Here is a 144,179-nt window from a genome sequence, read left to right on the forward strand (position 1 = left end):
GAGGTAAACAACCAGAAACGTGTTGATACCTGTACAGTACACAGCAAGGACCATCATATATTAACACGCAAACAATCATCAGGTCCCACCGAGATTCGAACTCAGTTCTGGATTCAAAGCCCAGGGTGCTAGCCATTACACCATGGGACCAGCTGATTTAATCTGACATTATCTATGATAGGTCACTCGAGAGGATGGCCGCCCTAACCAGTGGTGCCAGATGATTCTCAACCTTACGTAACCAGTGGTGCCAGATGATTCTCAACCTTACGTAACCAGTGGTGCCAGATGATTCTCAACCTTACGTAACCAGTGGTGCCAGATGATTCTCAACCACGTAACCCAGTGGTGCCAGATGATTCTCAACCTTACGTAACCAGTGGTGCAGATGATTCTCAACCTTACGTAACCAGTGGTGCCAGATGATTCTCAACCCGTATGGTGCGATGATTCTCAACCTTACGTAACCAATGGTGCCAGATGATTCTCAACCATACGTCAATGGTGCCAGATGATTCTCAACCTTACGTAACCAGTGGTGCCAGATGATTCTCAACCCCGTAACCAGTGGTGCCGGATGATTCTCAACCTTACGTAACCAGTGGTGCCAGATGATTCTCAACCTACGTAACCAATGGTGAGATGATTCTCAACCTTACGTACAATGGTGCCAGATGATTCTCAACCTTACGTAACCAGTGGTGCCAGATGATTCTCAACCTTACGTAACCAGTGGTGCCGAGATGATTCTCAACCTTACGTAACCAGTGGTGCCAGATGATTCTCAACCTTACGTAACCAGTGGTGCCAGATGATTCTCAACCTTCACGTAACCAGTGGTGCCAGATGATTCTCAACCGCCGTAACCAGTGGTGCCAGATGATTCTCAACCTAACGCAACCAGTGGTGCCAGATGATTCTCAGCATACCTAACCGAGTGGTGCCAGATGATTCTCAACCTTACGTAACCAGTGGTGCCAGATGATTCTCAACCGTAACCAATGGTGCCAGATGATTCTCAACCTGTAACCAGTGGTGCCAGATGATTCTCAACCTTAGTAACCAGTGGTGCCAGATGATTCTCAACCTTACGTAACCAGTGGTGCCAGATGATTCTCAACCTTCACGTAACCAGTGGTGCCAGATGATTCTCAACCTAACGCAACAGTGGTGCCAGATGATTCTCAACCTTACCCTAACCAGTGGTGCCAGATGATTCTCAACCTTACGTAACCGGTGAGTGCGATGATTCAAACCTTACGTAACCAGTGGTGCAATGATTCTCAGCCTTGTCCAGTGGTGCCAGATGATTCTCAACCTTACGTAACCAGTGGTGCCAGATGATTCTCAACCTCACGTAACCAATGGTGCGATGATTCTCAACCTTACGTAACCAGTGGTGCCAATGATTCTCAACCTTCGTAACCAGTGGTGCCAGATGATTCTCAACCTTACGTGACCAGTGGTGCCAGATGATTCTCAACCTTACGTAACCAGTGGTGCCAGATGATTCTCAACCTAACGTAACCAGTGGTGCCAGATGATTCTCAACCTTACGTAACCAGTGGTGCCAGATGATTCTCAACCTTACGTAACCAGTGGTGCCAGATGATTCTCAACCTTACGTAACCAGTGGTGCCAGATGATTCTCAACCTAACGTAACCAGTGGTGCCAGATGATTCTCAACCTTACGTAACCAGTGGTGCCAGATGATTCTCAACCTAACGTAACCAGTGGTGCCAGATGATTCTCAACCTTACGTAACCAGTGGTGCCAGATGATTCTCAACCTAACGTAACCAGTGGTGCCAGATGAGCCATAACCTAAAGGGTGTATGTTGAATGGTTATATACTGTATATATTTCCAGGTGGCATCGAGAGGCACCGCAGACACTGGCCTGACTGCTGCACCAACAACAAGAACATAGTCAGCAGCAGCGCAGGCCCCTCACCATGCCGCAGACTCACCCTCACCAGCAGCAGACTCACCCTCACCAGCAGCAGACTCACCCTCACCACCAGCAGACTCACCCTCACCACCAGCAGACTCACCCTCACCAGCAGACTCACCCTCACCAGCAGACTCGCTACTCCATGTAAACAACAGGCTCTAGGGCGTGTTGGTCGAGCCACTTGTGATGAATTTATAATTTATCTTTTGTTTACACTTGTCTCTCAGCGTTCCCTCCTCTCAACCAATCACAGTTAACGTAGAGAACAATGTTACCACCTAGCATCACTATTGGCTCGTGATAACCTTTGTATACCCCCGGAGTGATGACAGAGTGAAAGAGAGAGTGAGAAAGAGTGAGAGAATTTGTGTGAAAGTGTGAAAATTAGTACCACATAGTTTTGGCTCTTTATCTTATTATCTTATTTATCTTTACTTATCATGGTTTCCTCCTCTCTCCCTCTCCTTCCTCCTCCTCCCTCCCTCCTCCCTCCTCCTCCTCCCTCCCTCCTCCCTCCCTCCCCCTCCTTCCTCTGTGTGTCTTTAAACAGATCCGACTGAGCAGTTACCGACTACTGGAGCCCCTCACATCTTCCCTGATGCTGATGTACACGGTGAGTTATCTCTCTCTCTCTCTCTCTCTCTCTCTCTCTCTCTCTCTTCTCTCATCTATTTTCATATACTAGCTATATCTATGTTCTATCTGACTCTTTATACATCTAAATTTTCCTTTCATTTCTAACTGTATCTATCTATATCAAATTAACTATATCAAATTATCTATATCGAATTATTTATATCTAATTATCTATATCTAATTATCTATATCTAATTATCTATATCTAATTATTTATATTAATTATCTATCTAATTTAATCTGTTTGTGTATAAGTATCTATCTTGGCTAGTTATTGACACTACTAGTTGCAGGAAGAAGGATAAAGTAACTCGCCACCTTTCTCAACTCAACACACTGTACTGAGGCAGATTATTTGTAGTAGTAATTATTAGCGTTGACCTTAAGTGATAAGAAATTAACATAACACCATCTAACCTAACCTAACCTTACCTTACTACCTAACCTAACCTAACCTAACCTAACCTAACCCAAGCCTAACCTAACTAACCTAACCTGACCTAACCTAACCTAACTAGCCAACCTAACCTAGCCTAACCTAACACCTAACCTAACCTACTACCACCTAACCTAACCCAAACCTACCTAACCTAACTCCTGACCTAACCTAACCTAACTAACCTAACCTAACCTGACCTGACCTAACCTAACCTAACCTAACCTAACCTAACCTACCTAACCTAACCTTCCCCCATCGTGGTCCGTTATTCAGGCCAGGAGTACTCAATGACCACGGACCTACACATACCGTACATACACCTGATGATGAAAGACGTTAATGATGTCGGTAACAACTATGAGCTGATCGATGGTCCTTTTGGCTTTGGTTACGGGATTGATATTAACGCCGAGAAACAACAGGTGAGTGGCGGTGTTTGTACAGTAATTATGATGATGTATACTGTAAAATTTAACCTTGATTCACTCTCACTTACTCTCCATACCCTCTCCTACTCTTCTCTTCCCTCTCCCTCACCCACTCAACAGTGTCAAAGCATGACGACCACTACTGATGATGGAGACTGTGCCTACGACCCGATCAAATGTAACAATGGTGTCAGCTTCAGTATCTGGGAGAGGATCATCGCTACCCTAGACGAGTTCTTTGGCTCCCACAAGATGGAGGACTTCCCGAAGAAGTACATCATCTCTACTGGTAAGTTTTAGTGGATCAGTTATATAAGGCTGTTTTAGCCACTCTACTACACTGGTTAGCTTCACTGGGCGGTTTATTGCTCTTAATGAAGCTCAGAATAACCCTCCCACCTACAGTATAACCCTCCCACCTACAGTATAACCCTCCCACCTACAGTATAACCCTCCCACCTACACAGAGAGTATAACCCAGTATACCCAACAGGTGGAGACATGATGGGTCACCCTGGTATAGCGTTATATCACCATGCGTTTGTTTGGTTTATGTGTTTGAGTACTGTTTTAATATACCACAGGTGAGATTCATGACTCACGCTTTGTAATCTTCCTTTACAGTTGCTGATTAATGACAGGATTGTGGCTTACAGTACAGAAGGTATTAGTGTAACCGCTCTGCCGCCCCTCGACCCACCTGAGCTGATGATAGGCTGCCACAAGACCTCAACCGATACCACCTACCGCCACTACCACACGACCCAGCTAGATGAGTTCGCTTGGTGGAATAGACGTCTGGTTGATGAGGATGTTATCTACTTCCTCGGTGGCTATGGTGGGTTGTGGGTGTGGGTAGGAGAGAGAAAGTGGAAGAGAGGAGACAGGGTAGAATAGAGAAAGAGAGAGAGAAAGAGTTAAGAAAGAAAAAAGATAGAGAGAAAGGGTGTAAGAGAGAGTGGCAGAGAGAGAAAGATACTTTCGTAATTTATCTCCCTATCTCAGGACATTAATCACCCTATCTTCTTCTCCTGCCGCGGCCACAGAGGGAGAGAGCGAGAACATAGACCCAGATGAGTTCGCCACCATGCTGAACAGGACCCACCTAAACGACCCTGTACAGTTGGCAGTGGCGGCCTCGGTGCTGGAAGAAATGACGAGGGCGACTAGTGACGACTCCTTCAACGCCTCCACCGCTACTGACGAAGGTGGGATAGATAAGCAGGAGGGGTGTAAGGAAGGGAGGAAGGAAGGGAGGGAAAATAGGAAAGGAGAATATTATTATTATTATTATTATTATTATTATTATTATTATTATTATTATTATTATTATTATTATTATTATTATTATTTACACACAGAACGAAAGGCGAAGATCGAATCGTTTAATATAACGTTAGAGAGCGTCAAGAAGATGACTGACCCCAAGTTCGTCCCTCGCTGTATACTGGAGAAAGACCTCGAGAGATCCATGGTGAGTCTCTCTCTCTCTCTCTACCTGTATGTGAGTGTGTGTCTAGCCCCTCTCTCCCTCTGCATGTGTGTTTCTCTGTGGTAAATAACAATACTATAATAACCTACTACAGGATTATTTCCACCGTGTTCCTGACAGACGATCATCAAGGTGATAAACAACTTGATGGACGAGAGTAAGAAAGAGGACTGGTTGTTGTATGAGGAGGAGCACGGGAAAGACGTCTTCCTCTTGTGTCAGTACATGAGAGGCTACCTTCACGCCGTCTACCAGGGTCTACTGTGTAACAACACCCAAAGTGGTCACACCGTGGAGCTGTCTCAAATGTGTAAGTGTAGTGGTGTACTGTGGTGGTAGTGTGGTGGTGGTGTGGTAGGGTGGTGGTGTAGTAGTTGTGGTGTAGTGTGGTGTGTGGGTAGTGGTGGTGGTGGTGTGTAGTGTGGGTGGTGTGGTGGTGTGGTAGTGGTGGTGGTGGTGTGGTAGGTAGTGTGGTGGTGGTAGTGGTGTGGTAGGGTGGTAGTGTGGTAGTGTGGTGGTCCTTTAGAAGCACCTGTATTACTGTCTGATGTTCTTGTTCTCCTGTTCTTAATTTATATTTTTGTTCTCCTGATCTTAATTGATGTTCTTGTTCTGTTCTTACCTGATGTTCTCCTGTTCTTAATTGGTGTTCTGATTCTGTGTTGTTCTACAGGTATTAAGGTTGTGAAGCGGACGATAGATATTGGCTACAGTACCAAGGATAGATTTACCATTCCGGGATGTTCTGGTTTAGGGAAAGTACTAGGTATGTGTTCTGTTCTTGTTCTTTAACCCTCTGATAACTTGTTCTTTAATCCTCTGATAACTTGTTCTTTAACCTCTGATAACATGTTCTTTAACCTCTTATAACTTGTTCTTTTGTTCTCTATCTCTGGTAAATATGTCAGTCTGTTCACCATTAACCAAGAGTGTTCGTCTGTCCACAGTTCCGGTAAATCTGTTCTCTGATCCACGATGTAATCACCGAACCGCTAACTTCAGGTGTACGGCGTATAAGGGCATCCACACCATGCAGGCCTCACCTATCAGACTTAACACTGGGTGAGTGTGTCTCTCTCTCTCTCTCTCTCTCACTCATAAACCTCTCCCATACCGCTCCCTGTCTCTCACACACACCTCTCCCTCACAGTGCCTTCAATACCAAAGTGGACAATATCCTGGACTCACTCATCACAGAACTGGACGTTAACACCGATCAAATATTATTACCCAACGGAGATCTCGACCCAAAGTCCCCGAGGTGCGACCCTGACCCCGCCAAGCTGACCACTCACCCAATAATAGTCACCCATCGTCACTTCGACCCTCAGGTCCAGTTCAGGAAGCCACTGTTTCACGCCGGGGAAGTCAGAACCACGGTCAGTCGCCCTTTGATGTTTCTATATAACTTACGTGTTGTGATTATTATTTTAGGGGTTATATATGTTTGTGTGGTTGTTTGATTGTTGTTGTAATGTTTTTTTTTTGTTGTGTAGTTTTTCCATCAGCCACACACCACCACTACCAACCACCACCCACCCATCACCACTATCAACAACTACCAACTACAATCACCACCAACCCCCCCAACTAACCACCACTACCAACCCCCTACCAACCACCCATCACCACCACTAACCTAGCTAACGTCCACAGATCGGAACCCGTATCTGTGTTTGGTGGAACCCGGCGCTGGGGCAACACGGGGCGTGGGACCGGTATGGGTGTCGTGTGTGGGAGGCCAAGCCGGAGTATACCAAGTGTGCCTGTCAACACCTCGGCAAGTATGTCATCATTGCCGAGAAGCTAGAACCCATGGTAAGTACGTCGTCGGTTTCAAGGTTACGTTGTCGGTGTCGGTGTTAAGGGTACGTTGTCGGTGTCGGTTTCAAGGGTACGTTGTCGGTGTCGGTTTCAAGGGTACGTTGTCGGTGTCGGTTTCAAGGGTACGTTGTCGGTTTCAGGGGTACGTTGTCGGTTTCAGGGGTACGTTGTTGGCTTCAGGTGCTTTTACGGTACAGTTGAGGGTACACTTCACTACGGAGACGTCAGTTTTAATGATTTATTCAAGAGATTTTATTCAGCCCAGAGGCCATCCCGTACACAAGGACTTGATATATTGATTTTTCCCACAGGATGTTCTCTGACAAGTCGTTCCCTCTTTCCCTTCATTATATTTTTTTTCCCAGGATGTTTGTTTTCTCAAGTAACAAATCCTCATTTTTTCCCAGGATGTTGTTGGACTTATTTATTTATCAAATGTGTTTTTATCCCAGGAGGTGCCAGAAGAGCCCATGTGGTTAACGATAGTGAGGTACATCTTATACGGCGTCTCAGCTCTGTGTCTCATTCTCTACATCATCGTGGTTGGCATCTCCGGGTGAGTAACATGTGACATTTTTTAACTTGTCGAGTAGTGTAGTGTGTGTGGATGACCCCTTACGTTGGGTCACCTGAAGATTAGACATCCTAACGCTACCTGGAAATTAGGATGTGTAGTCTTCTGGTGAAATAAGCTGGGGTGTGTAGTCTTCTGGTGAAATAAGCTGGGGTGTGTAGTCTTTAGGTGAAATAAGCTGGGGTGTGTAGTCTTCAGGTGAAATAAGCTGAGTGTTTAATCTTCAGGTGATCTCTTATGTCATTCTCATGTGCTGTCAACCTGTCCCTAGTTACCGACTAGTTATAAACTGAAGGACCTCCCCCAACCCTGACCTCCTCCTACCCTGACCTCCTCCTACAGGGACCTGAAGGAGAAATTCCACTTGATGGGGATGACCTTGGCTGCAATGTTGTTGGCGGCGAGTGTCTTCATGGTGCTGAGTGACCTTCATGGGGTGAGAGAAGGACGTCACACCTGCGCCTTCTTCGGGATAGCCATTCACTTCCTGTACCTGTGTGCCAGCATCTGGGTCGGTGCTATTGGTCACGCGACCTTCAAGTGTATCACCTCAGGTATGACTCCAGTGTGTGTGGGGTGGGGGGTGAGAGTATGGGGAGATGTAGGGTGTGAGAGGGTGTGTGGGGTGTGGGAGAGTGTGTAGGGTGTGAGAGGGTGTGTGGGGTGTGGGAGAGTGTGTAGGGTGTGAGAGGGTGTGTGGGGTGTGGGAGAGTGTGTAGGGTGTGTAGGGTGTGTGTGTGTGGGAGAGAAAGCTGGAGAATTAACCTGGGTATCCTGTGTAGTTCGGATGCCATGAACGGTCACTTGTGTATCAGCGATCATTATCACTGTCTGAACATCTCACTTTGTTATGTCGGGAGCCTCAGCCTACCAGTGTAAGTCTATTTATCTGTACCATGAATTCACAAAGATCTGTACATTGAAATTCCACTCGTAACTGTTACTGTGAAAATTAACTAGACAACGCGTACTGGGGTGTTACAGTCCTTTTAGAAGCCACGCTCTTACTGTTGTGTTCTTCACTGTGCGACCCTGTAAAGTACTGTGAGTTTAGGTGTTCCTTTCATCACATGACTGACGGCTTTAAGAACTCTAACGTGATGGTTAACGATAGCAAGTATTATCTTCGGTTGTAGATCATATGAGTTTGGGTTCTAATAGACTCTAACCTAACCTAACCATACCATTGAGACTGGGCCCCATTTGGAGTAAAAAACCTACGATCTGGGCGCCAATCCTAATGTTTGCTTTAGGTTAGAGTCATGACACAATCCTCTCCTTCAGGTATTGTCGGGGGTAGTCTGCGCCCCTACCTGTACCTGTGTGTGGGCCTGACACTCATATCGGTGGGGTGCGTCTTGACCTTCCTCCTGAAACACATGGGCAACGATCCCCGCTGCTTCATCTCGTGGGACAACGAACCCGAGTATCTCTTCTTCTGCCCCCTCGGTGCCGCCTGCTGCGTCGGTCTCTTCTGCGCCATCGTTATCTTCTTCAACCTGCGCACTGCCGCTCTTAGGTGGGTCTTTCTGCACTGGTGACTGTCGGGTATGTCTGATAGGTACCAACCTAAACTAACTTTACCACTAGGATATGGGCTCAGGTCTAGTGGGCCTTAGTGGCTACACAGATGTAGGGGAATTTATAATAAAACCTTCCAGTTGCTGTTAACAAATAACCTCACTTTTATTGACCTAACAATGCCGGTAATACTAAGCGTTATAACCAGCTGCCACTGTTACAGGAACAACCCGACCATGACAGACTACCGCACCTTCAGCCTGGGAGCCTCATTCTTCACCATCTACTTCTCCACGACGTGGGTTCTCGGCTTCTTGACCTACTTCCGCCTCGATCTTGACTTTAGCTTTTATACATTTTTCCAAATCTTGAACGGCTTGATGGTAAGAATTGTGGAGACGAATGATTATCTTCTCAACCTTGTGTCCAGCCACCATCATTAAGACTGGTTTAGTGTAGTCATGGTCATACCAAACACCATCACGCTAAATTATATATACAGTACAGCTGCACTTAGACAATATAAGAAGAATAATTGTTCTATTATCCATATTGTGTATAAGTGTTTAGCTTTAATTCGGTTGGGTTACATCAGATCACAGGCAAGATTTTGAACTGGATTGATAACTGGTTCGAAGACTAACAACAAAGAGTCTGAGTGGAATAAATTGTCACAGGAGTACCAGAAGGCTGAGGCTGTGTCCTTATGTACTAAAATATCAACTCTTTCTTGCCTTAACATATTGTAGTTTTCTGTGGTTGTTTTCAGTTTACTTAGGAAGATTTTTGTTTTGTTACCAACTTAGCCACAATGATCCATGTATGGCAGCCGGTTAATGTGTGTTGATAATGACTGTGCAATTTGCAAGCGTACACGTCACTAGAAATATATCGTTGAAATGAGTTATGAGTATTTTTGTTGTTAATTCACACCACCGTATAGAAGAAATAATGTTTATTTATGTTGCAAGCTAACACCACCATAAAAGTAATACAGTGTTGTGTTGTTAGCTCACACCACCACAGAAGTAATGCAGTGTTATTGTGTTGTGTTGCAGGGAGTGGTGTTGATGTGTTGCATAGGCGTGGGGTCGTCGAAGTTCAGGATGGTGTTCGCGGGTCAGGCCAAGAAGAGGGTAACGTATATCTGACTTCATTTACAGACATTGGACTGGACAAAACCCCCACCAGGTTATTTCTTACTGGACAAAATCCCTTCAAACTTCCCACTGGACACAATTCTACTGGACAAAGACCTATAATATGACAGAAAGTCCCAGACAGTTTCCCAATGTACTGTACACAACTTCATTATCTAAATAATTATTTCGTCACTGACGTAATGATTGATATAAAAGTACAGTAATGGAATTAATATAGAGTAATAAACTTTATTTAACCTTCAAATTCTGAAAGTAATATCGTTGTGAAAAGTAGACGAGAGAAGTCAAAATATTACATTTTCAAATACAAACTAAATAATGTTTCCTTATTATACTCTGACAGTTGGTAGACAATAAGGTAATAAACGAATATAAAGACAATTGATAAACGGATGGATAACATATATATATATATATATATATATATATATATATATATATATATATATATATATATATATATATATATATATATATATATATATATATATATATATATATATATATATATATATATATATTTCATTCGCCCAATAAAGCACGCGGACATCTACATACAATCAACACCTCAACCCGCCAGGATTCGAACCCATGGCCCACGAGCCCATGACTGTGATCGGAGAACGCTACCTAGTATCCTGGTGGTCCAGAGGTAGCCTTCCCCGGTCACAGCCGTGGGCCGTGGATTCGAATCCTGGCGGGTTGAGGTGTTGATTGTACATATATATATATGTATATATATATATATATATTTATATATATAAGTTATTTATATTATTTAAATACGGTTGTTATTATTACGACAGAGGGAGATGTTCCTGAACTACACTAATAAGAAAGGAGGCGATGATGAGAACGACGACACCAAGAAGCTGGGTTCACCAGCCGACCAGACCCCACCCACCCGCCCAGTCACGCCATCCTTTGTCAGTATCCCTGTACTGTGTTATCTTTGTTATATAGATCATGTACTGTTATATGCAGTCACAAGCTAAGGTACCCGACATCGCCCAGCTTATTAATGAAACAATATCCTTACCGTGGACCCACAACCAAAAATGTAGTGGTGGGGGAAGTTGGCCTTTCGTAGAGGGACTGGAGATAGTGCCTGGCCATTAGAACGTAAGAACATAAGAATGGAGGAAACTGCAGTGGGCCTATTGGCCCATACTGGGCAGTCCCGTTTACACCCAACCCCTGTTGCTCATATAAGCATCCAACCTATGTTTGAAGCTATCCAGCGTATTCGAGTTAATGATGATATTTGGTAACTTGTTCCATTCATCCACTACTCTGTTTCCAAACCAGTGTTTACCTATTTCACGCCTAAATCTAAATTTGTCTAATTTAAAACCATTGTTACGAGTTCGCTCCTGGTTGGATAGTTTGAGTACCTTTGTAATATCTCCTTTGTTTAGCCCTGCCTTCCACTTATACACCTCTATCAGGTCGCCCCTCACTCTACGTCTCTCGAGGGAGTGCAAATTAAGATGCTTTAACCTGTCTCTATACTCAAGGTTCCTAATGCCCGGGATTAGTCTTGTCATTCTCCTCTGAATTCTTTCCAAGGATTCTATATCCATTCTATAATACGGTGACCAGAACTGAACTGTGTAATCCAGGTGTGGTCTCACAAGAGCAAGATACAGTTTTAGGATGACCTAGCTAGTCTTGTAACTAACACTCCTTTGTATGAACCCAAGTACTTTATTAGCCTTGTTACGAGCAAAAACACATTGTTTACTTGGCTTAAGGTTACTACTTATCATTACTCCTAAATCTCTCTCGCAGTCGGATTTCTCTATGGCATCGTTGTTCATCTGATATCTGGTTTCCCTGTTTACATCTCCTATACTGAGTACTTTACATTTGTCCACGTTTAATTTCATCTGCCATTTTTCAGACCATTCGAAAAATTTGTTTAGATCTTCCTGTAGTTTTGTGGCGTCCTCGTCAGATTTAATAACATCCTATTTTAGTGTCATCAGCAAATTTGCTTATGTTGCTGTCTATGCCGATATCTATGTCGTTTATGTATATAATAAATAATAATGGTCCAAGTACTGAGCCTTGGGGAACTCCACTTGTGACGTTGCTCCATTCCCTAGGCCACGTGCACCTCCCTTCCAAATTTCAGCTTTCTATCTTCAAAACTGTGGAAATGCATAAGGAACATACACAGAATGTCTTTCATATACAAGTACAGGTTTATATTGTAGATGTGTGGTGTATGTTCAGTTCACACCCACACACACACGTCAATGCACTACTGTTCGTTGAATTAGTGTTGTATTGAAGATTAAGGTAAAATATCTATTCCTTGTGTGTTTTTAGATTATAGGGTCTCGCTAGTTACTGTAGTTTATGGGAAATTAACAACACACGTTAGTAGTACTTTGGGAAATTAGTGAAACTATTGAGATAAATATATATAGAATTTCTTAATTGAACTCTGGGTTTTAAAGATTAGTCTAAGAGAAATTTGTGGATAGAATTCACTGAAAAGCTTCTTAAGTTTATTTCTAAGGGTGAAACTGAGTAGGCCAACTCTAGGTCAGGACACTCGACTAAGTAGTGCCCTTTGAGTTGCTTATACACCCCAATTAGGTCCTTCCCCGCCTGTCTGTAATATAAGCTAGGCATGTGTCCTTGAGTCCGGCAGGTTGTGAGCACTGTAACATGAACAAATGTAAATTTGTATTATTTAAATTTTGTAGGTAGATATACCGGTACCACAGTATGATTCCAAATTATTTCTGTAATTTGTATTTTCTAATGTTAGTTTTTTACAGTTATGGATTAATAATAATAATAATACAAAATTAATCATGTGTTATTTCCAGGTGGCGGGAAGACCAGTTTCAGGCGGCTCGATGTTCAGCGACTGAAGGACTCCTGAAACTGGAAGACAATGATGGACGCTGAAGAGCTTTAAGGACGTTAAAGGACTATAAGCAAGTTGAAGGAGTCTTCTAAACGCCAAATTTGAACTCGTCCTACGTTCACCATCACGAGCTTTTATTTACTCACCAGTCAATACAGGTTAAAGTAAGATTATATTGGCAAAGCCAAAGTTTGTGGCCACCAAGTACAGTACAGTAAACTCGGTTAACAAATTTTGGCCAACATTTCATCAAGACAACACTGAAACTAATTATTCACCATTTCAGCAAAATTATGATATTTTGTTTAACATTAAATAAACTTTCGGGTCAATTTCTCAGTAATAGGAGGCACTGAGGGTCACTATCCCTTCACAAAGTTTGGGTTTCTGTCCACCAAGGCAAATTTTTAACAAGTTGCTCATTAATAACATAATCACCAAGACAAAGATTGAATAATATTTTCATCAAATAAGAGAGCGTTTGAGTCACTCTCTACTAACATGGGCACTCTTAGCCATCAAGACAAATTTAAAATCCCCCTTTCATCAACAAATTAAATTTGGTTGAAGTTAAAAATTGTCATTTCATCTATTAATTATGTATGTCATTGTTGTCCCCTGGAGTTTGATACATTTATCTCAAAATTTTGACTATAATGAACAGTGATCATAAAATTAGTGTGACGAAGGTATATGCCTGACCTTAGCATAATTATAATATTGATTACTTGTATGTTGATTTATTTATCTTTAATTTACTTAATTAACATTGCTTTCATTCTCCTTAAATCGTCGATATCCTTTTAATTGGACATAAATCGCAATGGGGCTCGACACAAACCATTGTTATTTAGGCCTATCTCCCTAAATACAGTATACACAAGAAAAATCCTTTGTTATTATTCTTGTATGCAACCGTCACATTCATCTGTAATGTTTTTTTATTTTTTTTTTTTTATTACTCGAGAGCCCATAACAACTACAACTGATTAATACAACAGTTAGAACAGTGGACGATAACTCTGAAATTCTTAAGGTATACCCTCAAAAGGTCATAACTGCACTTTCTTTAAAAACAACATTTACTGTAGGCGGTCCACTGATTGACATTTGAAACAGCTACAACTCCTCTCATAAGAAACAGACTCAGGTGATCGAAATTCTACTTTATATTTTTGAAGATCGTGGTACAGGGGGGGGGGGGTTGTTCCATTGTCTGCACATGTTTGTTAACAGGTGAACTGCGCCGCGCGGTCTAAGTGTATTCAGTCTCGTCAACAAAAAACAAAAAATTACACCATGAAGCTTCAACAAAGTTACTTTCATTGGTACCAATTATCAAAATAAGTACTTTCTGCTTAATACAGTGGAGGTTCCGCCCCGGCTAGAAAGTTAAGTAAGGTTAAATAGTATTCTTTGGTTGGTTAGGTCAGGTTCTGTTTACTGTACGTAGTATAATTTGTTTTACTTACTGTCGTCCAAAGAACATCTATGGGTAAATTTTTACTTAAGTGCTGCGAGCAATTTCGCCAGCAAAAGCATTTTTTTCCTGCATGAATTTTGCTGCTTTTTTTATTGGAGATAGTTTTTTTCTGGGTGAAAAAAACAACCCCCACCCCAAGTGGTTATATAATGTTGCCTGTATTCAACTTATCCTTATTTAACCTAACGTAACATATTCCCCTATTGGGGAACCTATTTTTTCAGAGTTGGGTCATGTATTATATATCATGGTAATGTGATTCAGACACCCGAGCACTACACACTCCCCATGGCTCGCCGACGGTATTATGGTATACATTATAAAAAAGAAACACTTCCCCAAAAGAGAACACAGCCACTAGCAATTAACAACAAAAATTATGGTGGAAAAGCTGTGTTCTTGCTAGAATCGTTGGCAGCGTTAATCCACATGTTAACCCATCTATGGAGAAAAAAATAATGAAATCAAACGGTGTGTTCTGGCGTTAGCCATCTGCTCCTGATTACTAAGAAGTGTAATGGACGTTTCTGTAACCTAAGAAAGAATTAGAATTCTTATACATATATAATTTAGTAGCAATGTACTGTAATTTAAATCATGAATTCAATACTTTCTGAAACCCAGCTTTGGAGCATAAAGTAATAATTTTACTAAATATACTGTCTGGTACTCTAGGACCAGTGCCGGATTTACAAAGGGGCCATTGGGCCATGCCCCTGGGCCCCAAAGATACAAGGGCCCGGGAAAAATTTTCATGTACAGGTATTACAAAATTTTAATATTTCAGCATAATCTTGTGTACAAAAATATAGTGACCCTGTGACCCCTGTAAGCTCACCCTTATACTTTGATATCTGTATCATTATGAAAAATTCAAGTTATACAAATATTGAAATGTAAACGAACGCTGAATGTCTTACTTAATCTAAGTGTCATAGATTACAAGTTGCTCCAACAGTTCAATGAAGAGTGTCAGTATTGGTAAAACGTGTATTCACCACTTTAAAATTCTTGGCTGTGATCTGCTCAGTCTTGAAGAACATTTGAAAACACTCTTAACAAAGGTTATGGGAGACCTTTATATTTATCAAAAACCATCAATGAAGACCTGATAGATATTATTGGTGACATTATGCCCTTGTAGATAATGCATGAGATTAAAGATGCCAAATATTTTTTATTTTCAATGGACTCTGCACCTGATATCACCCATGTAGATCAGCTGACCCTCGTTGTTAGGTATGTGAACAGTAAGGGACCTGTTGAGAGATTCATAAAGTATATCGCTCTTCACTCAATACAGGAGAAAGCTTGGCTAAACGTATACAGGTACTTGAATTTTTTTGCCTCTCAAGGCATTAACATCGAAAATTGTCGTGGTCAGTCATACGCTAATGCAGCCAATATGAGTGGGAGGTACGTGGGTTTACAGGCATTGATCAGCAGAGAATGCAAGTACTGTATGCTGAATGTGTCCCCTGTGCTGCACATTCACTCATACTGGTTGGAGAGGCAGCAGCTGCCTGTTGTATTGAAGTTGTTAATCTCTTCTCCTTTGTAAATGAGCTCTTCACTTTCTTTTCTGCATCCACAAGCAGATGGAAAATGTTGACAGATAAAGTGGTTCCACTGGGCCTGAGTGTAGTAAAGCAACACTCCGATACATGCTGGTCAGCCAGACATGATGCAGTCATTGCAGTCCTGAGAGGCTACAATGCTGTCAAGTAATGTCTTTCAACAGTAGAAGCCAGATCTCAGAAACCTGACACAACGGCCATAGCTGGCAGCCTTGTCAAAAAGATGAAAAAGTTAGAATTTACCCAACTTTTTTTTGTTTCTGGGGAACTGTTTTAGAATGGTTTCAAGCAACTAACATTAGTTTGCAGAAAGCGGGTATAACTCTACCACTGTGAAGCTCTACAAATTCTTCAAGCATTTTGTTTAAGAGGAGAGATTCAAGTTTGAAGAGGATGAAGCAAGAGGAAAGACAATGAGGAGAGAAGGAGTGAAGCTGAGGCGATAGAGTTTTGCAAATGGAACATCAGAAAGTAATCCCAGATCATTGAGGGAGAAATTCAGGCAACAGTTCTTCTTCATTGTGGACATCCTTGTCAGTGCTCTTCAAAGGTCACAGGTTTATGAAGAGCTGTACAACAATTTTGGTTTTGTATCAGATTTAGCTAACCTGTCAAGTGCTGATATACGGTAAGCAAAGCAGCAACCAATTTGGTGGAAGCTTATCCTAAAGACATTGAAGAGTCACTCAGTTATACTGGATTCCTTCCAGATCCAGATATTTGCCTTGATGAATCTGACAAGGATCATAACCAAGAGCTGTTCATGTTATCTTTCATTCAGCCTATGTTAGATATTCTCGTTAATGTGAACATTCTACTCAAAATATATCTTTGCGCTGTGCAAAAATTGTGCAGGTGAAAGGTCATTCTCAAAACTTTAACGAATAAAAAATTACCTGAGAAACTCTATCTGCCAAGACAGACTGAACAAGTTGAGCATATTGTCAACTGAACATGAGCTGTTGGACTCCTTGGACACAAAGTATTTTTAGAAATTTTTGCATAGCCAAAGTTAGGAAGATGAACATTTAATTGTGCGTAAAATATATAAACAATAATTTGTAAATTGTTGCCTTAATACTTTAGTGGAAATAAAATCAAATAATTAAAAAGTGTAAGTGGTGTTAAAATTAAAAAAAATAAATTATAAAACTCAACCCTGACCTGAGTCATGGACTAAGTTGAGTACCAACCTGCCAGGTAGACTTTTTGTTTGGGTGGGGGCTTCCACAGTCGATGGCCCCCAAGCCCTGCCAAATCTAAATCTGGCACTGTCTAGGACAGTGATTTCATCAGCTTTAACAAATCTAACCCGGACTGTATTTTTTAGTGCGCTACAACCCATTGCTGTAAAATTCTGAAATTTCCAAATACAGTACTTGGGACATTGTCTTGATAATGTAGTGAAAATCTTGTAGTAGTAATGATCTAGTTCCTGTCAGTAATCATGTATCTGCTCCATAACTTATTGATATGACCAAATAATTATAATGTTGCTTACTTTCCTGACCTTTTGTAAAAGGTCATGATTGTACTGTTCACCAGTATTTGTACAGTATATGGTAAATATTTGTTTGATGGCTGTGGCTCCTTTTTGTTATGAGAATTCAACTGCCAAATTACTGTTGAAACCTAACCTAACCTAACCTCTATTAACCAAGTATTACTAATTAAGTTATCCTAACCAACCAAACCTAACCTAAAATCTTGCTGCAGGCATTAAACGAATATTAACCTTGTGTACCTTGTGAGGCCCTCTTGACCATGTCACTTGTTATATAGAAACAAACAAATTGCTTGTACAACACACTCAAGTGTTCCTCATAGCAGTTCACCTTACCTCCTTCTCAGCTTAGGATTGATTAAAAATATTATATAAAATATTGCAGCCAGATAATATCACACTTGACTTGTGTACTGTGCCTCCAGTGTAGTGTGTTTCACTCTAGAGTGCTGACATTTGTAATCATATATTTTAGGAGTTATGCAGATTTCTTTATTAATTTTCAAAGTATATCGAGTGTTGAGGCTTGAACTGTATACATTACTGTACAGTATAATAGATTACAGTATATAAAACGAACATATGAAAACCATTTATTTTGCTAAAGAGTTAAGTGTTGCAAAATATAATAAACCGGTAGTATATACATGGCTGTTATATAATAAATATAAGTGTGAGTTGGTTGTATGTTTATTACTTCCTGGTTGTTAAAAAAAATAATGTGATATACTACTGTCCTCGCTGCCTCTGCCATACAACCTCTCCCCTCCTTCACACACACACACACACACCACCTTCTTAAACCTAATTAAGATGGAGGGAAAGGACAAGCTACGAGAAAGGTAACAAAAGAAAAGCACCCTCACACGGTACTGTAGTTTGCCCTATCTGTCTGTTAATGTGCTAAATATCTCAGTGAAACTTAGTAGGTAAAGTGTGTGTTGGTTAAGACAGGTGTAGCTAGATGTTGGAGATTGAAGGTCAACAGTTGTGAACTTTGGTTCACATAGGTGGCCAGGCAGAGGGAATGCAGTCAGTGGCATGTGTAGGATCCCACCAAGTGCTATGTTGAAGCCCAGTACAGTTCTTGATTCCACAGTGCCGGTAGACTGTTCCATAGGTCTACTACCCTCTGTGTGAAAAAGTATTGCCTTATATTTATTCTGCAGGATAATTTAGCTTGTAGTTGTTACGTCCTCTTTGTGTTGGGTGACATCACAAAGAAATGTTCCGGGTTCATTTCCATCTCTTTCAGGATCTTGAATGTTTCAATGAGATCTGTCCTATTGTGCTTTGTTAAAAGATGGAGGGGAGAATTGGGAAATTAATAGGATACAATAATAGGAGTAATAGAAAGTTTTTAGAGAAACTAAAAAAAACTATTTAGAAAAATTTTAAGTTAATAAGGAATATAGAAGGTTACAGAAAATAAGAGGGATTTAGGGAAAATAGGAAAAGAATTTGAGAAATGAAAGACTAAGAAAGAGGAGGATAAAGTTATGACAAATATAGAAAGAAGATAAGTCATAAAAATATAACACAAAGGAGGTGTTGATGGTAATGTGGACATGTCTCACCACTGTTACCGGTATGTGACCTTTACTACCACACATGACAGGTTACCTCTGGCTTCCTCTTGTACTAACACTGGACAATTAAAGTCCATAACAAAGGACAGATTAACCGCCCCAATGGCTAGTAAGCTGATAAGTCGTGATGTGATAAAATAAAATAACAAGCTGAAGAAAAAAAAGTGATTCGTCATTAGAAGGATAACAACCATGTACACAAGAACATCGTGAAGAAAACCAAATAACAGTACAAATAAAATGAATTATCATGCCACAGTCCAAGGTGTGTCAGTCCAAGGTGTGTCAGTCCAAGGTGTGTCACAGTCCAAGGTGTCACAGTCCAAGGTGTCACAGTCCTATCTACCCATCTTCTGTGGCACCCTAGAAGTACTGCACCTGTCACTGTCTTACCCCAAAAGTGCCCCTGTCAGTCTGCCTGCCTCTTGTGGTACCTCACAAGTGTCCCTCATTATCCTCTCCTTCCCCAGTGGTTATCATAGCTGTCCTTTTCACATAATTATTACTGACTGGATGAAAATATTTAGGTACACTGCAATTGTATACTGTAGTTGTCTTTATTTTCTAATATATTTTCATCTACTGTGTAATGAGACACCAAAATTTATTACTTCTCTTTATTAACCCTTATAATATATTCAAATTTATATGCCTATAACCTTTATGCGGTTGGTATATACTTTTAAAGCGTATTATATCACATTTGTAAATGCCAATGATATATATCATATTTAGACAAATATTGAATGACTGAATTCATTCACATTCATATGGGCCCAAAAATTTAGTGTCATACCAAATGTGACCTTTGTGACCTTCATTGTATAAAAAAATATACTTGGTTTTAGTGATCTATCTTCCCAACTCAGGTAAAGTTTTGTAATAGGGAACACTTTAAAAGATAACAATTGGAATGGCACTACTGTAGTATTTTTGGCAGCCACACATATTACAGTAATGTCTCACCTTACACCAAAACAACAGAGTACTGTATCATACTACTGTACAGTACCATTGAACCCCTCTACTAAACCCTTATAGCAGGCAGGGGCAACCCACGGCCAGTATGCAGTTCATCACCTAAGAGTAACTAACTGCGAGAATGTAACAGTGAAGTAAGTATAAATAGTCACCAATATAAACATTTTAACTTGTGAGTTTAAGGGCCAAGCTCGGCACAGTCTATTTGATTCCCCTTGTTGAGATTCCTGGATCCACTCCCACTTTGGGTTAGGTAGGATATAAATTTCGGTGGGTTGACCCACAGAAAAATACCTAAATCGTAATGCTGCCCATGAACGAGGAAAGGTTGCCCATGCCTGCCTTATAGCATTACAGTATCTGTTTAAAACTAAAGTTCTCTTACTTTTATTCATATGATCACAATCTTCCCTCAAAGCTATTGTAAAACCTACACCTACAGTAATATAGTGAAAAGCTTCAGTAATTACTCATTAGCACTTTAGAGTTTACCTATCACAGGGTAATTACTGACTGTCATTGGACAAGACACCAATGACATAGATTGCCAAGCATTCCTTCAAGCTTTAATATTAATATAAACCTGGTCAAGGAAAACAACATTTAATATTCTAAGAGACTTAATAAAATGGGACATTAATTTCAATTTGAGAAAAAAGGCTGCTGAAATGCCATGTATGGTCAGGACTGTTGTATGGGTCAGAAGAGTGAACACTTTCAGTTAACACCAGAAAGAGGTTAGAGGTCTTTGAAATGTGGTATTTTAGGCAAATGATAAAATAAGTTACACTGACAGGAAAACATATGAAGTACTAAGATTGGAAGAAATTTCAAGAGAATACTTGAAATTTATAGAAAAAGTTGAACGGGCTGCAGTACTTTGGTCATATAATCAGGGATGAGGGGATAAAAGTAGAAATATTAATGGGCATAGTTAAAGGTTGGAGGACCAGGGGAAGGCAGAGACTGGTATAGATGAATGATATTCAAAACTGGGTCCCCAGAGAGATACAAAATCTCAAAGGATTGGTAAAAACATTTAGAGTGGAGGACTGTGGTCGCCAACTCTCAGATATGAGACAGGTACTTTGGGTGATTGATTGCTTGGTAATCTTATCCCTACAACTCATAGTAACTTTATCACTGGTACAACAACACCCCTGAACATTATGGTTCAGGTATGGTCACTGCTGCATGTATACATACCACGTCTTACTTCAAGTTCAATTTATAAAATTTGTAGTAACCAAAGGTAAGTTTTAGAAAGTGAACTTCAAAGAACCCATAAATCAAAGTTCTGGTAAAAATATAGCCAGGGAATTAGAGCCATTGCAAGAGAAATGGCACTATAGTCATGAATACTGTATACAGTACAGTACAGTATACAGTATCCACAATTATTTCTTCTTCTTTTACGTCATATAATTTTTCCATTCTGGATTCTTTAAGCATCTTACATTTATCTAATTCAGCCTACATGAAAGCTAAACCATAACAATATTGAATGAAATACAAAGCTGGGACAGGATATATATACCAAGCATCATTTCTTTGTAGTGGTAAATAAAAGCATAATTTTGTCTTATTATTCTCCGGTGGTTCCTGTATGATTTACAAGCGATGAAGATCCTAAAGTACATGGTGGTTTAAGCAAAGCCACATTGTTTCCCTATGGGCTACAGTACTCTCGTCCAGACAAGTCAGCTGGTGCCATCGGCAGTTCCAGCCTCTTAATTTCTGTCTGTGCCTCCTGGCTGATGGGCAAGCCCCAACGATGGTAGTGAAGAATTAAATCTGAACCTACACTACGACTCAAAATTTTGTAAACGTAATCATACTGATGACTAGTTCTGGATGCCAAAGTGTTAGCTTCATTCAATGGCAGAGAACGAGTAGTGCGATTTAACCGTCTGAACATTTCCCATCCTGACTGGGGGAATGCATGTTTGATTTCCATGAGAAATACGAGCTTCTGCCAGCAATCGGCCTCTATAAAAGTTAACCCTTTGTCCACTGCTGCTGCTGTCTTCATGTACTGATTTTCCTTCTTCAGGCGATCTTCACCCTTCAGCTTTTCTTGAATATACAAAGAGAACAAATTAACGGTTGTCTCACTTCCATAAGCATATGACCACCATTTTCCCTGCTGATAGTTGTGACCTAATTCATGCCAAGTGACCCAGTCATGTGGTGTAGATGGACAGCACAGGTCATAACAATACCTATCGAACATAGCTGGGAAGCCAGCATGTGCACTCCCAGCTTTTATTTGGACATCATCAACCAGCCACTGCTTGCCTCGTGGGGGAGGGTCAGTTTCGTCAAAGCCAGAGAGGAACTCTAATTTGCTCATCACATCATCATATCGCAGCAGTAACCCCTGAGGATCAGTGATGTTCCTTGCAGTAATTGTAGGAACCACTACTACTACTTTATGTGTTTCCAAAATTGAGAATGGTGCATCTAACTGCTTCATATTCTGCCACTGTAAAGCATTATTCTGTCCCAAAATATATCGTGGAGCTCTGACAACATTCCTCACTTCAACTGTTATATTGAAATGATCACCTTCATCAAACATGAAGATCAAGTTGCCCCCAAACTGGCAACGCATGCTATTCACACCAGGCTCCACATCAAACTCTTCTGTCACAAGTGGAAAGCGATTGAAATTCCTTCCCGATACATTGGCTGACGATGGCTCTAGACAGTCACACTGGGCACCAACACGCACTGTGATCTGTGATGCTCTTTCAAGTGAAAGTGTTTCAGGCAGGATCACATGGAAAACATCACCAGCAGCAACATAAAAATCAGTGGCCTTCCAGTTTTCAGGTAGAGTCATACGGAGATTCTCACGGTGTCCTAAACTGGTGATGTCCAAGGGAATGTTGGCATTGATCCTGGGTGTGGTGGGAGCTACACGGCCGGGGAAGTCTTCCACATCACGGGTATGGGGTATTGGTTCTGACAAAGGACTCAGCTTGTTGATAAATCCTCGGGCAACTTCCTGTTTGTACTTGTTATGGTCCTGAGCAGAAAATGGATATATTTTGCGATTTGATGCAGATTTAAGACCAGATAATGTCCACCATCTCTGATTTTCACCACCATGTTTTGGGTACATAATAATATTTGTTCGGGGCTGTTCCCAAGGCACATCCAAGACAAATGACTCAAATGAAAACACTCCGTTTGAATCGAGGGACCAGAAATGAGAGTTGGAGCTACAGGAAGCGAGTTTGATGGTGTGCGAGTTCCAATCAGGTGCGAGACAGAAGGAAAGGTTGCCTCCCCACTGCCACTGGCCATCTTTCACAAACCACTGCTGCCTCTTGCTGCCCTCATATGGTGCCAAGCCCACCACAGCATCATCAGGACCTGTACCACTCAGCACTGTCACAAATGTGTGGGTGCTCTGGCTGATCAAATAGTCTGCAGCCTCTGTTTTAGTGGGGAAATTGTTATTAGCCATTTTTTCATAAATTTTTTAGAAACATGTTGTTAGCAGTTAAACCTTCTGACTTATCATTGATATATATATATATATATATATATATATATATATATATATATATATATATATATATATATATATATATATATATATATATATATATATATATATATATATATATATATATATATATACAGTATATTTTATTTTTATTTATTTATTTATTTTTTTTATGAAATAGTATACAGAACAGCACAGTATAAGTCTCGATAACAGACTAAATGATGAAGTTATTTATCACTAATGAGAGGTTTTCCTTCAGATGAACTTCAAATTTTTCCAGGAGCCAGGAGGGCAATTAAAATTTAATAATATGCAAGAAATTCATCACTAAACCTCAGCTTTTATGTGATCTGTAGAGTTAACTGTAGGTCAGGTCAGGGTCAACAGGTGGAGTGTGCAGATAACATGGCTGGGGAGAAGGACCACTTATCCTGGCACTTACTTTAACCCTGGGCACCTCATCCCTTACATCCTTAACCCTCTTATCTTCTCACTGATAAAGTAATGTACTATACATATATCCATTTGATTATGCATGTCTAAGGTTCTCCAGTCTACCTGTATTTTGAGATCTTAATAGTTTTTATATGACATTCTAGCTCTAATATTATAGTCTAGTAACAAAATAAATTAAAATATTCGGATTGAGAAAAAAGAAAACAGAATTAGTGGGACAAAAAAGTAATTTCAGAGCTAATTTCAGTGGACCAAACAATTTATGCACTGTACTTATGTGGGTTTGATTACAGGCTTCCCATGAGCACTCCACGTGTGTGAGAAACCCAGTAAAACTAGGAAGCTTAAGATAAGATTTCTCCTGTAATTGCAGCCCTGATGAGCAAACTCCTCAGAGGTGAGAGCTGTAAGTCCAAGCAGTCATGCCACTGTGCATCATGCCTCCCACAACCCAAGCAAACTATAAATGTGCCTCAGTCACCTTGCACTAGTCTCATAAGGATCCATGTTTTGGCAGCTTAGTGCTTTATTCATTTATTTAGAGTAAGAATGTTTACAAATGCTTAATGACATGGTTGGTAGTTAACTGGTGGGCAAGCAAATAGTGTGTTTGAAATACACTGCACTGTACAGTACGAGTGTTCCACATGTATAGCCCATCTTCATTTTTCTCTGGTGTGGGATCAGGCTTAAGCTGTGAGGATTCTTAGGTTCCTTTGAAAGCTTTATAATTGGGATGTCAGGAAGTTTTCATTTGGTAGTATTAAACCTCTAATACAGTAAACCCTTGTTATATGTGGGGGTTAGGTTCCAAGGAATGGCGCGAATAGGCAAAACCGCGAATAGCAATGTATACTACCTTAGTGCACTACTGTATACCTATACCAAACAACCGACCAGCTGTGGTAGCACTCATCCCCTCCTTTAACTTGTCTAATAATTCAACTTTCTTTGTCAAGGTCATCACTGACTTCTGCCTTTAATGTTTCACTCCACTAGCATCATTAGCACTGACACTGGGCAGCCTTTTAGGGTCTATTTTCACACAGAAACACTAAAGTTTTGAGAGTACAACATGAGATGCTGTGTGGGGTGACTCGTTGCGCTGTGGGAAAAGGCGCCCAAGCTAGCAACCATCTGCTTACCGCGAATCATCGCAATGGCGAATCACAAACCCACGAATGGCAAGGGTCTACTGTACTGCCTTAAGGTAAATCAGATCTGCCATGATGAACAATTCTCTCAACCTTCCTTTAAACCTGCTGCCATAATGAACACCTTTTCTCACTTCCTTAGGACCTGCTGCCATCATGTTAAAGGACCTATTGCCATGCTTTTTTCACTTGCTGCCTGATTGGATATTTCTAATCTGCCTGCTTGACCATTCCATTCCTGTTTGCCTCCATGTTTTACCTCCTGTCAACCTGTCTACACTCCCTGCTTGCTTGACACTCCTACTTGTCCTACTCTACAGACCAATTAATCACAAACTAGAATAATGTATTATGATTTAATTGTGTATAAAAATTAATACATGTAAGTGCAAGAGAACAGTTGTACAATATTCTATGTTATTATATACAACTTACAAATGGGTTTACTGTATGTACTTTGACTTTGCATAAAATGTTAATCGTCTATTTCCTTGGTAATAGGTTCCTAATAATTGCACTACTTAAACAGATGTTTTTATATGAATTAATTGTTTTATAAGAAGGTCTCAAACATCCTGAGTATTTATAATTCCAATTCCACCAAAATCTGAGTCAAGACTTGATGAATATGAACAAAAAGATTGTTTCACTCACCTTGGGGGTGGCGGTCATTGGAGCATTGAGTCTCATGTTGACATACATGGGCTATGGCTTCTGGCAAGCAGTGGCTTGTGTTGTGTTCAGTGGTCCCCAGGCATGACTTGAGGCTGGACAGCGTCCACCACTGCTGGTTGCTGTAATTGTGCTTAGGATACATGATAACACGGGTTCTTGGCTTCTCCCACGGCACGTCAAGAGCATGTGATCCCACAACCATCCTATCAGCAGCATCCAGTGTCCAAACAACCCGGGAGGTAGCAGAAGGGGCCAATCCTACGCTACCCTTATCGTCTGGCACCAGGCAGTAGGAGCGATTGCTTCCCCACTGCCACTGTCCCTCATGGACAAACCACTGCTGCCTGGCTCTGCCTGTACACTTGGCCATGGCCAGGACAGCATCAGCAGGTCCAGTGCCTCTAACCACTGTCAAGCAAGTATGGCTACTTTGGTTCACAAGATATTCGGGCTCATCCTTTCCAGCCATTTCTGCCAAGCCACCTGCAATACAGCATATCCTCCATTAACATCATAACTAAATTCATCACAGTTACTATTTAATGCCTGAAATAAGTTTCTAAATGTTCACACCACAATATTACTTGAATATTGTACTGTTTAAACTAATACAGTGAAACAGCACTTTCATAAAAGATATTAACACAGGGGTACATCAAACGGTAATACTAGAGGAGAGTGGTCCGTACGACACAGGTTTATACAAGTTTTTATACAGTCCGACTAATTACCCAAATGTAGCCGGAATGAAGTCAAATAATGGTCCTAGATGAATAAATCGGACTGCCAATCACTTCTCGACTAGTATTTGGTGTCAGAAAGTCACAAAAAATTGGTAAACTTAATTTAATCCGAGTTACTAGATCGCGTGCATGTACCGACGGAGCGAGGAATTACCCAAATGTAGCCGCAATGAAGTCAAATGATGGTCGTACAAGTGTAATTCGGGCTGTGAATCACTTCTCGATTATTATTTGGTGTCATAAAGTAAAAAAAAATTGGTAAACTTAATTTAATCTGAGTTGTGTTGTGTTAGGTTAGGTTAGGTTTGGTTAGATTAGATTAGGTACATGCACTTGATCTATTAACTCAATTAAATTAAGTTTACCAATTTTTTGTGACTTCGTGACACCAAATACTAGTCGAGGTTAGGTTAGATTAGGTACATGCACTTGATCTATTAACTCAGATTAAATTAAGTTTACCAATTTTTTGTGACTTTCTGACACCAAATACTAGTCGAGAAGTGATTGGCAGTCCGATTTATTCATCTAGGACCATTATTTGACTTCATTGCGGCTACATTTGGGTAATTAGTCGGACCCGTGTTCATATTTTCCCACTTGAGGAGCCTTCTCTGTTCACTTTATACACCATACAAGGTTCGCTTCATAGATTCTTTAATTTCTTAATAAATTGATAAAAATTGACCTACCGACCTTAACCTAAAATACAGCAGTAGTTATTTTCTATTCTTCTAAAATAATATAACTTCTGGTACATTATATACAGAAGTACAAAGACCTTTAACCATTCTACAAATGAAAGGTAAATATTTCAGAGTTGCCGTGCACGGATATTACAATGGAAAATGGGTTTTTATAGTGAATTTCATCCCGTTTAATACTAATTTTACTCTAATTTCCGTCAGAAATAAGTTGTTGAGATAAGACACCCTCAATTAGCAACAATACTGGTTGCACAAAGTGTGAAATACTTTTTACTATACAAAAATGCCTGAGAATAAAACTGCATTAAAGAAAAAATATTGTAATTATCTCTGTCATGCACTGTTGGGAAGTACTGGTCATGCACCGGCTCCTGAATGTACCTAAACCTGCTCTAGTGTTGGTCAAATCTGGTCTTGAAAGAGCTCACACTCGGTGCCGTCACAACACTCTCTGGTAGATTGTTCCAAGAATTCACAGCTCTTACTGTTTGACTCATTCCTCAACATGTGGTAGAGCACCAAAGCTCATGAGATGGCCTTGGACCTGCTTTCAACCTTCCCCTGTAGTTCCTTCTTCAAACTTTACTTTCCTCTCTCATCTCCTTTTATCTTCAGAGCCTATAATGCTCCCTTCTCTCCATCTACAGCAGCAGGAAGGAGGGTAGTGTACCTCAAGAAGCTTTAGTCTTCATTTCCTCACAGTATGGCATCTCATCACCTGGGGAGGGAATGAAGTATAAAAATAATATTTGATGTTAGAAGATAATTTATTTTTATTATTTTAATTCTCTTAATTATAGATAATCTCATAGTTCATATTCGGAATTTAAACAATTTAGTTTTATGTTTGTAATCAGCTTAATTTAAGGCACATAATAGAAACAGCAGTCAGTGAGCTACTCCCATAATAGGTGGGTGGCATAACTTAATGTTAAATATATACCACGAACAAAACCGCACGAGAGACTCAAAAAATTTCAGACAAGAGAAATAAGTGTAAACTACGTAATAAAAATTACTTTGGGATAATTATATTAGAGTAAGCAGATTTAGGTTAGGTATACTTTATCCGTTTATAAAACTATTGGATAGGTTTAGTGATTTTGTTTTTGGTACATAATATAACATTAGCTAACTCAGCTGATTGTGAGTTGTGACGTCATGAGTGCAGCGCCACATGTAGGTACACCACACACCCAGGACGATTGACGTTAGTGTGTGCATCTCATAATCATCATAGGGTATTGGCAAGACGACCAAGATGCTGCGGAACATTATAACGAAGACAATTTTGTGTGACAGTTCACAAACAAGGTGGTGGAGCCTCACCTCGGTAGCTCATCTACACAAGACTGTGCTTCATGACTTCCATGTAGGCAAGGAAGGTAAGATGGTTGAATTTGCTGGTTACTCCATGCCCGTACAGTATGGCAAGGTTGGCATAGCAACGTCTCACAAGGAGGTGCGCACTCACTGTGGTCTGTTCGACGTGTCTCACATGCTGCAGTCTAAGATCCACGGCCAAGACCGCATCAAATTTATTGAGAAGCTGATAGTTGGGGACATAGAAGGTCTGGCAGACAACACTGGCACGTTGTCTCTCTTCACCAACCCTCAGGGCGGCATCATCGACGACCTCATCTGCAGCAAGACTGACCTGGGCTACCTGTATGTGGTGAGCAACGCCGGGTGTAAGGAGAAGGACTTGGCTCACCTCAAGGAACACTTGTCCTCCTTCAGAGCAGCTGGAGGTGACGCTCAGCTGGAGGTCATCGAGGATCATGGTCTGGTGGCCGTCCAGGGTCCACAAGCTGCACATATATTACAGGTAACTATGAAAGGCAAAGCTTTGCTACCTTTATGGCGGCTTAATCTCTCGGAATACTATTTAGCGGTTCTTGTGCACCTAAACCCCGATAACCACTTGTGTACTGGGTCCCCTCTGAGCTGTATAAAATCATCTGGCATTAGCCCAATATATGGTATTTTAGTTTCGGTCATCTGGGGAATCTTAAGAATATAGCTTAGGTTAGATATAGTTCCTGGTTTCTGTGGCTAGGTTGGTTAGGTTAGGTTAGATCAAAATCATTCATAACACGGCAAAAACCATTGTAAAAAACATAGGGACGACCGAAACTATAATTTTACCAAATAAAATAGGCAGTGTATATTTTGCTGTGAAGAATTATTTCCCTATACATGTTGTGCATGATATCTAGGCAAGACTGAAGTTTTTGCCCTCGTGTTGGTGGTACATGACATGACGAGAAATGGCTTGGGTTTGTGTTTTCCATCCCTTTCAAATATTGAATGTCTTTGAGATCTGTACTATTATGGCTTGTTTGAAGGGATGTTTGTCCTAATTGCTGTGTTCCTCCATTTTTTTAGGGATGTTAAGTCTTTCTGGAAGTAGGCTTTCCAAGCCTGTACAGTACAGTACCTGTATACTGAATTCCAGATTGGGACGTATGTGAGGCATACAGTTGAAGGAGCATTTTCCTGTCTTGGTATTTGAAGGTATGCTTTATAATTCATAGATCTTAGTTAGCTTCTTTTTTCTTTTATTTTTTTACTGCTGTTTTTACTGCTGCTCCCACTTGTTGTGCTGCCTTCGGTGACTGATCTATCACAATGCCGAGATGTTTTTCCTTATCAACAGTATCTAGGAAAGTGTTTTTAGAATAGTTGTGCAAAATCTTACTTTTTGTAATGTTATAAAGCACTTGCCAGACTTGACCATTTGTAGATCACAAACAAAGTGGGTCCAAGGATAGATCCATGGGGTCCGACTAATTACCCAAATGAAGCCAAATATAGCCAGAATGAAATCAAATAATGGTCCTAGATGAATAAATCGGACTGCCAATCACTTCTCGACTAAGAACATAAGAATGCAGGAAACTGCAGCGGGCCTATTGGCCCATACTGGGCAGTCCCGTTTACACCCAACCCCTATTGCTCATATAAGCATCCAACCTATGTTTGAAGCTATTCAGCGTATTCGAGTTAATGATGATATTTGGTAACTTGTTCCATTCATCCACTACTCTGTTTCCAAACCAGTGTTTACCTATTTCACGCCTATATTACCATATCTTTCTCATTATGTTATTCACTGTCCAAAAATTCGATAACTGAATGGCTTTCAAGTAACCCTAAACAATTTGGATAAAAATGGATAACTGTACAATTAAAGACAAAAGTCGTGTTGCGGTTTTGTCCGAAGATTAAATATAACTTGTGAAACAAGGCAGAGCGCACCAAAAGTGTAGCCCTTCGGCATATGTTTTCACCAAATTTCACGACACGACTTTTGTCTTTCATTGTACACATCCAGTGTAAAAAGCATGGGGTTCAAACCAGTTACGGTAGTTAAAGTGGCTTAGATAAACCTAGAAATTTTTAATTCTTAAACCTATGAAAATAGTTATTTTTCTTCAAAGAAACAGTTGGGTGGTAAAGTATATAGCAGGGTTAAACCCCTTGTAAAAGCACATGAAACGAACCAACAAACATGATCTAATTGATCGGTTGTTTGTTTCATGAACTCGGATAATATTAAATCCCTGAGCCTCTGTCCTGACTGTAAACGGATAGATCCACTATTCCTGAGGTAAACAACTTACTGTACAAGACACATCAAGGGTAATTTGCATGTCCTTTAGTATTGGGTGTAGGAAAATGTTGATGGATCTCAGCCACGACTATGAGTTCATGTGGTATGGTGTAAGGTGTTCTAAACCATTATATTACAGTTGTATTATGAACAACTGTAGTTCAATTGGAGGAAGAATAGTTGGAACTTTGTTAACGGTTATCCAATATTAACGCTTTATTTTGTAGCCCATAACAGAGGGAAACCTGGGAGACCTATACTTCATGAACACACGGGAGATGCGTGTGGCTGGCATCCCATGTCGAGTAACAAGATGTGGCTACACTGGAGAAGATGGTGTCGAGATCTCCGTTCCAAATAATAAGGTTTGTTGATAATGTGATTGTGTTCTCCCCAGTGACAAAGTTTCTTGATAGGCAGTGGTTACACCTAAGTCAGTGGGGCCAAACAGCAGGTTATTCTTGGATTTAGGGTTCTGTCAACACTTCTCTGGTTGACACTATAGTTTCTTCATAACTTGTATTACAGTAATATGATAATGCAGGGTTGGAATTTTTTTTTTTTTTTAACCCAAACATTTTTAATGCTATTGTGTTGGTTTTAAAAAGTTTTAAGTATTTTTAGCCCCTTTCATAACTTTTTGATATGGTATTAATCATAAACATTACATTCAGGATGATTTAGCCATCATTTATTATCTTTTCCATCTCGAAAAATCACCGTAAAAAGGACAAATTTGAGACACAAGCTTTTATCAGTCATCCAGTCCCCTACTACCTGCTTAAAGGCAAAAACTAAGTTTAAATTCATCTTAATGCATGGGAAAACTATTCTACTTTTATAGTTGAAACTTATAAAGAATTTGTCTAAGTACAGTTGGAGAGAGAGAGAGAGAGAGCTGGACCCTCATAAGATGTGATTTGAATACTAAAATCAAGGGCTCAGACCACAACCATAAACAGAAGCAGTAATACTAGACAGTGGCAACTTGGCTCCCTTATAATCAGGATATGGGGTGTGAGCAACCCTGTAAGAGAGCTTTTAATCACCACGTTCACAAGTGTATACCAATAATAGTTCACATACAGTCAGGGCTGTGGAGTCGAAGACAAAACCTTCGACTCCGACTCCTCAAATTTTTATGCTTCCGACTCCGACTCCGACTCCTTGGCCTATTTGTAACAACTATTTCTACCATCCTAATTGTAATTTATGGGTTTTCGAGGTCATTTCTTGGTGCTTGTGTATTATTCTGGATGTACTTAAATAGTTAGGCACATTAAATTTTAGTTCAGAGAGAAAAAGTATTTTTGGCCAAAAATCCTTTAAGGCTTTAGACTTACAATTTTTGTCATTTCGGCCAAAAAATGGATTTTGTTCAAAATTTCAGTATAGGTACTCCTGAATGTGCTGCTTAAGGATCTGTTAACCAAAATTTGATATCTTGATTATAACTTGTTCAAATGGCTTTTAGAAAATGTTCAAATGATTTTTAGAATATTTTAATTACTTTTGCAATGCTAATTACTCGCCACTTATGGGTTTTCGAGGTCATTTCTTGGTGCTTGTGTATTATTCTGGATGTACTTAAATAGTTAGGCACATTAAATTTTAGTTCAGAGAGAAAACGTATTTTTGGCCAAAAATCCTTTAAGGCTTTAGACTTACAATTTTGTCATTTCGGCCAAAAAATGGATTTTGTTCAAAATTTCAGTATAGGTACTCCTGAATGTGCTGCTTAAGGATCTGTTAACCAAAATTTGATATCTTGATTATAACTTGTTCAAATGGCTTTTAGAAAATGTTCAAATGATTTTTAGAATATTTTAATTACTTTTGCAATGCTAATTACTCGCCACTTATGGGTTTTCGAGGTCATTTCTTGGTGCTTGTGTATTATTCTGGATGTACTTAAATAGTTAGACACTATTAAATGCAGTAAACGCATTCTATGAGAACAGCAGGACAACAGTAAGAGTAAATGAGAAAGAAAAAGTGAAACATTTGAAATAAATGTGGGTGTTAGACAGGGATGTGTTATGTCCCCATGGTGGTTCAGTACATGTACTGTATGCAGGGCTGTGGAGTCGGAGTCGAGGAGTCGGAGGAAATTTCGGCTTGTGGAGTCGGAGTCGGTAAAATTGTCCAGACTCCGACTCCGACTGAAGCTATTCTGTTCCTAAGAACAAATATATGAACTCAGGCATATTCATTGCAGTGATTCCACTGATCCCACTAATTTTCTTAAATTATTAAAAGAATTTATTTCCATTTTATAAGCATTATTATGAATTTATTGTAGCAGGCACAGTATAGCACTATAATTTTGGACGATAGTCTCTTCTTTACCATTTGAAATTTTGAATTATATCAAATTTTGTTTCGTTGAAAACTGCACAGAGGCTCTCAGCTACAAAACAATTAGCTACAACCTGTTTTTGGTGAGATTAAGGCAAATTTAATTTAATAACTTAATCATGTAAGGTTTATCCATTTTCCTTAATAAGGTATTCATTTCTTTAATGTACATAAATATATAACTTTACTTTAAAAGGAATTGTAGGATCATCATTTAGATCCACATCAGATTATGAGCTTAAACAAAATTCATATGCTGAGATCGAACTTTTAGATATACATGTAAATGGTGTTTTCTAGTTAATATCTTGAATTCTTAATAAATTTATTTTTCTTTTGATTGAAACTTTGAAAGTCAAGCCTATCATCTTTTTGTAGTTCTTAAATATCGTCCAGATCATTAATAAAGCTGTAGCAGTATAGCCACGGTGTTTTACTTTTTACCTATGCAGGTTACAACATACAAATTACAATTAGGATGGTAGAAATAGTTGTTACAAATAGGCCAAGGAGTCGGAGTCGGAAGCATAAAAATTTGAGGAGTCGGAGTTGGAGTCGGAGTCGAAGGTTTTGTCTTCGACTCCACAGCCCTGGCACAAAGTATGCAAAGTATCAGGGTGAGGCTTCGTCAGCTGACTTAGTGGCTGCAGATTCCTTCCCTGAAATTGCCAATCAAATCATTCAAGAGGGAGGTTATACCCTGGATCAGATCTTTAACTGTGACGAGACCGGGTTGTTTTGGAAAAAATCCCCTAAAGCAACATTTATCTCTAAGAAAGAAACACAGGCAAAAGGTGTGAAAATGGCAAAGGATCGCTTTAGTGTCCTCCTAATCTGTAATGCTTCAGGTGACTGTCCCATGAAGCCTCTGGTGATCTACAAATATAAAAGACCAAGAGCTTACAAGGGATGTGATATGTCCAAACTGAATGTCTACTGGGAAAAGACAAATAAAGGCTACATGTCTACGGAGTTATCAAAGAAGTGGTTTGATGATTGTTTTGTTAAGGATGCCAAAGAATACTGCCGGAAGAAGAATGTAACCTTCAAAGTGGTGCTCTTTCTTGACAATGCCCCCAGTCATGCACGACTTCTAGTAGGACATCACCCTAGCGTTGAGGTTGTGTTTCTTCCACCAAATACAACCTCCAAAATACAGCCACTAGACCAAGAAATCATAGCAAATGTAAAGTTGCTGTACTACAAATATGTCCATGACAAGATGAGGAAGGAAACTGATAAGCAAGAAGAAGTGAAGGAAATTGCTGAAACTGTGAGCAGTAGCGAGGAGGAGGTGGAGGGTCCACCCCTCGCCGCCTCTGCTACTCCGCCTGGCTCACACACCACCTCCATTACTCCGCCTGCCTCACTCACAGCCTCCGCCTCCACTCCTCCTCCTGGCGTACCTTCAACCTCCACAGTGACTGTTACTGCCTTCTGGAAAAATTATAACATTCGCCAGGCAGTCAATTTCTTTGTAAAAGCCTGGGGAAATACTACGAAAGCAACCGTTAGGCATGCCTGGTTGGCAATCCTGCCACAACTCAAGTCTGCCGAGATGAAGAGACAGCAGCCAGCAGAGCTAATGAACCAAGTGTTGGAAACCGTCCGCAGTATCCCAGCCCCAGGATTTCAAGAAGTGACTCGGGAAGATTTAGAAGAAATTATGCAAGAAGGTAACACAAATGACGTCGAGGATCTCCTGGAGGATGAAGAAGGTGGTGAGAGTGGTTATACAGCGAGTGATGCAGGGGAGACCGAGCAGAGGAAAGTGACGACACAGAAGCTGTCACTCTTATTGGGTGTCTTTACCAGCCTTCAAGAGATGATCCAAGACATTGAGAGTGAATCAGGTGAAAGGGAGCAAGTGATTGGAGTTATAGAATCTATTTCGAGGAAATACCAGACGCAGTACAACGAGCGAGTGAATGCCCGGCAGCAGTCACTCATCACTCGCTTTCTTTCACAACGCCAGCCAGCCGAGGAAGACCAACAGAGAGAGGTTGAAGTTGATGATGACATTGGGGAAATGCCTGAAGATTTTGACTTTGCGGGGTTTGATGAAGTGTTAGCGGAAGTGGGTGAACCGGGTGCCAGAGGCCAGCACGGAGATGGAGGTTCAACGCAGTAGCTTCCATGCCCAGCCACTGAACAATAAACACACCAAGCACCTCAAAAACTCCCCCAAGCTACAGGTAAGTGTTATATTACTCAAATTCTTTATTCTGATGATTGAATAACAAATTTTTTTATTTCAGCTAACAAAAAGTGTTAGGCAGGGCTTCAAAGGGGAACAAATGGGTGAAATTCTTGGGGCGGCGGCACCAATAAACCCTTTTTACATGTATTTCAATGTCACACAAATAACGTTTTCGCTAATAACAGCATTTTTCAGGCACCTATTAGACGTCATTGGCAAGAGCCTACTGTAATCTCCTGAATGTACTGATTAAGGAACTGTTGTCCGCATTTTGTTATCTGTATTATTACTTGTCCAAATGTGTATATTTAGATTGGTTGGTATTGAAGTTTATGTTACTATATACTTCTGTTTTCTACTCCCATTCAGGCAGTTGAGCTGTGTGAGACACTTGTAGGATTAGGTGTCCACCTGGCAGGTTTGGGTGCTCGAGACTCACTCAGACTGGAAGCAGGACTCTGTCTCTATGGTAATGATATTGATGACACCACAACTCCCATTGAAGGGGGTCTCACATGGACTATTGGAAAGAGGCGCAGACAAACTGCAGATTTTCTTGGAGCAGAGGTGATTCCACTTGTTTTAAGGAAGATTTGCCACCCGATTATCATCTTCCTCCCTTTGTTTATTTTTCAATGTCCTTTCATTATTATCAGACATTTTTGATACAGTATGTTAATGTGAAACATTGTAGACCGGTATAGATGTTAAAGATTCACTCTTTGTACTGCTTATACTAGTTGTGTAAGTTGTTCTACTTTATTCAGTCCTTTCCTTTCATTTTCTACACCTGTCTTGTATCATTCTCTCTGTTATTATTTCCCTTCTCTCTTGAGGTGTGTCTCTTTATACACTACACCTGACATGAAACTGAGAGAGAAGAGTATATATATATATGTATATGTGCAAGTAAATCACTGTAGGTGCGCATGATCTAGGTATAAGCTGATAACCACAAGGAAAGAAGAAAACACGAAGTTCCCAAGTGCTTTCGTGTAATTCACATCTTCAGGGGTGAGTACAGCATATATATATATATATATATATATATATATATATATATATATATATATATATATATATATATATATATATATATATATATATTATATATATATATTATATATATATATATTATATATATATATATATTATATATATATATATTATATATATATATTATATATATATATTATATATATATTATATATATATATTATATATATATTATATATTATATATTATATATATATATATACAGTGGGGTATGCTATAACGAACGTAATTGGTTCCAGAACCTCGTTCGTTATAGCATTCGTTCGTTATAGGATTAATCCGTTCCAGGCCCCCAAATACAACCACCTAACACTGAAAAAATTCTGTGGAAAATCTAAAAAATACGGTACTTTATCTTACCTTAGTGTTATTCAGCATGCAGGTACCCCTAAACACTGGCACATCACTATCACTTCCACTGGGAGTCTTGGCTTTAAGGTCCTCAAACAATTGTCTGGCCTTCTCACAAATTATAGCTTCACTAATGTTACCACCTGCCATTTCTTTCTCCTTTATCCACACTAAGAGTAAATTTTCCATCACTTCAATCACATTACACTTTGCTTTGCTAAGTCTAAAGATTCCCTTAGCCACTTGCACAGTTTTTAACTCCTCTTTATTCTTCAAAATCGTACATATAGTAAATTTAGCCATCCCATATTCATCACTAAGTTTCGCAATGCTTCTCCCATTCTCGCGTTTCTTTATAATTTCTTTCTTAGTTTCAAGGGTTATTAGCTTTCTCACTCGCTTTGGACGACTCATTGTTACAATTGTATACTTGTATAACAAAATAGTTATACAAATAACGCGAATTTCCACATCAAAAGACGAAATTTCAACAATAACAGTGGTGCACTGGCTACACAATGAGACAAAGATGGCGCCTGACGCTCTTGTTGTGGGTCGTGGTTCAACAATATTCATGCGCCAGGCGAAATAGTCCCGTATTCATCCGCGTTCGTTGTAGGAGTTGCGTTCGTTATAGCATTCTCAATTTTAAAGGTAAAACCGTTCGTTATAGGAATATTCGTAGTAGGATCCGTTCGTTACAGCATACCCCACTATATATATATATATATATATATATATATATATATATATATATATATATATATATATATATATATATATATATATATATATATATATATATATATATATATATATATATATATATATATATATATATATATATATATATATATATATATATATATATATATATATATATATATATATATATATATATATATATATATATATATATATATATATATATATATACATACATACATACATACATACATACATACACACACACACACACACAGTGGGGTATGCTATGACGAACGGATCCTACTACGAATATTCCTATAACGAACGGTTTTACCTATAAAATTGAGAATGCTATAACGAACGCAACTCCGACAACGAATGCGGATGAATACGAGACTATTTCGTCTGGTGCATGAATATTGTTGTACCGCGACCCACAACAAGAGCGTCAGGCGCCATCTTTGTCTCATTGTGTAGCCAGTGCACCACTGTTATTGTTGAAATTTCGTCTTTTGATATGGAAATTCGTGTTATTTGTATAACTATTTTGTTATACAAGTATACAATTGTAACAATGAATCGTCCAAAGTGAGTGAGAAAGCTAATAACTCATGAAACTAAGAAAGAAATCTTAAAGAAATGTGAGAATGGAACAAGCATTGCGAAACTTAGTGATGAATATGGGATGGCTAAATCAACTATATGTACGATTTTGAAGAATAAAGAGGAGTTAAAAACTGTGCAAGTGGCTAAGGGAATCTTTAGACTTAGCAAAGCAAGGTGTAATTTGATTGAAGAGATGGAAAATTTACTCTTAGTGTGGATAAAGAAGAAAGAAATGGCAGGTGATAGCATTAGTGAAGCTATAATTTGTGAGAAGGCCAAACAATTGTTTGAGGACCTTAAAGCCAAGACTCCCCGGGGAAGTGTTAGTGCTGTGCCAGTGTTTAGGGGTACCTGCATGCTGAACAACACTAAGGAAAGATAAAGTACCGTATTTTTTACATTTTCCACAGAAAATTTTCAGTGTTAAGCGGAAAATCTCCCATTTCCTGTAGGTGCCTCATAACTGGGGTTCTACTGTATAGTATTTGTAGATTGAAAAATAAGTGTTTCAGGCATTAATAGATTGTAATGCTTGCAAGAGTTCAGAAATGGTTCCTGCTTAGCTATCTCTGAAGAGTTGGGTGTGAACTGTTTCTAAGTAAGCAATAATATAATTTTTAATTCTGGATTTGGGCTAAGTAGAATTTAGCCTACTGGAGATAACAACTGAGGGATTCATTAGCCTATGGAAAACAGCAACTTCACACATAGGATGCAGACTGATTTTTTCAGACCAAAAAGTGTCTTAAATGCCATAAAATACAGAAATTTTTTGTTGTGCCATCATGTATTCATTATAAGTACAGTATTCCATTTATGTAACATTTATTATTAAAGTATGTGATCCTTAGTAAATGCCAGTTTTATCTGTTTAGATAATCTTACGGCAACTGAAGGAGAAGCCAGAACGTCGTCGAGTTGGCCTCACTTGTAGTGGACCTCCCCCTCGCTCTCACTCTCCTGTCCTTGATGCTGACGGTAATCAAATTGGAGAAGTAAGTTTACCTACAAGTTCATTCCGTACTTATAAAGTATAGGTAACTGAGTCATAACCTATGGTGTGTACAGTACACTGATGGCTTACCTTTCTCCTCCTCTTCCAGTAGGAAGCCTACCCATATAGATACGTCTTCTTCCCCAGATAAAAGTCTCTTCCAGTAATATTTTGTATGGCTTTGTTGTAATGATTTAATTTTTCAAGTGCAAACAGTTTTATTCGTTTATAATTTCAATGTATATTTTTTTTTTCAGTTAGGAGGAGGTTTTATGTATAACATATAAGTTGCAAGCAGATTTATTATTTTGATACATTATATACCTGTATTTACATATTCATTGTGAATGAACAATGAACATCCTTGGTTTTGATGAAAAGGCTCACTGGTAACTCGTAAATTAATCAATTCTCAAACACTAATATTGAGGTATTTACCGGGGGTTTTAAACCACCCTGGACTTGGTGCCACGTTACAAGTTAAAGTATGGGCCCTGCCATAAAACATTATTCCAGAATCAGTATTTCATTAAACATGGATTTCACTGTACTCCCCAGTTGGAGGCCATTATAGGTTGCCAGTACACCACACACCTTCCTCTACAGGTCTTAAGAACAATTTGGTCAGTTAGTTACATAGTGCTGTGAACTTATACACAACTGTACAGAAATGAGACAGACTGCTGACAGATAATGACTAATATGATGGGAGGAGAAGTGAAAAGATATGATCATGATGATGATGTGAATATGAAGGAGAATGTATACAAGTAAAACATGTGAGTACTATAGTATGTGTGGGTGTATCACTTGTATTGTTGCTTGGTGTTGCTGGCTCAAGGAAACACAGGCTTGTAGGTGCATTGATCTGTACAGTAGTGCAGTGAGACACCAACTGCTATTACAAGGTAACACATGGACTGGAAACCTAGTGCCACATAATTCATACCCAACCAGCTGTCACTCACACCACCAGAGAGTAGCACTCTTACACACACACATTCATGCCACAAGAGGAGGGCTCACTTATTTGAGATCACTTATATACAGCCTACATAAATACCATACAGTCACCTTGTTAACTTAGCCCTTTCCTCTCATTTTCTTTGCAGGTCTTGTACCATTTTTTCCTATTACAGTACTGTATTAATCATATTGATAATAGATACAGATTTAGCTGTTCTCTCATCCTGCAGGTGACCAGTGGATGCCCAGCACCATCACTGGGAATAAATGTAGCTATGGCTTATGTTCCTGCAGCTTTCGCCAAGGTTGGTACAAAGCTCAGTGTTCAGGTGCGTAAAAAGAATATCCCAGCTACAGTGGCAAAAATGCCTTTCGTCAAGTGCAATTATCATAATAAAAAATAGGCTTATGATTATTTATGCTTCACCCTTAAAAAGTGGTCAACCTTACTGATAACTTGTAGGACTGTAATGTTTTCTTTATGTGGATTTATTTTTTTACAAAGGTGAGAAAAATTACTCATTATTCAATCTGTTTTTTGGGGACCTTTGTCTCATTTCATGTAAATAAAACATGATGCAATTATAGACATAGTAATCACTGAGGTATGAAGCACAGGTTTACTTCTGTTATAAAAAAATAGTGTTTCACATGATGGTGCTTCCATTAAAGTATTCCATTGGTCTTTCAGTTGTTAAACGGTACCATTTTGTTTACCTTGACTCTTTCTATGAAATAGTTTGCTCAAGGTTGGTGTTTATCATTACCCTGTGTTGTCAGGTTAAACAGTGGAATTCAGACAGTTCTTCTTTGTTATTGTTTTAATTGTATGTGTGTAAAGACTATATTGTTAATTAATTTTATGTAAAGATTAATTTATGTCACGTAACCCCCCCACCCCAATCTAGCGTTTTGTTTTGAAACCCATGGTGAAGAATTTTGGTAAAATTCCATGTCGGTGACCGTGAAGCTTGGAGTCAGAACCACCAAAATTAGGCTAATCTCCATGCTTATGTGTACACAACACCATAGATAAAGTTTGGCCAACCTTAACACAGGTTGTTACTCAAAGTCAGAGGTCTTTTTGGGCTGTCTCCCACATAATAATTGGATTTGTAATTAATATCACATTATATTGAGAAATCTTTATTAATGAAACATCAAAGAGGGTCCTCATTATTACCGAATTGACCCATTACAGTAGTCCCTCGGTTTACGAGCACAATCCGTTCCAGCAGGTTGCTCGTTAACTGAAAAACTCGTTAACCAAAACCATTGTTTCAATGGGTTTTTGGGTAATTGGTTCCAGCTCACCGAAAATTGCCTAAATTCAACAACAAAGATAGAAAGTACACTTACTTTGAGGTGTGTATGTAGAAGGCTCCTGAATGATGATGATGATGGGAATTAGAATGGGGGTGGAGGAGAAGGGAGAAGAGAAGGCATTGGGGTGGAAGAGAAGTCACCCCATGGCGCCATTTCACCCATAAAATTTTAGTTCTCTTGGTGTAATTCAAGATTATTTTCCTTAAATCAACACTGCACTGCATTATATATTGTCAATATGTAAAATAAATTTCAAAATGACCAATAATTTGCTTGGAAACAGAAAAAAAAGCGTTTAGTTGAAGAGAGTCTCAAGCAAGATGTTACCTCCACTGAAAAGAGAGAGAGACTAACGCCTGTTTGGTGTGTTGACAGGCTGGATGGAGCGCATAAGAATAGTTTCCTTACCTTCAATTATGTTCAATAATTGTTAAAATGACTAAAAAGGTTAATATTAAACTTTTAAAATTATTGAATAGTATAAACTTCTTAATATTTACTAAAATAGTAAGGAATTTAAGCCCTAAAACCGATTACTGTATTGGCGGACTAATACTACAGCTGGTGGACCGTCAAATGCAAGCGAAAACATGTTGAGGTCGTCTCGTGAAAAACTCGTTAATCGAGGGATTGCTCGTTAGCCGAAGTTAAGAATCTTATGGAAGGTAAATCGTTAACCGAAATCTCGTTAACCGAGGGATCACTGTATATATACTGTATAGTACAGTACAGTATATACTATTAAAAGAGTATAAAGAAGTAAATCCATATTAATCAATATCCGTACACTATTTTTTTAAATTTCTCTACAGCAAACCAAACTCTTACTCCCCAGTTCACCCCTTGGGTTCACTTGTTGCACATCATGTTTATGAATGTTTTGCTGCTTCCGTGCATAAATATGTAATCTCACTGTGAAAACATGCGAGGCAACAGTTTCATGATTTCATGACAGCATTAGGCTTGAGTTTCCTTATTTTGTTCACTCTGCCAAATTCATATTGAGTTATCAAAGTGAAATAAAAAGGTAAACTTTATGGAAATAAGCAGTTGACAGCTTTGTCAACTATCCTCGGTCAAGTTACCTTACTCTTCACCGTTGTTGTTTACCTGCACTATCTCGGCACACAGGAAACTGTATAATTCCACCGCTTACGTGCACCACATACCTACGTTGTCAATATTTGTGCCGAACTGTAAAATTGCATAGTTTATTTATATGCTTATCCAATTGTAAACCTGTATGACAGTTTTACTGAATAATCATCATCATCATCTACAGTACAAACACAAATTTCTTCATCAGCTGAGTAACAACACGGTGCCCACATGTAACGAGACCAGCTCGCCCAATCGGGTTCAATCACTGAGTTGGCCAAACTCTCTCTTATCTATGGCACTGTGTGTACGTTGTCATTTGTAAATGTTGGGAAGCACTTTCACTCAGTAATGTGATCAAGTGTGATTACAGAATAATATGTAAGAGAAGGGTTATATATTCCTCTCTGTGTGGTGTAAATAATCTGTAAATTATTTTCATTGGTCTTTTACTAGAGTTCACCATCAGTAGAGGTTATCAATAGTCACTGATGGATCCAGAGTAGAAGAGCTGATGGTGGGACCTTCCTTACCAGCTCAAAATACTACAAATACTAAAATATATTTTCGTACTATATTTTAATAATAGTTGGTATATTCAAGTGGCATAAAGACTTGATTGAGGTGCTAGTGCAGGGGGACAATCATTATTAGGAATCATCAAACATATTGTATATGACTTTACCCAAATTAGTCATGGGTTTCAGAACATAAGGCAAAGTAAATAACACTTTTTTCTCTGATGTACTGTACATGATATTTAAACCATAAGTAGTGTCATAATTTTTCATAGGCCTATATGAAGATAGATTTTTCTTTATTGTATGTACTGTAGAAATTAGATTTTAATATTTGAAGAGATATTTCAAATGTGCCAAAAAAAATTTGATAAAAGTATACAATAGGGTGGAATAATAGGGCAGTGAGCATTAACAAATTCAGGAATATTCTGAATTATAATTTTGCTGTCCAATTTATAATGTGAATACAGTATTCCACATTAGATACTGTACTCCATTATGGAAAAATAGAAAATAGAAATGTTAGTGCAGTATATAAATCCTATTTATCAGCCTAAACAAAGAACTTTTTAGCAATGAAACCTCAAGAGTACTGTATTGTATAATGCTGATTGGGGTTCTTACTGCTGTATGTAAGAGTGAGTCTCGCACTCACAAGTATTTGTCCACAACCGGAGGCATCTAGTCCTATAGTACAGTATACAGTAGCATTGACTTAAATGCCTTACAAATTTGATAAAATTACCATTAGTGATTGCTGTTCTTGTATCGTATGGTAAGTACTGTACACTAATAAAATTGCAGAACAAATAAATGATGAATTGGGCAGAATTAGCTGATTGTTTCTCAAAATGTTTCTTTAAATTTAGATTATTAAGAATTACTATACAAGATTTTGGAATAGCTAAAACGTTCTTCATTTGGACAAATTTCAAATTAGCAAACACTAAAAAAATTTGTACAGATTATCAGAAATAAATAAATATGAAATAATGAGTTTGATTCTTAAAACACCTTTTAAATTACTTGTAAAATGACACTAAGGTGTCTGAAACACCCAAATTTGCCTGTAAGATGACACCTTGGAGGCGGCTGCGCCCCCAAAGATCCGCCCAAGGGCATTGTCGAGCCCAGGAGCCGTGCAAGGGGCGCCGGTGCTCCCTGGGGCTCCCCAAAAAGTGGTGGCACCCCCAAGGGCTCTCCCAGGGATGGTGGCACCCTCAGGGGCGTCGGTGCTCCTAGGAGTGCTCCCATGGGCAGCGGGGCACCTCCAAGAGGCGGTGGCAGCCCAGGGCCCCTTCCAGAGGTGCCAGTGCCCCCAAAGGCCCTCCTAGGGGCGATGGTGGCTTCAAAGGCCCTCCCAGTGACAGCGGCGCATCCAGGGGCTCTCCCAAGTGCCCTTCCTAGGAGTGGCAGCGCCCGTTACGGGCACCTGCGACCCCAGAGACCCTCCCAACAGCCCTAGTGACCCCAGGGGCCATACAAGAGGTGGCAGAGCCTCCAGGGACAGCAGCACCCACAAGATCTCCCAAGGGCTATCATAGGGGTGGCAGAACCAGTAGGGGCGGCAGATCCCCCAGGGGCCCGTGCAAGGTCGGCTCATTCCCTAGGGGCCCTCCCCATAGAACCCAATAAAACCACATAAGACACAGTAGAACCCCATAGATCTTCTTAGAACCTCATACAACTCCAAGCATCTTGGGTGTGTGAAATGCCCAAATTTGCCTATAAAATGACACCAAGGCTATAGCCTTGGGTGTGTGAAATGCCCAAATTTGCCTGTAAAATGACACCAAGGCTATAGTCTTGGGTGTCTGAAATGCCCAAATTTGCCTATAAAATGACACCAAGGTTATAGTCTTGGGTGTGTCAAACACCCAAATTTGCCTGTAAAATGACACCAAGGTTATAGTCTTGGGTGTGTCAAACACCCAAATTTGCCTGTAAAATGACACCAAGGCTATAGCCTTGGGTGTCTGAAACGCCCAAATTTGCCTGTAAAATGACACCAAGGCTATAGTCTTGGGTGTCTGAAACGCCCAAATTTGCCTATAAAATGACACCAAGGCTAAGTCTTGGGTGTGTGAAATGCCCAAATTTGCCTGTAAAATGACACCAAGGTTATAGTCTTGGGTGTGTCAAACACCCAAATTTGCCTGTAAAATGACACCAAGGCTATAGTCTTGGGTGTCTGAAACGCCCAAATTTGCCTGTAAAATGACACCAAGGTTATAGTCTTGGGTGTGTCAAACACCCAAATTTGCCTATAAAATGACACCAAGGCTATAGTCTTGGGTGTCTGAAACGCCCAAATTTGCCTATAAAATGACACCAAGGTTATAGTCTTGGGTGTGTCAAACACCCAAATTTGCCTGTAAAATGACACCAAGGCTATAGTCTTGGGTGTGTCAAACACCCAAATTTGCCTGTAAAATGACACCAAGGTTATAGTCTTGGGTGTGTGAAATGCCCAAATTTGCCTATAAAATGACACCAAGGCTATAGCCTTGGGTGTGTGAAATGCCCAAATTTGCCTGTAAAATGACACCAAGGCTATAGTCTTGGGTGTCTAAATGGGACTTGTGTCAAACACCCAAATTTGCTGTAAAATAACACTTTGGTTATAGTCTTGGGTGTCTGAAACGCCCAATTTGCTGAATGACACCAAGGCTACAGCCTGGGTGTGTGAAATGCCCAAATTTGGCTATAGCCTTGGGTGTGAAATGCCCAAATTTGCCTGTAAAATGACACCAAGGCTACAGCCTTGGGTGTGTGAAATGCCCAAATTTGCCTGTAAAATGACACCAAGGTTATAGTCTTGGGTGTCTGAAACGCCCAAATTTGCCTATAAAATGACACCAAGGCTATAGTCTTGGGTGTCTGAAACACCCAAATTTGCCTATAAAATGACACCAAGGCTATAGTCTTGGGTGCCTGAAACACCCAAATTTGCCTGTAAAATGACACCAAGGCTATAGTCTTGGGTGTCTGAAACAACCAAATTTGCCTGTAAAATGACACCAAGGCTACAGCCTTGGGTGTGTGAAATGCCCAAATTTGCCTGTAAAATGACACCAAGGTTATAGTCTTGGGTGTCTGAAACGCCCAAATTTGCCTATAAAATGACACCAAGGCTATAGTCTTGGGTGTCTGAAACACCCAAATTTGCCTATAAAATGACACCAAGGCTATAGTCTTGGGTGTGTGAAACACCCAAATTTGCCTATAAAATGGCACCAAGGCTATAGTCTTGGGTGCCTGAAACACCCAAATCTGCCTGAATTACACCATGAACATAGTGCCGCCCCCCACCCCCGGCCAAATATGATGAACTCCATTGACCTGTCTACATCTTTTTATGACGAAACAAACAAAGCAATGCTGCTCGAATGAGCATGCTGGATATGAGATTTAAATATTATTAGTGACATACAGGGACAGCATAAAATAAACCTGCCTCATGAGAAAAGTATGAAAAGTCATGGATAAGTGAAAAATAAAACCTATGCTGTGTTTGCAGTAAATGCATTGTATTACAATGTCAAAAATAAAATCAACTCAATTTGACAACAAAAGTAATCAAAACTAGGGGCTGAAAAAATTCTGAGGGTTGGCTGAAATTGAATTTTTGTTACTAATTGGGGAATCTGTGTTTGAGGCAGTCAGGGCACAGTGGAGGTCATCTTCCACGTGGAGGCGATACACTATGTCTATAAGATGCTCAACAGCGTGGAAAAACCCTCTTCGCAGAGATAGGTAGAAGAGAATGGCAGAAGCACCCAGTTAGCTATTTTGCTGATAATAGGGCAAGGCACATTACCACCGAAAACTGTCAAGCTCTTCTGTTTGAATGTGTCTTTGGCAAATTAATCATTTCAGAGTACCAGTAATTCATCTTGCATTACCTCTGGTATGCTCTCCAGGCAAAGATTGACAGAAAAAGGATTCCACACAATTTTGCCTCATTGTTGTCTAAATCAGGATCATATTTATGAAATTCTATATCCATTGACTTCAGATGCTCAAGAATGTCACTTTTCAGTACAGGAACAAAGCCACACTAATGCTGTGCTAGTATACTACCATACCATTCTAGTTATATTTAAATTGTATTAATAATTAGCATTGTTAGCACATATGGTTTAAGCTCTGGCACTGCTAGGACTTGTGTGGTCACGATCTGACTCTTTCAGCCCAATATGAAGAAATGGTTTATTAATATCTGTAACAAATGGCAGTTGGTATCCCTTTTGCACTACTGCACAAACGTCCCAAATAAATGCACCTGCAAGCCTGTGTTTCCTTGAGCCAGTAACTCCAAGCAATATTAGAACACCATTCTTAGTGAACACACAGAGGTGTTAACTTGGAAGAAGGGCATAGGAATGTATTATGATGATGTTGACACTTCCTAGTCACTGGTCAAACAAACACTTGATGAATCAAGCGTTGGTTTACAACAAGAAGTTGCTTTCAATCATGGTCTACAAACTTTCACATAAATATACTGTGTACAATTGGAGCTGCGGTGATTCCCATTACAAAAGACACATGCATATGTAACTTGTCCAGTCATAGTGAAGCTTATAGGAGATGGTTTAACATAGTACTGTAGAGTTATTAACCTTTGTTACAAATTTCTGAAGATTAGATGAAGCCTTGGCCAAATTGACCAAAAAAGCTTCAAGATGATCACTTTGCCACCAAGGTTGAGATGGTTGGACTTTCTGCAGAGTTTGCATCTTCTTGACTATAGACTTCGGCAGTACCGTATGCGAGTAAGAGGCAAGATGATCAATTACACTGGACAATGAGTTCCTAAATTCTGAAATACTGGGGTAATCCTTACCACATTTGAGTTGAATAGATTCCATCATTTTCATGTGAATCTTTCTTCCAATATGACTGATAGGGATTTTCCCTAAAATGATAATAGCTTAACTAATTATACTCAACAATTAAATTGCCAACCTTCAATCACCATTGGAAGGGTAAAATTTTTGACACAAAATAAAATACAGGAAAATCTTTTATTAAAAACATAATGGCAAAAAATATGAATTTGTTTTCTTTGAGTAAACAGGATAAGTTTTCAATGCCCACCACAAATTAAGCATTTAATAAATAGCAGTTTAAGCAGATTACAGAATGACTACCAAACAAGATTCTTGCTTTGTCTTATTGTTTTCACACGACAGGAGACAGTACAGTACCATTTAATGGTATAACACAATGTTTATATTTTTACTGAAATTGCATTGTACAGTCATGGTCAAAAGTGGAGAGCTAGGGGTGGCCCAAATAACCAGGAGAGCAGGTGTCTGGGCAGGTGAAAAGTAGGTGTCGTATGAACTTAACTTAGCTTTTGGCAGGTAATGTGTCATTAAGGTGTCTGGCTTCTGTGAGGGAGTCCCTGATATGCCAACATAAGAGAAAAGGGGCTTGCTACCACTGGTAACACTAAACTAGGCTGTTATACAGTAGTACCCCGATTTACAAGGTCAATTGAACCCACAGGGTACCGCGGAAAGTGAAAACTGCGTAAAGTGAAAAACAGAACATATGGGATTAATTCCAATAGAGACTGGCCCGACCTCTAAACTCCACTTTTTCCGACACAATACCTATGTTGCAGTAAAAATAACATCTTAATTTTATGATGGTATGCCTGGCACGGTATGTAATGTAAACAAAACATATTTTAACTCTTATTTCATGTAAATAATTTAATTTTAGGCCTGGGAGACCACGACTGACAGGCAAGGAAGGCACGAGATGGGCTACTGAGATAATTTATGATCCGTGTTGGTAAATACAAAAATAAATGTGATTTCCACCCTCATATGCAACATTTCTCTTCATATCAACGTTATTATAAACATATAATTAACGTTGTTTAAAACCCGAACAACAAGTAAACCTAAACTAATAGTGAAAAAAAAAAATACATCCTTCCTTTCCTTCTTTCATGAATTTTCCTACTTTTTTATATCCCCTCCCTTTCTGATGAGGATCTTGCTTCCCATATCACCCCCCCCCCCTCCAAAGTCAAACATCCCCTTTCTCCACCTCACTGTGCAGAAAGGACCCAGCCAGGCGCAGGGGTTAAGTGGTGGAGTGGATGATTACTTTTAACCGTGACTGTACCGTAATTATATAAAGTATACTAGTTGCAAGCATTTGGAAGTTAACTTTTTTGTACACAGAATATTTTCAGAATCATGGGGTCAGTAATTATACACAGTAATTATAAGTAGAATATTATATGGGGCACAACCAAGGCACAGTAACCGATTTTATTTTTGTTGGTTGGAATAATGAGGAACAATCTTCAGAAAGATTAGAGTAAGGTGCAAAAACTGAGCAGAAAACAAATGAATAATCGAACACAAAAATTCAGAAATTGTTGAATGTCAAAATACAGCATTTCGAACTTGGTTAATTCTGATTTTTCGGTAATTCGTGTGATCCAGTAGCGCCCCCCCTCCCCCAAATTAACGAGGGCATAGTGTAGGCAGATAAATATGACTAAAATGCTCAATCTAAAAAAATCTCTCATCGGGTTGGCCCAAAATAACTCATCACAATGTTCTCACGGGTCACTTCTCACGACCCTCTCCCAACAGTCCACAGTTTCATGGTGACTACAGTCTAGATGCAGAGTACTTGACTAGCACAGGATCTATATTATCAAAAGTAAATGATGTCCAGGTTCCAACAATATAAGCTTATTTGATAACATTCACCTTCCTGTTGATGCAACAACTCACAGTACTGTTACCTGGGACATACATAACTTTATAAAGTAGTGGCAGATTCATAATCGAAGATAAACACAAAACAGCTAACACAGCACAAATCACAACAGCAGTATAGCAGTGTATAACAATTTGTCACCACAATAAAAACTCTTCTACCCCTCTACTATAACACACTAAATCTCAAAACCAAGAGATCAATTAAATTCATTGAAAGGATCAGCCATCTATTATTGCCTAACAGTACCATGTCTTTTATTAAATTATGTACAGTGATGCCTTTCAAATTTTTATATCTGAAGTAGAAAACATTTATATAAGTACCTGAGCATTTTATTGTTACCTACAACTCTTGGAAGACAAAATGTAAGTACTGTACTTATGGGAATGAATGTCTTTAGTTACACTCAAATATAACATTCCAAGTTTCAGCAAACTGCTAGAAAATGATAAAGAATGATCTGATTCTTTCAATGTAGAATATTATTCTCTAGCTCAGGTGTTCCCAACCTGTTGCTCATGATCACCACTGTGTTCCCTCACAGTCTACAATGTTTACAACAACTTGTGGTCATGATCACCACTGTGTTACCTCACAGTCTGGCAGTGCTCTTCTACAATGTTTACCTCACAGTCTGGCAGTGCTCTTCTACAATGTTTACAACAATGATCACCACTGTGTTCCCTCACAGTCTGGTTTACCACTGTGTTACCTCACAGTCTGGCAGTGCTCTTCTACAATGTTTACAACAACCTGTGGTCATGATCACCACTGTGTTCCCTCACAGTCTGGCAGTGCTCTTCTACAATGTTTACATTAACTTGTGGTCATGATCACCACTGTGTTCCCTCACAGTCTACAATGTTTACATTAACTTGTAGTCATGATCACCACTGTGTTACCTCACAGTCTGGCAGTGCTCTTCTACAATGTTTACAACAACTGGAGGTCTTGAGCAATATTTTAACCCCTAAATGACGGGGAAATACTGTATTATGATTTTAATGGTTCACTACAAGTAAAGTAAAATGATACAATTTTCTTATGGAAAGGACAAGTTTTGCTCACTGAATATTACAGTGTGGTGAAATCAGATTTCCTGTACACCCAATGACAGTCACAAACAATGGGAGGTGAAGATACTGCACTGCATGTGACTAGGTGTATGTGTGTGGGGGGAGGAGGGCTTTTGACTTGTTATTATTATATTTTCTTATGGTGTACAATTCATTAAAAATAATATAACGTTGTCAACAAAAAAATACAATATATAATTTGTAATTGAACCTGAGAATAAAAGGACAAGGTGCATGGGATGGTATCACTCCCACAAACCCTTTATCCCCTCTCTCTCCCTCCTGTGACTGTTCAAGCCAATAAAAATTTTCACCCCCCAAAAAACAGAAAATTTTTTATAATAAAATAAAATAATGCAAATTAATGTATCAATATTAAAATTATATAATGATTATATAGTAAATTATAAATAATAAATTCTATAATAATGGAGACTGAGACTTAGGAGGAATGTGGATTTGAGTTGTGACAATGCTGCTGGAACCTGTCCATGTACTTCCCAAACACAGGCTCCAAAGGGTTGTATTCCTTTCAGTAATTATAAGAACAGGTCTATGGACATGGGGCAAAACTCGATGATTTTGCAATCCAAATCATCGCCACTACAACGGTCTCCTGCACAGTGTTGATGATGCACTCCTACCTGGAACATGTGGAGAAGCACTTTTAACACTCTTTCCTCCTGGTCTCTAAACACTTCTATGCTGATGACTAGTTCGTTAGTGTCACTATTACTGAAGCTCACACGAGCTGTCTTTTCTGAACTTTCTGTCGGTCAATCTACCAGGTCTATAGTATCACCCTAACTCTGAATTCCATAATATTTTGGGACCAACATGGGATAGGAAAAATTGCCATGAGTCATAATAAATCACTCCTGCAGGAAAAGGTCTATTTTATACTGTATAGCACAGATGATTACTGTCAGAGGGTACAAAAGGCATTCATCATCTGTTTATGTCACCATCATTTAACCCACAAAGTGTGGTGTGTGTGTGTGTCTACAATAGAGGATTTTTATGTTGCTGATGGATGAGCATTGATATTGATGATTCTATTTTTAATGAATTTCTATTATATCATTACCAAAACTAACCAATAAACAGACAGAACAAGAGATGCACAATTTAGCTATATTTTTAGGCAAATACTTAAATTTAAATTAAGCATGCATGGGTGAAATTGAGGGGGCACCACCCATTGCAGACTTGAATTGCGAGCCACGAATAAAAATTTTTATCGGTGAGAATCGTCGACATCCAATGAAATATGGTTAAGTGATCGTAAAAATTGTGGTTCAGATATACGTGAAGGTGACTTTTAAATACTGAGAGATGAAAGTGATGGCGGGGTTGAGAGAAGGTGAAAGTGAAGGTACCGAGACACATACAACGGTCCTCTGGGCAAAAGTATATGATGGCCGACAAGACATAAACTGTGGGTCATTCTTCTACTTCTTGAACATAATGTAACTGGTGAGTACTATACTCACTTCTTACTCAACTAAATTACACTATAGTTTATCATAAAATTAAAGGATATAATGTGTAAGTTCACAGAACCAGGCAGCTCAAAAGTAGAAAGTGTCTTATACAAAAACCTTTACACTGATTCCTTACACCATATCTTTGTTTTCATTACATAGCTGATAAAAACTAATAAATATATATTAATACTGTACAGTATATAATTTCTGACAATTTCAATGATACCAAGTACTTGTGGATTAAGTTAGGAATAAGTGAGGTAACTTTTTTTACCACTGTACTGTACCTGTATTTGTCAAAATATTCATTGTGGTTGTCACCCTTCAGTAGTAACCCCATCGCACTTCATGGGTTAAGGGTTAAGCACTGCCAGACTATCAGGGAGTAGGGAGCAGAGTGGTGCTCACCAGCAACAGGTTGGGAACCCCTGCTCTAAATATTACTTAAACATAAAATCCTTTTTGAGAAATTTACTGAAAAAGAAAAAAATAATTTTATGCCAATCTTATTATAATACATAAGATATTTTAAAATAATAAGTAAGATCCTTTACACTTTCTCCAGTTCTTATGGGTTGATAACCCTTGATAAGAAGTGATACTTGAGGGCCTCTGACATAACACAATGTACACACCAGTCATTAATGTTCCGTTAATTCTGTAGACCAGTTAAGATTTACTTCTTAGTCTTATGGTTTTGGAAACCACTGCAAATTAAATACAGTACAGTACAGTACAGTACAGTACAGGTACTGTGGTGTCCATAAATAATTATTATCAATATTATAAGGCTTAAAACAGCCTAAAGGCTACAACACAGGGAAACTGGTCATACACAATCACGCAACAAACAAGTTAAATTTACCACTACCATGTTGTTACAATCATTTATTTGTACCACCATATGTGGGAGAACCTTCATAGGCTCCTCTTCTGTATGGAGGTGCACCATAAATAGGATCTGAGTTGACAGTCCACATTTTAATCCTTGATGGAGATTGAGAGCCTGAGTAGTTGAGGCGCTTGGCAACAGAATCACCACCTGCAGGAGAACTTGATATAGCTGAAATGAAGAAAAAATACTAAGTGGTGTATAAACAAGTGTGACCAAAATATCCCTAAACTACTGTATATTAAGTAGGACATTTAAAAAGTTGTGAGTTTTATTTACTAGTACAATATTAATAAAACTGAAAAAGACATTACAGATTTTTTCTTTAACCCTTGACTGTGGCTCGTGTCAATAGACAATCTCATTTCCCACCAAGACATTTAAATGCGAATCTTGTTCCCATCCTTTGTTTCAGGTCCAAGAGAATGGACATGTGAACAGCATCCTAAGTAGGCCTTTACCAGGCACAAGAAGTAGAACCTCTACGTCTAGAGGTTCAGGGTGTGATAAGTGGTTTCTTGACCATTTTTGAGTGTTACAGTATTATAATGGAACTGCACTAGACAAGATGTGCAGTAGTGTAAGTAAAGAATTTACTTTGCATATTCCGTTGTTGTGCAAGCTTGTCTATAATTTCATAAGAAAATTAACTACTTTTTTAAGAAGTGAAAAAAAATCTTTTTGGGGGGATAAACTGTACCAAGATCACCCAGTTTTTCCATGGCTGCAATTTAAGGGTAAGACTATTTTTAACTTTCAAACTGTCTTCCATACTATTAGAGGCTATTTATTACCAAACCTAAGGCATGCATTGTGAAGTAACAGCACACAGCAGTACCAACATCTTGATTTCTTGGCATATGACCTCAAAGCTGCTCTTATCACTATATTTCTTCTGTTCTCTTTATCCTCTTTCTCATTCTCTCTACAATTCTCTCAGATGATGTAAGGTGTTTCCAACAGACCTTTACATTTCCTCTTAATTATTCACTGGCATCCTTCTCTCAGGTTTATACCATCTCAGAGTATCAAAGAAAGGAAATACGGTACAGTAGCATTAATGTCCTAAATAAAGAGGGAAGAAGACCTAACAGCTTACAACTGTGCAGTATGATGGGACTCACTCGGAGAAAATGCTGGCATTACTGGTGGTGCTGGGGAGTTAGCAAACACACTCTTTTGTTGTGTCTGCTTGTACCCAGGGCCAAACAGGGCATAATAACCTGAAAAGATAATGTTACATTTTTTAAGTTGTCAACTGGACATACAAAAATGTAATTTGATTTTCAGTGTGTCCTTTACTACAATGATAACACTTACATTAACAGACAGACTTTTTGGTGTTTTTTCTAATGCACATACAATATTTAGTCTCTGAATTGGTGATATACTTACCTATCCATAAGCAGGCAATTATGACAATAAGGCAAGCAGTGCTAACAAGAAACTGGTCGTAGTTAGTGAAGACAGCCACAATAAGACTAAGGATTCCCAAGCCTGCTTTAGGTAAGGCACAGGTTCCATCCCCAACTTGCTCCACCTCTACCTTCACCTAGTTAGGAAGGAGGATATATGTAGATAAATAATTTACACAAGAGAAGTGTAGACATACAGGAAGACCAAACATGAAACAATTTCCTGTGTCCTGGATATGAAGTTATGAATGAATCAATTATATTACATTTTTATATCCATATTTTTATTCTGTAATGGACTAACCTCAACGACATTCTTAGTGAGCGGTGAACTAACAGATACAGTGATGGGTAACTCTGGCAACTCTGACATCCACAGTGAGTCCTTAGAAGAGATAGTCAAGGCCCTCTTCCTGCCATCCACAGAACCCAGAGATGCCTCTATGCTGCCAACTGCACAGGCAAGTACCTGTAATTCAACATGAATTTGTCTAGTATAGCATAACAGTGGTTGGCTTTAAGTAAAAAAAAAGTCCCATATAAATAATTAATTCTCGTGGCTGTAACTCACACTACAGCATCCTTTAGTACAGTATTAACATATTAACTCCCAATAACAAAAAAATAATTCAATTACAGTGGTCCCTCGGTTAACGAGCACAATTCGTTCCAGAAGGTTGCTTGTTAACCTAAACCATTGTTTCAATGGGTTTTTGGGTAATCGGTTCCAGCTCACCGAAAATTACATACAAACGAAAAATAAATGCAATAAAGTACACTTACTTTGAGGTGTGCATGTAGAAGGCTCCTGGTTGATGATGATGGGAATTAGAATGGGGGTGGAGGAGAAGGGAGAAGAGAAGGTATTGGGGTGGAAGAGAAGTCACCCCATGCTGCCATTTCACCCATAAAATTTTAGTTTACTTGGTGTAATTCAAGATTATTTTCTTTAAATCAACACTGCACTGTGCTATATATTATCAATATGTAAAATATATTTCAAAATGACCAATAATTTGACTGGAAACACAGAAAAAAAGCATTTAGTTGAAGAGTCTCAAACAAGATGTTCCTTCCTCTGAACCTGTAAACAAACTGACGCCAAGCTTGGTGTGTTGAGTGGCTGTTTGGCGTGCATAAAACTCGTTTCCTGTACTTCAATTATGTTGAATAATTGTTAAAATGACTAAAAAATTTAATATAAAACTTTTAAAATGATTGAATAGTACAACCTTCTTGATATTTACTAAAATGGTAAGGAATTTAAGCCCTAGAACCGATTACAGTACTGTATTGGCGGACTAATACGACAGCTAGTGAGCAAGCGAAAACATGTTGAGGGGCGCTCGTAAGGAATTCGTTAATCGAGGGAATGCTCGTTAACCGAAGTGAAGAATCTTATGGAAGGTAATTCGTTAACTGAGGCGCTCGTTAACCGAGGGATCACTGTATATATAATAAGTTACATAATACTGTATACATGGAAATACCAATGGAGAGATACAAAAAGACCAAACACCATTTAGTACAGTAAACCCTGTAACTCAGATCCCCGCCATTCTTGGCCTCGGACACTACTTTTCTTTTCCATCAACTAGGACAATATCCAAACTGGGCAGACAAGTTCGGACAACTTTAAATCTCCCCGAAGGTTCTACAAGTTTCTCAAGAGATTTTTTAAGGTTCCAGAGTCACAACGTACATACACACGTGGCAAAGATAGCCTCCCAGGTTGAGTAGTGCAAGATGAAGGCTGTGTAGTGGTTTTGATGTTCCATCCATCATCGGTCTCATTGTAATTTTACATCATCATTAATTTAAAGTTAGTTTTATTTATTGATTATCTTATGTTTTGCCATAAACAATTAATTATTTCTGTATATACTGTAGTATTAAATAATTATTTCTCTTATTTAAATTATAATACATAATTAGTTCTATGATTACAATACACAATGCACTGTTATCCATCCATAATATCTTGAGAATAACACGACACAACCACAGTGCGGGCAAACTACATTTTCATCACTGTATTGACTGTCTTCATTTAATATCTATTTATTAAACCTTTAAAAACTTACTTAATGAAACCAACAGTATTAAAATTATTTAATGCTTCTCTTAGAAGTGAAACATTGAAGACATATTTTATGTTTTTACACTAAAGGTGATGAGGATGCACTTCAGTACAGCATTGATGGTAAGTTCAGATAAATGACCAATAAAATAAAGTAATCAATTCTTAACTTCTTAAGACACCAATTTTCTCACTTCAACATTTATTCCATCATTTTAAAACACCTTTTAACAAATTATACATTTACTAAACACAGAACATTGCCTCAATCCATAATGTCTTGAGAGTAACTGAGTCAGAACACGTGATATGGCCACTGTGTCCACACGGTCAGCTGGTGAATATTCTCAACAACTGTCTATAAAAATTGGCCAGTTAGATTGTATCTATGTGTTGTTCTCTGTGTTGTAATCTCTCAGGGTACTTGATGTGGACTTTCCCTTCCATCTCAGACTATTGCCCGAAGATTCTGGAACTGAGGTCGGACTCGGACTCATCTCCTATCTCAAGACATAATTACCCTCAGGTCTCGGATCCTAGTCGGACTACAGAGTACAGTACTCATAAAATTGGCCTTCTTAGACAGCCGTTTCCCCCAGTTAGTCCGAATTAGTGAGGGTTTACTTTACCTGCCCTTACAGTGAGGCCAAATACACACCAACGACTAAAGCAATAAAATGAAACATCACAAACCTCCAGTTTATTAAGCACGTCAGGTGTTCCTTGCAAGAAGATAGTAACTGATGGGTTTTCATTGGTGAGTTTTACTTCAGAAACATCAGTGACAGGTGATGGATAGAATGGCACAGTGACTGGACCTGAACGCACCTCTCCCTGCTGTCCGCGGCCCACAACAACAGCCTCCACAATTACTGCAGAGTCTGAGGTTGCTATACTGGGCAATGGGCCAACTAGTGTTTCTATCTTGCAGGCATAACCTGTCATAAAGCACAGGGAAAAAAAAAATCATATATCACATTACATCTCTGAGCTCTGGACGCTTCACAAAGCTACATTGCTTTCACTTCTCAAACATCCCCAGCAAATTCATCAGTCTTGGGAATGATAATCTATTCAGCTCTATTAACATTACTCCCACCTACGGTACACAGGCTACAACACAAAGAATTCCATGATTATTTTCAACTCCCAATAAAAACAATGAACAATAAGGACTTTTACAATAATCTAGAAGCCTTCACAACTGTTGATGAAAAACTTAGGTTCATTGAAAGTGGGTCCCATAGGCATGACTGCCCATTAGGAACAGTGTGGATACAGCACACTGTATACTAAGCCTTCGGTACACAAGGAGGCAGCATGGCCAGTACTGCACTTCCCCAAGTTGTAAACTGAGGTACACATTTACTTTACAGCTGGGTGAACCCGGGAATCTAACCACCAACACCTGGAACAGGAGGCGAGCGCTGTATCCACTCAACCGCTGCACTCCTTAGGTTCATTAAGGTCTTGTCAACACAATGTAAGGTTAGTTAAAGGGGATCACACACTATGACAATTGGAATAATGCAGGTGATGGATGTCTGTCAGAGCTGTGTCAGAAAATTTTTGAAGTGTTTCAAGATGCATGAAGATTTAAAGTCATAATGGATTCTTGAAACTTCTTCATCTTTTTATCAATTAACCTTCTTTCTTTCTTTCACCTTTGTATGTTTTGACTCAAAAGAAGCAGTGACAAGGAGCAATACCGCAAGACAATGGTAGAAAGAACTAAAACACCAACTAAAAGTAACCATATATTCCTAAATTCAGTTCTTGAAAAATTCACTCACTCACGGTTGCCAAGTTTCTTCCGCCCACATGAGATATTTCAAACAATTTACCCAATTTACATAAAGTGTGAATTATGAAAAGAATTTCATTTTTTATATTTTTTTTTACACTCTGAAATTAGAATCAGTGAGATTTTACTGCAGATAGGAAAATAAAGGATGAGTTTTTCCTTACATATTCTTCAAACTGCTTCACTTTACAAGAATACATTACCCTTCTCTGACACATAAGTGGCTGTTGCTCCTAATACATTCTTAATATCAACCTCCGGGATGGGCGGGGAATAAGCCACCACACAGGTGAACGGTGGAGAGCTTGTGGGAGGATCAACTGGACTGCAGGAAGATGATGAACTTTCCTCTGCTTCCAGGACAACTACTGCTAATTCGAAGCTTCCTTGCTCACCATTAGTTAAAGCCACCACAGGAGTGACTACAATAATCTGAAACAAAATGAAAACATGTAATCCAATCCTGTTTGTAATTTCCCAATCTCAAAGTACTGTACACACACATCAACCACTGCCACTGTACAGTACAGTATATTATTTTGTTACCATATGGTATAAAGATATGGTGCTAGAGATAACTGGGACACAAATATTATCTTCATTCTATTACCTATCAACTGTTAATGAATATTTACAAAGTACATACAGTACTGTATTTAATAACACATAAGACTTTTTTTGTCTGAAAAATGACAAAAAAATCAGCCTGTGTCCTATACGTTTATTGTTGTCTCCCGTAGGCTAATGACTTCCCCAGGTGCTGCCTCCGGTAGACTAAACTTTACCTAACCCAACTCCAGAATTAAAAGTATGTTATTGCTTACTTTAACACATTATTATTACTTTTAATTAATTAAAAATATATACTGTATATATAAACTGTAAATATAAATGTTGGATTGATAACTACTGTACTGTACTGACGATGATAACCTGAAACAACTAACATCTTTACGGCAGACACCCAACTCTTCAGAGCTAAGTACATTATTTCTGAACTCTTACAAGCATTACTATCTATCAATGTCACACTTGCAACATTTATCTGTAAATCTACAAATACCTGATATAAATGAAGATTTACAGATAACTTTCTTTTCACATTTATGTCTGTTAAAATTACTGGTGGCATTATAGCAAGCTAAACTCGTCACTGTAATCACCAGGCTACCAGGCCAAGCTCTGAGTTATATTATGGTTATTTTTTTGCTTGTAATTACGCGTAGATATATGTAACTTTCTTAATTTTTTTTACTCGGCCCGACGGACTCGTGATTTTTTAATCTGACTCGCTGTAAGGATTTTCCACTCCTACCCAGTACACATACAGAAGCACTTGTACTCTTTATACTATGGGTAAACACTTTACAGTATGGAACGGTTATATCAGTGAAAACAGTTATCAACAACCAGACTTATAACTGATTTTCCAAACACAGTACAGATCAGCAGGGTTATGTCCGAATCTCCGTAGATTCGCTTTTTCCGGATTGGGATCTGACCCAATTAATTGGGTGTATCGAGGCACTTCTGTATTTTCAATACGTGTAAGTTTTTAATTTTGCCGATACCATTAATTAAATCAATAACTCACCTTAGTAATTGGCAAAATGTTAATTTCTGTTGTAGTGGTAAGTGCTGAACTGACTTCAAAAGAAACTGTAGATCGGCCAATCTGGTGAGAGACAGCAACCCCCGAGACAGGATCTAATGTGAGACTGTCCCCACTTGCTGACCATGTGCCTAGTGATCCTTCTACTCCCCTAACATTGGATGACAAACAAATATGGTTGCCAAGGGGTACTGTTACCTGTAGTGAGAGAAAAAGGTTTTAATGTAATGTACAATCATTGTGATTATTCTAACATCCTTATATTAAAAATGTTTATACAGTATATATTACTAAGTGTTGTTTTAACTTTATGAACACTTCTACATGAGACCTTAATTAATTTCTTGTTACTTATGTTCATCTGTCTATAAGACCTAATATATTCAACAAGTTATGTCTGCTTTGTTTTTGTTATCCGGTCACTTCCTACTGTAAACAGTATAAACACACTTTACACGATTCCGTTTTGCATGTTTTCTTAACGAGTCATTACCATTTCCAGACCGGTTAATAATACAGTACACTTTTTTCTTACTCATATTGATTCAATAAACCAATTCTTCTACCTAAAAATGCTTTCCAATTCCAGACAGCTGAATATAATGTAATAGAGTAAAGCCATCTGGCCACACATTTTTCCTTTCCCAAACTGTTAGATAGGGTGGAATCAAAGGCATTTCGTCTTATTAACTCTTCTCCTTTAGTTGATAATCTTTCTTCCCTTTCTCTTCACTGTAATGTTGCTTCACTCTCTCTCTTTTACAGGTACTTTAACGGGCAATGTTAGGTGGATTTGGCATCCTGTGTACTGCCGTTTCTCTGTGGATGTCAGTCACACTATAATAACCCGTTATAGCACATCCTTCTTTCCTCACACAGCCACACTGTGGAATGCTCTGCCTTCTTCTGTGTTTCCTTACTCATACAATGTCTCACTTTAAAAAGCTGGTTTTCCGGCACCTTCGTGGTGTAGATTAATATAGTCCTTTTCTCTTCTATTCTTAACTTCTTTTTACTCTTATTTCCCCCCTCCCAGGCCCTATTGTGGGTCGATGAACTGTGCCCAGGTGAGCTATTCCCCCCTGCCCCCCCCCCCTAAATAAAATACAAATTTCCTTGTCTTACCAGCACAGCAAGTCTTTGTGTCTCTTCAAAGTCCCTCTTTATCTATTAATGAACATGTCCCAAATCTCTTCCCCTTTCTTGCCTATAGTGGTGAGGATTCTTTCAAAGGGATAAATAGTGATCACCAGGTTTACAATGTCATCTGTGTTTCAGATTAAAATATGAAACATTTTGTACTATACAGTACAAACACTAATGTACTGTACTTACATTTAATATTACACCAACAGCATCAGTAACTGTTCACCTCAACTTTGGGCAACACCAATTACAAAATGCATCATTTTGCTGCCAACTGATCACAAGCATTCCTATACAGTACTTTCATCTTGTCATAAAGACACTAATATCCTTAAACCTAATCTTTCTTGATTAAAATACACATAAAACATCAGCACCCAAACTGAATGAAAATACAAATAACTAGTAGAGGATTCTGCATCATGTAGACTGAACTCCAATGAAAACTACATTTGAAGAAGTAAAATTCATCACAATTCTGATGCAAAGGAGAACAATCTAACACGGACTTCTGGCATGTAAAGGGGAAAATGGCTTGTTGACATACCCTGTCTGGAGTGATTGCAGGACCTGCACTGATGCGTAGATAGTCATTAATGAGAGCATTATTTTCATCCCATACATGCAGTACTATCTGGCCAGACCCTCGAACATCAACCAATAATGAGTTGTTGGTGTTCCCATAGCTGACACCAACAAGATCAAATCTGTAAAAATTTATGAAAGATACAAGAATGGAACTGAATACTGTATTCAAATATCTTAGTCAATATATTTACATAATTTTCAAAAATATCAAGCTTAAAAAATTTAGTAATATCATTTCTTTAACACAATGTAGTGCAGCAGAAATATCTACATGCACACATTTAACCACATTCTTGCCATAAAGTTGTTATGCACATACAAACTTTCTTTCATATCACATAAAAATCTTCATCTTACATCTGAAACAAGACTTAAGATGAATTAACTGGTTTAATAAAAACAATAACTACCTTGAAGGTCTGAAGGTTGGCTGGGCATTAGTTGCATGGAAAACTCGGCCTCGATTGTCATGGTATGAGAGAGTAAGCTGTAGTGATGATCCAAGAGGCATCACACTCACAGATTCTCCTGGAGATACACTCATGACTGCTCCTACTTCAGCTTGCATGTAACTAATATCCTTAACCTGGAACAGAAAGCATTTTTCTCAGGTAAAATTCGTCGTCAATACTGATGTTCTCACATTAGTCAGTATTCATTTTTCAAGTTATATAATTTTCTCAATATGTACACAGTGCGGTAATCCACTAAGCAGCCACATCTTCATAATGACATACAGTGGTCCCTCGGTTAACGAGCACAATCCGTTCCAGAAGGTTGCTCGTTAACCGAAACCATTGTTTCAATGGGTTTTTGAGTAATTGGTTCCAGCTCACCGAAAATTGCCTAAATTCAACAAAAAAGGTAGAAAAGTACACTTATTTTGAGGTGTGTATGTTGAAGGCTCCTCGATAATGATGCTGATGTGAATTTGAAGTGGGAGGTGCAGGAGGAGAAGGGAGAAGAGAAGGAAGTGGAGGTGGTGGAGAAGCATTTTACTGCTTCTTGGAAGGTGAGTCACCTTCCATGAAAATGTCAGGAACCTCTGGACTGACAGATTCTCCACCATGAACATCCTCTCTCCTTCTTGAAGTGGAAGGCTGAGGGCTAGCATCTTGTTCCCTCTGCCTTTTGCCTTTTAATGAAAAAAGTGTCAATTGTGGTCTGTGGGGCATCTCTCCCCCTCATCATTAACTTATGTTTAAAGAAGGAGACCATTGTGTCCTCAACATGACACAAAGTTAGTTCAGATTTTTCCACATCTGGGTGCCTTGAAGCCAGTTTCCTGAACTTCTCCCAGTAGTAAATAACATCTTTCAACTCTGAAGTTGACATATGGTCATCACTTTCCTTTTCCTCCTCACCATTGTCAGCCTCTAACATCTCATCCAGTTGCTGCAAGTCTTCAGGAGTAAGTTCCTCCTCATGAGACATCACAAGCTCTTCGACATCATCCTCTTCCACTTCAAGGCCCAATGACTGACCAATGGACACAATCTCCTGGTCCAACTCTGTGTCATCCTGAAATCCCTCAAAATCATGGACTACTGATGGCCACAGTGCTTTCCATGAAGAATTGAGGGATCTAGTGGAGACTTCTTGCCATGATGACACAATCAATTTTACAGCCTCCAGGATGTTGAATTGTCTTTTCCAGAACTGTTTTAGCGTTTGTTCAGGATCAGTGGTAGTTGCCTGATGACGCCTCCTGAACATTTTCTTCATGTACAGCTTCTTAAAGTTGCTGATCACATTCTGGTCCATTGGCTGTATGAGTGCTGTAGTGTTGGGAGGCAAAAACAACACTTTCACAAAGTCAAATTGATACTCCAAAGTTCTGGCAAGTTCAGGGTCATGCCCAGGGGCATTATCCAAGAGGAGAAGAGCCTTTAAAGGGAGTTTATTGGTGGTTAGGTAGCTCTTCACATAAGGGCAAAACACCTCAACAGCCCATTCATTAAAGTGCTGTCTTGTCACCCATGCCTTACGGTTGGACTTCCAATAAACTCCAAGCCGTCCTCTTACCACTTTTTGTTGTTTGAACACCCTGGGGTTCTCAGAGTGGTAGACAAGCATAGGCTTCAGTCAGAAATCCCCTGAAGCATTGGCACAAAGCAATAGAGTGAGACGGTCTTTCATGGGTTTATGCCCAGGTAAAGAGACTTCATCTCTGGTGATGAATGTTCTTTTGGGCATCTTTTTCCAAAACAGCCCAGTTTCGTCCACATTAAACACTTGCTGTGGAAGATAATTTTCTTCATCCACCAGTTCTTTAAACTCCACTAAAAACTTTGCTACTCCTTCCTTATCAGCACTAGCAGCCTCACCATGCCTAACAACACTATATATGTCACTTCTTTTCTTAAATTTATCAAACCAGCCCTTGCTGGCCCTAAAATCTTCAAATTCTGTGACTGAAGAACCAGGTTGATCTGTCTTGAAATGTTTGTAAATCTCCCTGGCTCTTTCACCAAATAAATTCAGTAGAAACTGAATCACCTTTCATCTGTTTTTCCCAAATCCAGATGAGAAGTAACCTCTCTGTTTCTGCTATTAGGGATCTACCTTTAAACACTCTGGTAGATTTGTCTCTCACTTTCACTTCTTTAATTTTTTCTTTCTGTGCAAGAATTGTCGACACAGTTGATGTCGACATGCCATCTTCTTTGCATTGCGCATTTGTTCTAATGCCTTCTTCTCGTTTTTTTTATAATTTCCTGCTTAGTTTGGTTTGAAATCGCTTTTCTTAATCTCTTAGGCCCCATGCTGGATTCAAACAATCTCAACACGTGATATTTCAAGTTTAAACTTGCTGTAAATAAAGAATATTTTCTTTAAAATAACACTGAACTGCACTATATATTGTCAAAATGTAAAATAAATTTCAAAATGACCAATAATTGGCTTGGAAACACAGAAAAAAGCATTTAGTTGAAGAGAGTCTCAAGCAAGATGTTACCCCTACTGAAAAGACAGAGAGACTAACGCCTGTTTGGTGTGTTGACAGGCTGGATGGAGCGCATAAAAATAGTTTCCTTACCTTCAATTATGTTCAAGAATTGTTAAAATTACTAAAAAATTTAATATTAAACTTTTAAAATTATTGAATAGTATAAACTTCTTGATATTTACTAAAATAGTAAGGAATTTAAGCCCTAGAACCGATTACTGTATTGGCGGACTAATATTACAGCTGGTGGACCGCCAAATGCAAGCGAAAACATGTTGAGGTCGGCTCGTAAGAAACTCGTTAATCGAGGGATTGCTCGTTAACCAAAGTTAAGAATCTTATGGAAGGTAACTCGTTAACCGAAATCTTGTTAACCGAGGCGCTCGTTAACCGAGGGACCACTGCATTATTAAATTATTAAATAATTCTAATTATGTAATGACAGTTGCATGAAGACAAACTGTGTCACACTGTAAGATAAGAATTGGTCATTGATATAAAAGAATGGAATAGCATGAGGAGGGCACTGGTGATAAGTTCTTTTAAGAGGTGGCTTAAGGTTATGGCAACCTTTTCTAATTACTTTCGTTTTCTGTCTACCTATAGTAGTGATATTTAATTTAGAAATATATTGTCAATTATTTTCTAGTTTAGTATTGATGTTGTAATACAGTAATGACCCGGTTGTCCTCATTTCACACTGCTTGAGGATCAACCTTCCCCTTCTTAAAGTTACCATTAATCCTTTCAGTATATTGTTTAACTTTTATATCATGACTTTTATATTATCAATCTTTTCTTTTTCCCATTTGTATCATTTTTCCAATTTGCCGTTTCCATTTTTTTCTAATTTCCCTCGTATCTTTTTCTGCTTCTTCTGTTGTTCCATTTTCCTTCTTTCTGTTTTCCTGTATAATATTGAAGAAAGGTTTCACCCGCTTCTCCATAATCTAGTTAGAAAAAGTTACTTGTAATTCTTACCTCCACCAGGACTGCTAAACTTTGTGAGATGCCACATTTCTCCTTGATGGTGACGACAACAGTGGCTTCCCCAGTGATGCCGCCTGACTTAACCATGCCATCAGGACTCACAGTGATCACCCCCTGTTTCTTGCCTTCACCCTCATCACATCTTTCTATCTTATAAGACAGTTGTCCATCACCATCCCTGAAATATAAAACACTAAATCAAATCTGAGGTAACTATTTTTACTTGTGTACAAAGAAATGTATATTCCCTTTGTGTGTTTGCCCTTAGGACAATTATTTCTTTTACCTGTAGTATTGTATATATATGTGTATGCGTGTGTGTGTGTTTACACACACACACGCATACACATACTTTATTAATAGAGCACAGACTTGAGGGTAGACTCACATTTTTAATAAATTTGTTTTTGATTATTTGTGAGAGGATTTTTCAATTATTATTTATTTGTACTGTATGTGATGTGTTGTGTGTGTGTGTGTGTGTGTGTCTACACAAACACACACACATATTTACAATACAGGTAAAGGAAATTACTGTCTCTTAGAACGAATGACTCCCTGTCCCAGCTGCGAAAATTATGGCAGCTTTAAAACCACCCACAGACATTCTTAGGTACATCCAGGGTGTCATCCGCGAATAACCAAGAACTGTGAAGTAAAAATCCACGAACTTGGGGGGCATACTGTAATTTCTTCTTTGGGGTAGGTTATATTTCTTTCCTTGCTTAGTCAAGTTTTGCTTCCACACACTCACAAAAACTCAGCTGAATGTTTGTTATTTCTTAAATAATAAATTTAAAGAAAATGTCACTTCATACACACTTTAAATAAAAATAAATCAATAAATACTGTCTATTTAGAAATTAGGTTTTATTTCCTAAAAGTGAGTTAAATTGGTTAGTTGGCATTTTTCCATGGGTCTTGTGAAAACAAGCAGCATCTGGCATAACTTACCTCCAATCTTTGGTTCAATTTGACCAATACAACTTCTCAAAAGACTGAACAGTATTTAAGGCATTTCTTTTATTTAAAACATGCATACAATAATGACTCCAGTTTTGTATTCAAGAAATAAAACAAATGTTTAGCCGAGTTGGTGCGCATAAAAGTAAAACTTGACACTGAGCTTGTACGCCTTGGGTACCATGGTTGACCTAGGACCCAGGAAACCAGAAAATCCTCAAAACCTGTTCAGTCTTGATCACAAGAATCCTTTATTTGAGGATTTATACCTGTTAAGATTATTTTACTTAATGTTTTTCTCAAATATAAAACCATTATACACAACCACAAACTTAGTAACTGATCCTTATGTTTTTAAATTCCCAGCACAATAAAACCCAAAACAAGAGAACAAAATCACCTGAATTAAAAATCTTTTATTAACTTCTCTTGTTAACAGGACAACATAAACACACACTGACATAACTGTTGTGTTACACAAAAACAATATAAAAGTTTGTAGGTTCCAGGGTGGTAAGAAAATTATAGTATTTATAAGCAGAGGAAAAAATATTGGGTAAGAAATCAAACACCCAGTTCAAAGATTTGTACCACCAGTATGTTATAGCTCAGTCATGTCTCCTTCAACTGGACTTACTTTAACCTTTAATCAGTGGCTAAGGAACTGCCCCGCCCTCCCATATATACAAAAATATAACACAGGTAAAATGTTACTTCCACCGATGACGGCCGCTCTTTAACAGTTAACTAAATGCCCAATAACTACAATTTGAAGCAGTTAATTTTTCCCCAAGGTGTTCCTCACATAGTCAAGTGTCCTCCTAGTTGACTTCACTTTTTTTGGCAGTCAAGGTAGAAGGGACTGGTTTACTAGCCCCATATGTCCTGGGATGGTGAGTTGACCAATGTCATTTACTGTTACACTTCTCCATCTCCTCAACAACTAGGGCCTCACAAAGAGAAGTCTCCTTTTGGATAATTATTCCCTCGATGACTCTAAGATTAAGATAAATTTACGCACGTACACACACATTGTCTCGATAAGGGTGTCAAAATCCTTCGTCTGTTGTGCCATACTGTATTGTCTAACACAATATCATAGATACTTTTTGGAGCGAGTGTACCAAACAGAGGGCCTGGTAACACCTGTAGAATGAAAAAGGTATACCAATCCTTTAGTGCCTTACTGTATAGTTCATGATACAGTTCTACTAAAAATTAAATCTTTGACTACGTAAAATAAAAATTTTCATCAAACCTTTCAATTAAATACTTGACTCTTTATATGCCTTTTGTTTAATATACTGTACCGTACTTGACTGTATAACTTTCAATTATTTGCAACAAATTACATTAAGTAAGAGACTGAATAATATTAATAAGAATAAAACACACCTGTTGGTGGTTATCTTGGCCTCTGCATGTGGGGACAACAGCAGGTGCGATGATCCATCATCTGGATACTTCAGTTTCAATGATTCAAATACCTGAAAAATAATGGAATGATCCTCAACTCCCATTTTATATCAGAGAGAGGAATGAGTGGCCCACTTTATATTATCAGCTGAGGACACTAGGTGTGCCAAATGCAGCTGTTAAAAGATAAGGTAATATAATAAAAACAGCCAGCCAGACGACCAAGCAACCAGCTTAGTATCAGTCTACATTAATCGGTTCTAGGTTTAAATTTCATTATTTTTAAATATCGTTTATAAATATTCAATACCTAAAAGCTTATTCGACTTTTTAGTCATTTAACAATTATTGAACATACTGGCTGCAAAGAGATTAGCTTAACGCGCTGCATCTGCGCTCTCTTAACACAGCAAACAGGCGTCAGTTCTCCTGTTTTCACTGAGTAACATCTGCTTGAGACTCTCTAACTAAAGCTTGTAAGGTCACAATTAATAATATTTGAAATTATTTATATTGACAATATATAGTGCAGTGTTACTTTTTAAGAAAAATATTCTTATTTACAGCTATTTAACTTTGAAAAATGTTATTGTTTGAATCCATAAATAAGATCATGAAAAGTACTAACCAAATAAAGGAACAATAAAAACACGGTATTAATCAACAAAGAAGTCAAGGGCGGTTGTCGGCATCAATCAAATGACACCTTTGCAACAAAGACAAATTTGTCGAAGTGAACGTAGAGATCTACAAGAGTGTTTAAAAGAGCCCTAACTGGTTCTGAGGTTATTTATCTGATTAGGGAAAAAACAGAAAGGTGATTCAGTTTCAGATTTACTTGTGAAAGAGCTAGGAGATTTATAGCTGATGGAAGACAGATCAACTTGGCTCATAGAACAGAATTTGAAGATTTCGCTGAAAAGGTTGGTTCGGTAATTATAAAAGAAGTGATGATGGCGTTATTAGCAGAAGCTAAAGGATAAATATAAGGTACAAAAGTTTTTACCAATTTAATAAACTTACGGAAGAAGAAAATACCATATAAGTGTTCAATGTTGATTTAAATCTGGCTGTTCTGGAAAAGATGTCAAAAGAACATTCATCATCAAGGATGAAGCTTTACCTGGGCATAAACCCATGAAGACCTGCTCACTTATTGTTTGGTGCCAATGTCGTATTTCATCAGTTTGCGTTGTTCATCACTTGAAACCCCAGGAAGTCAAGCAACAGAAAGTGTAAGAACAATGCTTGAGTTTATTGAAGTCCAACCGTATGGGTGACAAGACAGTTCTTTAACAAGGTTAGATGTTTATTCTGCTTCCCTGAGCCACTCAACCACCAATAAACTTTAAAGGCCTTCATGGATAATTGCCTGGTCATGACCTCGACTCTTGCCAGAATTTGAGAGCAATTTGATTTCAGAAAGAGCGGTTTCAAAACATCACATCACTATACAGCTAATGACCAGAATGGGGATCAGCAACTTCAAGAAGTTGCATGAAGAATGTTTAGGAGGTCACCAGGCAACTTCCATTGGACCTTGAACTAACACTGAAACAGTTTGGAAGACACAACGTCCTGAGGCCAAAATTGATTGGAAGCACCATGGCAAGAAGTTCTAATAGATTAATTATGAGCACTGTGGCCATCAGTAGTCCAGCGATTTGAGGGGATTTGAGGATGACACAGAGCTGGGACTAGAGACGAGTCCATTGTCAACATGGTCTTGGAAGGAGGAGAAGGATGTGAAGAGCTTGTGATGTCTCAAGAGAGGAACTTTATCTAATGACTTAAAGGAACTGGATGAGATGTTACGTGGTAGAGGCTGATAGTGGTGAGGAGGAATTGAAAGTGATGACCATATGTCAGCTAAAACAGTTGAAAGATGATTTACCACTGGGAGAGTTCAGGAACTGGCTTGTGCCACCCAGAAGTGGAAACCTGAACCACCTGTTGAGGACTCAGTGTCTCTTAAATGGTGTTGATTTAGTGAGGAGACACACGCCCCACAGACACAATCAGCCACTTTTTCAGCAGCGTGAGGAACAAGATACAGCCCTCAGCCTCCATCATCACAGGAAGGAAGAGGACAACCATGGTGGAGAATCCCAGTCCAGAGGTTCGACATTTTCATGAAGGACTCACCTTCCAAGAAGAAAATGCTTTCTCTCCCACCCACTTCCTTTCTCCCAGCCCCACTTCTAATGCACATCACCATCATCCAGGAGCCTCTACATGTTACGCCAACTCAGCAATCTTCCGTCCATTGGTTAGTTAGGAAATTTCATGCATGGAACCAATTACCCAAAAACCCATTGAAACAATGGTTTCGGTTAACGAACGTTTCGGTTAACGAACGACCTTTTGGAACGGATTGAGTTCGTTAACCGAGGGGCCACTGTATATAATAAAGGAAATACTTTATAACCATATAATTAGACATAAAGGGAGGGTAGGATGTCCAGGAGAAGCTTAAACACAGCAGAATACAGGAAATAAAAGTTGGGTCCCCACAAAGACAAACTCTGGAAGGGTTGGTAAAGAAATCCCACAACCAGATTGAATGGTGGGCTGAGGTCATTATACGGTTTTAACACCAACACTGAAAGCAACTAGATATGTCTATGAAAAGTTCAGTAGAGGCCAAGTTTGTCATACAGAAAAATGAAAGGATAGGAAGCATCTATTAAAAATTTTTGCTGGGTGGATGAAAATTAGGAACTTACTTTGATTTCTAACTTGTCTGTGAGGATAACATTATCTATAATCTGAAAGTGAGGATGGTTGGCTGGCACCCTGGGCTTAACCTTGAGAGTCACTGACACACGTCCTGGTCGCTCTGCCCTCACTCTAACAATACCATTGTTTTCTTTGGTCTCCAACAATCCATTCTGTAAAATCATTAATATGTAAGTCCTTTCATAATCAATATGAATCATCTACATACTGTACATAAGAAATAGAAAGACAGAAAAATAAACAGATTAACATAGAGTAAGTTCTTTCACGACACTTACCTTACGGTATATCCCGATGAATGAAGCAATTTGTTTGTTGTTAATGGACCACTCAAACAGCAATGGTGGAACAGCTGTGGCATAAGCTAGAGGATTCTGATAGTCTTCACTTCCAAGGGCATACAAGGGCATTGTTGTGCCAGTTTCCAGATGAGTCAATGGGGCATGAATACGAATTTTCTCAAGAGGAATCACATTGATAATCACGACATCCTGTGCGAAAAGGTAAAATTCCTGAATGCTTCTGAAAATTCTAAACATAGACATAGAGACTATGAATTGTATGTACATGAAGACAGTTATATTTATGAAGCTCCAAGAGGTTATGGCTAACTAAATATTTTCAGAAGATACATAATGAACAGCTGGCAGTCAATGTTATTAATGTTAGCAGTGCTGAACATGAGTAATTATCAGCACCATTGTTGTGAGTACTGTACAGTAATGGTGGTTTGAGTTGAAATGAAAACATGAAACTGAAAGTTGTAATAATTTTATAAATTAATAAAAGGATTTTGTTTCAGAAAGAATATCTAAACTAAACAATAATGCTTCTAAACAACAGATGGAAAGCCTTTAATAGTAGTTCACCAAGAGGGTTATGCTCATTACTTACCCGAGAATAAGAAATTTTTCGACCAGTTTCTATACTGACACTAACAGCCTGAGCCATCAGCACTGTTGTGCCCAGAGAGAGAGCAGTGACTATCCCTGCATGTGATGTGCTGGCAATAGTTTCATTCACCATGGAATACTCCACAACAGCATCTGGGTAAGGACCACCTTTTGTTTCCACCTGCATATATAATAAAACCAGTTCATTAATTCATTGTATAATACTGTACTAGGTCTTGCATACATAAATTAAGTTCCTACTCATAATCTGTTATCTAAATACTAATAATGAAGAACAATCCCAAATTAATTAATTTTCTAAAATGCAAGTGACCAATTCTTGTTCACAGTTTTGGTTTATTTAATTTTGATAATGTAACTTTACTTCTATGAACATTTCATTAATATATCCATATAAAATATACCCTTATTAATTTAGTGTACTGTACTGTACAGGTATAATCATTGTTTAAAAGTCACTGGAATAATCAGTTATCTGTGCTCCTTAACTTTCTAATATAATACAGTACAGTGTTCTTTATGACTACTGTATAAGTAATGTATTTTTAAAGAAATAATTAGTTTAAAATATCTTCACCTGGTACACAGCACCAATAATGAGAGTGATGTTCCTGGGATGTAACACCAGAGGTGGAAACACTTGAATAGGTTTGGCAGGACTGTAGATAAGGGCTTCCCCTATACCACCATTACCAGCACTGACACGTAGCGTAGTGTCTCCTACGTGACGCCCAGTGACCTCATACACAGCATTACCTTCACTGTTTACTCCCTGATATCTATAATGTTGAAAAGTTACATAAGTATCACATTATTAGATGCACAAAATCACCCTAAATGCAGGTACAGTAATTACTCAATCAGGAGTAATAACATCAGCACAGTACATAGTGATAAGAGGTGTAATTCAAGAAGTTACTTTATAATACACAAAAACATGAATTTCCATCACTGCTGAGACTTGAGGTCCCTAAAGCCCCTAAACCTCAACCTGTTCTGCTGTAGTGTTCCTCTACTACTACAAGGCTCTGTGTGATGTACCGTACCTTCACTTCATAGTACATACTCATTTACAAGTGTAGTTATTATTGTTATATTTATTAATGAACACAAGTTTAACTGTAACACATGTTCTACACCATACAGAATTAGTACTATTTTTTATTTACCAATAAACTTAAGTCAAGACAATGAAATGCACCAACTTTATCTCAGTGACACTCGAGGAATGAGCACTTACCTTGCCGTGATGATATTTGCTTGTGGATGAGGTGTCAGGTGCATGAGGTTGTGGGCAGGCAGTGGATGGCCCAAAGAGTCCTTTGCCAAAACTTCAGCCTCCAATACACCACCCAGTTCTACACGATCAACAATTACCAAATCCAGTGAGGCAATGCTTGCAATCTTGTGGTAAAAAAAAAATATACATATATATATCACAGAGCAGCGGAGTGAAAGAAAGTAATACTGTAGATACATTGAAAAATATATAGAGTATAGAGAGAAAGCAGCAACAAAAGGCACAGGTGGCAATGTACAGCCAATCCAGAAAGTATCGAGACCTCAGGGTTTACGGTACTGTAAGTGTATCTAAAATGTGAGTGAAAGAATTGTTGGGCAGACAGCAAATATAGTTTGCTCATGAAATATGGACATATTGAGAGAACAGTGAAATGAGTGTACAGTATTAGTCTAAGGCAGATGGTAGGTGAAACAGGGAAGACCAAGAAGCAGATAGTTTTAGTTCTGCTACAGGAGAGGAAGGACAAACTCAGGAGAAGACAAATATTTACCCTGATGTGAGATGTGGCAGGATTTTCTGCTTCTAAACAAACGTCTACAAGAGTGACTGTCAATTCTCCATCTGATATTGGCTGAACCTGAAAGAGAAATAAGTAAGTGTATAACATCTTTATTAAAATTTAACAAAAATATGATTAATATTCTGACACTGTTGTTCTAAATTTCACACTTCTTGAACCTGAAGTTTTTAAACTTTCAACTTATTATTCAGTTTATGAATAGGTATTTACAGTATAGTATGTATTGTGATTCCTATAATACATGAGCATACAAATGACAAGCTGTTTCCCATCAGAACATACAGTGTATCACAAACAACGTACAGGAAATAATCTACCAATCTATATATCAACCAAAAAATTATTGTATATGTGAATGTTAAAAATAGTACAAGTTCATATAACATCAATTTGTCCCCACAACCGGGCAGCAATTAAAGGTCAATTTAGGAAACAAATTGTCATTTCCTTAATTATCAAGAAAAAGGTAATATATGGGTACTTACAGTGACTATCCTTTCTTTATCCATGTAGGCCAAGGAAGCAACATCATTTTCTGCTGTCTGAAGCTCAAAGAACCCCGAACCTCCAGCTACTGTTAACTCCAACTGGAAAAAAAAATCAGTAATAGTAATATTTACCCAAAATTAAAAAATTGCCTGATGGCACAAATGTCTCTGCTGAACAGGTAAGTTGTCAAATATGTATGACTCTGACATAAGAGGCAAGACTGATGTTGCTACTTGTGTGTTTCACAACACTCAGACCAGCTTAATTATAGACAGTATATGGAAGGATATTCATCACAGAGAAACCTGACTGCAGGTCACAAGGACCCGTAACCTAACCAATAAGACCAGGGCTTATTAGGACTGGGCCCCTATCCTAATACAGTAGTTAAATTAACACATGGTAGAACAGGGACTCATAACCTGTCAGAGAGAAACCTTACCCTTGCTTCTGCCTACCTTGTTATCCTCATGCTGGTAGAGGACAGCAGATGATGGCTCCAACACAGCATCCTGAACCAGCTTGAGTGGTAGAGAAGCAGAGAGAGAAGGCAAAGGATGCTGTCTTGCTGCTTCAGATACAAACTTGTTAAAACCAGTGAGCATCACACTAACTAACACTTCTCCAACTTCCCCAGTTGGCTTTAGCATCTGCTTGGCTGCAATAAAAATGTAATTCTCAAGTTTTTGTTAAATACACATATGGTCAATGAAAGACATGTGTCCTTTTTTGGAGATAAGAGAGGAGGCAGAAGTATTCCCCTATATTACTGTACTTAGGTTACTTGGAGACAGCTTTAACATTTCTTGAGTGCCTCACCATACAGCACCCTGGCTGAACATGATAGTAAAATAAAGGGAATATAAATAACTGGATATGAATTACTAATTTTTATGTATCTGTTATAATGATTTATATTTACTCATAACTACAGTCAGTAAAATGAAGGAAAATATGAAGATACAAAAAGTGAGAAACAAACAAGTTGAAATACACCATGTAAATGAATTACAGTATTAGAGTAAAACTGAGCAAAATGGCAAGTCAGAAAGTAATATTAAAAATCTAATACAGAAAAACCTAAGAAATCATCGAAGAATTGTAGTAACAGAAGTATGCATTAAGATGATAAGGTATTTCATATATTGTGTATCTTTACAATTTTTTTTTTCTTTTTATGGGGAATAGCCCACCCGGGCACAGGTCATCGACCTACAACAGGGCCTAGGGGGCAAAAAAAATAAAAGTAAAGAGAAATTAAAATTAGAAAAGAAATAGGTTATACAGTATTAACCTACACCACAAAGATGCCCTTACTTTTGATGGGAAGACTGAAGCCCTGTACAGTGGAGACTTGTGTGAGGCTGGAAGGTTCAGCAGGTATACTTGCCAATGTTTCATCTGACAAATTCCACTTTAAAACCAGTGATGATATGTTGTCAAACTTAAGATTCTCCGAGTCAGTTACAATCACTTCCATTGAAAGGGGCTTATAGCAGTGAGCAACAGACTGGAAAAAATATATACATTACACAGAGTAAGAGAGAATGATACACTACGGTAAAACCCTCGAGTACCGGACCGCCTGAGTAGCGACACACGCAATAGTGCCTGCCTTGTGGGTCATTATTGTAGAGCGATGCGGCGTGGACCACGTGGTCTCGCTCACATCACAACAACATCGCCACACTGTACTCAGTCTATGTGTGGCTAGTACTCAGTGCAGAAGTGCCTGTTTTCTCGTGACATATAAATAACACACTGTGAGAACAATACCCAAGTAAGTACAATACATTTGGGTAAGGCCTAACCATGAAGGATGGTGTCAGTCATGGTGGACAATAATGCACAAATTTGGAACTCACTGAAAGCAAATCATAAGTGTGATCCACTTCATCTCCACTAAGTGAAAGTGGGTCCCATACACACCTGCATAATCTTCACTACCTAACACACGTCGCTGCTGCTGTGACCTTGAGATGGCTACGCATGTTGCCGCTGATTAATGTATTGAATCTTTATAAGTTGTGGGAAAATCATTTCAGTACTCTGATGTGACTTAAATAAAGGAAATACTGTATAATATGAAACTATAAAAAGACAATGTGGAGCATGAGTGGACAGTATTTGGTGTGGGAGGTGAACGTATGTATGGGTGAGTAGTGTTCTCCCAGTCTAATGTCAGGGCATACGTGACTTCTTTGCATCTCTGAAACCTTCTAGATTCTAGAACCTTACCTACATCTATAAATACTTTAAATAAACAACTGAATTTCCTGAAAATATCATAAGTATGATTATTTTACTTGAACTTATTCAGTATGAGCATAAATAAGCCAGTCTGTGTTAGTGTAATATGCTGGCTGTTGTGTCTCCCTGCTGATATGGAGGTCTGAGTAACAACGTCACTGTGGCTTAGTTAGTCCGGTACTCAGGGCCCCTTTTATCAACATACATTAATACAAGCTTTTATCTCACTCTAAATGCTCTGAACAAACTGTGTATTGTATTCAACTATTTCCCATTTATCTCATACATTTTCAGTGCTTCACAAAATGCTTTTTTTGTCAATTCTACAATAGATTAACCCTTAAATGGCAATCAACATCAATTAATGTTAGCTGTAGGGACAGTGGCCATCATCAATGGATGTATCTTGTTCCTTGTGTTCCAGTTTTTGCACATAATGTGGGTGGATGGTATAGGGAATCCTTATCCACTGTTTAAGAATTAATAAATACCACAAATAGATTCTTTCTCACCCCCCACCCCCCAAAAAAATCTCACTCAAGTTCATCAATAAATCCACAAAATTATGACGTAATCCCCAGTAATTTCCAACACCGTATTTAGGTCTTCCTCCGTACAATCCTCCAAATGCCCGTAGCAGTTTGACAAATCACCATTAACTTTTAAAACAACATAATTCTTCCAGTCTTTTCTTAGGCTATTTATAAAAGTCATTTTAGTGTACATAATATCCTGCACATTACAAGGTTCATATTTCCTTCCAAAAATAAATTTTTAACTTTATAATACACTCAAATAAATATTCATCTTTCCATTTATAAATTTTGCTAAAGGTTGTCTACATTATAATTGGCTAACTTACCACTCCAATCTCTGCCACAGCTGGACAAGGCGACACAGCAGCTACAGGTCTCTTGATAATGGCTGCCAAACTAATAGCATCTGGCAAGGCACAAACAACACTAAGAGTTGAACTAACCTGAGGGAGAGATCATAATGCAAATGAATGAAATGTCTATGTTTAAATTCACCTACAATGTTCTACCTTAAAAACTAAAAAAAAAATAAATACAACTTTATCATCACTATAAAATGAGATCAAGATTTTCCACATTACTGCACTAAATATTGAATTCCTTTAGCTGCATTCTTCTTGATTAAAATGTGAGACTAAGTTCAAACTGACAAATATTTGACATGGTATGAAGAGATATAATATGAGGTGTTCAGTGGAAGAAGGGCAAATCCACCTTGGTGCATAATCAACCAGCAGTGTGAGATATCGTGACGTCACCCGTGCAGCCAACGAACGGCTGGGTGTGTGTGTGTGTGTGTTTAGGATACACCGTCACCTACCTCAGTTGTCATGTCTTTTCTAACTTTCAGGTGAGACACGAGAGATTTCTCAGCAAATTATTCAATATTATCATTTACTAGGTGGTTACTCTTGAGTGTGAGAAAAGGTCGTGCTCATGTGAGGAAGTGTGTTTAAACATACCCTGAAAGTAAACTAAATCTACCATTTTTTATGCCAGTTACATCAGAACTGTATGGTGGGTTGTGGAGATGCACAAAATATAAGCATCATTAACTTTAACTGTGATTATCTCAAAATGGAAATTTAGCATAATAGTCCTTCTTCCACTGAGCGCCTCATATATGAGGCACATTACAGGCCACAGAAATTCAATAGCAATAATTTTAATCTAATATCCAAATCATCAATGAGATTAATACCATAGATGAGTTAGAACTTACTAACATGTCTTCCACTGTAAGATCTAAGAAAACAATAAGGAGACAGTGTTTGTATTGTTCAGTGTTTCTTTTTATAACAATCTGATACATCAGATCTTTCATCATGATGAAAGATCTGATGTATGACAGACATAAATAAAATCATATAAAAGAACAAACAGCATGTAGACAACTCTATATTGTGGAACACCAGAACCAAAACTGAAACACGTTCAGTTCCTTATGGTCACGGAGATGGACAGAAGGTTCAGAAAAAAAGAGACAAAGACGACAACAACACACGACTCATGTGTAGCGAACAAACATGTATTGGAAGCATTAATGGTCCAATCAGTCAATAAAGACTTACACTTCGGGGATGAGGTAGTGTTGGTACAGGACTGTTGCCAACAGTTAGTGTGAGTGTAAACTCCCCAAGATCGTGGCACACTACTTCAATAGCGTGCACATCAGACTGTTTAACTTCATCCAGAAGCTGCACTCCTACTTTTTCAGGATCATCAACCTGAGCTGAAAGACAAAGCAAAATGAAGTAAACTTTTTGTATCAAATACCAAGAAAAAGTGGAACTTTTTAAACAAAGGTTAAATCGTCTGCAAATAATCTACCTATTTATACCTTAAGGACCGGTCCCATAATAAAACAGGTAGCTTGAAGCACAGTTCCACACAGGAACAGTCCTATTGTTCCCAACTACAATAGCACTTACTAATAGGCAACAATAATCCATATTACAGTTGTTGTTTTTCAGTTTTAATACAAGGCAGTACAGTACAGTACAGTACAGTTCAGTTCAGTACAGTACAGTACATGAGAATCCTTAACACACACTGAGACAAAGTTTTTTGTCTTCAAACTCACTTCTCTGTTCTCCTTCAAGTGTTTTCATCTTAACTTTGTTCTATAAGGTGTGGCATACAAGGCTAGCTAGAGGGTGAGTCATGATACAGATTATTGTAGAGGATGATACAGAGGACAGAGTTATGATACAAGTACTGTAGTTGACTCAGTAAATGATCATGAATAGGAAACTGGCAAGTTTATTATTGTAGTATTTATGGGTGAGTTGTATAACATAAGATGCTCAATTACCCCAAGAGATGATGTGAAAACACCAGATGATGATAACATGCATTAAATGGGAAACATATAAATAACAAAGTAACCAAGTAGCGACAGTTATAAACACACAGCAGTGCCAGGAAGGAGCAGGTGCAGCACCAACCTTTAGCAGTGTGAGTAGAGCGTTTGTTGATCCATGGAAGAGGACCACCCTCAAACAGAACTACCCTTGATGATCCCAAAGCCAAAACTGTCTTCCCAGATGAGGGGTTGGTAGGACGAAGAGGCCTGAAAAGATAACACTGTTAACTCCAAACCTGATTATTAAAATCTTATATTCAAACAACAAAAACAAATTTATTTAATCATCTAAATAACAAATAATGTATACTAAAATCCCTTATTAATAGACTGCCTAGGGTAAATGATTTGTCATTATCATTGAGTCCCTTAATGAGAGGTATACAGTCTGCCAGGTCCTTGTATTAACTCCTGAATACAGTACCACAAAATACAGATACCCTTTGTTTAGCACTAAATTACTTAACATTAATTTGGTTGAGCTATTAAAAAAAAATGACACCCTTCCTCGCTAAACGTTAGGTCAAAGTTTGGTTTCGCAATAGTTTGACTCAGTGAGAAGGGGAAAAAACTGGGGATGAGGTGGACTGGTGCCATTGTTACATGTAATGAAACTATAAAAGTTGTGGAAAATAATTATATTACAGTAACCTAAAGTAGCTTAGAAAGAAGAAACTATAATATAAAACTATAAAGTAAGAAAATGGAAGAACACGGGAGTATATGTGTGTGTGAAGTTAACGTATTTGTGGAGACAGTGGGTCTGTAACTGTGTCGCCAGCCTAGCCTTGCTCCCTCCCCCAATGTGATGTGCTGGCATACACACACACATCACAGTACAGCAGCAGCCACACATCTTTGAGTCAGCTGGGTGACTGCCCGGCTGAACTGTGCCATGTCCAAAGGAAGGTTTCAGTGTGGAAGGAGCTATTTTTGATACATAAAATATGAACTATTGTATTTTATGATATATTATGTATAAATCTTATTGCTTATCTCAGCATTTTTCTTTTAATTTTTGATGTATGCAATTTGAAATGTATTCAAACTCGGCTCACTTTTTCATCTCTAAATCATTTAACTCTGAACCACATCGTACATACATAGAAGTTTGGTGTTAATAAATCAATCACCTAAGTTCAAAACTTTATAACAAACTCTTTAATTAACCAATGTTAAACAAGGGATTCTTGTATTTATTTACATTAAACCTGTACACCATAAAACACAATGATTTTTTTTAAACATAACAAAAGCTGTGTACTGTACTATTTTTATTAAATATTAACAATTGTACAGAAACTCCTGCATTACAATAAGGGAATTTTCTTTTGGTAATCTCCGGGTTTATTAACAAATAAAAATAATTCTGAACACTTGGCAGTATTCACAAAAAACTGGCGGCCCATAAAAAATTTCTGATCCCGTGATGCAGGAAAAATTTCCTGCAACTAAATAATGAAGCATCATCACCTTTTAACTTCCAGAATTATATACTCATACTTAGAAAGATCTCAGGCTGAAAATTAACAAATATTATGTTATCATATTACCTGAATGCAGCGACCATGGTAGATGCTGCCAGTTCCCCTTTAGAGCTTTTGTAAGAGACCTTAACTTCCGAGAAGCCCGGAGTCTTCCCCACAACTTCTAGAGTGGCACAGGAACCCTTGACAATGGGGGTCTTTACATCTGAAAATTAAGGACAGTGGAGTTCCCTCTCTTCAAACATTTCTGACTCCCCCTATTACTTTGTTCCTTCCATTATGCTCACATCCACCATCCACATACACACCCACATACTGTACAAAAGTCTATATGTATCCATGAATGTAAAATAGCCAATGACAAAATCAAAATATTTATGAAACATACCTGGCAAAGCAATGAAGGTGAGTTCCAAAGGCTCTACTTTTAGAGGCAACTGGTGACACACTGTGAAGGGCACCTTGGTGTCTCCCCACTGGGTGTAGGAGGCCACGTGTAGGGGTAGTTTCTCCTCAACCTCAACTTCAACAACACTCTCCAACAGAGCCAAGCCAATAGCCTCTACAATGTGAATCTGGACAAAATTGACAGTTATAAGAGTAAACACACTTCCAAAGTCCTCCTTCCTGGCACTCCATATTCACCCAATAATTCCTTTTACATCTCAGTCACCCAGTTTAACTTTCAAATCTCCTATAACAATCATTTCATCTCTTAGACTGAAACTTTTCATACAGTTACATACTGCTGCACTTCACAGCTAAGGGTTATATTTTTATAGAGACCTGTCATCATAGTTTTAATTTGTTTCTTACAATATTAACTTAGTAATTGAAATATTTATGATGTTCAACAGGGGGTGTCATCCATATTCATCTTGGGGCTATTAAAGTCCAATTGTTTCTTCATTAGGTGGTCTCAGGGCAACTGTATATAGTCAATCTAATTATTAGTACTGTATTATGGTCATGTTGAGGATGTTCTGATACAACAATTTAACATGGTAACAAGGTGATGGGATTCAGTTTTCTTCAGATTGGATCACAACTTGCAACAACTAAATACTTTTCTGTGTATTATTATACTAGTCGTCTTGACTTTTAGTATAACATAACAGGAAAATTTTTAGTGATCACCTAAAATTCATGTGTTACAGTAAGGAAGTAGTTGACCTTTAGTTTCAATAATTAATTTGGGGAAAGTTTACATTACACTTTACCACATATGGGTTGTAATCTCAATTCAGTGTTGCTTTATGACAACTAACCCACCTTATAGATATTATCCAGGAGGTCAGTAGTGTACCTTAATTATTTAAATATTCACTTGTACAGTATCAGTATGTTAAATTGTTCTACAGTACAGTACAGTATTGTTACTCTTGGGGTCCACTGAATAATGTGTATCACAGAACAAGTGTTTGAGTATCGTTGCTGTGGAAAATAAATTCCCACAAGGAGGAGGGTTTCCTGACAACCCTTTGAACCGAGAAACAGAATAGGTACAGTATATGGGGAAGATCTTGGCACAATAGTACAGGTAGTTCAGAGTTTATTAATACTGTTGATAAGGGAAGGGGGTCAAATTTCCAACACAATTCTTTTATTCTGATAAACATCATTTTGTGGCTGAGACTTTTATTTCCATCACATAATTCCACATTTCAAACACCCATAATTTTACATCCCTCAGTGTACCCTGCAGACTTCTCCTTTACCCTTAAATTCTTTTTGAAGGCTGAAAGCCAGATCATCCACATTCTTTCATTCATCATTACTTCAATGACTCTTTCTTCATGTTTTCATTATATCCATGCATATTATATAGAAGACACATATTCTATCTTGTTTCTTTTTTATAGCAAAAATACATATACACATTTATAAAAAATATGCACAAAGGTGTACACAGACACACACATCAAAGTCTACATACCTCAGCAGCATCTTTGTTGTGTGGGTTGAGCACCATGGCTGCAGTAACAGATACTGACCCATATGCCTTGGTTCTGCACACACCCATCTGTGATACTCCAACAACTTCTGTGTTGCTGCTGCTCCACAACACACTGCCAGAGCCACCCACAACCTATAACATAACAAACATTTTCTACAAGTTGCAAATAATATTGTTTTTGAACAGGAACATCACAGCAGCACACATATGGTAATAGGGAGACTGCATGACAGGCACCCACCACCACAGCAAGAGTAAAAGCATACATATTAGCAGACAATGATAGGAGAAGAATGAGTTTGGAAAGCTAAAGAACTTAAAACAAGAGCACATAAAGAGTAAAAATTCACACCCAGGTTTAATGCCTCTAAGGACCACCTCTGATGGTGTACCATTCAACAAGACTCAAGGCACTCAAGAATATCCAGAGGTCATCACAACTACAAGTTAAGTGGAAGACCATCACAAAGGCTTAGCTTTAAAAAATAATACCGTCAAAAAAAATTAAATAAACAATACAAAAAGGGTTTGAGGGCATTATGTCTCTCATGTGTAATGATTGTTTATCAGACCACAGCTTACAGCCCAGAGAACAACACCACATATAACAGTAAGTAGATGCCCACTTGGCGACCCACCCCACAGTGACAGTAAAACCTGACCCAGGAGAGGTCACAGACAAGGTACTTAAGTTAACCCTGCGATATGACCGTGTTACAACCACACCTGGGCAAACAGCTGGCCAGACCTGACCCAGGAGAGGTCAGTCACATTGACCCAGAGTCCTCACCGCCACGCAATTAGCCTAACCCGGTGACATGACCGAGTTAAAGAAACCACACCCAGCCGAGACACACCCGGGTGGTAATAATTAGGAAGCATTACCGACTGGTGACATGACCACACACCTAGGCAAACACAGCTGTCTAGACACACCCAGTTTAGTGCTAATTAGGAGAGGTCATCTGCCGGCTCTCCTCCAATATAAAGGCCCTGCAGCCCCTTCCACGGCAGATCACTTTCACATCACTCTCGACAGAAGACGGAGTCACGCTCGTCTCTATTCGAGGTCGGGAGGGAGACTTCCCTCCCCAACACCGCGTCCCCAGCTAGCAGAGTCTCCCACAGGAGACATAGTCCAGCACTCCCTTCAACAGCACCTGCTGGGCCTCCCTCAGGTCACACGTGAGTCATTGTCAGAGCTATCCATAGGGTGAGTTACTTACGGTGGGAAGTGTATTAATTTTATGTTTGTGTCCGAGAGTCAGTGTCTAGTAACATAAATATAATGTTCTAGTAACTTCGATATAATTTGCTATACATGTGTCTGTGTCATTGAGATAATAAATAAATAGTTGCACTGAAAGCGGTGTTTAGAGAAAGATTTCCCCTAAGAACGTATTTACAGCAAAATAACTAACCGGCCACGCTAGCAAACTTCCTCACTTTAGCCTTCCACTAAATATTCTATCTAATACTTTCTACTTAAATCCCCCTCATTACACCTCTTCCACTCAGTGCAGATGAGAATGAAAACTGACTTACAGAATACAAAGATGGATATCAAATAATAATAATGATCCTAGAATTCTTACTGTTAGGTTGAGACTGTAGACAGGTTTTGTGACTGGATCCCACGGCAGGACGGTGCGTTGTGGTATCACAGCAATGGGGTCAAATATCGATATTTCTTGGCTGGCCTTCAAAGGTGGAGTAATTTCTAAAATGGTGTCTCCCACTTCTATTGCTGTTAAAGTTGCCTGTGTATTAAATAACATAAGCAGTACTATTAATACACATAGACAAAATAAAATATCTAAATACTGTACAGTAGTTCTTGTTTTTTTAAGTCAATCTGTATTCAATCATAAAACAAACTTAAAATGAACAGCATCATTACTAATCTTAACTAGCCTAACCTAAACCAAGCTTACTTAACCTTATTTATAGTTTGGTTATATAATGATGGTAAATGATGTCTTAAATGAAATAGAGCAAATTAATAAGAAAAGATCTGACCAATCATTGTGGCCAGTCCCTAAGGTTAGATATACAAGCTTCAACTCACACCTGGAAACACTCACCTCACCAAGACCCTAAACTCTATTAAAGAAAATCATTACTGAGGCTAAAAAAAGGTACCGATAAACCACACAACACACCTGAACTTTAGTTTTTCCCGTCTTGATAGTTACACCATACACATAAGAGCCATTCCTGGAGACATATTCTGAAGCAAAGTGTTCAGATGGTACTGTTGTCTCCATTACTATATTCTGAAACACAAGGACAGAATAATGAAATTAATTCAGTATTCAGCAATTACCTTAACCATCACTTAAGATTATAAATGTGTTAACAGTACAGAAGTAAGATGTGTGTGAAATTACCCATATGCCATTAACTAAGCAACGGTTTACCTAGGTAGCTATATGGACGTTAGGTTAACAAGTCTTCACCACAAACTGAGATGGAAACAGTTAATAGAGAATCATAATTAACAATAAATAAATGCAACATTCAAATATTCATTACCATATCAATATGTGTGAAAATTAAGTACTATCTATACAGTATATCTTCAACCTATGAGCTGGAACCTAAAATTATTTAAACTAATCTACAGAACTTAAATTTGGGCAGTTACAAACACCAAGCTTAAAAATTACTAGACCAAAAATGTCAACAAGAAATAAACATAAATTTGATATGGAATTAATAAGCTTCAAGACACTTAACTTAGACCTGACCTACTCAATGCATATTTATGTTCAAAGGGCATCAAATTGACATCGTAAATGGCCAAAAAAAAAGTACAGTACTGTACTGGGTATGACAGGTAGAGTTATAATATAATATACTCACCTTTGTATCACAGTTAAAAAGGCACAGACTGTACTGTTAGAATTCTACCATGACAAAAAAGAATGTTCAACTTGAAATAAATATCCAGAGGTAATGTGGTAGTAAGATCATTCTAATCCAAATAATTACTACAGGTACTTACATCTGCCAAGAAGATTTTATTATCCTGTTTGTCATAGACGTTGACGATGAAGGCGTAGCGCCTGCCAAGAATAAGAGCTGGGTTGTTGTGGGGCTCAATGGAGATGATGAGATATGATGGATCTACAACATGTATGTTGGCAGTTGGTTGTTTCACCAGCTCTGAGGAGATCACATTGTTGTCTTTCAGAATCACCTGTCAGGATAAGATGTATTTCAGAACAATGATTCATCCCTATAAACAACTAATATCATACAAAAATATCCTATGCCATCCTTCCATAGCCTGTTCAGTCTGCAATAAACTTCTTACAAAATTTCACACTTTAATCCCAAAGCCTGAATAAAAACTTCAACATAATGGTTCTTGGGTCAAGGTTATATTCCAGTTGACAAAACTTCACACTTCAATCCCTAAGCCTGAATAAAAACTTCAACATATTGGTTCTTGGGTCAAAGTAATATTCCAGTTGTTGCCCTGAGGTTACCTGTGTTGTGCCTAGGGTTTTGGCCGTGATACTGACTCCGTCGTCGTTGAGCTCTGCAATTTCTGTATCTGCAACCTGTGTAGTACGAAGGATGAAATTAATTAAATTGTGAACTGAAGAAATTTAGGGCTATTAAATACTCTATTACCACAATAATAAAACTCTCCATTACCAAATTATTAAAGCAAACCTAGATACTGCAACTACAATGTTAACTGTGTGAGAGTTGTTGCACATTAGCCAGAGTAAGGTCCTTACCCTCCACAACAAAAGTCTAACTTCCAAGTGTGATTCTATTTACAATACTTCAATAACACATTATTCTCACAATTCACTTCTCAGTATTCTTACAGGCCAGTTCCAGATAAACTGTGCCACCAAAACCCTGATGGCAGAATAAAAAGTGCCACCTCACAGACAATGACACCATGTACAGAACTTGTGCATTAAATTTGAAGAATATTAATCAAGATACTGTACTGTAATGGGTTCTCCATGTTTTTCACACCTGGCTCCCTACTGGTTAAAGCATGAAATAAATTCAGAGGACTCATGGAGGTCAAACTTGGATTATAACTGCCTGTTATGTGAAAGTTTCATGAATGTAGGTTAAAGGGAAGTTAGAGATATAAACCAAATAGACAATTATTATATAAGAAAATAAAAACAATAAACACAACAAAAACAAAAGGCCTTTTGTTAGAGCAATAGAGTAACAACAATGTAATAACAACAATAATCATTAACAAACATCTACAAATTAGTTTTATAAACCTGAGCAAGGAGTTACACACCTGCAAGTAGAATTGTGATGCTGGTATATCAATGGTGGAGAGGTGTCCTTGTTTGAGCTGGAACACTGTGTACTTAACTGCAGTGTGAGGCAGGACATACACATCAGCTGGATCAAGCAGCAAGTTGGCTACAACCATTAGGTTCACTGATGATGGAGCAAGATGCTGTAAAGAATTTGGCATACAGTTAAACAACCTTTACATTCAAGGCAAGTATATTTTCAACTAATGTATATCCTCCATTTTTTGTAAGACTGGTAGGAAATTATATTGCTAAGACATGAGTCACTTCAGTCACACGTTCTAGTACTGTACAGATGATGTGCTAACAAAGTAAATTTTTTAGAAACTTGCATAATTTCATTAATCCTACCAGTGATTTACTAACCTTCTGCCTACACTTTGAAACAGTGCAGTTAAGGACAGAACCACCACACTGATAGCAGTTTAGAGAACTTTTTATCTTTACTATGTGTTGCCACAAAATGTATATAAGAACGCAACAAATATTAACTTGGTGACCTCTTTCACTGCACAGCTTTGTGTGCACCAACTGAAAAGTCACCCAGAAGGTAAAAAAGTATATGTGCATGATCAGAAAGTATGGCAGAGAGAAGTTTGTTGGGGAAGGACATGCTGCAGATGGGTGACGCTGGGTTGTGTGAAGCAATACAGTACAGTGAATGGACATGAAGGGCCTTGTGGAGAGGAAGAAACTGTAAATGAAGGAAGATTGTTGTTTTCCAGCCACCTGGCACCACTACTGGAGCACAGAAAGGTTTGGAAGGGTGAAAAGTAAGTAAAGAATAAGATGCAAGACTTAACCTTAAGCAAAAGACTCCTTCATTAAAAGAAAGGATAAACAAGGAAATGACAAAATTTGGAGAAATTGTATTACTTATGAAGGAATTATTCTAAGAATAAGAAAATGAAGTACAGTACAGTACAGTACATGTGAAAAATCAACAATGACAAAGTGGGAGTGTGGAGTAATGTTAGCAACAGCATCAGGGAAAACTGAGCAAGACCTGTCAACAGTATTTGGATGTTCAGCAAGATATATTCTACTGTGCAGCAGAAAACCCTCCTTTTTTATGACATAAAAAATAATTTAATATAGTAACCTTATATGCCGGGTGAGCAACCCTGACAGAAAGTCTAGCTGAGCCAGTTTGTCTTCCTTCAATGAGGGCCATGTAACCCATGCGACCACTTTCCTCAAGGGGGGCAATAGAGGGTGGCATCTCATATGGTGACTCATCAAAGGTCATGAACCTGCAGGTTAAATGTAAAGTGTAAATATCAAACAAAATTATCATTTAATATCATGTGGTAATTCCTCAGGAGTCAGAGACCAGGTGGCTTAACATGTAATCATAACAAACTACACAGTACATGATACATGAACTCACATTACATGGGCAAGAAGAAAAGTCCAGTGATCCGCAAAATAACTTGATGAAACAGAAGCTGCCGTCTCTAGCAAGTTATTTGAATTCTGAGTCAAGAGATTCTGCCCATTCAGAATCAGCAAAAAAAGCTGTGAACAAATTTTATTCTAATCCAATCAATGATTCAAATGACCAGGCTCTGTCTGGATATATTCATGAAAGTAGTCTATCAAATCCTGGAAGCCATAAAACAAAAGTTTGAAAGGCAATATATAGTAGTGTACTACAGTTCTTTGGTTATGAGAAACAACTCACTTGAGAACAGTCTGGGCAGCCACTACAGAGCCTCGGTCAGTCAAGGTCTGAAGATCCCATATCATTTCTATGCCTTCCAATGTAGTAAATTCATTACCTGGAAACAATGAATAATTCTAAATACAGTACAGTACAGGTATTATAAATAATGTGAAGTACACATACAGGTATGGGACTATTTATACAGCATGCTTGGAACCTTGGGAAAACCTTGTACAATGGCAGCAGAATATGAACTAAGAGCACAAGTCTACAGCCAAAGCTACTCGTGCAGATAGCCCACCACTGTGCCCGGAACGTGGGGAAATGTACGGATGGACCGGTGATTTATGCAATCTCTCAGAAATCCCGGAAAATTTGTTTCCACGACCAGAACGGAGAGATCTTCTTGGAATTTTTCTGGAAAATGCACATGATTCCATCCTCGGAAACTTGTTACCATGCTCAAAATGGAGAATTTTCCCAGAAGGCTCAAAATTCATTCTAACTACTGGAGAGTTCCGAGGATCAGAGATCCCGGCTAACAGGGAAATTACTGTACCAATATATCAGCCATTCTTAATTCGTACGATCCTTCACTGTGAAATCTGATTTTTTAATTTATTATTGTTTAACCACGTATGACCATCTCTCACATTAGGTATAACACGTCGTTACGTACGGAATGTATAATAAACTATAAACAACAGGCGTGGTCTATGAGTACTGTACATGAAAGAGGTGTAAGATGATCACAAACAACTATGAGATCATTTGTACAGTACAGTACCTAGTCCAGCTCTTGACTTACCTTGGTCATCATAAGCTCGTACTTCAAACTCTTCTGGCGCTTCTTCCACGTATAATTCTCTCGTTGTTGTCACGATCTCTAGACGGTGAATGGTATCAACAAGAACATCACAACGCAAAATTCCACCACTTCCTGCGAGTCAAAACCAAGATTTATTTGGCTAGTTTAAGATATAAATATTCACAGTTAATCATACTTCAAATGGTCTTAAAGTGTCAACCAAGTAGAACATAAATAATCCTGATGAAACCTTTCTACTCAACCTCCTCTACACAGAATTATCTCACTCTCCTTCCAAATGTTCCTTTAGCTCATCATTATTCTTCCATGTAGCTACACAATCCTGCCTGCATCACTCATAAACACCTTAAGTAACCTTTATGCTCTTCCATTTACACCATTCAACACACTTTTCCGTATCACAAGTACAGTACCGTCAATTGTATCACAACCAGTCGAATGATCTTTTACAGCTTTCAGTATACAGTACAGTACAGTATGTCCAAAAGAGAAGTGGGACATGTCGGAGTATCAGAAGACAATTCAAGAAATACTGTAGTGATAAAGCATTCAACATTTATGACTAGCACCACATTCCTAGACTGTCTGATCCACAGAATAGGTAACACCTTTAAGTTCAGTATTTATAGAAAACCTACTAATGTGTGTTCATATATTCATTATTATTCTGCCCACCATAATAGAGTCAAACAGTCAGTATTTTCAACAATGTTTTTACGTGCTTTGAGAATTTGCAGCCCGGAATTCATTGATGAGGAATATAAATATATCTGTAATATTGGCTTGAACCTTAAATACCCTAGATCTTTCATAGACAAATGCCTGAACATTAATAAGAAATCTTTTTATAGAACCGATCCCAAGCCCACCCATGACCATAAGAATCTCTTAGTATTACCATTTCACAAAAATTTCTCTCAAATTCCTTTACAACTAAAAACCTGGAACGTCAATGTGGCATTTAAAAACTCATGCACTGTTAAACAAATGTTAATCAAGAACTCCCTCAACAATACAGGTGGCTGCATTTATAAGGTTTCTTGCAAGGAATGTAATATGTTTTACTTAGGCCAGACTGGTAAAGATCTTGTAACTAGACTTAAACAACATAAATATAGTGTTAGGACAGGCCAGGAATCCAATGCATTGACTGGGATAATGCCTCCTCAATATTACCTTGTAATTCAATTGACAGTAGGAACATTATAGAATCCAGTCTCATTAAACATACCGAATCCATCAACATGAATTTGAGTAATGTTATGTACAAACTGGATAATTTCGTAATTAAGAAGATTTGTAACCAGGTGAGAAGGTTGGGTCATCTTACCCTCTGACCTGACTACCAACTACTGCGGTGCTTTTTGAAGATTAGTCGGGTCACTACCTAATAACCTGACTATTGTGGACTTGATCTTACCTTCCTCTACTGTATATATATTTGCCTTGTTAAGTATTTCTCCTTAGTCTGTACTCACCCCTGAAGATGTGAATTACACGAAAGCGCTTGGGAACTTTGTGTTTTCTTTTTCCTTGTGGTTATCAGCATATATAACATAACTTGTAGTCTCACCCAAACATAATTGCAGTCATATAATCAACCACTGTAGTTAGCCCATTAAATGCAGACTAGCCACATATGAAACAGTCAAACAGTCTACCTTTCAGTCCACTGTGATGTGTCATACATGAAATGAAAATCTTTTGTTAAATGTGACAGATTGTGATACACTTCAGACCAGCCACACTGAATGGGTTAAAAGACTGACAGAAATAATTACCAGAGTCTTGGGCCAGTATAATAGCCGTTTGTCTGGAGGGAGACCGGCTGATGGCAGACACCTGTACCTCATTGGCACAACCATCCTCTATAACCTCAGTGAGCAACACAACCTCACTTCTTGAGCACGACCTGCAACATGAACAACATTAACTAACACTACAACACCAGTAACACAACTTAATTTGGGTATGACAGTATTGTATAAGTTGCCACCCTCTGTATCTGAAGAATTTTATCTTAGCAATCAGTAGTTCAGACAATTCTATAACACTTTCTTCTACGACATTTCTCTCGCAAAGGTAAAATTCTTGAGATTCATTGGGTGGTAACTTATACAAATTTACCTTAATTTCGGTAATTTACGAGTAAACTACTACCACCAGAAGGAGTTGTTCAATTTTGTTCATTTTTCCAATGTTTCTTATCAATTTAGTATGTATTCTGAAAGAGGCAACTACTTTTTATTTTAATTATAAGTACTTTTTACATTTTTTTTTTTTTTTTAGTTCTTCTCTATGATCATAAATCACCTGTAGTGGGCAGGGTAAGAAGGAAGAGGGAAATTGTGGGGGTAAAACACAGTGAAAAACTGATCATATGACACTAAAATGATGTGTCTATTAGCTTTGTTCATGAAGATATTATTATTTACCATAAATACTCCTCCAAAAATCTGCTGTCACCGCGTGTTGTCTGTTAACAGCCGAAAGCTCGGTCCTGCTCTTGTCCCCCTCAAAATGTAAATTTAAGCTTAAACAATGTTGCTTTCATTGGCACCAGATATCAAAATAAGTACTTTCTGTTTAATACAGCAGGGGTCTAAGGGAGGAACAGGGCCCCCCCGGCTAGGAAGGTTTCTTTGGTTGGCTAGATCAGAGGGTCTAGTAAATGTCTCCTTTTAAAATACTTACTATAATGATAATAACAGGTGTGGAAAATAATAAAAGAAATCGAACAGCTCCTTCTGGTGGCAGCAGTGTTCTATACATTACCCTAACTTGGTGTATTTATAACAAAATTTAAGGAAACCTCATGAAAATACTACATTGTAAAATATTGAATTCCACACAGCCAACACAGCCCAGAGATGCCTTATGAGACTGCATGATATTAATACTTGTTTCATTTACTGTACCGCTGCTGACACACACCGGTAGTTTAACAAGAATGGTCACCAGTCATGTCTAGGGGATCCATTTTCAATGTGTACAAGCTTTCAAAAGTTCATGTGTTAAAATAATTCAGTGAGCCACAAAATAAACCCCATAATAACGATTACAAATTTAAAATATAAGAACACGATTTCCTCACCACTGGTAACAGCCACCTTCAAACACCTTCAGTGTGAAATTTGAAGGAATTTCATGGTTGTAGGGAAGAAGAACGCGTGGTACATTAAGTTTAGAGGCCAAAAGGGGCAACAAACAACATATTAATACACATAAGTGCAACGTTTTAGGACTAGACAACATCATAGCGCCCACCATGCCTCCCAGTCCCGGAGCGGTTACCCTTACACACACAACTCACATCTCCCTCAATTCTTACGTAAATAATGTTAGAACAAATTCAATTACGTAGTTTATAATCTTGTCATAGAAATATTATCAATTATAGATAAAACTGTATTTTCTTTTGTGTACACAGATTAAATTAGGATTTTCATGAAGAAATGCGATCACAAAACACAAATCACGTGTATGATGACGATATGAGAAGAGTAGCTTATCTTTAGCTTATTTCTCATTAGAAACGACAATAAAATCAACAGAAATTAACGAGATTTGCTAGTTAATTTATATACAATGTACAAATGAAACACCCAAGGCACACACACGGTTAGTGTCCTGCTGGTCAGTGCTAATAATTTTATGATTACTATAGGAAAGTTGCTACATTCAATAACCATTTATTCATTATATATAAAGACAATATAAAGAACGCTTCTGGAGGATATAATTATCGACACAAAAAATACAGATGTTGTTAGATAAACATTGAAGTATTTGGAGTGTATCACTGACTCATCTCATCTCCTTGTATACAAACCAGACGTTAAGGCTTCGTCTATTCGCGCCTTTGTAATTTGAACATGAAAATATAATTTTTGATTTGTCACTTCAATTAAAATAGTTCTCAACCGATGTTTTACTGTTCTGAAATAGAAATGAAATTAAAATATTATAAAAGTATAGCCTGACCGAGAAGTTGGATTTGTAAAATTGTCTGGTAAAACATTCCCAGTTCTCGTTGTGCTTCATTAGTACAGTGCATATTAATGCTATTATGTTAATGATCTATTTAAATATATATATATATATATATATATATATATATATATATATATCCTGGACGAAGTTATTATAGCCTAGGAGTAACTGATAATATTGCACTGTACAAATTGATATACCCAAATCATGTCTAGTCGTCTCTAGAAATATGCCTGTTGCAGCGAGGCGATATGAATGAACAGTGGACTTGGTAATGTTAATAAACTGATTTATTGGCTTCTATATTATGATAAATTACTTCTAATAACCTAGACTACATTCAACCGAATCATATACCGTAAAAAATGTTAATAGGTGTTAAGTGATACAGGGAACAGTGGTAAGTGAGCACCTTGTAGCGTACTGTATGTGGCCAGTTGTCAATTCTCTTTAGTGGTCTATTATCTCTTTGTATGGGCACACAAACGTACGTACATGTAGATACCTTCACTCAGGAATGAGGTAGGATAGAAACTCACGATGGGCTTTCTGTATGTATATTGTTGTACAGTGCAGTGCTTAGGAGTAACTAGGTGAGGAGCTGTGAGAGGTGTTGCTGGTCCAGCAGCCGAGTGTAGACTGCCCTCCCTGATGATGATGATAATGAAGTAAAGTGGCTGCTCTTCCTGGACAGGCGTGGCCGTATTTATACAATTTAAGAGGATCAGGATTTGGGGTGCGTGTAGAGCGAGAGTCAATCACAGAGGAGAATGCCAGAAGTACCCGGCACTCAGATCCTGGCGTTGCTACGTGTGGAGTAGGTCTACCAGCGTCGCTGGCTGGTAGGCGTGCGGGAGCTCGGTTGGAAGTTGTAGGGGAGGAGCCACTACAACCTCTATTTGTCCTGGGGTCGAGCCCAGCCGAGACATGGGTTCCTCCAATAAAGTTCATAACAAAGTAACGAAAGGGATCAACAGCCTGAACGGCTAGTGGACTGATAAACGACTAATTAAATCTTAATTAATCAATGAATCAAAGAGTATTGTACAGTCCTCATATCTGAAGGTTGGCGACCACAGTCTTCCACTCTAAACGGTTTTAGGCTGTTTTTACTAATCCTACAAGATTTTGCGGTGGACGGAAATAGAGTCCACAGGAAAAAAGTCATGACTTGTACACATTGACAACACAATATATACATGATGGCATTGCACGTAGCTTAAGATTTTTTCCTTGTCTTTTTATATGACTTTTTTCTTGTAACTTTTTTTCCTGGATTCGATTTTGCACCTCTTTCGGAACCAGTTTATAATTTCATTCATCTATCAAAGTCTCTGTATTCCCCTGTCCCTCCTACCCTCAACTTTACCCATTAATATTTATTATTATCCACTCCATCCGTAATTATATGACCAAAGTATCATTTTTCTTAGTAAATTTAATTTTTTTTCTTTTTTTTTACAAGGATTAGCCCACCCGGGCACAAGTCACTGACCCACATAGGGGCCTGGAGGGCAAAAATGTAGTACAGTGATCCCTCGGTTAAAGAACACAATCTGTTCCAGCAGGTTGTTTCAATGGGTTTTTCGGGAATTGGTTCCAGCTCACCGAAAATTGCCTAAATTCAACAACAAAGGTAGAAAAGTACACTTACTTTGAGGTGTGTATGTAGAAGGCTCCTGGATGATGATGATGATGATGATGATGATGATGATGATGATGATGATGATGATGATGATGATGGGAATTAGAATGGGGGTGGAGGAGAAGGAAGAAGAGAAGGCATTGGGGTGCAAGAGAAGTCACCCCATGCTGCCATTTCACCCATAAAATTTTAGTTCTCTTGGTGTAATTCAAGATTATTTTCTTTAAATCAACACTGCACTGCATTATATATTGTCAATATGTAAAATAAATTTCAAGATGACCAATAATTTGCTTGGAAACACAGAAAAAAAAGAGTTTAGTTGAAGAGAGTCTCAAGCAAGATGTTACCTCCACTGAAAAGAGAGAGAGACTAACGCCTGTCTGGTGTGTTGACAGGCTGGATGGCACGCCAGAAACTAGTTTCTTTACCTTCAATTATGTTCAATAATTGTTAAAATGACTAAAAAAGATAATATTAAACTTTTAAAATTATTGAATAGTATAAACTTCTTGATATTTACTAAAATAGTAAGGAATTTAAGCCCTAGAACCGATTAATGTATTGGCGGACTAATACTAAAGCTGGTTGACCGGCCAGTGCAAGCGAAAACATGTTGAGGTCGGTTCGTAAGAAATTCGTTAACTGAATTTTTGTTCGTTAACCGAATTTAAGAATCTTATGGGAGGCAGTTCGTTAACCGAAATTTCGTTAACTGAGGCGTTCGTTAACCGAGGGACCACTGTAGTAATAGTAATAATAATAATAATAATAATAATTCAAAGTAAAAATAAATATAATGCAAAATACAAAATTGAAAATAGAATAAAATAATAATGATAATACAGTAATAACACTGTAATAATAATAATAATAATAATGAAGCACAAAGAAATACACAAATGAAAAAAGATCAAGAGTAAGAAACAATACAGTATATGTATGTTGTGTTGTCAAATAAAGAGAAACAATTGGGCCCTGCAATTGTGTGTAAATGAGGCAGAAAGTCAGATCATCAACCTGGGACTTGGTCACAGATGGCAGCAGGGTCTACCATTAGACAATACGTTATGCTTCCAATATCTTCCCAGGCGGTAGTACCTCCGTTTGGTACTGTATCTGCCTACTACCTACTATTTTTTTTTTTTTGAACGTGGCCTCCAGCCTCCCCCAATAGCCACACCTTCGCTGCCATTTTACTGCTACCTACTACCTACAGTATTTCTCTTAAAGTTTTTGTTGACCTTAGTACTTCTACATTTACTTTTCAGACTGTGTACTCACTGTACTGTAATTTAAACATTTGACTGTGACACCACATTTCAAAGGCCTCTATCTCACCTCTCTATGCTGCATGGCAAATATTAAAAACTCAATTATGCAGCATGTCTGCATGATGGTGTATAGACCAAAAACTTATAGTAGCACATAAGGAGATTTGTCAAAAAATTAGGTGAAAAATTCCAGTACAGTACAGTATATCAGCCTTCCCAGTCTGAGGTGGCAGGATGGGTCCTTGCTGCTCTCTCCAAGGGGGTTTCAATAGGCCATTGACACAGTCTTTTTTCGTTCACTGGTGAAGTTCCTGCCTGATTTTCTTTTTTGTGACCTCCTTTCACGTTTCTTCAGCGTGGTAAACAAGGAGTGCTTCCAGTATTAAGAATGGGAGGCCATGGAAGCTCCCAACTGCCATGTCTCATGCAACACAAACCTCTTCAACCTCTGCAGTGCTGCAAATGAGGTCAATACTGCTGGGCCTCTTTCATTGTCTTTATATCACTCTGTACACACACACACACACACACACACACACACACACACACACACACACAGTACAGTAGATTACATGGCTGCTGAAGAGTGAATATAATGCACTTACATTATCCCTAGAAGTTTCGTGAGTTTAATGTGATCCGAGTCAGCAGCTTCCAAGAATTGTTCGTTCCTGAATATCTCAATTAGCTCAGGAAGTTATTGGTGGTGTTGGTTGTTAAGTAATATGTAGACTACTTCACTGACGTCATCATCATCTACCATGTCGTCGGTAGTCACATCAGGATCCCTTATCACCTCCAGGATGTCGTCGTTGGTGGTCTCGGAGAAGCCTGCAGCTGTAAAGCTCTGCGCAGCTTCTCTGGCAAGGTCCACTGCTACTGCAACAGTCTGAACCTCACCAGTCACAGATTTACTCTGCCTAACGGCCGGAATGCCTTGCAACACATGTCTCCATGCGTGACGAACAGTTGCTACAGACAGCTGATCCCATGCCTCCACCAAGAAGCCCACAGCTTTCTTGACGTTGAATGTTCTCCAGAATTGTTTTAAAAGTACTTCTTGCTCTGCCAACTGTTGATCCTCGTCGTCTTCGCTCTTGCTATCGGTGTTGGTGTCACTCAGGTTACGCAACTCTTCCTTGGTGTTGGTGTAGTCGTTCAGGAGCTTGAATTTTTTAGTAGAGAATGCAGCTTTTACATTACAGATTAACTCTTGGTCCATGGGCTGTAATATAGATGTAGTGTGGGAGGAAGGAAGACAACTTTTACGTTGGGGTGACGATCTAACAGTAGGGGCGAGTGTCCTGGTGTGTTGTCCAGCAGCAACAAAATCTTGAATGGCACATTCTGTTGCTCACAGAATTTCTTCGCATCGGGAACGAAACAGTCATCAAACCAGGAGAGGGACAGAGTAGAGAACATCCACGCCTTACGAGCGGTCAGCCAGTGGACATTTAGCTTGGTCATGTCCATGCTCTTGTAGGCGTGCGGCTTGCGTGCTGTGTGGATCATCGATAACTTGAGCTTACAGGTACCGGAGGCATTGGTGGTAAACAGAACGGTGATGCGCTCCTTCTGCAACTTCCGGCCCCGACACTTGCTGGCATTCTTCACAACGAAGGTCTTGGAAGGTAGTTTTTTCCAAAAAAGACCAGATTCGTCCATGTTAAACACCTGGTCGTCGGTGTACTGTCCTTCCTCCATAATCTCACGTAAAAACGGAGGAAATTCCCTAGCCGCAACACGGTCAGCACTAGCTTCTTCACCACCAATGTTGATATTGGTGATCTTGTTTCTCTTCTTAAACCTCTGTAACCACCCAGAGGAAGCATTAAAGGGCTTGGGCTCTGTAATTCCCATCTTTCGTGACACTGCAGCATACAGTTCACGTGCGTACTCCTTAACTGAGCGCGTATCTACCGCCATGTTACGTCGCGCCTGACGCACCAAGTAGCTCACAAGTAATTTTTCTGTCTTGAGAAGCACTTGGTTGTGGCAATACTTGATCATAGAAGCACCTGTAGACTTTGTGATGTTCATGTGCTCCTTTATCTTGGCTGCATCCTTCTTAATTGTCCTCATCGTAGACTCGTTAACACCATGCTGGCGCGCGAGATCAACCTGTCTTGTTCCTTTCTCCAACTCTTGTATGATCTTATACTTAATTTCATAGCTTAAGGAATGTCGTGTCTTCTTTGGCTTAGGGCGGCTGGGTCCAGGTAAGGAAAGGTTTCTCTCTGGGGGCGGTGGTCCGGCGGAAGCCATTTTACAGAACAATGGGATCAGGTATTCACGGTGTGGCCTGGAGGGATGAAACTGCCGCGGCTAGGTCGAGTCGTCTTTCCTTCCTCCCTCCCACGGGTGGACACGTCATATTACTTTAAACCAATCACAGCTAGCAGCGGAGGGAGGTAAGGATGCATGGCCCAATTACAGTCCGATACGTCATATGACGTCACTGATAACGCAACAAAGACACACACTGCGCAACCTACTCGCGCCGCTTACACAACATGGCGGATGGCGGGAGGTTTGGATCCAAAAATGGCGCGGCTCGCCAGCCGCTCTCCGCGTAAAGGGGTACACGCACCGCAGAAAGTGAGCATTCCGGTTTCGGCAGGGTACCGCGTAAATGTGGAAACGCGTAAAGTGGGACCGCGTAAAGCGAGGGTTGACTGTACAGTACTGTATAGTCAAGACCTTTGAACACTCCAAATGTGTGAAAAGATGAAATGGAGAATATGGCAAAATGCAGACCGAAACCCAATCAAGCTCATTTCCGAGACAAAATCTTTGAAACAAAGAAACCCGATGCAAGATATGGACCTGAAGCAGAGGAAGGTAGCAGGGATAACTTGACCTTAACAAATTGTTCAAAAGTGCACATATTTTATGCTAATTACCACACCTTCAAATGTAACTTCATGATTGTAATATTCTGTTTTGCAGTATAAAATTAGAGCAGCAACAACCCTTTGTGCTGACAGATACAATATAGCACTCTAATCAATAGGCATCAATGTTTTGTTCATATCATTTTCATCCAGCTTTAATACACTCTGCTCATGTAGGAAGACTTCAGCAAAACCATACCAAGGGGAGTCACCACATATTCAACAAAAATAATCTAAATATATATGAAAAAAGTTATTATGAGTCCTCACCAGATAGAGTAGAGACATCAACTGTATTTACAAATGTTTAATTTCTTGTGCTATTTTAGTCTAGTAAATGTTGCAATGTTTCCAAATGTGATTGACTCAATGTATGAGGGAGGACTGGAATGGTCTAAACTGAGAGTAACCACAGCAGGATCTGACATATTAATACTTATCAGAGTGATGTCTATATTCTTCAACATAATCAGAGTCACTCCGAGATAAAACATGGTTTTGTATACAGTATAACCTAAGACATACAGGAACAGACACAATTTGTGAAAATTCATCTACTCCAGAAATTCAGAAAAATGAGGCCTTGACAAAGAGCCATCCATCCAATGATTGAAGGCCCTGCAAATGAGTAGTTTAAAATTCTTTCCCCCCAAAGTTTAAAGGAACCAAATTCTTCCATAAACTCACAATCAGTGTCTGGATGGCAGCATGGTAAAAGACAGCCACTAATAACATGAAGATAAAGTTAGTAGAAACTTTGATAATCTCAAAGAAAGACCTGACTATATTACCAGGCAATTACCTAATGTTTAATAGGGTCAAAGAATATATCAATGCCACTCCACCAGCAGGAGTTTCTATCCTTGATGATAACAGTATATAAACTAATGAAGGAGTTTCATCAAGAGCAGCTTTACTAAAGTTTATTCCTAACTCAAACAACTGGGTTGCAGTTATACAAAGAATATCAAAGTCAAATTCATTAATAGTAATCAGTTCATTTTGCATTGCTCAGACACTGAAGATAACTATTCTTAATGGGACAAGATAGGGTTCTAAAATTTTTCTGAAAAGAAATTAGTTTTTCAATCACCCTCTCACATTGAAAGTCCATTACTGGGCACTGTGCTTGAGGCAAATTTGGCCTCTCAGGCTAAAGTCAGAATACCAATTCTTGTGTCATGATGTCCTCCTGAATATATAAGTATGGCAGATCCACTAAAAATACAGTGTAGTGAATTTGATGTGAAACCCGTGTAGGTTTTTGTAATAATTTATTCACAGATGTCTTATGTACAGCAGTACAGCGTGATACAGATGGCGGACACAGATGCAATGAGACAGGGACCAGTGATACAGATGGCTGATACAGGTGCAATGAGATAGGAAACAGTGACACAGATGGCTGACACAGGTGCTATGAGACAGGGACCGTGTACGACCGAATGAGATAAAGGCAGTTACAGAGGGAGTTTCGCATCAAATTCACTCTCATTAATACAACATCTTAAATGAATTGTAACATGGAAACTATGCAGAATCTGACATTTTACTATATATATATATATATATATATATATATATATATATATATATATATATATATATATATATATATATATATATATATATATATATATATATATATATATATATATATATATATATATATATATATATATATATATATATATATATATATATATATATATATATATATATATATATATATATATATATATATATATATATTTCTCAAATATTAAAATAAATCCTCAGTAAATTATTTGCAAATATTTCCATTGAGATTAATCAAAAACTGATTCTAGAAATTCCCGTATGTCTGTCGACCAATCAGGATCTTTCAGCCCAGCGTGACCTACTGAAGAATACGTTCAGCCGCACTTCTCCCTAAAATTCATCACAGGGATAGTGAACAGGTTGAAAATATATCCATCCAACGTTCTTCCTCATCCACACGAGTATCGTCGACGTTGAGGATACAGACATATCTGGCAAGTATCTGAGGTGGGGGATGACCTGTTTGATAGCTCCCTACTACCTACCTATACAGTACTGTACTCGAGATAGAAAATGTACTGTATAAGTTTCTACTAGAGTGAGTGCGCGGACATAGGAACCGGTTATGGGTTACACTTTCAAACAATTAAGTCATAGAGCTGTGATCAACTTTAAACAAATATGCATAGATACCATCAACAAGTTTTATATTATACAGTACAGTATAAAAATAATGTAATCATTTAGTAATTTAATTTCTTTGAGATTTATTTTACAGACTTTAAGGAGATTATAAGTGGGCATATTTATATCAATTCAGTAAATTGAAAGACTTTGGATGAGTGAACAATAAGCAACATTTTGAACTGAATATCTTGAACAAATATGATGTGAGAAACAATGAGACTGACAGTGACATGACTGATAAATTATAAACCAAGGTAGGTTGGCCACAAGGGAGAGAGGCAGTTGACTATGATGGCCACAGGAAGGAGAGAGAGAGAGCTATGAGCAAGAAAGGAAACTGAATGTCATATTAGTGGTAATTTTTGGATGTCATTAGGATAAGAAATGTACTAAACCTTTTGAACATATGCCAGTTTATTATGGGACACCGTGGCCATACAAGGACAAGATACAGGGTACGGGTGGGTCACTCAAGCCTTCCTGAAACCCCATGACTGGCTGGCTCTTTACCATAGAGCTTTGAGCTCAATACCAGAACACATATCTTGAGGCCTCAATGACAGTGGACAAGGGGTTGTGATTCTGACTAGCGCTCATGAGCCTGGTGTAAAAGAAGTGCTAAATTGTACAAGTCCCAGCAAGGCAGTGGGTCCCTCACCCTCCAGATAATTTGGCCTCTATGGTTAGAGTTTACACTGGGTGATGAGATACAGAAAGGCAGTAGTGTGGAAAGAGGAGCACTGTAACCCGATTTGCACGAAATGGGGATCTAGCCGATCCTACACCTCGATATCACTCGGGAACTCCATGATGACATGTCCATTCTTTTACAAGCGGGTACCACCCAACCTTCCCGCTAACAAGTAAGGCTTGCAAGTAACATGTTTTTGTGCACTGAAGTGACATGAATTTACACCATCAGGTGAGGTGAACAAATAAAATCTGAAATACATAAAATTGAATATATATAATATATATATGTTTATTATACATTTATCTACTAAACACTATATGAATACTAACAACATCTTCAAAGTTAAGTTTGTCAACAGAAAACCTCTGTTAAGTGGTTGGCACAAGTATTGATTAAGGTGTCATGATTTAGCTGGAGGCTGGTCCAATGGTACATAACATTCTGAGATACATTTGCACTGGGCTGCACATTCAGTCAGGAAACTGCCTACCAGCAGTACATACAAACTTACTCTTCGATAATATGTAATGAAAATAAATGTGGTTCAGCAATAAATACAACTGGTTGTCCAGTCTGTCTACCTATGGAACACTACAACCTTAAGAAATTTAAGACACCGTGTATGCACATCATAAAAATCTAGCTAATCTTTGGTTCGTCGAACAAGCCCACATGCGAACACTGGGCAGACATCACATCATGACTCACATCATTGCCTGATAAAGTTACAGTGCTCTACCCAACCTGGGGACTGTCTTAGACACTGCTGTCAAGCGTCAGGACCACTCGACATTATCACCACAGACCACCACTGCTTACATATTACAGTTTTCATCACCGCAGATGTATATACATCTACCACACTGGAACAATTAACACTAAATATCACTGGTCACTCGGCTAAGAGACACACCCAATAACCCATCATTAGAGAGGTAACTTGGGCAGTGCTCTGAAATGCAAGCACAGTTGACCGCTTTCGCAGTTTCTGGGAGGAGGCGACAGAGGCCTGGAAATGGTAGTAGAGCTTCACTGGATCCACATCTTCCAGGACTCATAAATGCTCTTATTATTTAAATTTTATTGTCTGTTACTTTACTTCAGTATCCTCTTCCATTGGCTCCTCTTCATCATTGGTGTTTTCAGTGGCTGAATTTTGTGGAGGTGGTTCTGGGCTTCTGTAAAGATAAATATCCTTATAATGTTGGATATCCACTTTTACTTTACATTTTAAACTGGTAAGAAATAAAATAAGTAACTATGAATATCACAAAAGTATATGTTATGTCTTGACAGTACAAAAAATCTTACATCAACTCTGGTATTTTCTTCAATGTAAAGATAATCCTAACTATTTCAAACCAATATCCCAAAATTAGGCCAATAGTGTTGTACTAGTTCTTAAAGGGAAAATCTTATCAATCATTATACAGTATTGAAAATTATGAAATTTCTTTAATTCTTTTGGGCTTTCCTTTATTCCAAGAAAGTTAAGCCATCAACTAAAATCATCACATCACCCTTCACTTTATTCAATGACAAAATCGTACTGGAGATTAGTGAAAACGAAAAAATTAAATCCTGCAACATGAATGAGGGAAGCAAATGAATGTGACCTTTAAGAACACTCCTAAACACAATAATTGCAGATAGAGTACTGTACAGTGCATAGTCTAATGTAGGGTTATACTCTACAAATGTAAATGGATACATATTTATTCTTTCCCAAACAAATTTCCATTAAACAATGGTTAAAACAGTCCAGGGAAGGCTCATGTTAATCAAAGTAAAACAATTCAACTCTCGTTCATTATCTGTAACACTGCGAGCCCTCTTCATTAATAAGACAAATTATATACAGTACGTACACATGTATTTCTATGTCTTCAGTTCCTATCAATATAAAACTCCAATAACGGAGGTGTGAGGGGCTCCAGGTCCCTCACTTGGTCCAAAACAAAGTTGTCCATCATTCATCACCTATAGATCATCATGAAGGACCTATGAGATTCTAAGCTAGTCAGAAACAGAATGGAGATCATTTGTTAACAACTAATGAAAAAACATCTACTCCGGTAACTGGAAAACTCTTCCAAATGTGATTCACCTTATAGTGTATACTGCCTAATGCCATACAGTCAGGATTCTTCATCTCCTTGATCAGATATCGTAAAAAAGTCTTCATCAGAGGACAAAACTTCTCTTACCATAGTGGATGGAAAGACATATCTCACACGAAGGTCACACAGGATGCAATACTCTTACACTGTTTGTTGAAAAATGAAACAAGAAAAACGAACTCTTTCATATACAGTACAGCTTTATGAAAGAGAATAAAGATTAATGGATCCTGTTTGGTAAATGGAAGATATAAGTACACTGAATAAAGTGAATGTCACTGTTTCCAGTCTTCCAAGCTAAGGTTTGAATCAATACTGTACTGTAAAGTCTGATTGATTAAGGAGTTTCATTCTCTACAAATGGTTAAGATTACCTTAATTAATTTTTTTTAAGAGTATCAAATAATGCTACTAAGGAGGATAATACAGTACAAAGTAAATGAATATTAGTTAGAGGTGCATATTAGGAATACTTCAGAGGGAGGATCACTTCTCCTTCACTGATAACAAACACAGGTTACTGAATGATGTGTAATGAGTATTGCTTTGGTATTACAAATTATTTATGATAATAATAGCATGGTAAGCTCCATACTATAATGGGAAACTTCCTCTAACTCACACAACAGACACATATAAATGGATTGGTACATGATGAAGAGGATAAGACTGAAAGATGTCTTATTATCCAATGTCAAATACATGACTCATCTGCACACCTTTGGGAATGCATGTACAGTACTGGACTATTATTTTCAACTGGAAACAAACAAAAACTATCTCTTGCACTGTGACTTTTGAGGAACCAAACATCACTTCTTAATCCTTTCAAATTTTCAATTAGATGATAAAAAGTGTATGACAATTTCTAGACCACACTGATCTTCTGTAGCAGAGTCTCTCAGTGTGAAGGAGAAAGAGCTGTGCCGTCAGTCTGATATCTAATATTTATCTAATTAGTATTGGATCGTTTTTTCTGTGTTATGTGTCTGTGTCGGACAGGCCAGGAACATATCCCATTGAAACCTATGTTAAAAGGCTTGTGATTTACGTTGAGGTTTCAGGAACACAACCCTATAGAAAATTGAGGATACCTGAACTACAAATGGTATATAATATGTTCACCTGACCTACAAAACCTAACTAAATTTTTGACAAAGAAACTTGACGTTGGTGTTTTGCATTTCAACCAAGTAATGTTACATATTCAAGACATATATCTAATAACACCAGCATTATGCTCACACAAGGAAAAGCTTAGACACTCAGGTAGATAGGTAAATAGACTTCTCCATTTTTCTGATATACATAAATAACTCACAATATAATTTTGATAAATTAGACCACAAATTCAAAAGATAATATCTAAACAATAGCAGGTCTTGATTACACAACACAAGTAACCATGTATGTAGTATATTCAGTGATACATGTACTGCTATTTCACCTCTGTCAGGTCTTCATTACACAACACAAGTAACCATGTATGTAGTATATTCAGCGATACATGTACTGCTATTTCACCTCTGTCAGGTCTTCATTACACAACACAAGTAATCATATATGTAGTATATTCAGTCATACATGTACAGTACTGCTATACCACCTCTGTCATTTACTCCATTCATCAATTTTCTTAACACAGAATTATACATACTGAGATTGTGGATTCTGAGGATCAACCCTAAGTGAGGCCATAGCAGAGACTGTCTCCTGCTCTTCCTCACGTCCTTGAGCATCCACCATAGAGAGTGCTATCATCCCACTCTGCCGCCGCACCACTGGCCAATGACCGCTCTGTTAGGAGAACACAATTAACATGTTTACTTAATTGTTGCGCACACACACACACACACACACACACATACACACAACTCAATTTGCAGGGAAGGTTCTAACATACCAATGAACCTATGATTGTAAATATCAAGAATAGTACAATGGTTGTGCATTAATAGTAGTCCTCCTGTTCACTGTAAGTCTTCTATCTACAGGATCATATCAATTGGAAAAAAAAATTGTTTGTGAAACGTGTGATGCTTATGGTGTGCTACATGAGCATTAGATGGGATATAACCTCCTATTTTAATGATAGATATACTCCACTTACCTGAACAGCTATCACGTTTTGTAATGTTTCAATAGCATTTTGACAAGGTGGTCTTGTCATTTCATGTTCTGAGAGAGGTGGAGGATCATCACTAGTAAGTGTTCGCACACATGCCTCTGTTGCATCACAGATGCTAGCCAAGTTGTAGCCTCCCTCAAGAGCTAAAACCACCTGAAAAAAAAATTATACCACTTTTAGGATATAATAAACACAGTACACAAATTATATTTGTATCTACCATTGTAATAATATGAACTGATATTTGATTGAATGTACAACATTGTTCTAAAATATGAAAGCATCCTTTCATTAACTTACTGTGTATAAATTTCATCTGATGAAGCATATTATGGAATACTGTACATGTGCAAAAGACAAACAATGAAGATATGTGTAACAAGTAACATCCATAGAGCCAGATAACACACAAGTGGACAGCAGTGTGGGTCATCAATTCAGGATAAGCAACACCATAGAGATAAAATTGTTTTTCATAATTAGGCCTCTCTAAATAAGATACTGTACTACAGGTAGTACATTCACAAACTGTAGAACATATTACCTTGTATAGTTATCTTAATACTACTGCATATTACAGTACCTAATAGATTACAAAAAGGGCCAGCACCTACCTTGCCTCTAGCAAGACTCATCAATTGCTTGGTCATGTTTCCAAAACAGCTGGCAGACACCTTGTAGCCACCCAGAGGTGATGGGTGACCATCAGCTGCATCAAAGCCTGCACTCACTAACACTATGTCTGGATCAAAGTCCTAGTAAAAAAGATAAAGGGTCATTATAAGCAATTCTGAATCACTTGGTATCATTACAAGCACTTATGAGTGACTTGGTATCATCATGAACACCTGTGAGACACTTAGGAGCACCAGTGAGTCAATCAGTCATTGTGAGCATATCTGAGTCATATAGCATTACTTTGAACAACCGGGTGACATTATGAACCCATGTCAGTCGCTTGGTGTCATCAAGAACACATTTGAGTCACCTGACTCTCTTATGAGCACCTGTGATTCACTTTGGCTCATCATGAGCCCCTATGAGTCAATTGGTATCATTATGAGTACTTGTCATATACCTGGGATCATTATGAGCAAGAATGAAACACCTGGTGTTATATTAAGCACCTGTGGCCATTTAAAGTATTTGTGAGATTATACAGCAACATTAGTATACAACTTATGAGTGACCACAGCAAGTTAATCAACAACTTGCAAAAGCTTATACAAAAGTCATGTAAATTTTCTTGCTAATACCCAACTGGTGTAGTGTAATTCTTAACCTAATTATTCTTTCCCCTTCAATTTCAAACTTGTATTTATTATGAGTTACGTCACAATAATAAATCACTCGTCTTGAAAAATATATGCAAACATCTCTTAGTAATTCCCTACTCTTGTAAGGTGAGACTTCCATACAATGAAGGTTGGTTGGGTCTAAAACATTGTTGTGACACAAATGTTTCACACACACTCATTCTCTGCTCCTGGCCCAAACCTACAATTCATCAGCATCCTTTTACAAAATCTAACATTTTCTATGGTTTGAGCTTTCATCATCTTGCTAAAGAAAGTGACACAAGAAGAGGGTGTTAATACTATTTGTCATTTAAATGTTTGAATTTAAATTTTTCTTACCTTAGCAATTGGCATAACGATGCTTCTGAAAGCAGCCATGTATTCTGCATCACCCATTGGAGGAGAGAGGCCGCCTGAGTAGGCAATATTTACATTAAAGCCATATCCGTCACCCTCACCAACCTGTAAATACACAAAGAAAATAATTATATATAGTAAGCCTTCTCACTTGTGGACCCTCCACTAACACATACTACCTCTGGCTGGTCTTTAGAAAATTTTTACTTTTAATTAATGGAAAACCTGCCATTAGCATCACCAAGCTGCACCACTTGAGTTTGCTCATGAAAGATCCTACTGTGAGGAGTCAGAACCCCCCAAAATTCAAAGTCCTTTTCTTATTTCAGTGAAGACAATAGATAGAGATGGATAACACTAAATATTAACAAAGTTTCTTTCCATATCAAGTCCTTGATTTAGTTCAACATTAATCATAGAGAAACCTGTTCTATTTGTAAGCTTTTTTTACCTGTAAAGATATACTGTACTTTTCTTAATAGTTTTGTTTTGCTTTTGCCAGAATCTGTTGTGTAATTCTCTCTTATTCAGACATACACTACATAGAGATGAATAAGTTACCTCAGTTGGAGCGCCAGTGCCAGGAAAGAAGCTCCCGTCATCATAGCGATGCATGGAAATGTATAGGATGTGTGGGTCATCATAAAACATAGACTGGGTACCATTCCCATGGTGAACATCCTGGCAAAGTAAAAAAGAGTGCATAAGAATTATATCAAATTACTATTGTGCAAGTAATATATATATATATATATATATATATATATATATATATATATATATATATATATATATATATATATATATATATATATATATATATATATATATATATATATATATATATATATATATATATATATATATATATATATATATATATATATATATATATATATATATATATATATATATATATATATATAGCAAACAATGAAGCTAATGTAATTTTACTTTATATATAAACACATACAGTACAAGTGATACATTTATGATTATCATTATCATCCCAGTTCCTTAACAATAACTTCATAATTTTAAACTATCACTCTTGTTAGCTTACCCAGTCAATAATGAGGATTTTTTCCAAGTTAAGCTTTTGATGTAGTTGTCGTGCAGCAATTGCAATGGAGTTAAAAAAGCAGAAGCCCATGGCCTGCTGATGCTCCGCGTGGTGGCCAGGTGGTCGCACTAGAGCAAACCCATTACGCAGTTCACCAGTGGCAACTGTAAAAGACAATTTTTGTAAAGCAACAGAATTTCTACAAAACAATAAAATAAAACAAATACACAGGATATTAAACCCTACACAGTACAATACACCATTCAGTGCATCAAAGTTAAGCAATGACTTTATATTGCCATTCCAAAGCTAAAAAGTACAATACCTTTATATGCTAAGTCTACAACACAGCCAGCAGCCATTCTCGCAGCAGACGATGTGTGTGTGTCATTCCAGGTTGTGTCAGAGTCGACGCCGACTCCACCACAATGAAGCCGGACAAAACTCTTAATGGGCAATTCAGAAAATTTACTCATGTCTAAATGCTGTCGGTTCCAAGGATTGGTTCCTGTAGAGAAATTAATGATTCAGTTCTGAGTTTTCTTCAATTGTAAAAGTTTCAACCTATGCATACACAAATATGTTTAAAGTTCCTTGCTCAGTGTGATACACTTTTCTAACACTCAAGGCAGTCTTATTTAAAATCCACAAAAGAGGAGTTCACAGTGTTAGTCTATAAACTCTATTATTGCAGCACATTCCTAAACATTCACATATGTCTCTCAATAATAATTATCAGCAAACAAAGTGCATGAAAACAAATTTTTTTTTGTTATATAACATTAGAATGAACACTTATTTCAACTGACTCTGCTGAGCTATGAAACTTACCAAATAGCAGTGTGTGAGCCTCACTATGGCAGGACTGAATTTCCTCTAAAGTAGCTTTTCTTGTCCTTAGTCTATGGCATCGATGAATTAGTCCCGTCTCTTGCAATCTGGCCATTATTGACTGCAGACGACCTCCATGTTCAGGATGGTGGGAATTGTCACCACAGTAACACTGGTGTTTCAGCATCAAATTGTCGTATGCAAAACCTGTTGTTGCTCCCTGAAATAATAATAGTAATTTTAAACATGAGAAGCAGAAATTTTGTGCTTCCCTGTGAGGTTTCATGATTGAATAATGCAACTTTAAGTTAGGAAAAGAATATGGTGATAGGTAGGTATGTGTTCGAACTATACTACACCTAATTTAATCATGGAATGGATATCTCCCAGTATTTCTGAAAATAGTGTACCCACTTTGAGTGACTGAGCAACAATAATATACTGTTGGGATGTTATATTTCATCAAAAGTAAAATACAGCAAAATCCCAAGGACAGATTAATGTATGGGCTCAATACTGTATTTACCTGTTTGTTTATATTTATGGGTTCCTGTGGAGAACCTTGTGGAGAGAGAGTGACGAGGGGAGAACTGAGAGCTCGAGACAGAGGCCGGGCAACGTGAGTACCTGAACGAGGTGTGAAGGCTGAATCTGTCAAAAGGAGAGATATTAATTATAGTTACACATTCATACTGTTAAGTGATGTTCAAGATAAGAATATCCATTACACCATAATTTTATAAAAGAAAAAGTCTTCCCTCAGCTGGGATGGAAGTTTTACACAAAAGTCCAAGGTTTTGACTGGGATGTGATCAAACCTAAACATCACTTCATATTTAAGTCTCAAGTGAGGAACAACTACATCTACATTCACGCTAGTAAGGTATAACTGTGTTTCATTCCATTAATTAGGAGGGATAAAAATGTATAAAAACAAGAGTGATAGATTTAATAAGATGTGAGTAAAAGTAGCAAGTGGATCATGTAGAGAGGACGATGGATATTGTTGGAATACCCAGTAAGATAATGGAATTAATAATTATCATAAGAAGGTTGATAAAAAACTGGGTACAAGGTAAGTTGGCAGTCAAGTATATCTCCACTAATGGCCTCACCAACTATTACACAAGAATACTGTACAAGCTTAATAATCTATATCTTCAATAGATCATGATTATTAAAGATGCTTTTTTTAAACAACTAGAGAGTATAATTTCATACTTTGCTTCTTGTCTTTTTGCCATTCAAATGTGGTGCCAAGGAACCAAGGAAAGACTCTGGTTTCTATTTTCCTTGTTTTTCCAGTACAGGTTGTATGAGTCGACTTTAACTCCAGGGGCAGCAAGGAGCAAGATTCTACTATAGCTGCCAGACACATGATAATTCTCATATAGTAATACTGAATTACTAAATTAAACAAACATTTTTGACAACAATGATCTGAATTTATAACCAAAATGGTGAATATAACTTAAAACCATTTTTATGCCTGGTAACACAAGTACAGCCGCCCCTCCTGAACCAGAACCATGAACCCCGAGATTCAGACTCGTGAATCTGGAGCATTTAAGGATAGAGTAATATATTAGTGTCACCTGTTTGGGGTTCATCAGCCTCAATCTTGGGTTTGGTAAACAGCAGGAGAAGCAACAAGACTTTTATGGGTGACTGTACCTGTATTTTTCTGATCAACAATAGTACTCTTAAAGAACCAGTCTGTTAGTATTTAAAGAGCTGCCTGACAAAGCTTAAAAATGTGACTACTGGAAGGTACAGATGTAAATACAGAGGACTACATGCAGCATATTTATGTAAGCTGTATAGGAAAAGATAACAAGCAAACCCAAAGATATTGTGGAAGTTCCAACAGAATAAATATGAGATGCATTTTCTTCCAGGAATCTCAGAGAAAAAAAAAAAACTCATGAATAAACAAGGTGGGAGACTTACTGGTGATGGAGTGTAATGGTGGGGGTTTTGCAGTGAGCAGGTCTCGTTGGTGCTGGAGAAACAGACGTTCTCGATGTTGATGCTGGCCCATCAGACTCTCATCAATCTTGCGTTCAGTCAGATCTATCACCTGAAGCAAGAATGAAGTAACTGAAGTGAAATCCACTACAGTACTTTGAGAAAACTACTGTAGTAAGGCTGAAATATTTCCTAAAAGGACTTGAAAAACTGAAAGTGAATTAAACTAAATTACCATTATCACATTCTTACCTTCCAGGTATAATTAATGTACACCCAAACTATATCTCATGATGGCTTAATACACAAAATTATTGAAAAGGTAAATATATTATTTTTACAAACATTCTCAATATTAATTAGCTTAACACTGCAATAAGTGAAAAAAAATGCTTAATAAAAACTCTCACTTTTAAATACCTAAAACAAAGGTAAAAAATTAAAAGCACTTTAAATATATTGTATAGGTTTTTATCTAAACATTATTTGCTTACAACTGTCAGGTATAGTACTGATGCAAGTCACATTTATGATTTGTTAACTAAGAGTTATCTCAGGGATCAAAGGTGGAACAAAATTGTTTTAGGCATCTGTGAGTTGTTGTGTATCTATGAGCCTAAAAACTTGTGTCTCATTGAGTTTCACCTTAACTGTCTCCCCAGCACATCTGTTTTTTGTACTGTACATATTGAAGTTGAGATCTTCAAAGATGGAAAAACACTGATTTTTGGGCCCAGGAGCACAGTATTTATATCTTCCTTATAATTATTAATACAGTACACAGGTAACAAAAGTCTATTGTGCCAACTTTGAACCCCTGAAATTATTCCTTAACTATATGGCAGTAAACTCTGCTGTCAACTCATCCACCTTACTTCAGTCACAACTACATGGAGTGAACATAACTTCTCAAGTATTTGACTCCATGTATCCTCAAACCTTGTTAGGTGGAGGGACATAGTGTGGAAGAGTGAATGCTGACTTACAACCAAATCAACTAATGGACAAATTCAAAAGTTATGAGACATTTAATACTATCAAGTGCACAGCTGTGAAGCAGTAAGCCCGTGTGATCTGTCAGTTAGACTCCTGCCAACACTCACTTCTTCAATTGTATAAACCATTTACATCAACAGTGTACAGTAAATATATATATTTTTCACTACTGTACCACACCCTACTGACATATTTAAACATCCTAATAACCATTTACATATTAAATAATTCACTTATGTCATCTAAACCTCCCAATCTATTGTAAAGCACTGAGTCTGGATTTCTTAATTTTAATATTCACAAGCAACAATGTGTGATTGATATCTCTTATGGACCAATACTAATACAGTACAGTACAGTACAGTACAGTATAACCATATCTCCACTGGCTTGTCCTAACAACCTAACAGGTTCGAAAATATTAAGAACAATACAGGGAAGTGCACCTATTTTTGTCACCCTGTCTGAGTTATGTGGCAGCAGGCCACAATGGCAAACATCATAGGTTTACATTAACACGTAAGTGTTCATTTTACCACATTGTACCAGACTGTACTGGAATTTTGTACCAATCCTTCCCCTTCATGTTCCATTACAGGAGGAAAAGAAATCTAATATAAGAAGCCAGTGAATGGCATATGATTAATTATGAGGTAAAATTAGGTGACCCAGAAGCAGCCATCTGGATGGGTGTTGTGAGAACTAATGACTCACCACACCACAACCTCATTACAGCAGTACAGTATAACAATCTCAAAACTGTTTTGCTCCATTTGTAAATACTGTACTTCATATTTCTTGTGTGTGTGTGTGTGTGTCAACTAAATATGAGGTTTCTTTTTTATTACACTGACATAAACTTCATAACACCACACATTGTACTGGATGCCAGCAACATTTTTACAAGTTTTATGGAGGTACTGACAGTACAGTACAGGGCAGTTAACAGTTTTATTTTTTACCATAGTTCACACAAAGTGGACCCAGTTTTGGTATTATGGTTGTGATACTAAAAATGAAACTCTTTCAAAATATAAGCAAAATAGAAACAAGAATAATTATGGTTTTGGATAAATAATAAAACTGTAGTTGGATTATCTTAGATTAAAAAGTAAATGTGAGCAAAGAATTACTGTACAGACAAAATGGACAAAAATCCCTTTTATAATAATGATGTAAATAATACTTTATGTAATACATTATTATCTTGGTAATAAAAGTGTGCTGTCTTGGTTACTGTTTACAAAGTGGTGGACTGGACACAAGTCCTTATCATGTCTACATTCTTGAGAACGGTTCTAATGGTTGATGTAGCTCAACCTAACTTATAAACAAGTGACACTCATTCACTTTATGACCAACACTTTTACATCCATACTAATGCTATTCCTTGCCTGCTGGGAACCTGACATCATGTTTGTGAGAAATTAAGTTTACAACATATGGCTTGCAAATTAAATTTGGAAGACAATCCGTTTGTACTTCCTGGACCTCCTGTATATATGAAAATAACAGGAATAACGGGAATGAGAGATTTCCGGATAACAAGACGACTCTCTCGAATCCGGAAAAATATCCCACATCCCCGGAATTTTCCGAGTACCGGAAAAATTGTCTTGGAATTTACGGAAAATGCATAAGACCATTACCCTTGCTACAAAAATGGATGTATTAACCCGATTTGAATAAGGGGAACGTGCTGTGGACATAGTCTCTGTGCTAGGTCTAACCCCACAATGGTGTGTACCATCCAGACCAATGCTGGTAAGGTACTTCTCTGAGTGCAACTAAGACAACTCGTACTAGAAGTACTGTGATAGAAAAGGTGGAAAAGATGCTGGCTATATGGATGGAGGACCAGAATCAACGCAATGCCCCTGTGAGCCTTATGGTTATCCAGCATAAGGCCACATCCTTGTTTGACGACATGAAGGAAACAGAGGGTGAAGGATCAAAAGAAGAGACCTTTACGGCCAGCCGGGGATGGTTTCAACAATTTAAGTGTCGGTTAAACTTCCACAACATAAAGATGACTGGTGAAGCTGCTAGTTCAGATATGGTTGCTGCCGAGACATTCCCGCCAGAATTCAAACAGAATATCCAGGAAGGAGGCTACTCATCGAAGCCAGTCTTCAATGTGGATGAAACTGGTCTCTTTTGGAAGAGGATGCCTGAGAGGACCTATATCTCCAAGGAGGAGAAAAGAGCGTCAGGTTTTAAAGCGGCAAAAGACCGCTTGATGCTGCTGCTTGGCGCAAACGCTGCTGGCGACTTCAAGCATATGCTAATTTCTCGCCCTGCCAACCCACGGGCCCTGAAAGGTTTCTCTAAGGATCACCTTCCTGTTATCTACAAGGCAAATAAGAAGGCATGGATAACCAGCGCCATATTTAGCCAGTGGTTAACTGTGTACGCTGTCCCTGCAATGAAGGAATACTGTGCCAAGGACAACCTTGACTTCAAAATTCTTCTGATTGTTGACAATGCACCAGCTCATCCTCCCAGTCTTGACAGTGTAAAAGTTGTATTCCTGCCTCCCAACACGACAGCACTGATGCAGCCTATAGACCAAGGCGTCATCGCCACATTCAAGGCGTATTATTTACGCCGTACCATGGATCAGCTGCTCAAGGCTACAGACGGAGAAAGTAAACCTACGATCCGAGAATATTGGCGGGGCTTCAACATTCTTCATGCAATCGACATCATTGGCAAGGCATGAGAAGAAGTTCCAGAAAGTTGCCTGAATGGTGTTTGGCATAAATTGTGGCCCGAGTGTGTCAACAGTTTTACGGGATTCACGAACTTAGTCCCAGAAGTGAATAGGGATATCCTCAGCTTGGCAAGAGAGGCAGGCTTTCATGAGCTGGAATCAGAAGATATTGAGGAAGTCCTGGCATCCCATACAGAAGAGTTCACCAAAGAAGATCTGCAACTGTCAACAGAACACAATCCCCTTGAAGACGACGACAACGACGAAAAACCTCAACAAACGTTAACTTCCAAGAGGTTGGCAAAAGCGTTCAACATGATCCAGCAAGGAATGCAAATCCTTATAAACGATGACCCAAACAGAAAACGTAGCTCAAAGATTCAACGCAGCATTGAGGACAGTCTTGGGTGTTACACTGAGATCTATAAGGAGAAGAGTAGCACCAACCAGTCAACACAGGATTCATTTTTTCGTCATGGGACGGCAGAAGCGGCTTCTTCACAACAGCTGGCAGCCGAGGAGGAGCAAACAGCAGCGGAGGAACCCCAGTCAGAACAGGAGGAGGAGGAGGAGACAGCCGTAGTCTCAGTGACTCACTACCCTCCTCCTCCCCTCCCGCCATCAGCCTCCTCCGCTTCACTGCCCACCACACACTCGCTCTACCACCTCCACCCATTGGTGAGCACCAATACAAACTTAGTAGTTGCATATGTATGCATTATTTTCTATAGATCTGGCAATGATTTTCTGTATATGTAAAGTATTTCATGGGGCAAAGGGAGGCTGGGGAACGTAACTTCAGTATTTTATCTATTTATGGGGAAAATTGATCCGCTTAACGTTGTTTCGTATAACGTCGCATTTTCAGGAAAATAACCCTGACGTTAAGTGAGGACTTACTGTATATGTATATGTATATGTATATATATATATATATATATATATATATATATATATATATATATATATATATATATATATATATATATATATATATATATATATATATATATATATATATATATATATATATATATATATATATATATATATATATATATATATATATATATATATATATATATATATATATATATATATATATATATATAATTCATGGTTTTTTGTCCATTTTTCACCTCATACACAAAACTATTCATTGCTAATAAGAGTAAAGTAGAAAGAAGAAGATATAACTGAACTAATTTATTGAGACCAAATTATTCCACCACATTGAAGGAACATTATTTATGCAAGCAATAATAAGACTCACCTCTGGTTCTTCCTCATGCAGTGCCTCCTCCTCCTCCTCCTACATTCCAAGAGGGTAGCACAGGGGAAGGACAAGACACACCATTAGTCATCAAGAGAGTACAGTACACTGCACAAGTCACTACAGGTTGTACACCATACAGGAGGAGCGACACCGTTCATTATTTAGGCGGAAAGTACGACATGCCGGAACACTCCACATCCCGAGTAACTTGCTCCATTCTTCTCTTCTTATTATTTACATTATTATATCTCTTTTAAATTTGTGCCTTGCCTTATAGTTTATGGCTCAAGCCGATTCGAAAATATTTTGGAATGACGATTAGTAATATATACAGTATATCCTGTTTACTGGCACCAATAGCATTTTGCACTTCAAGTTGTCATCTGTAAATCACTGTACTGTACCTGTCTGTCTTTTGTTACCACGTGTCTACAGTATTAGGATCTTTTCTTTAAATATCACAGAAACTAAATTCATTTTACCATGTCTTTGTATCTTAAATCTGTCTCTGTGTCACCTTCATTCTCTCTCTGAATACAATACATTCTTAAACTGTACTATAATTCAGGGTTTTTTTTCCAATACCACACAACAAAACATTTTCACTTCATAATCCTCAACTTATTTAGTCACAAACACCTACAACTTTACTCAAACATTTCATATAATTACTATTAGAACTGCAACAGTCAAGCCATACCATTTTCCCTAAGTGTTCCCCATTGACTCAAATACAAACATTGTAAATTATTGCCAATTGAGAGAACTTCTCTTCCTGACAATAATCTCCATCCTTCTCTCTAAGTAAATAAAGAAGTTTATTCCAACAAACTTTCTAAATTTCTAGCGATTATTTCTCTGTGTGTCCCTGTAGTACTGACACTACACTTTCATCATTATGACACATTAAAACAAACCACAAGGCAGTAGTGACTCTCCTTACTGTATTTATGTTTATCACTTTAATAAAATGTCCCACCAAGTTTACTATGTTGTTGGAGTGGAAATTAATATCTTACTGTAACACCCAATACAGTGACTTAATATCTTACTGTAACACCCAATACAGTGACTTAATATCTTACTGTAACACCCAATACAGTGACTTAATATCTTACTGTAACTCCCAATACAGTGACTACATAATAATAAAAGTGGTCAGCAGCATCTACAAACCCACTATAATACCAAGTAGATCATAATAACAAGAGCATATAATATCATATTGATGTCTGGACTGTGTCTCACTGCTGCCAGAAATATGTGATACTTGTACCTGTAGATACGTAACAAGTTCTGTACTTCCTAGACCAAGAGTTTTGGCCAAGAGAACAGCCCAGCCTTGTACATCAAGATCAACACCCCTGAACCAGGACATGTGCCATTTTTCAACAGTTTGATGGTCCAACTCATCAAGTAAACATTACCTTAACAGTCTTCAACAACTGGTGGACTGAATAAAGACAGACAGGTTTAAATACTTTTATCTCACTCAATTGTTTTTAAACTTGTGTTTCCAATCATTTTTAAGACTGATATTATTATTATTATTATTATTCCCTTGAAGAAAGCAAAATAGCTATAAGTATGATTGTGAATTATGGCAGGCACAGTGTGTTAGTAATCAAGTTAATATCACATTAACAATACTTGAAAAAATTAACAACACAATTGTAAACCCATGAGGAATACTGTGGACTCATAACACATGCAGCACAAGTTTTAAATAACAAATATTTCTCTCACAGTCACTTTAGTTAATCATCTACACTACAAACTGCACTATACAACACCTCACATTTACTGTAATTAAAAACAAAAAAACTACTATGGAATAAATACCAATTACTAATAGTGTATGTAGTTGTCTTTAAGTGTTAATATAGTAGGAACAAAGTACAGCATCATACACAGTTACTGATAAAATGCCAGAACACAACAGAAATGACCTGGTCTCATCCTTCTTCACCAAACTGATGATCAAGTTATCTTAAATTGACTTATAAACAAAACAGAGAAAAAAGTGAAGCATGAAAACAATACTGATAAACTTTCAAACTCAGGAAAGTGTCCATGATGCCTTCAAGTTACAATACCTACAGCAACAGTTATCACCTAACATATGAAATACTGTACAAACCTCTATTAGGATGAATACAACTCAGGGACTGTAACTAAGTGATAGACAAACAGGTGAAGTTATTATGTCTCGCCCTAAACTTTGATATGAAATAATGTCAATGGACTTTGATCAAAAGTATACAGTAGGTATTGTGACACTTGCCCTCTCTGAAGACACTACTGTACATCAGAGACTTGTGTTGTGTGTACTTCAATGAAATTCGTATGTAACAGTTGCACTCAGGTCAAAATTATATGTACTAATGTCAATTCTATTTGTAATTTCATGCATCACCTGAGACACATAAAAATAATAAATATCATTTAAAATGTGATCAAAATCATAAGTGACATTGGAGAATGCAGTCCAAAGTGTGTGCCCCAAAGCATTGATGGTACTGTATATACTGTACTGGGTGCATATGGACCACCTGCACTCTGATCATATATGTCACCTGAAGGCTATATACACTTGTAGCATAAGTGACATGAGAATCTGATCAAGAATATGTCACCAGACATGTACGTATGACCAATGTGTCACTGTGATTACTGTGTACATGTGATGCTCTAATAAGTCATTCACTGAGCAGCAAATTGTACAAGGAGTTTAATCTAGTATAAAAGTGAACAAAAACATCCCACAGTGACTTCTTATCAGTGTCAGTACTTGAAAACTACAGTATCTCTGAATAATATACTGTACTGTACTGCCCTAGGGAGTATCTGTACCGTTATTGTGTTCAACACCGTGACAAATCAGACTCACCTCCGGGGTTTTATCAGTTGCAATAGCCTGGGCAACAGCTGCTTCAGTTTCTTCAGCCACATTTTCTACATGGTTCTTGCTTCCTGAACGTGTCAATACCGTCTGTCGAATGTGCTGAAAGACAATAATTGTAAGCCCACTTTCTATTTACCACTCATACTTAATTAAGACCCTACCTGTCCCTCTTGTCATGCTAACTCTTTGGTACTCCCGGCCATGATCGGAAATCTCAACCCCTCGCAGTCTTTTGACGTAAATAGCATCGGTAGCGGGAACAGTTTATCCATTTTAGTAAACATTGGGTGTAGTGATCCAGGCCCAAATTGCACCCTTAGAGATGCATCTGACAACCCATGAGGCTAGTGGGTGGAACTTAGATAACTGATAGGGTTGATACACCGTTCCCTCATTTCTGCTTACGGGAGGGGTGCTCTCAGTGTGAAATAATGCCGAGCGCGAGGAGTTGTACCAGCACGGGAGCACTTAGCGACATGATCTGCGTCAAAAGACCACAAAAGGGTTACCATGACAAGATTGACTGGAGAGCCTTTGATAAAAAAAGAATACCTGATGAGGCCTTGTCATACACATGACAGGTTCTTTGCACATCACACACAAGGACACCCTGCCAATCTTGCCTGGCCACAGAATCGAACTAGCATTTATTAGAATGGAAGTTCACAGGCAATGCAACCCGAGGAGCACTGTGTAACACAGTTTAGCTGGCAATAACAACCCACATTTAGTGAAAACAGTTTATAAAAATACACTTGGTTTGACTGAGCTTTTAAAATTGAAGGCAAAAAAACAAAAAACTGAGTTCAGTAGTAGGACAATTTAGTGAGAACTGTCTCACAATTTTCTTCTTTATACAAAATATTAACACTGTAAAGTTTATAAAAACATCAACAATGAATGTGTCAAAACTACACACACGAAAAAACACATACTGCATACAGTAGAGTATAATATATGGTAATGTACATAAACTGATGTTGAATACAGAAATGGCTGAATGTTTAAAGGGTCATATCAGGGGTTAAAAGTTAGCACATTATTGTTTTGGAACATGTGTGTGTGTGTGTGTGTGTAGAGTACCTATTAAACTCTATTATATGCCAGCTTTGTACCCATGAACTTATACATACACAATAATATTCTGGTGTGTTGGGAGCTACCTATTGTATATGTCACCAATTATTTGTATAGAGTACGTACTTAAGCTGTGTAGTTCAAAACTGATAAGACACAAGTCACTCAAAAAAAAAACACGCACGCACGCACACGCACACACACAGAGCACTATTATGTCTTCATTGAATCCTTAATACAACCCTTAAACAGCATGATACACACAGGTGAGTGAGGGCAGCCATAATGCTCTGCAGCGGTGCAGGGCTTTGGCACACTCCTGCCAACCCTTTTCATCCACAGCTAAAAATATTCTACACTCCCAACTCCCTGAGCCCAGCCGGCCAGTGCATCCCATCTAGGTGAAACCATTCACTGTGGCATTGAAGAGGAACTGCTCTCCACCTTCCCTCTCACTCATGCCTCCCTCAACACCTTCTCTCTCACCCATGCCTCCCTCTATGCCCTCCCTTTCACTCATGCCTCCTTCTATGCCCTGCCTCTTGCTCATGTCTCCCAACACTTATCATCCTTTACTAATTGTGTCCATCACCAAATAAGGTTGATGATGGAACAACAATGGTCAATACATTAATCTTCACTGAGAATTATATTACACATTGATTCAAAGGACAATATTGTATTCAACTTTCATTCAAGGAAAATATTTCCTTGTGGAAGAACAACTCTGGAGGCAGCACAGTCTATGATGGTTCCTGTGCTCTTCTTAACAACTTTTATGACTATGCTTCTCTTCAGTAGTTTTCCCTGTCAACACCTAAAATGTAATTCACAGGTTCCCAACAATTGCTGGATACATTATTTAAAATGCAAGTATTGTCCAGTCTCAAATCTACCTGCTACTATAAAAATCAGTACCTGTATATTTCTTCAAATTTAGTTGCATTTCTTTACTTTTGTTTTATTTTCCTCCTTTTCTCTTTTCTTTGACCTTGAGTGTACTTGCCAAGGTTTTTTCTTTAGTTTTAACATATATTATTATTATGCTCTTTGTGCAAGATGTTGGCAAGAGCTTCACAAGTGTGGCAGCCAAACAAGATTAACACGTCTTCAGCAGAGACTTGAGACACCATTGTTAGGTCTTTGACATTGGACGGTATTTGACTGAAATATTATGGCATACTGTATAATCACAAGCATTGCTCAGTTAAAATACCGTATACAGGAAAAAATACACAAGTTAAAGATCAAAAGAAAATTTAAATGTTCATCACTTAGAAGCTATAAATACTCACCCTCTCAAGGACCAGAGTGAGATTTAAACTGCTACCTGTATTTAATCACTCGTTTCACTTCCGAGATAATCATAAACACGTGAGTCTCAATAATCTGATGTTTCTGCTCCATATTACTCAAACTACTGTATATAAAAATCTATTTAACTCCTCCAGGGATGAGCTTCCATTACTACAAAATCTTATGAAGCACAGAGCTATTTATCCTGCATATCACAGCCATGAGTCAGATATTATGCCAAGAAAAATTCCTGGCAAAGGCTTTCATTCACTGCCACCACTGGTCGCCCACTTCTATATATAGACCCAACAACATAATCATCACCGGAGTTGCTTAACTGTTTTCATTCTGATATGTGGCGCTTGACAAACAAATTTCCAATTCTTTTAGAGCATAAATATTTTTCATCTGTCAACAAGATTAATAACAATTATAATTCTGGAAGCTGAAACTAACTAGACTTTCTCTTACCCATCACCACACACATGCACACAGTGTAATAAACAAATTGTTACTTTAATATGAGTAACATCCCCAATGACGAACCATTAGTACAATCTGAGGCCTACACACGACATAATAATCAGTGACTTGCACATTACAAGCAACACACCATAAAGTGATCAAACTCATGTCTTATGGGTCTTACATTGCCTAATTTTAAATGCATAATTTATTTGATGGGACTAAATATCTTTACAGTGTATCTCATCTGTTCATAATATTTTTTTATTTTTTTCATATGTCAAAAGCTGATGTAAGATGGAAGCTTAGACAGGTGTAAAGGTGTTAAATAATATGACCTTGAACAGAGGCACAAGTGTACACCATTTTGGATATGAAAATGGTGATCTCAACATTAAAATACTTTTTTTTTCACTTGCAGTTTTAATATAAACATCAGTGGCTGGAAAGTAAAATAAACAATGACAAACAAATTAAGCCAACCTGTTTGAGAGTATGGTGGTCCAGAGTGTAGTGCTTGGGGTCAAACTGGTGGGCGGAAGGATGTCCGTGGGGGAGGAATGTCGGAGGCTGACCCTGCAGCACTGGGTGACCTAAGGGTAGTGGGGATGAATGCGTTCTGCTCAGTGGCCGCTGGAGGGTTCGTCCGGGCCGAACCTATAGTGGAACGGTCGGAACCGAGGTAATAATCAAACTAATTCCTGGTAAAATTTTTATGTGGTTAATCAACAGACATACAAGGACACAACTGAAGAAAATTGAAGGACAAAATCCTTCTCTTTGAACCACATGTGACTCACTGATAGCTAACTTATCACCTCACACAAGAAAAAGGCTCCCAATACCCTATACCAACGTGTTGGTCGACTCAACATAAACTTATAGATATTCTTAATTCCTGTATCACTCTCCTCTCATGCTTCCCTTTCTCTTCTTCAGTTACCTACTCTTGGTCATAGTGTGTGGTGGTACAGCATGAGTACAGTAGTGAAGCTCAGATACAATGTTACCACTTGGTAAGGCCATTTACATATAATGATAATGTCATTACAACTGGTTAACTGATTAGCAGTCCTTAACATTAACAATGGTAGTCTTCCTAACTTTATACTGTACTCATATATATATATATATATATATATATATATATATATATATATATATATATATATATATATATATATATATATATATATATATATATATATATATATATATATATATATATATATATATATATATATATATATATATATATATATATATATATATATATATATATATGTATAATCAATGACCTCACCAGCAAGGAATCGAACCCTCGACCTACTGGGTGGGACTAGGGAACGCTTACCGGCTAGGCCACAAGGACACTAAAAGCAGTTCTAGACTCTGTTATATTTCACACAAAGCCTGTTCATCGAGCTGATGGCGCCGTGAACCTCATTGGGAAACTGCCCGTGCCTCTTATGTGGTGTCAGTAGCATTTTACCGAATCCAGCTGGTATGAAACGCGAGGTACATATATATACTTCATTTTTAGTCCATATAACACGCGGACTTTGAACATAATATATATATATATATATATATATATATCATACAACATAATCTCTCTCTCTCTCATCTACTGTGACCATACAGTACTGCACCATCCCCACAACTCATCTCCAATGTTCAATTTCTACAGAAACTCAGCCTCTAGATTAACAAAATAATTCCTCTAATACACATCCTAACATTCTATATCTACAATATTTGTTTATTGCTTGGCAGATAAATCCCAATAAAACTCCTGACACAGATTATATTAGTCTTCTTGTTCTCAATATCTCTGGCTCAAAAGACACTTTGGATATAGGGATATAGAAAAATGTTTTATGAAAAAAGATTTGAGAGAGAGAGAGAGAGAGAGGAGAGAGAGAGAGAGAGAGAGAGAGAGAGAGAGAGAGAGAGAGAGAGAGAGAGAGAGAGAGAGAGAGAGAGAGAGAGAGAGACAAATCAAATTAAATTTTCCTTGTTAGTAGTCAATAAATGATTTAATTAAACTAACCTGTGTGTCACTCATATTGGCCATAGCATTAGGGTGATAAATGCCACCACGCATGATGCCCCCACCAGAACTAGTGTCCATGGCGGTCACCTGCTGTTGCCGGCTCATACTGCCTGCAGCTGGTCCATAACCTTCTCTATCAATTACTGCAAAAGAACTCATGACTGTTAGACTATAGTGCAGTATAGTACAGTACGATACAGTACGGTAGTGCAGTATAGTACAGTGCAGTATAGTACAGTGCAGTATAGTGCAGTGCAGTACAGTACAGTAGTGCAGTATAGTACCGTAAAATACAGTACGGTACAGTACAGTATAGTAAAGTGCAGTATAGTACAATGCAGTATAGTACAGTATGGTACGTTACGGTACAGTACAGTACAGTACAGTACGGTACAGTACTGTACAGTCCACTACAGTACAACAAAATTCACCTATAATACAAACTTGTCATTTATCAGTTAAGATGGTTAGTGCTGTTAAACAATACTGTAGTAAATAAAATATTTATGAATATTAAATACTTCCACTATGTACTGTAGGCATGGAATAAATATATACACAGGCCAAGTTTAGTTGTTTTATATTTTGTGACAATTTTTCCTGATAAGAACTGTTAAATTAGATGAGAAAATCATCTAAAATATTGAAACTAAGGAGTAACATAAATAATTAATATTAGGGGTTAACTGTCTGTTGTGATATTCATGACAACAGATGCCAGCCACTATGTTGAAACAGAGGGAGTGTGGAGTGTCAAGGAGGGGTGCCATACCTGGCAGTGTGGGGTAGTAGGGAGGCGTGGAAGAGAGGACATGACTGGTAAGAGGCATGCCAACATGAGCAGCCAGGCCAGCAGCACGCATGTCTGCCTCTGATACTATGGGTAATTTCATCCCCTCCTGGAAAGCAAAAGAAAAATAAATATTTAAGTTTTTGTACAGCTGACAGTGGACAAGATTACCCATGAAACACTGCCTATTTTATTCTCTAAATGTCTATACAGCATACTGACATACTGTACAGTACAGTATTGTATCTTTCTTCATTGTCTAAAGTCTTCCCTGATATATTTTATACAATCAGATTGGTACTGTACTGTATTATTAAATGTTACCTGTCGAAATGGACAAAAACTTGAGTCTAATGAAGTGAATCTGTATAAGTGTAATTCACTCTGTGTACAATATTTATTTCAAGATTTTTCTACTTCCTGAACTGTTGAAATTGACACACTGCACAATGCATCTTTATATCATTAGATAAAACAAGATGACCTATAATGTTAAAGATGTGAACACAATGAAAGGTGATCATAATGGTGTACAGTACAGTGCAGTACAGTACAGTACTCTAAGTCTATTTCATAACACATTTTGAAACAACAGTTACAAAATTAAATTGCCACTTGAGTCTCCTTGTTTACATGGATGTGTTGCAGCTGATATCATGGACCACAAGGTGTGACACATAGTACAGTTGTTTGTTTTGGAAGGAGTCGAGTCTCAGATGGTACAGTCTTTAAAATGGAATGTGATTCTGTACCAATATATATTAATCCTGACATTTTGCTGCTATTCTGTACAACTGAGTGGACAAAGTATGATATAAAAGTTGGGTTGAGAAAGGTTGGGGGACGTCACTGAATCTATTACTTCCTACAAATAAGAGAGGAACAGGCTTGATAGGAAACACCATTTAACCAAAAGGTATCAATGCAATATAATGTTTATGGGCAGGGAACCTGGTTACAGTTTACAAAGAATTATAGAAACATACAAAACAGCATGAGTGAATGACAGAACAGTACCCTACACATACCAGTAATGTATAGTGAAACAAGAATAATGAAAGTAACCCAAAAATAGCCCTGAGGTAACCATAATCGTTGGAGTCTTTGTCTTCCGTCAGTAATATAATACTGTACTAAGAATTAACAATAATAAAAATATGAAATAATGCTAATATACAGTTGTGTTTAGCGAGAGAAGTGAGTGTAGTTACCTCACTGTCAACCCCCTCAAAACAATAAAACAAACACGTGCCCGTACCCCCGCGACCTTGAAACGTGAACGTGACTCGCGAGCTTCATCATTCGCTATCCTCAATTTTCACATCGATATTTCATCTAACTCGTCTTCAATCTACAATATATATAAATACAGGGGTCTATCAAATCGTTGATTTTTTTTCCTTTTTGTAAAACGTGAGTAAATGGCCATGAAAACTAAATGAAAAGGAGAATAATGGCAAAAGTCATCACCGCTGGGACACGCGTCCACCATTCAACAGCCGCGTTGATAAACTTGAATGTGGTTCGCTAACGGGGGCCGCTGTGCGCCATCTTGGCTTCTGCCTGGCTTACCTCTTGGCACTAACACACATACTTCTGTCTCACTTTGCTTATGCATTTCTATTCACGTCCTACCTAGTTCTAAGTTTATTCAACCAAGTCTAATGAACGGATTACTCTTTAAGTACCTACTGTTTCCTCGAGACAAATGTATTTGCATTGTCAACATTATCTTAATATATTGCCCCTTCTTGCTAAATGCATCTATGTCTTATGTCTACCATTAACCCACATAAATTCATACTATTTCCCTTGTATGATCGTCCCCGTTCTTTGTTTAACGAGTTGCATATACACTACTTGACTACCTCAAGTTAGCAACACACTACACAGTTATCATACTTTGTGAATGTCTTGTTGTGGCTCCCACTCCACCAGATATAAACAGGTGTACTATATTGTGTAGACCTTCCTTGTTACCGAGCGGTACTGAGTGGTTGACCCTGCAGCGTCCATCAACACTAGATGACTATGTCTCCCAGTAGACGGCATACTATAGTACAACCCATAAACAGTTAGTGCTATTCTGAATATGGTTGTTGATGTGATATGAGAGATAACATATCCACCCGACTTAGCTGTGCATGAAACACCTATTATCTGTTGACCCTGAAATTGCCTCGTTAGACCCATACATAACAAAACTCATGTCAGTCAAGATTTTTTTTATTTTTTTTATATATATTTTTTTGGGGGGGTGGGGGGGGGTTATGTTAATTGTGTTATATTGTAATTTAATAAATGTTCCCATATCAATGTATCAGTATACTGGTGGTGCCTTGGTGGTGTTGGCGCCATATTCGGCAGCTGACTCCCTCACACAAGGCATCTCCGCGTGCTAAATTTGTTAACACTATTTATTGCTCACATATGTCCAGGCCAAAACGAGATTTGATATTAAATTGTGGATAATATTTCAACAAATGGGTTCATCAAGTGTGTGTGCCTAACATTTTATCCTCATGTATGTAAGTGTCATTGTTGTTATGTCATATATGTGTGGTCAACATGCCGAATATTTCTGTCTCTCACTCTTTTCACAGACTTCAATTTACAGAGTGGAAACGTATCACACACACACACAGGCGGGGATGGAAGGCACCTGCACATTCCGACAGTGAGTCGTTTAGTCTGGCTTCGTCCGTTTTGGCGCGCGAGTCAAGTCTGTGAATCACGTGAGGCCTTTCCGGTAACCAGAAAAATAACCACTACAGTTTACACAAGCACAATCTATCTCACACACACAAAAAAATTCTGAAATTTATATAAACCGCAAACACAAACATCTGAAGAAGCGTTCAGTAAATCTCACAATGCAGAAGGCGAAGCAGATAAGTGCTGGCATAATTTACCAAGATGACACATCCAAGCTCGCCTGACGTCACACTTGTCTAGTGACGTAGACACGAGATCAGGTGTTGATTGGTCGGCCAGCAATGTGGCGTTCAGTGTCACGTCTATATATATATATATATATATATATATATATATATATATATATAATTACGATCTTACAGTGACTCTTGCTGTACCATTACGCTAACAACTACAGTACACCAGGTTGGCTAGTCACAACACAGCCTCACCCTCGTCAACATGGCCACGCCCACTACAGATTACTGTATTTCTTCGGAAATTTGTAGAGTAGTGATTGTTAATATTCGCCTTGGTATTACCGCCAAGAATAGTTATATTAGAGAACGTTTCCAAGATGACAGTTTCAAGGAATATCTTACAGCAGCCATCAAAGATTCTATCATTAATTACTCGGGTTAACCTTGGCTAGGTGTGTGTGTGTGTGTTAATCATAATAATGGTTGTCCCTCGTGGGTGACCGGCAGTATGGCCACCTGCACGTATATTTATCTAACTTAGGTGTAGAAGCTGTGGCCAACACAACAACCACACCTGGGTTAGCGAGGTGTATGATCCAGTTTAAGAGTTACTCAGGAAGACTAACCATTACCCCAAAACCAAGGACTCTCGTAAGGAACTATAACTCTTATGGGAGTAATTTAATCTATTAGTTGGATGTTTGTCCCAGAGATGGCGCTGGTATGTCGGCTGTCTGTTTACACCTTTTGAGCTCCACTTGGGGGTAGGGGGCGTGGCGTGGGGTCAGGGGGCGTGGCGTGGGGGGCGTATGGGGGTGGGGGCGTGGCGTGGGGTCAGGGGGCGTGGCGTGGGGTCAGGGGGCTGTAAACACCGGCCACCGTTGTGTTGTTTGTGAGAAAAACAAAGAAAATGATAGAGCTAAGGTTTCATAACTTCTCAAAAGACAGGAAAGGTAAGTTCATGGTTCATGAAGCTGCTTCATAAACAGTGACGACTAAATTACAGTTTAGCATTTCATCACTTGGCTTACTAGCGGCAGTTCTCTTATGTGTTACTTTGTCGTGAACCTTATTGTCCATTAACACCCATCGAGTACACTCGTCCCTTTATATACTTGTTTATAGTATATATACGTATATAAGGAAAGTCAGTACTCACAGGTTGTGTGGAATGTGGTGGTCGTCCCATGGAGATATTTGGTAGGGAGGAATACACGGCGGGGTCAGGGATTGACACCTGACCTCCCCCGCCGTGGGCGCCGTAGGGGGACCCGCCCCCTTCTTCGTGGATGGGCGTCGACCCTGGCGAAGACCTGGAGGGTGGCATGCCGTTGGGTGGTGAGCTCTGCCCGCTGTCCGGCGTAGACCCGCTCTCCACTGACGCAAGAAAACAAACATGAGTCAATTTCTCCCAAACACTTAACACTACAGTTATGTAATAATATGTTTTCATTAGTTATTTCTATAATATATATACTGTATATTATATACCTGTTATAACCATTACTCAGAGTAGAGGTACAGGAGACTAACTCAGGCTACTGTACAGTATATCGCAGGAATGTAGCAAAAGACTGGCGACTATAAATAAATGATGATGACTGATAGGTGCCAGAGTGAGTACACGTCTGGTGCCAGTGCCAGAGTACACGTCTCTATATTAAGTATTTTGACCTTGTCTCTCATAGAGGGTATAGATGACCTTAGGTATTCATGTTAAACTAACCTAACAGTGTATTTATCCTCTGTTAATGTGGGTGACGCTGCAGGTCTTCCATAACTAACAGTATAGTGTCTCAGCTCGTGTAGGCTGTAAGGAGTACGGTATTACATTATTGATCTGTGTTATAACTGACCCGCCAATAACACTGTGGGACCTAGCGGCGTGAGATAGGTCCACAATTAATAACTACCCTACTTCACTTATCACAGTTTTTTGTGAATCTCTGTTTGAAAAATAAGTGTTATACCAAACATTAAATCCTGAACTTAAATAAAACAATTTGTTTTTACTACTTTATGGGTCAGTTCAGGGGATTAAGATAAGCATGACAATAATGTTCATCACACAGCATCATCGTGTTAACCCTTGATGTGACTCCCACACTGTTAACTTCCTACACCAACACTCACAATATTCCATTCCACAACTGGTCGACCTCGGGACACTTCCTCAGGTAACAGAATGTGGATCTAAATATCTCCTGTGACGACACGGGCGAGAGAATACACCGGCCTTCACGTCCACTGTGTGTGTGCCATGGTGTTAAGGCCATGTCCTCTGACGGCCCTCATGACCCAACAACACCGACCTTGTACACGAGCCACCACTCCACCAAGAGCACGACTCTACTCGACTTACCTGCACTATAGGACCTCACCGTCTCCAACAGGACCCACAGAACACAACTTACCTGTGCTGTAAGACCCTGTAAGACCCAGAGAAGCCCCGAGGACCTGACTCACCTGTGTTATAAGGAGGTCGACGCTTGAGGGAGCCTGGCAGACGGTCCTTGCGCCGTACAAAGGGTGAAGGTCGCCGCTCGTTGCCCATCCTCTGCTTGTGTCGAGCCTTCAAGCAGATGTTAGGCTCCGAGGCTACCAGTTACAAGGTTAGTCAGTGGTTAGTCACGCCTCAACACACAGCTACACTACATTATAGTCACACAATACGTACACTATACCAGCTTGGGTGTATTGTTAGTATACTCCACACTAGTTAAAGTAAACTCTGATGTGAGGTGGAGTATGTTGTTGATACAGTACCCACACAAACACTCGTCAGGCCTACATCACTGTGGTCACAATATTGTGAACTACAGCAGGTTAATATTATCAACAGTCTTGTATACAAGGTAACACCAGACTGTGGCATTATACCAACACACACAAACCATAATACAGAAAAATATTAAACTTGCTACCAAAAACATTAATACCACATCAAATTGTTATAAGAACACAATGTAGTAAGTTGACGGATATGAAGACTTATTTTACTCTCCAGCAGCCCGTACATGCCGCCGGGCCACTAGAGGGTCGACCTAACAACCCCAGTACTGTACCGCCGGCCACTAGGGTCACGACCTAACAACCACCAGTACTGTACCGCCAGGCCACTAGAGGTCACGACCTAACAACCACCAGTACTGTACCGCCGGGCCACTAGAGGGTCACGACCTAACAACCACCCAGTACTGTACCGCCGGGCACTAGAGGGTCACGACCTAACAACCCCAGTACTGTACCGCCAGGGCCACAGAGGTCGACCTAACAACCACCAGTACTGTACCGCGGGCCACTAGAGGTGCGACCTCAACAACCACCAGTACTGTACCGCCAGGCCACTAGAAGTGCGACCCAACAACCACCAGTACTGTACCGCCAGGCCACTAGAGGTCGACCTAACAACCCCAGTACTGTACCGCCAGGCCACTGGGGTCACGACCTAACAACCACCCAGTACTGTACCGCCGGGCCACTAGAGGATCGACCTAACAACCACCAGTACTGTACCGCCGGGCCACTAGAGGGTCACGACCCAACAACCACAGTACTGTACCGCCAGGCCACTAGAGGTCGACTAACAACCCCAGTACTGTACCGCCAGGCCACTGAAGGGTCGACCTAACAACCACCCAGTACACTGCCGGGCTACTAGAGGTCACGACAACAACCACCAGTACTGTACCGCCAGGCCACTAGAGGGTCACGACCTAACAACTCAGTACTGTACCGCCAGGCCACTAAGAGGGTCACGACCTAACAACCACCCAGTACTGTACCGCCGGGCCACTAGAGGTCACGACCTAACAACCACCCAGTACTGTACCGCCAGGCCACTAGAGGGTCACGACCTAACAACCACCCGTACTGTACCGCCAGGTCACTGGGGTACGACCCAACAACCCCAGTACTGTACCGCCAGGCTACTAGAGGTCGACCTAACAACCACCCAGTACTGCACCGCCAGGCACTAGAGGTCACGACCTAACAACCCCAGTACTGTACCGCCGGGCCACTAGAGGGTCACGACTAACAACCACCCAGTACTGTACCGCCAGGCCACTAGAGGGTCAGCCTAACAACCATCAGTTGACTGCCGCCAGGCCACTATAGGGTCACGACCTAACAACCACCCAGTACTTACCGCCAGGCCACTAGAGGGTCACGACCTAACAACCACAGTACTGTACCTGCCAGGCCACTAGAGGTCACGACCTAACAACCACCCAGTACTGTACCACCAGGCCACTGGGGTCACGACCTAACAACCACCAGTACTGTACCGCCGGGCCACTGGGGTCACGACTAACCACAGTACTGTACCTTGAGCCACTAGAGGTCACGACCCAACAACCACCCAGTACTGCCGCCAGGCCACTAGAGGTCACGACCTAACAACCACCCAGTACTGTACCGCCGGGCCACTAGAGGGTCGACCTACCCAACACAAGCAGCAGTCATGACATCTTTTTCATCTTGTGTTGAGTATTATATTGGTTTGTATATATCACACACTCACACGTGGGGTTTACTGTACAGCTCAGGACCAGTTCATGACGGGCGCTATTTTCGTGCTATGAGGGGGGGGGTGGGGGGTGAGGGGTGGGGGGGTGAGGGGGAGATTATGTAAGTCCGTGGGTCTGTGGACAGGGGTTAGGAGGAAATAGGGGGGGTGAGGGAGAGGTGGGTGAGTCACGCAGGGGTGACCTTGATGTCTGACACGAGACAGGCACACCAAGGTGACCACCCCCTCCTTCCCTCTACCACCCACACCCTCAACACCCACACCACCACACACCCACCTCTACCACCACCACTACACATCCACACCCCTCTCCCCACACACACACACACACACAAAACAAAATAAGAAAACATAACAAAAATAACAACAAAATAGACTACAAAAGGGCAGCCGTAGCAGTAAATAAAGGTGTGAGTGTGTGTGTGTGTGTGTGTGTGTGTGTGTGTGTGTGTGTGTGGTGACCCAGGTACCGTGTGTGTGTGTGTGTGTGGGTGGGTGATGGCGTGGTCCGCGGGTGAGCCTGACGTATAGTGGACGGTCACAGGTGATGGGTCAACATAACGTATTTGTTGTGGTTAAAGGAACAACATCTCGGCTATATCTTACCTGTTGCCTAATACATCACACCTGTCTTATTGATCATGTAACATCATATCTTGTGTGTGTGTGTGTGTGTGTGTGTGTGTGTGTGTGTGTGTGTGTGTGTGTGTGTGTGTGTGTGTGTGTGTGTGTGTGTGGTGTGTGTGTGTGTGTGTGTGTGTGTGTGTGTGTGTGTGTGTGTGTGTGTGTTATTATCAACTCCATGCTGTTATAAATACTATATATGTCAAATCATTTATCTATGTTTGTCATATATCTATCTACCTGTCTACCAATTATCTATCTCAGGTAATGTAAACAAACAAACAAAGAAACAAACAACAAACACTAAGAAAGTAGTGAAACCTCGATATACCGGACTTTATCTCCCTATAATCTAACGGACCCTCGATATACCGGACTTTCCTCTCCATATAGTCCGTTAAATAGAGGTTTCACTGTAAAACTATATCTCTTTTGTTCTCATAATTAGAACTAGCTCACTCTCTCTCTCTCTCTCTCTCACCTGTCTTTCGGAGGAAAGTTATCCTCGAATTTTCCAAGACGTTGCCGGGGCCTGTGGGGGAGAAGAGTGGATGGGTTAGTTGTTGACGTAGTGGTGGTTGAAGGGTGGTGGTTGATGGGGGTGGTGGTTGAGGTGGTGGTTGATGTGGGGGTGGTTGATGTGGGGGGTGGCTAAGGGTGGTGGTTGAAGGGTGTGTTGTGGTGGTTGAAGGGTGTTGTTGGTGGTGGTGTGGAAGGGGTGTTGTTTGTGGTGGTTGAAGGGTGTTGTTTGTGGTGGTTGAAGGGTGTTGTTTGTGGTGGTGGTGGTGGTGGTGGTTGAAGGGTGTTGTTTGTGGTAGATGTTGTTTTGTGGTAAGGGGTGTTGTTTGTGGTGGTGGTGGTGGTGGTGGTGGTTGAAGGGTGTTGTTTGTGGTGGTGGTGGTGGTGGTTAGAGGGGTGTTGTTTGTGGTAGTGGTGGTAGTTGAAGGGGTGGTGGTTGAAGGATAGTGGTGGTTGATGTGGGGGTGGTTGAAGGGTGGTGGTTGATGGGGGTGGTTGAAGGGTGGTGGTTGATGTGGTGGTCGTTTGATGTGGTGGTGGTTGATGGGTGGTGGTTGATGTGGGGGTGGTTGAAGGCAGGGATGTGAAGGGGGTGAGTTTGATGTGTTGGTGGTAGAAGGGTAGTGGTTGATGTGGGGTGGTTGAAGGGGTGGTGGTTGATGTGGTGGTGGTTGAAGGGTGGCTGCTGAAGTGGTGATGGTGGTGGTAGGATTGTTGTTGATGAATCACAGGTAAATAACAAAACACAGTAAGTAAATATTAACCTTATTGCTTGGTTTCATCTCTCTCTCTCCTCTCTCTCTCTCTCTCTCTCTCTCTCTCTCTCTCTCTCTCGTCTTCTAACAAGGATAAGAGACATCACCATGACAACGAACAAGGAGGGAGGGAGGGAGGGAGGGAAAGGCCAGTAGGTGGAAAAGAGAAGGGTATAGGATAGGTTGACGAAAGGAGAGGCTAGTGGGTTAGGGGGAGAGGAGGAGGGTAGGAAGGAAGGAAGGAGGGTAGGAATGGATGGGGAGGGAGGCAGGGAGAGATAGGGAGGCAGGGGAGGTAGGGGGAGACATTAATACAGTATTAAGTTATGGTCCTGGTGTTATAGGTTGGCTGCTCTGGGTGTTATAGGTTATGGCTGCTCTGGTGTTAGGTTTGGCTGCTCTGGAGGTTATGGCTGCTCTGGGTGTTATAGGTTATGGCTGCTCTGGGTGTTATAAGTTATGGCTGCTCTGGGTGTTATAAGTTATGGCTGCTCTGGGTGTTATAGGTTATGGCTGCTCTAGGTAGGTTATGGCTGCTCTGGTGTTATAAGTTATGGCTGCTCTGGGTGTTATAAGGGCGCCAGTTATGAGGTTAGGCCCTGGTTATAGTTCGCTGTCTGGGTGTTATAGGTTGCTGTCTGGGTGTTATAGGTTATGGCTGCTCTGGGTGTTATAGGTTATGGCTGCTCTGTGTTATAGGTTATGGCTGCTCTGGGTGTTATAGGTTATGGCTGCTCTGTGTTATAAGTTATGGCTGCTCTGGTGTTATAAGTTGGCTGCTCTGGGTGTTATGTTATGGCTGCTCTGGGTGTTATAGGTTATGGCTGTTGGGTGTTATAGGTTATGGCTGCTCAGATAGTTATGGCTGCTCTGGGTGTGGTTATGGCTGCTCTGGGTGTTATAGGTTATGGTTGCTCTGGGTGTTATAAGTTATGGCTGCTCTGGGTGTTATGTTATGGCTGCTCTGGGTGTTATAGGTTATGGCTGCTCAGGGGATGTTATGGCTGCTCTGGGTGTTATGTTATGGTTGTCTGGGTGTTATAAGTTATGGTTGCTCGGTGTTATAGGTTATGGCTGCTCTGGGTGTTATAGGTTATGGTTGCTCTGGGTGTTATAAGTTATGGCTGCTCTGGGTGTTATAGGTTATGGTTGCTCTGGTGTTATAAGTTATGGTTGCTCTGGGTGTTGGTTATGGCTGCTCTGGGTGTTATGTTGTGGTTGCTCTGGGTGTTATGTTGGCTGCTCTGGGTGTTATAGGTTGCGGCTGCTCTGGGTGCATAGGTTAGGTTGCTCTGGGTGTTATAGGTTATGGTGCTCGGAGTTATGTTATGGTTGCTCTGGGTGTTATAAGTTATGGCTGCTCTGGGTGTTATAGGTTATGGCTGCTCTGGGTGTTATAAGTTATGGCTGTCTGGGTGTTAAGTTATGGTTGCTCTGGTGTTATAAGTTATGGCTGCTCTGGGTGTTATAGGTTATGGCTGCTCTGGTGTTATAAGTTATGGTTGCTCTGGGTGTTAATGTTATGGTTGCTCTGGGTGTTATAAGTTATGGCTGCTCTGGGTGTTATAGGTTATGTTGCTCTGGAGTTATTAAGTTATGGCTGCTCTGGGTGTTATAGGTTATGGTTGCTCTGGGTGTTATGTTATGGCTGCTCTGGGTGTTATAAGTTATGGCTGCTCTGGTTGTAGTTATATTGCCTTGGGTGTTATAAGTTATGGTTGCTCTGGGTGTTATAAGTTATGGCTGCTCTGTTATGTTATGGCTGCTCTGGGTGTTATAGGTTATGGCTGCTCTGGGTGTTATAGGTTATGGCTGCTCGGTGTTATGAGTTATGGTTGCTCTGGGTGTTATAGGTTATGGCTGCTCTAGTAAGTGTTGCGTTGCCTGGGTGTTATAAGTTATGTGTCTGGGTGCTAAGTTATGGCGTCTGGGTGTTATAGGTTATGGCTGCTCTGGGTGTTATAGGTTATGGTTGCTCTGTGTTATGTTATGGTTGTGGTGTTATAAGTTGCTCTGGGTGTTATAGGTTATGGTTGCTCTGGGTGTTATAGGTTATGGCTGTCTGGGTGTTATAAGTTATGGCTGCTCTGGGTGTTATAGGTTATGGCTGCTCTGGGTGTTATAGGTTATGGCTGCTCTGGGTGTTATAAGTTATGGCTGCTCTGGGTGTTATAAGTTATGGCTGCTCTGGGTGTTAAGGTTATGGCTGCTCTGTGTTATAAGTTATGGCTGTTTGTTATAAGTTATGGTTGCTCTGGGTGTTATAAGTTATGGCTGCTCTGTGTTATAGGTTATGGTTGCTCTGGGTAAATAACACTAAGGACGTCACGGTTACAGTGTGGGTGACGTGTACTGCCATTTGTCACTACAGGGCAGGGGCCCCAAGCTCCAATAAATAGTTAGGTTAGGTTAGGTTAGGTTAGGTTAGGTTAGGTTTATCTGGGGTAATTTGATGCTTGTTATATAAGGACAGGATTTTCTGATGTATTTAGGTGTAATAAACTGGATAACTTTAGATATTTATAAAAAATGTGGGATGTGAAGGCGAGTCTACCTAACTCTGACCCGAGACTCAGAGCCCGCAGCTGTCATAATTCGAGAGAGGGACACATTGACTCCTACAGATACACTATAGGACTCCGGTAAGGACATCTCCAGCAGGGTCTAAGGCAACAAGGCCCCTATGACTCCTATAAGACTCACCAGTTGGCCAGGGTGGAGGAGCCAGCCGCCCCTGTCTGCGCCGCCTCACGCTGCTGCTTCTTCTGTAGTATCACCTCCTGTAGGGGGACACACGTCACACATTAACTACCTGTACACGTCATTCATTAACTACCTGTACTTGTCATTCATTAACTACCTGTACGTCACTCATTAACTACCTGTACGTCACTCATCAACTACCTGTACATCATTAACTACCTGTACACGTCATTCATTAACTACCTGTACACGTCATTCATTAACTACCTGTAGTCACCATTAACTACCTGTACGTCATTAACTACCTGTACGTCACTCATCAACTACCTGTACATAATTAACTACCTGTACACGTCATTCATTAACTACCTGTACACGTCATTCATTAACTACCTGTACGTCACTCATTAACTACCTGACACGTCACTATCAACTACCTGTACGTCATTAACTACCTGTACACGTCACCATTAACTACCTACACGTCATTCATTAACTCCAATCACATCAACTACCTGTACGTCATTAACACCTGTACGTCATTCATTAACTACCTGTAACGTCATTCATTAACTACCTGTAACGTCATTCACACTACCTGTACGTCACTCATTAACTACCTGTACACGTCACTCATCAACTACCTGTACGTCATTAACTACCTGTACACGTCACTCATTAACTACCTGTACACGTCATTCATTAACTACCTGTACACGTCACCATCAACTACCTGTACGTCATTAACTACCTGTACACGTCATTCATTAACCACCTGTACACGTCATTCATTAACTACCTGTACACGTCATTCATTAACTACCTGTACGTCATCATTAACTACCTGTAACGTCACTCATCAATTACCTGTACGTCATTAACTACCTGTACACGTCACCATTAACTACCTGTACACGTCATTCATTAACTACCTTGTACACGTCATTCATTAACTACCTGTACACGTCACTCATCAACTACCTGTACGTCATTAACTACCTGTACACGTCACTCATTAACTACCTGTACACGTCATTCATTAACTACCCGTACACGTCATTCATTAACTACCTGTATACGTCACTCATTACCCCTGACCCACAACACTGACCTAAGGATCACCCTGACCACCCAACACTACCCTAAGGATCACCCTGACCCACAACACTTACCTAAGGACCACCCTGACCTAAACAGACCTGAGGAGGACCACCCTGACCCCACAACACTGACCTGAGGACCACCCTGACCCAAACAGACCTGAGGAGGACCACCCTGACCCCACAACACTGACCTGAGGACCACCCTGACCCAACCAGACCTGAGGACCACCCTGACCCACAACACTGACCTAAGGACCACCCGTGACCCACAACAGACCTGAGGGCCACCCTGGCCTAAGGACCACTGACCTGAAGTCTCTGTTTAACCTCGGAGGAGGCGACGGCGGAGTGCTCGTTCTTGTCCTTCTTCTTGAGGGCCTCCAGCCGCTCAATCTCCTTCCTCTGTTTCTCCACACGTTCCTCCTCCGCCCGCTGACTCTGCTGCTCCAGGTACTGCTGCTTGAGAGATAGATGGCAGAGTTGATGGCCGCTGTCTGGTCTATACACACACTGACACATACATACATACATACACACATATATACATATACATATACACATACATACACATATATACATACACACACACACATACACACACACACGTGAGGGAGTTACTACACTACATGTCTGCTGTTCAACACCTCAGCTCACATGATCTACGTGTGTAAACATTAATCTGTATGTTCACAAAATGTTCCTTCATCTTTCTCCAATGAAGGCTTTTGTTAAACCACCAATGTATGTAATAAGTCATTTATGTCCAATGTATATTTTCAGCCTTCGGGCTGCAAACTTTTTCAATAAACCGTTTATTATTATTATTATTATTATTATTATTATTATTATTAATTACATGAATTATATATATATATATATATATATATATATATATATATATATATATATATATATATATATATATATATATATATATTGCATACAAACATACATACACACACACACAAGGCTTCACATCCTGCTGTGTGGCTCCACTGAGTCACACAACAACAATTACTTCCACTAGTCACCGTCACAACCAACACGTTCTTAAAACACAACAAATATTATTTACAGGACACCGTGTTCTGGTACAATGTTGGGGCAGGTCAAGCATCAATAGGTACTGGACCAGGTGAGGCATCAATAGGTACTGGACCAGGTCAGGCATCAATAGGTACTGGACCAGGTCAGGCATCAATAGGTACTGGACCAGGTGAGGCATCAATAGGTACTGGACCAGGCTGTATCACAGGTACTGGACCAGGTGAGGCATCAATAGGTACTGGACCAGGTGAGAAATCAATAGGTACTGGACCAGGTGAGAAATCAATAGGTACTGGACCAGGTGAGGAATCAATAGGTACTGGACCAGGTCAGGCATCAATATGTACTGGACCAGGTGAGGCATCAATAGGTACTGGACCAGGTGAGGCATCAATAGGTACTGGACCAGGTGAGGCATCAATAGGTACTGGACCAGGTGAGAAATCAATAGGTACTGGACCAGGTGAGAAATCAATAGGTACTGGACCAGGTAATAAGTATCACATCTTTTGGTCAACATGTTACACACACTAAGAAATGTTGATGGTGAGAACACCTTTACCCCAAAACCCTTAACAAACACTGCAACACAAACGAGCAACACCTGTGGATGATCTTCTCCCCCCCCCCCACACACTTACAACTATCACTTCTCCACACCTCTAACGTGGTCAAGGTCGATCGTTGTAGCATCAACCAACCACACCAGTTATTTAATAGTATGGGAAGTGAGAGATGCAATCACCAACCGAGACACCGAGTGAGGAACACCTGGTGATTATTCTAACAAGGTGTCAGGTGTCATAACTTGTGACAGGTGGTATAAGATGATTACTGCACGGCCAACACACGACTACCCGCTGATTTACTTTACAAGATAAGTTATTAAAAAACATTACACCTACAATGATACTTCAATACATGGTCAAGGTGCCGGGTGTTGAGGTGAGCAATGAACACAGCGGGACTTCTATATTCTGTCTCTAGATGTAGTCCCTCAAAAAAATTATCTGTACGCCGGGTGATCGATGATTTTCACAATGAACACAGCGACTCCTGTTGTCTCGGTAGGGTTGCCAAAATCCTTCGTCTGTTGTGTCATATTTTTTCAACGCAACTTTGTATAGATAATTTTGTGAGTGACTGTACAAACGTCCGTATGATCATTTCCCCACATTAGTAAATATATATAGAACTGGTTAACAAAGTCTGAATATTATAAACTACTCTACCTAAGCTACCTGGCCTCACCTGCCACCTGTTATGGAATCTTTTTACCTATTAAACATATCACAGCGTTAAGTTAATTTATTTCTTTAGTGTTATTTGTATCCTCTATGTTACTTATGTTAAAGAACCAGTTATGTCCACCATCTCAAACAAGTATCTGTCCACTCTGTGTGAAACATTATGAGACCACAGATGATAGATATTGGCACATCCATTTACTTCGGTATATAGTTTAACATAAGTAATGTAATGTGTATTTATTTGTGTGTAATTAATATGATGTTCGGTTACCAAATGTATGCTACTGAGCCATGCATACCAACCCTCCCGGGACACAGCCACGCATACCAACCCTCCTGGGACACAGAGCTATGCATACCAACCCTCCCGGGACACAGAGCCACGCATACCAACCCTCCCGGGACACAGCCACGCATACCAACCCTCCCGGGACACAGACCCACACATACCAACCCTCCCGGGACATCAAGAGTTGCATGTAGTGTTTCAGAAGTCATTGGACCCATCTTGGCAGATACTTTATTGAGATATTGTACATTGTTATATCTCTAGTTACACGTGATGGTGGTGGTAGAGGGAGTGGTTAAAGATCTTAATTTTGAAATTCTTCGAGAGATGGAGGGAGGAGGGCGATAAGGATAGGGAGTGTATAAAATGGAAGTCAGGCTAAAACAAAGTGATATAAACAAAGGTACTCAAACTATCCAACCAAGAAGAAACCTGTACAATGGTTTTAAGTTAGACAAATTTAGATTAGCGTGAAATAGGTAAACATTGGTTTGTAAATAGAGTAGTGACGAGTGGAACAAGTTACCAAATATCACCATTAACCTGAATACGCTGGATAGCTTCAAACATAGGTTGGTGACAAGAACGATAGAAGGTGTAAACAGGACTGTCTAGCAGGGCCAATAGGCCGCTGCAGTTTCCATTCTATAGTTCTATGTGGTGGGGTCATGGTCAGGCCCACCACACACCTCACCTCTCACAACATTGTTTCCTTAAAATTGCTAGAATGTATGAACCATGGGACTGGTGAGTCTAAATGGATCCAAACTACAGCTACGCATATGAAGATGTTTGGACTAGACCGCCTGTACAAAGTTAAGACACAACAGCGCTTCCTGCCACCCTGGCGGACAGTTCCCTTCGATATCACAATACCGACAAATCCGCCTAAAAAATAATTATACAAAGCATTTATCTCAAACACACTGCCAAATTGAGAGCTCTTGAACATACACACTTGCAGACTGATGATATTATCACACGATCTTTAATCTATTAATTTCGATGGCTCTTTCTAACACCGCCCAGGGAGGGCTGCTGGAAGTGCTATTGTTGTGACTAGATCCTGACGGTAATATAATTCGAGAAAGGAGTTAGGAATTAACTGGGCATCCACTCTACAAACTGAATTAGTTGCCATACTCACAGCCATTAAATTCATTGAAACCACTGTTACTGACAGTCTCATCATCACTGACTCTCTATCCTCACTACTTGCCCTTGGTACCCTCGACTCAGGTTGTCACGATCTTGTCTCTGAAGCCAGACACAAATATGCGTGCCTTGTTGACCGGGGTGTCAGGGTCAAACTGTTGTGGATCCCCTCTCACATAGGCCTCATAAAACATGACAGAGTTGATGCCCTCACCAAACTCGCGTCTAACAAAGACACCGTTGAATACAATTTGGGTCTGTCAAAAAGAACCCTTAAAACTGTAATTAGGAAAGAACTTATTGATGAGTTTGACACAAGTAGACTAGTGCAAACAGGCACTAGTCGATCCATAGTTTACCATGATGAGATGTATCAAGTGAAACATGTATATGGAGCAAGTAACAAGATCACTAGATTACAAGCTGTTGTAACTGCTAGATTAAGGTTAGGATATAAGTACCAAGTAGATGTAAACAAACTAGTTGTAAAGTGTGTGTGGCCAGGACATATGTGGTCAGCCATTAATTTGAACACTACGTCCTCGACTGTGAAGATAGAACCTTTAGGACAGGTCCAAGCACACTGTGTGTGACAAAATGTGGCACAACACTTCATCTCTACGGCAAGATAGCCGATATATTAAGATTGTATCTGACTTTTTGCACTTAGAAACTATATCAGCTCTCATGCACAGAACCAAATACGCAATGTGCTTGAATAGTTCTCACGTAAATGTGAATAACAAAGTGTGAGGCCAGACATACTGCCTCACACGCCTGTACTCACGCAGTTGTGAATAAGTTATCCTTTATGTATAGAACTAAACAAATAATGTAATTGAAATACTGTGTAACATTCAGTGCCATAATATCCTGACAACGGGGGTTAATTATTATGACCCGTTGTAAACTCTACTCTGTAATCCTTTTGCGCTACCACTCACAGGATGAGTGTGGGGTGCACAATAAAGTAGCCGCTGAAAGCGGCAAAATAAAAATGAAAAAAAATCAATCCCTCACCACACACCTCACCTGTCTCACCACACACCTCACCTCCCTCACCACACCTCCCTCACCACACACCTCACCTCCGCCAGGCTATACAATACCCTCCCATATATCGGTACGAGTGTTGTTATCCTGTGATGTTGTTTTGTGGTGTGGGAGGTGTGGTGTGGTGAGGGAGCTGAGGTGTGTGGTGAGGGAGGTGAGGTGTGTGGTGAGGGAGGTGAGGTGTGTGGTGAGGGAGGTGTGGTGTGTGGTGAGGGAGCAGATCAGCAGTTGTGGGGTGAGAGGCTTGCAACCCCCCGCTTGTATTAACTTAGACACAAACACACATAAAACATAAATACCTAACACTGTGTGGAGGTTAATATGTTGCTGTACTAATGAAGAAAGTGTACAACAAGGAGTGAACCCGCACAGTGTCTGTCTGTAACTTGGTAGATGTAGAACAGTGATGGAACATTCGGTGGTGAAAGAGTAAAAAAAAAAAAGAATATGGAGACCTCAACATCGACAACAACCTGAGGAAAGTGAAAACAGCCCAGACTTAAAACAAATGATACAGACGAGGAAATGAAAGTGTCTGGGACCGCTTGAGTTCATAAAGTGAC

General features: G+C 39.0%; 6 protein-coding genes across 15 annotated transcripts; 3 read left to right on the plus strand and 3 right to left on the minus strand.

Annotated features, from left to right (window-relative positions):
* The first annotated feature begins 2,474 nt into the window (after positions 1-2,474).
* On the plus strand, positions 2,475-18,155 carry LOC121859073 (cadherin EGF LAG seven-pass G-type receptor 2-like). The gene is made up of 19 exons (XM_042355746.1): positions 2,475-2,566; positions 3,302-3,450; positions 3,577-3,745; positions 3,950-3,999; positions 4,081-4,294; positions 4,503-4,664; positions 4,818-4,930; positions 5,069-5,258; positions 5,622-5,714; positions 5,896-6,010; positions 6,099-6,327; positions 6,605-6,766; positions 7,225-7,328; positions 7,689-7,900; positions 8,631-8,865; positions 9,091-9,250; positions 9,926-10,003; positions 10,837-10,956; positions 12,874-18,155. Exons 2-19 carry the CDS (start codon positions 3,316-3,318, stop codon positions 12,916-12,918), a joined length of 2,586 nt encoding a protein of 861 aa, XP_042211680.1. The 5' UTR covers positions 2,475-2,566; positions 3,302-3,315; the 3' UTR covers positions 12,919-18,155.
* A 1,515-nt stretch (positions 18,156-19,670) lies between these two features.
* Positions 19,671-28,222, minus strand: LOC121859069. 5 transcript variants are annotated; one of them, XM_042355734.1, is made up of 4 exons: positions 28,204-28,222; positions 27,789-28,021; positions 25,833-26,336; positions 19,671-23,492 (listed from the first exon to the last, which is right to left on the minus strand). In XM_042355734.1, exons 2-4 carry the CDS (start codon positions 27,808-27,810, stop codon positions 21,718-21,720), a joined length of 2,301 nt encoding a protein of 766 aa, XP_042211668.1. In that variant the 5' UTR covers positions 27,811-28,021; positions 28,204-28,222; the 3' UTR covers positions 19,671-21,717. The 5 variants fall into 5 exon arrangements, with proteins under 5 accessions (XP_042211668.1, XP_042211669.1, XP_042211671.1 ...); XM_042355735.1 differs by lacking the exon at positions 28,204-28,222 and adding an exon at positions 28,176-28,194; XM_042355737.1 differs by lacking the exon at positions 28,204-28,222 and having other exon boundaries at positions 27,894-28,144.
* Positions 28,223-28,451: 229 nt separating this feature from the next.
* LOC121859071 (aminomethyltransferase, mitochondrial-like) lies at positions 28,452-41,496 on the plus strand. The gene is made up of 5 exons (XM_042355738.1): positions 28,452-29,131; positions 31,147-31,284; positions 35,847-36,044; positions 39,074-39,193; positions 40,389-41,496. The coding sequence occupies exons 1-5, from the start codon at positions 28,565-28,567 to the stop codon at positions 40,560-40,562; spliced, it is 1,197 nt and encodes a 398-aa protein (XP_042211672.1). The 5' UTR covers positions 28,452-28,564; the 3' UTR covers positions 40,563-41,496.
* A 6,623-nt stretch (positions 41,497-48,119) lies between these two features.
* On the minus strand, positions 48,120-92,930 carry LOC121859072 (nuclear pore membrane glycoprotein 210-like). Of its 6 annotated transcripts, XM_042355742.1 has the most exons (39): positions 92,741-92,930; positions 91,428-91,558; positions 89,626-89,757; positions 88,836-88,932; positions 88,254-88,404; positions 87,130-87,294; positions 86,336-86,410; positions 85,849-86,043; positions 85,004-85,117; positions 84,437-84,601; positions 82,821-82,973; positions 81,273-81,459; positions 80,951-81,089; positions 79,480-79,604; positions 78,604-78,764; positions 77,359-77,475; positions 75,564-75,756; positions 74,705-74,904; positions 74,243-74,344; positions 73,728-73,814; positions 73,175-73,338; positions 72,512-72,713; positions 71,915-72,094; positions 71,299-71,511; positions 71,008-71,172; positions 68,261-68,352; positions 65,894-66,080; positions 62,373-62,548; positions 61,922-62,081; positions 60,211-60,426; positions 58,820-59,048; positions 57,506-57,750; positions 55,037-55,201; positions 54,713-54,869; positions 54,442-54,540; positions 53,324-53,488; positions 50,765-51,582; positions 50,610-50,710; positions 48,120-50,488 (listed from the first exon to the last, which is right to left on the minus strand). In XM_042355742.1, the coding sequence occupies exons 1-37, from the start codon at positions 92,914-92,916 to the stop codon at positions 51,542-51,544; spliced, it is 5,721 nt and encodes a 1,906-aa protein (XP_042211676.1). In that variant the 5' UTR covers positions 92,917-92,930; the 3' UTR covers positions 48,120-50,488; positions 50,610-50,710; positions 50,765-51,541. The 6 variants fall into 6 exon arrangements, with proteins under 6 accessions (XP_042211676.1, XP_042211678.1, XP_042211677.1 ...); XM_042355744.1 differs by having other exon boundaries at positions 50,610-51,582; positions 53,342-53,488; XM_042355743.1 differs by lacking the exon at positions 50,610-50,710 and having other exon boundaries at positions 50,800-51,582.
* A 9,126-nt stretch (positions 92,931-102,056) lies between these two features.
* LOC121859074 (histone deacetylase 4-like) lies at positions 102,057-139,287 on the minus strand (the record flags this gene model as incomplete). Its single annotated transcript, XM_042355747.1, is given in 22 exon segments — positions 102,057-103,532; positions 106,132-106,271; positions 106,585-106,755; positions 107,217-107,357; positions 108,240-108,362; positions 108,819-108,938; positions 109,321-109,484; positions 109,646-109,828; positions 110,152-110,371; positions 110,678-110,802; positions 112,102-112,231; positions 117,102-117,140; positions 119,995-120,108; positions 123,331-123,504; positions 124,901-125,046; positions 125,676-125,802; positions 129,747-129,964; positions 131,054-131,185; positions 134,224-134,274; positions 137,352-137,368; positions 137,720-137,796; positions 139,132-139,287. Coding segments are annotated over 22 exon segments (2,856 nt in total), but the record flags the coding sequence as incomplete, so codon positions are not given.
* A 6-nt stretch (positions 139,288-139,293) lies between these two features.
* On the plus strand, positions 139,294-140,359 carry LOC121859075 (protein SPT2 homolog; the record flags this gene model as incomplete). Its single annotated transcript, XM_042355748.1, has 2 exons — positions 139,294-139,314; positions 139,900-140,359. Coding segments are annotated over exons 1-2 (481 nt in total), but the record flags the coding sequence as incomplete, so codon positions are not given.
* Between the last annotated feature and the right edge of the window lie 3,820 nt (positions 140,360-144,179).

Source organism: Homarus americanus, unplaced genomic scaffold, assembly GCF_018991925.1.
Source record: "Homarus americanus isolate GMGI-L3 unplaced genomic scaffold, GMGI_Hamer_2.0 scaffold5773, whole genome shotgun sequence".
NCBI classification, from domain to species: Eukaryota; Metazoa; Arthropoda; class Malacostraca; order Decapoda; family Nephropidae; genus Homarus; species Homarus americanus.

Excerpts from the sequence above, each read along its gene's own strand:
- LOC121859073 (XM_042355746.1), top strand. The coding sequence starts at position 3,316 with ATGACCACGGACCTACACATACCGTACATACACCTGATGATGAAAGAC. Across the intron at positions 3,451-3,576 it reads TTAACGCCGAGAAACAACAG|TGTCAAAGCATGACGACCAC; the intron begins GTGAGTGGCGGT and ends CCCACTCAACAG. Across the intron at positions 10,004-10,836 it reads CGGGTCAGGCCAAGAAGAGG|AGGGAGATGTTCCTGAACTA; the intron begins GTAACGTATATC and ends TTATTACGACAG.
- LOC121859069 (XM_042355734.1), bottom strand. The coding sequence starts at position 27,810 with ATGTTGAGGAATGAGTCAAACA. Across the intron at positions 26,337-27,788 it reads GTTGAGGAATGAGTCAAACA|GTGGCTTGGCAGAAATGGCT; the intron begins GTAAGAGCTGTG and ends GCTGTATTGCAG. Across the intron at positions 23,493-25,832 it reads CAATGACCGCCACCCCCAAG|AGGCTGCAGACTATTTGATC; the intron begins GTGAGTGAAACA and ends CCACTAAAACAG.
- LOC121859071 (XM_042355738.1), top strand. The coding sequence starts at position 28,565 with ATGCTGCGGAACATTATAACGAAGACAATTTTGTGTGACAGTTCACAA. Across the intron at positions 29,132-31,146 it reads AAGCTGCACATATATTACAG|CCCATAACAGAGGGAAACCT; the intron begins GTAACTATGAAA and ends TTTATTTTGTAG. Across the intron at positions 31,285-35,846 it reads TCTCCGTTCCAAATAATAAG|GCAGTTGAGCTGTGTGAGAC; the intron begins GTTTGTTGATAA and ends ACTCCCATTCAG.
- LOC121859072 (XM_042355743.1), bottom strand. The coding sequence starts at position 92,916 with ATGGTGGGCGCTATGATGTTGTCTAGTCCTAAAACGTTGCACTTATGT. Across the intron at positions 86,044-86,335 it reads AAACCCTAGGCACAACACAG|GTGATTCTGAAAGACAACAA; the intron begins GTAACCTCAGGG and ends TTATCCTGACAG. Across the intron at positions 84,602-85,003 it reads CGGGAAAAACTAAAGTTCAG|GCAACTTTAACAGCAATAGA; the intron begins GTGTGTTGTGTG and ends TTTAATACACAG.